The sequence below is a fragment of the Haemaphysalis longicornis genome, unplaced genomic scaffold (genome assembly GCF_048455015.1).
Source record: "Haemaphysalis longicornis isolate Haplotype H1 unplaced genomic scaffold, Haemaphysalis longicornis Haplotype H1 scaffold_4, whole genome shotgun sequence".
NCBI lineage: Eukaryota > Metazoa > Arthropoda > Arachnida > Ixodida > Ixodidae > Haemaphysalis > Haemaphysalis longicornis.
In genome coordinates, this window is record NW_027526361.1 from 56243967 (window position 1) to 56388145 (window position 144179).

The 144179-nt window shown below is 46.7% G+C and overlaps 3 protein-coding genes and 1 long non-coding RNA gene across 5 annotated transcripts; 3 read left to right on the forward strand and 1 right to left on the reverse strand.

The window, feature by feature from the left end:
• Positions 1 to 996: 996 nt before the first annotated feature.
• LOC144178736 (alpha-1,3-mannosyl-glycoprotein 2-beta-N-acetylglucosaminyltransferase-like) lies at positions 997 to 64333 on the forward strand. 2 transcript variants are annotated; one of them, XM_077706817.1, is made up of 12 exons: positions 997 to 1158; positions 38980 to 39108; positions 42230 to 42341; positions 44592 to 44712; positions 46622 to 46730; positions 48624 to 48762; positions 52133 to 52267; positions 54824 to 54914; positions 57444 to 57548; positions 58887 to 58977; positions 60836 to 61006; positions 62650 to 64333. In XM_077706817.1, the coding sequence occupies exons 2-12, from the start codon at positions 39010 to 39012 to the stop codon at positions 62761 to 62763; spliced, it is 1287 nt and encodes a 428-aa protein (XP_077562943.1). In that variant the 5' UTR covers positions 997 to 1158; positions 38980 to 39009; the 3' UTR covers positions 62764 to 64333. The 2 variants fall into 2 exon arrangements, with proteins under 2 accessions (XP_077562943.1, XP_077562942.1); XM_077706816.1 differs by lacking the exon at positions 997 to 1158 and adding an exon at positions 38081 to 38306.
• A 2930-nt stretch (positions 64334 to 67263) lies between these two features.
• Positions 67264 to 92561, forward strand: LOC144178737 (alpha-mannosidase 2C1-like). The gene is made up of 17 exons (XM_077706818.1): positions 67264 to 67956; positions 68111 to 68225; positions 68508 to 68704; positions 69008 to 69138; positions 70349 to 70562; positions 71320 to 71447; positions 73601 to 73729; positions 74335 to 74494; positions 74849 to 74994; positions 76711 to 77099; positions 78702 to 78944; positions 79956 to 80182; positions 81667 to 81840; positions 82261 to 82371; positions 84707 to 84896; positions 85837 to 85979; positions 89463 to 92561. The coding sequence occupies exons 1-17, from the start codon at positions 67711 to 67713 to the stop codon at positions 89724 to 89726; spliced, it is 3207 nt and encodes a 1068-aa protein (XP_077562944.1). The 5' UTR covers positions 67264 to 67710; the 3' UTR covers positions 89727 to 92561.
• A 1294-nt stretch (positions 92562 to 93855) lies between these two features.
• On the forward strand, positions 93856 to 98129 carry LOC144178738 (uncharacterized). Its single transcript, XR_013324057.1, has 2 exons — positions 93856 to 95245; positions 97921 to 98129. It is a non-coding gene; the product is annotated as an uncharacterized LOC144178738 (long non-coding RNA).
• A 2560-nt stretch (positions 98130 to 100689) lies between these two features.
• On the reverse strand, positions 100690 to 107525 carry LOC144179757 (uncharacterized). Its single transcript, XM_077708195.1, has 8 exons — positions 107468 to 107525; positions 104153 to 104286; positions 102109 to 102189; positions 101918 to 102008; positions 101253 to 101359; positions 101096 to 101141; positions 100903 to 101035; positions 100690 to 100842 (listed from the first exon to the last, which is right to left on the reverse strand). Exons 1-8 carry the CDS (start codon positions 107523 to 107525, stop codon positions 100719 to 100721), a joined length of 774 nt encoding a protein of 257 aa, XP_077564321.1. The 3' UTR covers positions 100690 to 100718.
• Between the last annotated feature and the right edge of the window lie 36654 nt (positions 107526 to 144179).

Consider the following 144179-nt stretch of genomic DNA (forward strand, 5'->3'; position numbering starts at 1 on the left):
CTGGTTGCGGGGCCTGATATTCACTTGTTGCAGGATGTGTCGTCCAGAGCGCGTGGTCGACAGCCGGGCTATCTGGGACGTGTTTTGGGCTTCTGCTATTTCTGCCAGAGTGTTGTGGACGCCGAGGTCGAGGAGCCGGTCTGTGCGTGAGTGCTGGTAGAGGCCGATCGCTGTTCGGTAGGCTTTGCGTATTGCCGCGTCAATTTTCTCACGCTCGGCCTTGCTCCAGTTGTGGTACGGGGCTATGTAGGCGACGTGGCTGATAGCGAAAGACTGCAGAAGTCTCAGTACATGTGCTTCTTTCATGCCGGCGTGTCTCGATGAGTCCCGGCGGATCAGCTGCGTGGCCGCGGTGATCTTGGTGAGGAGCTTGTTGGCTGTGAATCCGTTGCGTCTGTGCGCTTCGATGTGCATGCCGAGGACGCAAATTTCTTTACATTCTCCTCCTTTGCTTTCTTTCACTATTCGGTCTTCGCGACACTCTCCTCCTTTGCTTTCTTTCACTATTCAGTCTTTCACTATTTGACTTTCACTATTCGACTTTCACTATTCGGACTTTCACTTTCTTTCACTATTCGACTCGGTTACGACGACCGCGTCGTCGTCGCCCAGAGACGGCCGCCAAAGGGCTGTGCCCTAAAAGGCGGAGTGAGGCCCGTTCGCTGGTGCGTCCGCTAGCCCACCATTGTCAGGTGCGCATCGTCACCCCGAGTTCATAGCTTCGTTGGTAATTTTGTGTCACCTCAGCGTCGCTGGTCATCCACCTCCACAGAGTGCAATGGCTCATGTCTTCTTCGTCTGCCCCCAAGGCTACACGCCGTCGCGCTCGCGGGCGCGTCAGTCCGAGCGCTTTCGAAGAACGCGCCAGAAACCTGCGCTTATGAGGGCGAGATCAATCGCGCCTTTTAGGTCACAGCCGCGAGTCAACGCATGTTGTTTCCGCGCCCGTGGCCCCAAAGCAACGGCAGCAGCTGTTGCTCGCCGGCTGCTCCTCTGAGCGTCCGCGGTGAGCACACGCGTCGCAGCGATCCTGGCTACCTGAACAGCGTCAGCATTTCGCCGATGTGACTCGGCAGTGCACGACGACATTGCGTCACGTGTTGACCCGGCGTACCGCGCAGGCCAACCCCGCGAGACCGCCCGCCCGGCGCTTCAAATGTGCGTATACTGATATACTTTCGCTTGTCTGTGGGTGTTCGGTATCCAAGCTGCTGTTTTATATACATAACTAGCATACTTTTCCCGGGTGACCAATCGCGGAGCTACTCGGCTGGAAGTTGCGGTTTTGGCGGATACAGCAAGACGTGAAAGATGCAACAACTGCAGCTTTTCTCTGATGAGATCGAAGTGGACGTGCTGGTAAATTAATTATTTACGGCTGCGCAGCAAACGTTGGTATTTTGCAGACAATAATTTAGTTTTCTTTTTTAAGGGATATAGTTGTGAAAACTGCTCTGCCGCAGCGCTTCTTGAGGGCAAGCTGTAAGCAAAGCTGAGCTGTTTGTGGATGCGAGCAACGTCGCTGCATACACCTCTATCTGGCGTATTTGAAATTCTTTACGCGTGGATACTTTTGGCAGGCGACGAGCATATTGCTGGGTTACGCAGTTATCCGGAAGCCATATCAAACTGCTCAGTTGTGAGGAAGAAATTGAGTGACGGTTTACCATGCATGCGGGATGCTGGTCTCGCTTATATAGGAATGCGGCAACAGCAACATTTATCTAGAGTTATTAATTCTGAAGAAATTGACTTCTTTAGGTGCCGGTGACGATGAACAGAGAGTTTCAAGCCTAAAACAAAATCTAGAACTTTAACAGAAAAAAAAAAGAACACGGATCTTTAACAGCTAACTCAGTTGCACTGAAGTGTGCACTTGTGCCACACGTACACAAAAGAAAACATTCTTATCTAAATATCGCCGCGTTGTGCGTCTGCTCGAAATTTTTTTTTTTTTCCGTTAAAAAACATGTTTCAGTGTTTTGTAAAATCTGGTCGCGAGCAAAGCTCTGCATCCGGCTTAGCACAGCTGCAGAGAACTGCAAAGAGCAGCTGGTCTTGTTTGCTCATTACTCCGCCACAGATCCAACTACGCTTCAGCCCAGCATGCATTATGCCGTCACATCAATCAAGAAAATACGTCTAATTTCGGACCATCACATTATTCGTATACCAACTCATCCGTAGTGACCCCACATCCATCGTGCGCTTTTGTACTGTAACGGCTTGGCTTAATTAAACGGAATTGATTTCAGAGGATATTTAGTGCAAAGCTGTAGGTCTCGAAAATGTCTAACAGTTTAACCTTCTCTTTCTAAAGTTAGCATCTTTAATTACAGAAAGAGAGTAGCAGTTCTAAAGCTCGACATAATCAATCAGAAAATAAATGTTGGCAGTCACCCAGAGTGCGAACTATGTACACCCAAGAGCAGAAGTGTACGGACCACGAAAGCAGCAATTTTGGGTTATTTCTCTGCCGCACGGCAGCCCGTACTATGTCCGGTAGTTTTCATTAGTTCAGTACTTATACGACATATCGTATGCATTCGACAGTTTGTCGGGCTGCAATAGGAAAAGAAATAACCTAAAGTTGCCATTTACCTGGTCCGTAAACTTTCGATCGTGGCTGTACATATATGCCTTTCTAAGCTCCGGTTTTGAGCGCTTGGATTCACTCCACGCTCTTCTTAACCGTACATGCGCAGCCGCTTTTCTGATGGAGGCGAAAAGCGAAAACGCCCGTGTGTTTTCGGCGCACGTTAAAGATCCTCAGGTGGTCAAAATTAATCCGGAACCCTCCACTACGGCGCGCCTTTTCGTCTGAGTAGCATCGGCGCGTTAAACTTCACAATCAATCAATCAATCAATCAATCAATCAATCAATCAATCAATCAATCAATCAATCAATCAATCAATCAATCAATCAATCAATCAATCGTACATGCCATGACAGGGCAGTTCCAGAGGCAGCGTTTGTTACCTGGGCTGCGTGTCAGAGTCTGCACGCAGTGTCTTTCTTTAGTTATGAGTAAATCCAGTGTTGGTGTTTGCTGTTCTTATTGGCCTGTTCTCTAGTGAGGGTGCACGAATTCGGGAATGCGTTTTCAATTATTCCAAGTGTCATAAGGAAATCCGTCCACTGGTGGTGCAGCTCTGAGTACTCGTCATACGTGATTGGACAAGGACATGATGAGGGTCCTCGGTGAAGAAACTCTTAGGCGAGCGGGTTTGCTATCACTTTTTTTATGTGCCTAAGCGTTTGCTTGGCTGTCATATGGTCTACGCGAGCCTGGCTGCCTCCTTGTAAATCCGGAGCGTACGCTCACTGCAGTGAAGCCCGTGCGTGGAAAATTAAAAGGAGCATCCTCGACACCTGAGCGGTCGCTTGGGTGGGGCCTCCGTCCTGCCTGCGCTTCACAGCTGGCGAACGGGATGTGATCCTACTTTCCGAACATGTCATCGAACAGGTAAAACCACGGCTTCCGCCGGCCAGGATCTGCCGTCACCCCCAATACATCATGCTGGTGGGACCATTTCTGCAACACCCGTACGCCTGCCACCCTAATAGAAACGGAATAGGTTGCTTCTGGGGAACACTCATTTCGTGATCACCAGGAATCACTTAACAGAACGGGAAGTGCCGACATGTCATTGATGCGCTGTCGGAGTCCGACTTGGTTGATGTTTCCGACATCGCTGCCGCCATCAACGGCAGCTTACCGGCAGATCCCTACGACCGGACCACATGCCTGGCACACCGTTACGTCAGAGCGGTCGTAGTTCCAGGAGTGCCTCTCTTCTGAAGAACGCGACGATCGCAGACCCATCCAGCCACTGTGCCACATGAAATACCGAGCTTAGAGGACCCCGCACGCAGACGACACCTTTCCACGTGAGCCGTTTTTACAGCGACTTGAGCGCCCGCATGTTTAGGACGACCGCCTCTGCCATGGAATCAACAGCCTTTTGCCAGTGAGGTTATGGAGGTAGCCGTGCCGTTTCCGCAAGCTGCCGCAGGCACCGTGCTCACCCGCGACGTACCCCATTCCGACGTTGCGCGTACCCCACCAAGCCAGTAACATCTATGCCACCCACCACTCCGACAGGCGTCGACCACCAGTGCGGCAGGCTCAACCGGCTCGTCATGGTCACCATGAATCGGCACCACCACTTGTACCGTCGACGGGACCGTTCGTCGTCGCCACGACATGACTCACCCGCTTTCTTTACTGTCCACTTCCATGGCCTGGAAAGAAAATCGACCGGCCGTCCAACGCCTAGTCGAGTGTCGCCTATTCTATCTAGTGGATAGCCGAAGCTGCGTGTGCGAGTCATTAACGGTACGCGAATGTGAGTCTACAAGACGCGTTACCTGATCTTAAACCATGATCCTGAACCACGTTCTACGAGTAAAACTTTGAACGATTCCTCTTACGTCGGGTATTTCTCGACGCACTCGCCACGGCCCACCGTTTTGAATATTCAGAAACCATGTTAAGCACAGCAACACAAAATAAAAGTCACACGCCAGTTTATTTCAGTGCAGGTATGCCCCAATAAGACTGAAAGGCGGGATAGTTGGTGACAATTCATGACTGTAACTTGACCGCACAAAAAAAAAAAAAAAATACGAGGCCTGAACGAAGGACTGAACTTTGTTGTTCAGTCTTACTTTTTTTGTGTGTGTGCGCTTGTTACAGTCATGAAGTATGCCACGATGAAAGCTTCGCATTAAGAACATCTTGATGGTAGCGCACTTAAACACGGACACTAGGAAAGAGACGACAAACCACAGCGCTGACTCACAACTGATTTTTATTAGAACAGACACACATTGAGATATTTCAACCAAAACCCATGTGACCACGCATCATATATACGTCACAATCCAGCGTGTTATTTCCCAAAACGTGACAGGCATGAGCAAACTGTGTGGTGAAGGCGCGTGTTTTATATTTATTTTCCAGATTGGTTTAAAAATTCAAACTCACTCTCATGTAAATGAATTGACGGCACACTAAAGCACCACATCCCCTTTTTTCTTATATTATATACCTCAATAATCTCGCGTGTCAACTTGTCCCTGTGCACAGATAATATCACTGTTTCCTGGAACGCAGGCTCGCATTTGCACTTGGAACACGAGGTCGCGGGTTCAATTCCCGGCCACGGCGGCCGCTTTTCTGATGGAGGCGAAAAGCAGAAACGCCCGTGTGTACAAGATTTCGGCGCACGTTAAAGATCCCCAGGTGGTCAAAATTAATCCGGAGCCCTCCACTACGGCGCGCCTCATAGCCTGCGTTGCGTCGGCGCGTTAAACCATACAATCAATCAATCAGCATTTGCACTTGGAAACGTGTTGAGCCACGTGCGAGTAGGTGTCCCCTCCTAAAGACCATTTATGTTCTAACAACCTGACATTAATACACCGACTTGTCTGTCCAATATACACATAACCACATGGAAGTGGTATAAGGTAGACAACACACTTTTTGCATGGGACGGAAGGAGAGAGAGAGAGACTAAACATGTTTATTGTTTCTTATTAAAGAGTCCTTAGGGTGGCCTCCTCATTCCAGGAGTCCATTGGCACGGGCCGCGTCTTCTGCCCTCTCCACCAACTTGCGCGACACGTGCTTCACCCCGCATCCCTTTCCGGCGCCACGTGACATGCCTTTGGGCTTTCTATCAACAGATCCACAAATTTTGCTACGTCTATTGGGTGCTGAAAAGACAACCCTCACACCAAAGCGACCCGCAACATTATTCAAACCGTGGGACAATCTGTGGACATATGGGAGTACCGCAGGAAATTTCGTCTCCGCCGGTGCTACATCATCACACATTGCGCATGTGCCCATCTTTACCCGCTTTATCAGCTTCTTTACCGTGAGACGAATGACGTCACTTAGAAACCCGGCATCCGTTAACCTTTGTAACTGTTTAGAAAAACTAGTGCCAATCGCTTCAACACAGGACTTAAAGAGTGCCGACCGCAAACAAGAGAAGGCAATGTCGTTCTTGATCACTTTAGGGTGTCCTGAATTAAAGTTGAGGAGCGGCTTCTCAGAACGAGGGTTATACATCCAACACACGTGATCAGGTTACCTCTAACTGGATGTCAAGGAACTGTAGTTTATTATCTTGGAGTACCTCTTGGAGTACCTCCAATCCCAGACCACAATCTGTGAACACCTGAACGATATCCCCAACAGTTTTATGCATATCACAGGATTGAACGAAAACAGGAAAATCATCTACATATTTGAACACGTTTGTGACTAGACTGCTGACGTTTCTTTGGATGCATTTGTCTACTCTTCCTAGGAAAAATGTTGCTCAATACAGGCGCAACTTTCGAGCCGATACACACGCCAGAGCGTTGAAGGAACAACCTTGCTTTCCAGTCCACAAAAGCAGAGCTCCGGTAAAACGACAGAATCTCCAGAAAACTACTGACAAAACTACTGAACAGGTAGAGCACCATGTACATTGCGTTCCACCCGCACGGTCGATGGATCCAAACCAGGCGCCGGATAGTATTTTTTTTTATTTAGTGTAGGGGGAGGGATGCGGACTACGACTACGGACGTCAACGCGGGTGACATCGTGAGTTACTGAAATGCTCTGCATTTAAAATGCCCGCCAGGTGGGATCCGAACCCACGACCTCCAGAATACCTATGGCACCAAGACTCCAGTTCTGGCAGTCTTGGTGCCATAGGGAGCTTAAGAGGGTTCAACGCTGGTCGACCACTCTCGGCATGTCGTAGACGCTCGAGTCACGGCCCGGGGGTTAAAAAGAAGGTCCCCTTCACCCTGAATAGTCCAAGTGTCGCTGGCTACCACCCCCAAGCGCAGGAAACAAAAACACTTGAACATAAATACCCCAGAAAGTGGAGGCTAAAGTAGCCCAGCCGGTAGCGTAGTGATTATCGCACCAGACCGGTATTCTGGAGGTCGTGGGTTCGGATCCCACCTGGCGGGCATTTTTTCTCCACTTTCGTATTTTCCAAATTCTTTATCTTGAGCTACTACATCTTCCCCTTTGCTTTCCGAGGTCTTCTTGACTGCCAATTCTTATTTCTGTCTTATTTTCAATGAGCCCCTCATTTCCTATTCTGATTCGCTATATATATATATATATATATATATATATATATATATATATATATATATATATATATATATATATATATATATATGATGTGCGTGCCCTCGGACCGCGCAGGTCACCGGGCTCAGCAGTGAGGGCAAAGTACTGCTTGCACATCTCTCAGGCTCGTTGTTAACTCGGTATGCTTCAAATATTTCTCCATTCGCTAATGAAAACTGGGCAAAACAATTGTCCTTTGAAACTCTGGTGTATACACGTGCAGCGGCGGCAGTCATCAGTGTCACCGTCGTTTTTTTTTTTCTCTCTCTTTCTTGTCGCGCCGGGTCGATTGTCGCGAATGCGTAACATCGTCATCAAGGTGCGGAACAAAGCAGGACGCCAAACAAAGCACGCGGCTCGGTTCATCGACTGGCGTTGTAGGCGCCATTATCTTGTGGACAATGCTGTGTGGGTCACACAGGATGATGTATTCGCTGCGAGAGCACAGAGCGGCAGTACCACCAGAAGCGGGTGCAGTACATTTCGCTGATCACTGCTGCCTCTGAACGTGTACACCTGCATAAGTTTCGAAAAACCTATCATCTTGGGTACACAGATGGAGAAATATTCGAAGCTGCACTGGCTGGCACTGTCAAAAAAGGAACTGAATTGTCGTAAAAAGAACTGATTTTGATTTCATTGTAGGGTTTAACCCGCTGACGCAACGCAGGCGATGAGGCGCGCCATAGTGGAGGGCTCCGGAGTAGAGGGCTCCGGAGTTTTTTGACCACCTGGGGATCTTTAACGTGCGCCGAAATCTCGTACACGTGGGCGTTCTTGCTTTTCGCCTCCATCAGGCCGAAAATCGAACCCGCGTCCTCGTGCTCAACACCACAACGCCTTAGCCACTGAGCCACCGCGGCTGGTCTAAGAAGAACTGTGTGCAGAAGCATAGGTTTTTGGGTTGCGGTAACATTACGGTTGTATGTTTTGTCTTACAATATTCAGGGGATGTCTAGCGTCTGTCCTTTCCTCATCCTTCTTCGCTGCATGCACAAGCTATCCCAGTATGAACTAGCCCAACTTTCCGTATACAAATCTTCGCATTGCGCTGCATCTGATCTATGTTCTCTATTCTGTTCATGATTTGGGAACTGTATTTGTGGCTATTCAGGCATTGCTGTTCCAGGAAGGAGGAAATTCTTGCATATAGTGCATTTAGAGAGTAATAAAATACATTAATCGGGCACCAGTGCACGGTAGCCAGTTGGTGCTAGGGAAAGGCGGTTAAACATTGTGAAACAAACAAACAAACAAACAGAAAAAAAAACAATCGAGTAAGCAAACAGGACGGCAACACAAAGCGACAGCGCAACTAACAGCTTGTTTATTTATGGAGTACACCACACATGTACGTTATTTTTATGCAAAATATGAAGGTGAGAAGAAGAAGAAAAAAGAACGGAAAGGCCGGGAGGTCAACCAGGTGTAGAGCCCGGTTTGCTACCCTGCAGTGCTGCACTGGGGGAATGGGGTTCAGGGAATAAAAAGGGGGGGAGAAGAGGAAGAGATAGGAGTGGGAAAGCGCGCACTCTATAGTCCCGTTTCGGGCACTATAGTCTTTCAAGCAAGTTCGTTTCACTCAGGAAACGTAAAAGGGTGAAGCCACTGGAAAATTACGCCATGGCCGGCTGTGATGGCTTGATGGAATTTTTCTCTTATCTCTGTCACCAGTTGGTGTAGGGGGCCGTAGCGCAGGGCTGCGCGTAAGCTCTGTAAGGCAGCCTTGGAATCCGAAAAGATCGCCCAATTTTGAGGAGTAGCTCCGATGATATGGTCAAGAGCCTCACGAATGGCTGCAAGTTCTGTAGCTGTCGAGCTCGTGGTATGGCCAATACGGAATCGAATTGTTGCAAAATCTGCTGGCACAAACACTGCACCTACCGAACTGGATGACGTTACGGAGCCATCTGTGTACACATGTTTCTGGTCGTTGTACCGTTCATGCAGTAACAGCAGCGTAAGGTGCTACACGTGTATGCATGTGCCGAGCCACATGTGGCCCGCCATGCAAACGTGCGCAGTTCAGGTCATGACAAGAACACCCCCTCTCTTCCAAAGAGGTAGAGTTTGGTGGTCGTCTTGTGTTGTCTTTTTTTGTTCGCGTCCTTTTCTTTCCAAAGTTTCAAAGGACACTAAAGGGTAGAAGCAAGTTGGCCTATGCCGGTAGCTTAAGATGGTCGTGAACACAAATATACTACTCGGAGCAGCAATACGTGCTTGATGCAGAAAATGCTCTAAGCGTAAAAACAGGTGTCGCCGTCCCACGCTACATATTGTGACGAATCTTGAAGGTGAAGCGCGGGAGATAAAACACGAAAAAAAAAAACACGAAAGAAAAACGAAAGCCCTACATTCACAGGCTTTCGCACAATGTCAAGAAGGTCGCAGCCGGTTATAATGTGCGTATTGTGTTTTATGACCCGGGGAGGCTGGCTGACGTTTACCCTATGATGGCTAAGAAGCCACCGGAAACATGCGCAAAGAAGCACGCAACATGCTACGCCGAGTGTGTCAGCAACGTAATTTACAGTATCCCCTTAAAGTGCAAAAGGGTGAATATTGGCCAAACAGGACGCTGCTTCAATGAACGTGCAATAGAGCACCGGTTGGCCGTCACTTGTAACGTGGGCGGGCACATAGCAGACCACCGCACGCGCTGTGGGTGTGAGCCGTGTGCCACGGAAAAGGGGACCTTTCTAAGAAGAGCAAAAAAAAAAAAAAAACAACAACAACACGGAAATGGAGATAATCGAGGCGGTGTTTTTAAAAAGAGCAGACGACAAGTGCGTCAGCACGCCGTCACTAGCATTAAGAGACGAAGAAATGTCCTTCATTAAAAACAGTGTCTAATCATGTAGTTTAGAATGTGCAGTTGTCCTGCCACACTTGTGGTTCGGTTTGCGCCTCGAAAATTAATCCGGAGCCCTCCACTACGGCGCACTTCATTACCTGTGTTGTGACGGCACGTTAACAAACCTCATAATCAATCAAATAAAGTTTCGCCATGTTGTGACCATGAAGAGGGCGTTTGTAGCGTTTTGATCATTCATCTGAAAGGGGATAGAGCGCGAGAGATTGCGAAGTTGATGGCGCGTAAAAGAAAGAAGCCCCTCCTGACACTAACCTCTCGTTGTCAATAACGGTATGGTCGAACCGTTTTGTCGTGAACCGGAAACCGTTATTTCATTTTTAGGTTCAGTTCCGCAAAAATACCGGTTCGGTTCCGGTTTTCGATTCGGTGCGGTTCCGGTTCGACACCTTGGTGTGCGCTTGTGCGTGCGCTTGTGCGTGTGTGTGTGTGCGTGTGTGTGTGCGTGTGTGTGTGTCATCATACGATGTATGATGATGTATGATGTATGAGAGCGATGTATGTACATCATCATCATCAAGGGTTTGTAATATGTGACTATTAAGATTTGTTATCACGCATAAAATCTATTTATGACATCTTTATGCACTATAAGTGAGATTTCGGGTATTTTCGTTGCCTTTTGGTCAGTTTCAGCTACAGCTTTTTGTACGTCTTTGCGGGTTTTCCCCTTTGAGGTCGATTTCCGCTATTTCTGTTGAATATTTTTTTATACCGTGGTTTTCAACCATTGCAGGTTCGTTTTGGCTGTTATTTATGGCTGTTATTTATTTTAGTTGGGGTGGTTTTGTATGCTTTAGGTACGTTTATGCCGTGATATAACCAACATAAGCAAGCTCATGTGACGGCTGGCTGTAGATGTTCAGAATGAACAGGGCTTGTGTTCTTCGGGTGGGAGGGCAGAATTTCCAGACAGGTATCAGTAATGGGCGAGGCAATATCGTGTCGTACTGCGGCGAGACTCTTGGATACGAGCGTGGCGGTGCGATAAGTCGGATCTTGAGTGTACGTTTCATAGCCCCTGAGTTTTGGTGAGGGGCTGATAGAAAATTTGTGGCATATGCGCTGTAGTTCACGTAGTGTCGTAAAAACATTACTTGCGCGCACTCCACAGCTGCGATGCACCGCTGTCATCGGCTGCCGCACGAGTTGCCGGGTAAATGTCACGCGTGACGTCTTCGATTCCCAGACGCCTCCCAACTGTTCTAAGAAGGCTGGAGCTACAGTTCATGACACTTGCATATTCCGCAATTCTTTTTCTTCGCACATATTCGTGAAGGCGTCTTCGTATATATACTCCGCTGCATAAACTCCCTGTCGCAGCATGCATGTGATCGATCCTGGGGTCTGTTCTTTCATTATTCAAATTCGCCAAGACAGATATCATTATAAGAAATACGCCTGTCATCGTGTCCCTGTGAAAATGCGTGCAATGTTTATTTTTAGTAGTGGTGGGAAGTAGAAAAGTAGTATTTACATTTTATGAAAGTTAAAGGCGTACGGTTTCTTTTAAGTGGTATTCAGCCGGTATTTTTTTTTTCTCGAAAAGAACATAAGTCCCGCTTGTGCTGTTGCAGAGAGCGCGCAGCACTGTGAAGGCGGTAAATTTGAATCCACAGCCCCTCTGGCGCATTAATCACAGCTCTTCACTTCTGACCGCTTTTAAGCTGAGTGGAACTGCTTTAATTTTTGTTTGCTTTCATCTCACACGTGCCGGTGCCTTACTGCGCAGTTTGGTACGCGTCGTTTTTGGCGGCCACTTTTTTCGCTACTTTCGTAAAAACCAACCCAACGGGCGTTCCAAACTGAATGGACGCGGGGGCTGCCGGTAATATACGCAGATTTTGCCTCAAATGTATCTGCAGTTTTTTCTTTCTTTTTTTTTTTTTTTGCGCTAAACAACGGGGAGTTGTATGACGAGCGTCAGCTGTTCAGGAGTTTCGAACGGCTATGAGTATATAAACCGCTTGTTTTTTGGAAGTCTCTGTTTGGGTCCTTTACGCCGCTACGCCATGCCCGAGTCGACCCAGCGGCGCATGCATGGGACGCTGCGGGGGTGGTCGGCTGATCGGCTGCAACTGCCGCGGCCGCCGCCTCTCATGGTTTAGCAGAACGACTGAAAACGGGGCCTTGTGCGCAGCGCCAAAAGCGGGCCCGGCTAATCACGCCGGGCCCGCATGTGTGATTCGCCCGCATGTGTGAACGGGCCCGAACGCCGGGCCCGTTCGAGGGGTGTGTCGCGGGGGGTGTCTGAGGTCGAAAGGTGAACTTGCGCATGCGTGGATTACACAGCAGTGTATAGGGTTGCCACCTTTTCCAGACAAAAAAAACCGGCCCTTCGGGGGGGGGGGGGGGGGGGGGGGGGGTATATAGAATGTTTACTTTGTGTTGAAAAAAAAAAGACGCCATGTTTTTGACATGTAGTGCCATTTATTGTAGCGTTTTCGAGAGGAATCAACATAACCTTTGTACTGGAAGTGATTCAGAGCTAGGTTATTGCTCTGCATGTGCTTCACTGAAATCTAACCGCAATTGCTGACCGCGACGGCAGCATTTCGTTGTTTTCCTCCTCCCTTAGGTTCCCCTCCATCTCAGGCAGCGCACTCGCCCGCGTATTTTTTCTGCTCGCGTGTCTTTGCGCAGCTTGTCGACACATATTTATCGTCTTAGTTGTTGAATTGACGCTTATAAAACGCCAAAATGGACATAACCACGGCGCAAAGGTAAAAAAACCGGCCAATGACGGCTGGTTTTAAGTATGGACCGGCAACCGGCCCGCTGTTTTAAAAACCGGTCGGGTGGCAACCCTAGCAGTGTACCGCTTGTCGCAGCTAAAAACAATTTCGTTCAAAAATAACACGCAAGAAATGCAAAAAGTAAGGCGGTCATAAGTTCAGCACATGGTAGATATACAGTTCGTGGGTAGATATACAGTTCAAGCTGATACAGACAATTCGTAAACAGTGAAAATGAATGAAAGTGGTTCGAACAGTGCTTCCTGCGGATTGAATCAATATGATCGTTACAGGACACATCTTCCGCAGATACTACTCCAAGCGTTTTCACTGACCTTTCAAGCTTTACCATATGGGTTCATAACAAGAATGTTTGGTACGGTCGTGGGTGTATTTCGAGCTCTAAATAAGACCCACTTTGTTTTGGATTCTTTAAGCAAAAGGTTTTTCCTTTCCGACCAATTCTTTAGCTCGTAACAAAAGCATGCCTGCTTGTTCGAGTATGTCGGTTAAATGCATCCGGTGAACAAACACTGTGCAGTCGTCATAACTGACAAAATTTCATCTATTATTGGTGGTAACAATATCGTTTATTTAATAGAAGAAAATAATAGAACCAGGAATACTGCCCTGCGGCACTCTTGTAACAAGTCGTCTAGCATTATCTGCATTCATTAATTTTAACAAACAGTTCACTTAATTCTAAAGGTGAGGTCAAGTATACATACTATACTGACGTAATTGTATACTGTCACTGTATACAAGTATGCTGACGTCACTGTAGCTGCCATGTTGGAGCACTGCTTGCACGGTGGAAGTATGTGAACGTATCTGCCGCTGTCATCTCGAGCAGCGATGAAAAAGCAGTACTCCAGAAAGGGCTTTGGTGACGTCACATGGAAGCTATGCATATTTCCTCGAAAGCCGTTTTTTTTTCTTCTAATTTACAAAGAAGTATATACCGTGATGGACGCGATCGAAGGCTTTGCTTAAGTCTAGACGCCTTCAGTCATCATTTTTTCTTAATGTTATTTAAAATGGTCTCCTCTCACTTTTCAGTAACTCGTATTCTGTTGAATAATTTTGTTCAAAACCGTGTTGCCAGCTTGTAATTGTGTTTGCGCGATAATAGGTTTTTCTAAGATTAATTACTCCTTGAAGACATTTCTGAAAATATGGGTAATATCGATAACGGGCAGCAGTTTCTATGCACATTCTTGTCACCTCCTTTGTGACTTATCGTTACTCTCGCTACTTTCCTGTTTTGGGAAATAGACTTGCCGATAAAACCAAATATATATAAAGGGTGAACACAGGCGCAATAAGGTCTAATACGGTCTTTATCGGTGCGATTTCGAGATCATAATCGCTTTTAAAGACGATAGCCTTTCTTGGGCTACTTAAACCCAGAAATTTTGGTCTGTCTGTATGTCTGTCTGTGACTCGATTCAGCCACCCGGCCAAAGTAAAGCAATGCCTGCGCAATAGTCTTATATAGTCACAGCTAAATCGACCCGTCTAAGTCCGGTGTAATGTTCATACTTGTCAACATTGTTGAAGAAGAACAAGACATTACGCAAATATAAGACAACAAATTAATACAGAAATGATATTTGCAGTGTTCCTTTATAAAAAGTCATACATGCTTGATTTTTACGAAACTAGATACTTCATCAACTGCAGAAAAAACATTCACTCCGCCGTCGCCTGCTATCGCCCGCGCCACTATAGCTTCTGGCGACATTTTAAGAAATCAACAGGCAACAGTTACGAAAGGTTCCACTAGATAGGTTCCGCGTTCTGCTTGCAACGCACGTGGAGTAGGGAAACGTGGTTCTATAAATGTTGAAGTAGGGCGCCTCGATTCCCGAGCGTCTTCGCCGTACGGCAGCGTTGGCATCGAGACACCCGGCCCAGAGCAGTGGAACGCGGTAAATTTAAAAAATTACGCCCACTTCCCCTCGCGGGAACCCTGCTGGTGTGATGCGACGCTGAGGGGGGTTCAAGCGCAAGCGGAGAGCAACCGTCGACCGAAAGGCCGCTGGAGAGCGGCACACCGGTTATATGCGCAGCGCTCCCGAAGGAGGGGAGACCGCGGAAGAGAGAGTACTGCACATGCGCCGGCGCCAGTGCGTCTGCCGCGGCTATGACGCAACACAATCCACTTTTATCCAATCCAAATCCAAGCCAAGCCAATCAAATCGAATCCAATCCAATGCCCCTCGCGAGAGAGTGTTCGCTATCGGAGAGGAGAGGGGATGAGCGGCGGAGAGCGCAGCTGGCGCGGCGAGGAGAATGGGGGAGGGGTGGACGCCGACAACGCCGACAACAACGCCGGATGGATGCAGGGACAAGGCGAGTGAATGAGATGCGTCGCATCTAAAAGGATTTAAGCAAACCTTTGGCGTCTTTACCTTGGGAGGAGCGCGACGCAAGAGGAACAACATAAGAGGTGAGAGGGAAAGCGAAGGGAGGCATTTACTTGGCAAAAGTCGATAAAGTCTATCGTCTTTTGTCGACATTTGCAACTAAGGAGCAGATCCGCGGCCAATTTTTTCTACTACTGCTTTTATGTCTGCGGTATATTGCGACAATCTCCGATAATGGGTTGGCGTTGGAAACAGTGTATGCGCAGCCCGTGGGATATGGCATGCGGACCCGACTACGTCAGTGCTTGAAATTTTGTTAGTGTTTCCCGCCAGCTCTATAAAGTAATCGTTCATTAGATGGGCTAACTTGGCCATCAAAAATAACGATTTGCACTTGAGTAGCATCTGCATATGCTTTCCTGTTCAAAATGTCGGTTAACTTTTTAAAGCGAAAGCTTTCTTTAGTGGGACCGGTGGCGTCCTGTCAAAAAAACTCATGTATTTCCCTAATACACACTAAACTTTTTTACAACCTTTTTGGTCAAAAATGGTGTAGTATAAGTGGAGAGAGAGAGAGAATCAACTTTTACTGAGCCCTTAAAGAAGGTGTGTGCGCGCAGGCACCAGATCTGGCACCTGGCCACTAGTCCGTACTGAGTGGCGAGGTCGGGGCTGGACAGCAAGGTCTCCCATTGCTCGAGGGGGTTGAGGATAGGGGTGGGGGGAAGGGAAGGTGGGGAGACTTGAGTTGCGTGCACTCACCTATGATGTGCGCGAGAGTGCCTCTTATCTCCTTGCAGAACGGGCCCGAGCTGTCGTGCTCGGCCGGGTACATCTTGTTCAGGAGCACCGGATTCGCTATGCGACCCCGCTTGCATGCGACGAACGATCGTCGGCTGTCGTCTGTTCAGCTGCGGATGCGGCCCGGGAAGTCGTTTCGGTACATTTCGACTATGTCTTAGCTCGTGGTGGGGTGCGGTAGCTCGTCAGGGAGTTTGAAGGCCATTACGCCCTTTTTCTGAAATCTCAAACCCCTTATTCGTAGCTCTACACTTTTTTTGTGTAAAAAAAAGGGTGCTGACCAACTTCAATACCCTTGGTTTTTGGTAGGGTGTTGAAAGGGTGTGGAAAAGGTGTTCAGCTGTTGATTGATGAAGGCCATGCATGTATGCATAACTGCACTGGGATGTACAAGACATCCCCTCATAACCTCCTGCCCACCTCAGAAGAAATGTTCAAAAGCAAAAAAAAAAAAAAAAAAGATGTTTCTCTGCAATTATTGCTCGTTTCCATATATACGGTACGCCTCATGGCCCAAGTTTGGCTTTGGCACATGAAACGTCAATTTTAACTTATAAAATAACGTCGACCGGCCGGTTGTCGTCTGGGATGTCGTTGGAGGCCTGGTGCTGACGACGAGGTTTGTAATTTCGCCAGCGCTCGAAGACATCGTGTGTATGGAACAATTCAGTGCCTCCCCGTTCTGTGAAGAAGGATGACCAGCGACGTTGGGCACAGTGCACAAAGAGAGCACGAAACAAAACACGCTTGTTTGTAACTTACCGTTGAGCTAACTTCTTGGGTAATTAGATAAATGAAAAGACTACCATTTTACTCAAGGGGACAAACATGGAGCTGTCCGTTTCCCTCCCGCGTTGTAGTCATCAATTACTGTACGTGTAACACACACCAACCCAAACAGCTCGACTACGCAGGACAGCAGTCAGGTCGCACCGGGCCACAGGTATTAGACGTCCTGGTTGAAGTCTCCCCCAAGCACGACGGGAATATATTATCGGTGAGCGCGTGAAGCCTGGCTGCGTGTGCCCTACACCCGTGCACGCATAAATGGGTGGCCGGGGATGTGCGCGTGCTTAGACGGGAAAGACACCGGCCAAAACGTCGCTCCGAAGCCGTGCTCGTGTCTGGACGGGACACAGACACTCCAGGACCCCTTCAAGAAGGCAACACAAGAAAGTAGCTCTGGAGACGGAAAATTATACGCCGTGACTTGTCTTGTCCGCGCACATATATATATGGAGAAACCGGAACATATACAGCTTCGCTGTAAAAATTCTAGGACACTCAAGCAATCTTTGCGACGTAGCCAATGCGAAAGCATTAGCGTTGAATTGCGGAACGGATATGCCGGTATTGATTCACAGCTGCTGTCGACGCAGACGCTTCAGAGTCCGTCGCCGCGTACACCGTTCACATTTGTAGAGCAAGTGTCTCGTAGAAGGCAGCGCGTTCGTCCTATGCACGTACACTGTGGAACGTGCCAGTGGTACGCGCGTGTCCTCTCATTACCATCATCATCCTTTTCCCTTTGTGACGTTTCCTTCCTCTTTCAATTAATATGATGGAGAGTATTGGCCAATCCCCCTCGTTAGCCCTACCTATACGCACAATGAGCGGGAACGTGCCTTGCTACACATCTAATTGTATTCACGAGTGTCATTACCATGCTCACATTTCTCCTGGAGCACTATACTCGGGCTCATGAACGGTATCACTCCGCCTAAGCAACGGAACCGGGATGACAAGGGGGGTGCGCGTTTTGAAAGAAGATTGCTATGAATGCGTGATATAGTCTGCCTTTTCTCACGTAATTTTTTTGTCGTCGCTGCAGTATACCTGCAAGCACTGCAAGTTTTCACAAAGTCCGTTTGCCGCGCTAATCAGTGACCCCCGTGACGATGGCAATGGCGGCTCTATAGTAGAACGGGTTGTTGAGTACACTCTTGCCTCTAGCGTCGGGAGCGGATAACCTGCAATATTTCTTTGTCCGGTAGTTTCCGGCGCGGACGCGCACTTCGTCAGGGAAGCAATCACGCATCAGTTTTCGTCGACATACGCGCGCACAGCTCCAATAGATAGATCATTCGTTTGCAACCTCGTGTAGGAGCTGTGCTGACACGTCCATCCAAAGCCGTTAAAAACGCCACAGGCGACTGTCCCGTATGCTTTTCATTCGTGTTCGCAGCTAGTACCCGGCATACTGCACGAACGTCTTCTCAATTGCGCGATAGCGCGAAACGATTTTCAATGCCACCGCGCCTCGGCGCGTGTGGCTTCGTTTTTCCCCCTTCCTCGTGGTCGTTTGTCTAAGTATAGCCATTCAACGCGCGAAGCTTGCTAATCCCTTGCCCAGCCGTGATACAGGAAACGTGTAGTGACGGAAACGTCTTGGCGGCGAACGTACTCTATACAAAATCCGGGAGATGTGGCGAAAGAAAGTGCACGACAAACAAGGCTGTACGGGTATACAGCTTTGCTTATAAACTACTTGGCTTGCACTTATCAAGGTGGCCCAAGTGACCTAATATCGGTGCTAGTACAGAATTACCACATAGGAAGAAACCAAACGGGTGCAACCCGCAGGCTTCTTCGTGCCAAGAGAAAGAGAAGAAAAACACAAAGAAAGAAGTAAAAGCCACTCAAAATGAGCCGAAATCACATGCATTCGGTCTTCATCATACGCATCGGCCAGCGACAGGTCACTTTGGCGACACCCACTACACCGACATCATGCGCCCACAAAACCTGAACGGTCCCCAACACCAACGGCACAATCAACACTGCAGCTTATACAGTGGAATCTCGTTGATACGATTCGGCATATTACGTTTTTCGGCCTAATACGTTTTTGTTTTCGTTCCTGGTCAACGTCGCTCAGAAATAACTCATTTTCGTGCGTTTAATACGATCACATATTTGCCGAAAATTGGATAATATGATCGCGAAAGCGGATCTCGACCGACATTTCTAGTAATCTCACGTTTAAACCGCATTCCAACAGGCCACGACCTGCACGTTGCATATACGCCGAGGGAGCGGAAGCACCGGTTCTGCGGCAGAAACGTTACTGCAATGCGTGGCCGTTCCGTGCAAGGCTGACGATAAGTCAGGCGATGCGCCCCGCCATGTAGCAAATCGTGTCACAATCAAGGAAGAAGGCGCGCAATACTCGTGGCAGGCGCGGCTTCCCTTTACGACTTTTCCCATGGACCGTGCTTCCCACGCAGTGATTTGGTCTCTTTTTGCCTTGTTTCATGCGCGGCCGTGTTTCTAAGGCTTGTGGCAACGTCAAAGAAATGCAAGGTGCAAGTGGACATCGTACGCCAATTCGAAGAGAACCCGAGGCCTCTTTGCCAGTGTAACTTCTAAAGAGCAACTTCTAAAGTAGCTGCAAGTTTTGGGGGCTGGTGTAAAGCAAACGCGCAGTGCGAAGCATGGGCAAAAAAAAAAAAAAAACCCATCGTGCTTACATGGTTCAAGGAAGTTAGAACGACAGGAGTGAACTTCGACGGGTCAGTCCCACGCGAAACAATTGACAACGTCGCGCTCTCCTTGGGCAATCAACACGACACGGATTGTCGTACAAGGCATTGTCTCAAAGCAACAAATACCGGCAGCTTCTTTTTGAACGTTTTAGAAGAATTGGACATTTAAAAGGAGAAAGGTCAGCACAAATTGAGCATGCTACTTCAGTGTTGCTCCATAAAAGTGAGTTGCTAACGGAGCATGCATATTTTCCTTCTTTTTTTAACCTATTTGGATAATACGATTTATGGATAATACGTTTTATTTTCCGGTTCCCGTGAAAAACGTATCAACGAGATCTCACTGTAACGCTAGCTATCTCCGGCTGCAGCGGAAACTCGCAGCGCACACAGAAACCTCCGATTACCTCACTATCATCATGACTCGAAATTAACAAGCCTCTCGAAGATTACGTCCTGGAAAGAATTCCCATACCTGCCCGCCGTCAAGTTTTAACAAGCCCCAGCATCCCCTCCTGCCATCACCACCGTCAGGGCCCCAGCCCCAGGTCACGCCTCCCTCCCCATGCAAGGCCCCTAAAATAGCTGCCTTATCCCCCATGAACCGCCCGCTGCGGCCTGCGACTTCTATTGCTGCGGCCGTGCACTCCCGACGAGGCCGGACGGCTTGGGCACACGCCCATATCCTTCCACATTTTATCCTATTATCGACACGCCCTCCAAGAATACCAGCTCCTCCACACCCAACAGTTACCAACGCGAAATCCGCCGCTAAACAAACACATATATACTACAACGATACCATATCCTATCCCACATGTCCACCACCCGCTTCCTACAACTTTCCAGTCACACACACTCACCTCGTCTGCACACACCACCCCTCACCACTCCGGCCGTTCACCTGCTCTCGAACAGTGCAAAATATACCCGCATGACCGGCCTGGTACAGTGTTACCAGCGAACACTGATCCTATGGGACCACCCATAGCAGCGAAAGCGCGCGGCATTAGGACAACCCAGAACAAACGTTTCCCACTGAGCGGCGCAGAGATTCTCTCCCATTACAAGCGAACTCGCCGCAGCGAGCTCCCGCCGCCACACCATGCCGGATTAGGAAACTTTGGGGACCGGGCTACCAGGGCTAGAGTGTACTAGAAGTTTTAGAGTGGCCCGACCGGCCGCCCGGAGAGGTGCTCGTTTCGCGCAGAAAATAGCGGCGGCGCTGTAGTCAAGGACAACTGAAAGCGAAAGCGGCGGCTGGCCGCGCGCGGGCCAGGAAACGCTGCAGCTTTACGCGCGCAGCGCTCGTAATTTCTTCTGCGGGTCGTCCAATTGCTTAAATATACTGTAGGTACAGTGGACTGTGGGTAACGAAATGAAAAACCAACGCTGCAGCTCATTTTGCGTTAGTTTTGCCTTTCCCGCTCGACAACAACAAGGAAAGTTACGGATTTTCCTTTGCAGCATTCGTAGCGGATTGTAAATAAAGTAATTGCAGCGACATTTTCGCTTTTTCAATTTCTCATAAAAAAGTATTTTGCGTGAAATTGCCTGGTATGATCCAGTTCATGATTGCTTTATGATTGTGTCCTTATTGTGCTGCTTGATGGACATAGTTGGTCGACGCAAATGACATGAAAAAATATGAGGACTGGGATGATAGCTTCTCAGATCATTTTTTTATTTATTGTCTTGCTATTTACGCTCGGACTGCAGTTATGTGGGTTAATATCATAAGCTGCGCTTGTTTTTCATTGCGTGAGTTGTTATTATAGCAGTATTTAAGCAGTGGCCCGCTTGGGATAATTACGGGTCACCGTGGCCAGTGGCCGATCAGAAAATGACGCGCGCCAGCGAGGTATCCTTTTAATTAACTAAAAAGGGGTTAGCACAGCGGTTAGCTCAGTTGTCCCAATGACCGTCTTTCATAGAACTATTCCCGCAACCCTCTATTAATCGCACCACCTTTCACCTGATTAGTTCAAAAAAGGAATTGAATCAAATTAACACAAATTTAATTCACAAGTATGCTGATGGTACAATTACACGCACATAAAGCAAATGCAAAACATAGATCAGAAAATATATTGACCGCGACAACAATGAAATATACCACGTCTACTATAGAGGTAAAGGTTCAAGAACGCTAACATGGAGGTTCAAATAAACGGAACTGGAACAAAATACACATTTTGTTTTAATTTTCGATAGCCCAGAAAATGAAATGTAACGCGGGAAATCATGCACAAAGTCTACACAAATAAAGGTTTAGGAATAACGCTAACATGGAGGTTTAAATTGACATTTTTGGCCCACGCATTTTCATAACTCGCCCTCGATGATTAGCGACGGCTAAGTTCAAGGTGTTGCTCCCACCTTCGCATGTAATCACGGAACTTGATTAAACATTTTATATAGAAATGAATCCGTGTCACAATGTATACAGAACCCAACCAAATTTGCTGTCAAGGTCTCACGTGCTGGTTGCAACCAACGCCGTTAAGGTGTTTGCTGTGAATAAGGGCTGCGGCACATCCATAACGCTGTCATGGTGGAGCTCCTTAATTGTTGCTGAAGCAACTGGTAAAAACGTCCTAGAGATCGCTAATAAACTTTCAAAAATCCACGGAAAAATTCAGAAGCCCCCCCCCCCCCCCCCCCCCCCCCCGCCTAAAATTCAAGAGGTAGTAAACACAGCGGCATCTTCCCCTGGCATGCAGGATTGGTCATGCAGACTTGGCACTTCGTTTTCAGTACACACTTCCTTACCAAGTGCCTGCAATATGCGACATAGCAGGTTAATAAAATAAGAAAGCCCACTAACGACAGTACAAGCATCAACGGCAGGGGTAGGCCAGAAGAAGGCTCTTGGTATTTTCGTTCCAAATGAGGACGTAAAAAAACAAACTTTTTGCAGCCTATATAGAATGTGAGCCACCGCTTTTGCTTCATGCGCAGAGTCAAGAAAGGGAAGGGAAAAACATTCCTGGTGCCTGTCCGTCAAATTAATCCCTCGTTAACTCGAACTCTGCTTTCTCAAAATATTTTCTCGAAACTTTCTATCACAGTGTGTTTACCTCCCATAGGCGCTAAGCATTTGCCCTCTTTATCTCGAAACGTTTTTTCGGAGGACCACGGATGTCTCGAAATACTGGCAGAGAGGACAAAAGGCAAAGTCCGCTGGAGGCAGCTGATAAGGTCCCCATTCGAATGATCAAGTGCAAGTTTACGCGGACTACGCGTCCCCGTTAGCGGAATGCTGTCTGGCGCGTACATCATTGCTGTGGACGACGCAGCTGATCATGCGGACGAGGAGGAGCCTCCAGAAGTGCATGCGTACAACGGCAGAAACAACATACATGCTGTGTCTGCTTTGTAACAAGTTAAAATGTAGCGGTGGCGAGCACCAATTCATGCGATGCATTGAGAAGCTCAGGTACGCTTTTCTGGGGTGCAGATGCGAACGCGAAACAGCCGAGCGCAACACGTACAGTTCTTTCTCCTGCAATAATAAAAGTTTTTTTTCCTGCGAATTATTTTGCCTTCATTACGAAATCTCCCCTGTGCAATAGTGCTTTTGTTAGCGCCACTAGCTGTTAATTCAGGGACCTGGCTACAAATTTTCTGCATTTGACTTAACTTGAAACTCTGCACTTATCTCAAAATTTTCAGTTAATTTTACGACTTTGAGTTAACGAGAGGGGACTGTATATCAACAATTAGGGTTTTCAGAAAATGCATAAAAAATGAGAAAGTATCGTTCAAGCGGATAACGTTTCTGCGTCTACTTTCTAAATCAGCTGACCAAAGGTGCAGGTTCGATTCCCGGCCGCGGCTGGGCCGCTTTTGTGATGTATGATAAAAGCGAAAACGCCCGTGTCTTCGAGATTTCGGCGCACGTTAAAGATCCCCAGGTGGTTAAAATTAATCCGGAGCCCTCCAGTACCGCTTCCCTCATCGCCTGTGTAGCGCCGGCGCGTTAAACTTCATAATCCAAAATAAATCAGCTTCGCAAGCGCAAAACACCGCAGCGAGCAACGCAAATATATTGCCGCGCGCAGGCTGGGAGCTAGTGCCGGGGAGCGCCGGCTGTTCAGTTGTTGACGACAGCAGCGCCGCCGCTATACCGGTTTTATTTTCTGCGCGAAAGTCGACCCGGCGGAGCAATGGGAGAGGCCGCCGCTCGGGCCACTCTAAAACTTCTAGTACACTCTACCAGGGCTACTGCGTCCTTTGGGGCCCTGATGATGATGATGATGATTATGGTGATGATGATTCCGCTTTAATATGCGAAAATTTTCGAAGCCCATGTTATGCTCTCTGATCAGTGATAAATTATACATAATTTTACGCTTTCCGGAAACTAATTTCTTGGTTTTATGTCTAGTATTATATAACGGATTTTAACAGGCGTAAAAGTTAGTATGGTTTGATTGCCGGTCCGTCACAGATTCCCAATTAATCGAAGCGCCGTGTCGGCCTGCTCACGCCATAGTACAGAAGAGTATTTTCTTACAAGAAGCATATTTTATTTAGCCTGTGAAGTTTTAATTTTATTGTAAAGTTCTCCACCTGCATATATGGGAGGGCTCAAAGTCCGCGCAGGCAGCTGTCACTCACAGACATCTGCCAAACAGTTAGCCGCCACGGCTTACGGGCCAAAATCCTGTAGATTACCCGCGCAGACGAAAAAGCACGCGGCGTTTAGAACACGCGCAACCTTCCTATCGCAGCACGATTAGCACAAAAAAATTACCCCGCATTTCCCCGAGGGGGAGAATGTGAAAGTGCGAATGCACGGTTGTCGGCCCGCTTGCGGCGCTTGCGCTCGGCCCCCGCAGCCCACCGCCTCGCCGCCTTCTCTTCCATCTCTTCCATCGGGTTTGTAGTATCACGTGTACACCACGCAGTTATCAAGCCGCTATAACGCCGCTGAGTCGCCAACGCACGCCGCTGACGACGTAGTTTGAATGCGTTAAAGATATAAGGCGCGTTACTCACGCTGATATCAGCGTGGCTTCCGTGGCTTAGTCGGTAGCGCGTCGCGCTGCGGCCGCAAAGTCCTCGGATCGAAACCTGGCGCCGGATGCTGTTTCTTGTTTAAATATAGAGGAGCACTGCGGACGCCGCCGCCGCCGCCGCCGGCGGTGGATGGTTTGGGGTCGCTTATAAAGTGATTCGCACTTAAAAAAAAATGTCGCTTTTTGGGCTGGGGAGCGGTCGGCTTCATGCGTGGGTTTGCGCATGGCCGTCGAATTTTCAGCGGCGAGAAACTCCTGTTGCGCGCGCAGCTTTGATGGTCTTGCTAGTTGGCAAGCCGTTGCACATTAACGAGTCCCCTTTGGGTTGGAGAGCGACAGGTGAGCACGAGAGATGGAATCAAACAACAGTTTAATAGGGACAGAATGTCTCTGCTCCCCCCCACCGCGCTGCTGCTCACGTCGGGGCCGCGCAACAATTCCAGCAGTCAGTAGCTCGTTGTCGATCGGTCGGGTCGTTGTTCGGTCTTAACTGGAAGTGGAAACACGCTGAAGCTTCTCGTCTAGATTCGGGGTCTATGACGGAGGCGAGTATGGGTGGACCTCTTGTTTTCCAGTCCTCAACACGTCTGCCGCGTCCAGTGTTTTTCCCGGGGGTTCCTCTCCTCCTGTCGCCACGCCCAAGCGCTACCAGAACTGCGGGCCGCCCTTTGGTCCGCGCTGCGCCGTCCGGCGGCTCATTTCAAAGCGAAATGACCCGGTGGACAAGACGGCATCGAAGGGGCCGCACGCAGGATGCGTTTTTAAGTGGGCACAGCTTTCGTCATCCCGAACAGAAACAGACGTTGTTGTTGCTTTGTTTGGCGTCTACGCCTGAGCTCTTCACACCGGCTAGGCCTGCTGATTCCCCACCTCGAAGGGAGCCGCTAGGGTCGGGTGGTCCCGGCGGCCTCTGCGTCCACACAGAGTGGCGCCTAGAGAATTAGCTACGGAGCCGAGCTCGGGGCCTGTTTTATGTGGCTTCTTAGGCCCGGTCAAGCTGTGTACCCAAGACTTTTGGTCAAAGCCGCATTCTCATAAACCTCGGGAAAACAAGAAAGAGGAGTAGGAATAACTAATTTAAATTGAAATGGAATCGAAGGTTGTCAGCCATAACGTGAGAGGTCCCCCACTCCTCCACACCTGTCACGAGTTAGTCAGCTCCGGCCGGAACGTGAGGTTGAAGCTCCCATCTTCAACTTTGAATGCGGGCAGCGAGCACACCCAATAACTTTTTATATGGTCGAGCGGGGCCCCTGACAGCTGTGGGCCCGGGGCTGCAGCCCCTGTAGCCCCCACCTTAATCCGGCCCTGCGCCACACTGGCGCCTCTCCAGAGAGGAAGTAACTTGGCGGCGGCTCCAGACGAATACCCACATCCCACCCGCCTCCACCTCATCTTCCCCACCGAACAGCGGTTCACAACCTTCCCTCTGCGCTTACTGTCTCCTGCCTGGCACCCTCTAGCACATCATATGGGAGTGCCAACGAACTCCAGACTTTCCACCATTTCCCAACCCCACCTTCGAGCAGTGGAGGGCTTCCCTGGCCAGCCCAGACCAGGATATCCAGCTCAAACTAGTGAGCCGAGCACGGACGGCCGGCCGAAATCAAGGCATCCCGGACTAAGGATGCCTTCCAGGGGACGAGGCCTACACAGCAGCCTCTGCTAGATAAATAAAAATATTTATTTTCTCCATTTCTTTCTTTCTCTCCTACTCCTCATAACGTTATGCGTACAAAATGATGGTTTTTACAACATAACGTGTAAGGGTTGCTGGTCCAGGATAATCTAAAAGTAAACGCGAGCTGGAAACAGCCGCAGTTCATGCATAAATTACCAGCTGCATGTGTCCGGCCAGATAATTTACAAGCCCAGCTCGCAGTTCTTCCAGATAATTTAAATTTAACATAAACCATATATGCAGCTGCGGCCCCAGCTCACGTACGCGCATTTACGCTTGCGAAACAGATTTCATTGCTGAATACATGATAAACGTACATGCCCTCTAAGGTGATAGACGACGGCAAAGGCAACGAGAACGTTACCAGATAGTGGTAAGTGCTAGAAATATCTAAAACAGCCGCTGTCGGAAATGGGTGAGTTGGGTGAATTCAGCTCCAGGAAGTGCTCTTTCTGTATAGAAAGACAAAATGAAAGGGGAATTGATTTAAACTGTATTTGTCGCACGACGAAATTTTAGCTCTTTCTTTCAGTGGCTCGTAATTATGAATGAGTGAGGTGTGCGTTAAAAGCTGGTACATGCCGCATCAATTCCAGTGTTGAATAAAACACACAAATAAGTACATGCGAAATCCATCACCTAAACGTTGCTTATAATCCTACGAACTCAACGAAACGGCCATGAGAACACTTCAACATCTGCACCAAGCCACTCTTCGCACCATCAGCGGACTACCGAAATATACTCGTCTGGAGCAATGCAGTTGCCCTTCCCCCCTTGGAAAACATAATTAAAGAGCAAGTGAATCAATCTTTTCATAAACGCACATTAACTCATCAAGGTGTCTCTATCATCGCCTGGGACAATCTCAAGCAACCAGAACCCCCCGACATCCCACCACCCCCCTGGCTCCCTGGAGCCGCCCTTCTGTCACGGACTCTACGGCCACCCATCCCGTCCCGCTTAACGCCCGCCCCGTCCGTGCTGCCCGCATCAACGCTCCCCGGAATAGTAAACTCCCCCACGAAATCGACATTTACACCGACGCGACCATTGCTCCTCCGCTAGTTGTCACCGCATGGGCTTCACCTGACCTAGCTCCCCTCCATCCAAAGCAAACGATCCCTTAATATTCCATGTGCTACCATCCTCAAAGCGGAACTCCATGCTATCATTTAAGCCATGCCAGAGTCCTTCAATGCTTTACTGGTCACGAAACTGCTCCGTAACTCAATGGGAGAGCTTCATATGCTGCATTTGGCCGCCGCGCGGTGGCGCTACCATCTCACTGAGGTTAGGGTGCCTCGATGCGCGCCCGCTCCGCTCAGGGTGGCGCCACTCTTTGAAGGGGTCGCCGCCGCCAAGACCGGTTCTCGGGAGGCGCCGCCGCCATTTTCTTGCATCCCGCCCCCGCCGACTCCCGCGCTAGGCGCGCGAAAAGCGGCGCTCTTCACAAAGTTTCTTTGCAGAATGTCTGGGTGCTGCGTTCCTGCAGTGTTCTAACATCGCTACAAATGTCTGGAGGATGTTTTCGTTTCCTAGAGACCCAAAAAGGCGGCTTCTGCGGACGGGGAAGATCAACCGGGACAAGTGGCAGCCGACGAACCACTCCTGCATATGCCCGGCTCCTCAGCAATGCCAAATCCATTTTGGGCTATTGTCAGCTGGTCTGTGTGGCGGTTTCTAGATACCAGATGTACGGTTTTATGTGTTTAAGTTGGAGTTTTCATCATGCTTTGGCGGCCTTTTTATATTTCATTGATGCAAACGGACGTGGCCTCTTAAAGCGGGGGGCCGATATGAAACGTATGGCGCTTTGTATCTTCAGTCATTTCACTTTGTATCACGAAATAAGGCGCTCGTTGTAAGAAGGTGTGCCACCTTTCCCAGTCCCGAAGCGTCATCCCGGCGCATCACGCTTACTTCAGCAAAAGCCCATTTTTGGCAGTGTGAATGATATATTCCGAAGCGTAAAACTGCATGCGACGCGTTATGCTCGTGTTTCTCCTCGTTGTCTCAACGTAAGGCCTGTTTTACATCTCGTTGTGCGGAAAAACTATGACATTTAGGACATTTATTCTGGCTTATCATGTCATAAAAGTAGCGCATGGAGGTGAAAAGTAATGTGAATTAAACCTCTATTTTGTGAATCATGTGCGGATGTACGCCGATACGTGTGGATGCCAGTTTGCTCGATTTGCTTTGTTTCACAACATTTATTCTTATTTCTCGGGAGAAAAAGGCAACTTTATTGGAAATTTATCGTGCAGGCTCACTTTGAGGGATTCTGTTTTGAACCAAACCGGGCAGATGGATGGAAGAAGCTGAAGCCAAATGCTGTGCTAACGCCTTTCCCAATCAGAGGTAGACATTTACCATTTGATTCACTGCGTGTTTTCGTATAAGTGCGTACATTACTTAAAAATCGGTGGTGGCCGCTGGGAAACGTTCCAGCGGCATTTGAGCCGTCGGTCTGGCATGCTTCACTTCTTTTGACTTTAACACGTTATTCATGCATGCATGTAATTGTATATGTATCGATGTTCCTTCTCCTGCTCTTATCGGGAGTCACTTCCACCTATTCAATTTTAATGTCAATCAGCCCATGCAACAACCTTAACCTCACGCATCCAGTTTATCCATTTCCACTCCATGGAAAAGGCACAATCGCTCGACCTGGTTAGTGTAAATGATGCAGTGTTTCCGCTTTGTTCTTTGTCTTGATTTCCCGTTCCCTTGATTACCGCGCTTTCCCTGAACTTACTGCATATTTGATCATTGCTTTGCATATCTTTCTGCTTTTAGTTGCTCTAAAGCAGCGAAAGCCACCCAGAGAACGAACGCAGCCTGTGCCCACATCCAACAATGAAGAGGTGGACAACTCTGGTGAAGAACCTCACGCATCATCAGATACAGCGGAAATGCTCCCAGAGTAACTCACACGGTGTCACAAGAGACGTCATCGCAAAAACTCCAACTCAACAGCGCAGGTGTCGAAGCTTAGAATGCCGAAACTCGGCAAATGCAACTCTCACAAAAAATAGTGAGACACAAAGGAATTGCGCTGAGTTGAAAAAGCAGTTGGCAGACCTGGAAAGAACATACACCCTACTTCAAGAACATCACACATGCCAACAACGCAATTCAAAACTTCAAAAAGCAAGTTCGAAAACAAACGAGCGTAATCATCGCTACCTGTTTTATAACCGCAGTGAAGTGTGTTTGTATCATTTTGTACATAATTTATTATCTAACAGCAGTGGGGTATGTTCTTCATCATTTTGTACATAGTGTATTTGTGCTTCTTCAAGGTATTAAATGATATTATTCCTACTTCCGTGTAAGCCTTTATGTTTAGATTGCAGCCCACGGACGCTGGTTCGATTGTCGGCATGGCGGCCGCTTTTCTGATAGAGACGAAAATACAGAACACCCGTGTGTTCGAGCTTTCGGCGCATGTTAAAGATCTATAGGTGGTCAAAATTAATCCGGAGCCCTGCACTACGGCGCGCCTTGTCGCCTATGTAGCGTAGTCGCGTTAAACCTCATCAAACAATCAATTATGTTTAGATCGCACAGTGCATACATGACAGTTTGCCGCCAGGCAATCCTATGTAAGTACCGCAAGTTTCAGTGGCCGTAAGCGTACCGGACATTCCTACATGAATATGTAGCAGTTCCCTTCCTTCGTGTACTTTACCTACTCTCTGCTTTGTTTACATGTAAACGCAAGTTCACGGCGCCGGTTTGACAACGACGGCGAGAAGTTGCCCGCCATGTCACCTATCGTAAAAAAAGAAAGGCATTCACCATACCTTCGCTAATCATCTCAGAATAAAGAATTCTTCACCAAAACGTTACTCTGCTGTTCATCTACCCTAGAAAAGCAATGAATATCAAAAGTAAAGCCAAATCAAGCCCACACTGTTAGCGAGACCAGCACTATCAAGGCGCGTCACGCAGCAAGCGCACGCCCCGCGTCCAGCGGATGCAAGAAAATGGCGGTCGCGCTAGCAGACGACGCGGTTGTCCTCACCAGGGTGTCGAACCGGAACCGGAACCGAACCGAAAACCGGAACCGAACCCGAATTTTTGCCCGGAACCGGAACTGAACCGGAACAGTATTCTTTCCGCCATTTTGGAACTGAACCCGAACCGGAACGAATCGAAGGAACCGTTCCGAACCGGTTCCGGGGCCTCAAAAATATGATTTCTAGTTTTCCATTTCGGTCCCTACCTTTGCCACTCGCCAGACAGAACCATGAAATATTTCGCATAGTCTGCAGTTCCCAAGGCCATCATGTTCTCTTCTTACTATTGCCCTCAATTTAATGTAAAGTTGTCCGTATATACAATCAGTTTGCGTTAGGTACTGCCCATCTCGCCCAATTCTCTTTTACAATTAGCATAACCCAAGTTACAACGCATATTCCGAGGCAACATATCATGGAATATTCTTCATGGTTTCTATCTGCATGGTATTTAAAATCGTGTAAAGTTTTTAATGTGTTCTTAATTCGCCTGCATCCCTGTCCGCTTGTGAAGGCCTTCAGGGACACCATCAACAATAAATCCATATATTCCACCTATTTTAGTTTGAATGGCCAGTTAATATACAAACAGCACTGAGACACAAACACTCGTAGTACTCAAAATTAACTTCACTTCTGCTTGTATACAGTGCCGTTCTGTCATTTGGTTACTGCTCTAAGAGAACACGCGTTCTCTCTCTCTCTCATGAGATATAAAAAAGGGGGATTCTAATTTCCACTTTTAAACTATATTTGATAGCATTTTTTATGTTATCTTGAATCTGCTCAGCCTTAAACTTTAAAGGCGGATGGATTTAAGTCGATTAATGCGGGTTAGGGGGTAGACTGGGGTGGATTAGTTTGGTGAGTGAATGAGCTAATGTGGATTAGTTGGACTGGTGTGTTGATTAATTTGGATTTCAGGAACTAGCGAGTCAGTTAAGGCAGATTAGACGGTGGGACCACACATGATATCTTTGGGGTCTTTGGCATTTCGACATTTTGCAGCATTCTCCTTCTCGACCAATCACGAAATTTTGTCTAGCACAAAGTAGCCGCAAAGTTATGTGACGACCAGCTGAACGCTATAAAAATTCTTTCTTTATGCCCGTATTGCGCTGTTATGTTGTTTCTATATTAAAATTACCATCTCGCACTAAAGTTAATAACTAATAGCCTAATGCGTATTTTATATTCATCAAAGGATTTTCAAAACGTGTATATATATGAGGTGCGACAGTTGGAAAGAAACTAAGCTGAAAGAAAAAAAAGGGAGGAACGATCAACTGGTTTGATGCAAGAGACGTCCGATAGCATTCTTCAATACCTTCTCTTTCTTTGTGCTACCGTTCTGCAGCCTCCCACAGGTGTAGCATCTCAACCCCCGAACACAGCCCCCTTCAAGCTAAGGAAGCGGCGCCAAAACTCTTATAACAGAGTCTTAGCAGGCGTGGCCCAACTTTGCCAACGATCGATTGCATCTTACAGCACTTCCAATGATCAATCGGAGACCGCCAACGAGACAGTCACGATTGTATGGGCACCAGCTCATACTGGCATATCCGGCAAACAAGATCACCAACCTCGTGGCTCGAGATTTGACCCGTTTAGCCAGCTGATGAAGCCGGGCCTGAGTGCATGCATCCTGCAGTCACAGACCAGGAGGTTACTCAGAACTATAGCCTCTTCCGTAGAACGTACTCCTCCCAGCACAAATCGCTACCGATTAACCAGGAAAGATTACTCCGCGCCCTGCGGGCATACTCCTTCCCACACACCACCAGACTCCACCTCTTTGACGGGACACAGCTCTCTCAATTTCGTCGCTTGTGTGGAGAGCCTAGGAACCTCATACACACAGTAGGCGGCTGCGACAAGTGTACCGTAGATCCACCCAACCTCCACGTTTCCATAGAGATTTGGGAGAAAGCCATGACCAGTTCCGGCCTTCAAGATCAGTTGCTCTTGATGGAAACGGCTGTCGATTCGGCCCCCTCGAATGAGGACGCCTCTCTGAACCTTTGCCTCAATTTAATTAAACTTCAGTTTCTCTCTCTCTCTCTACAAGTGATCATTACTGCTGCTTGTGACTTCACTTGGCTATTATCGCTCCTAGAGCCCAATCGCTGTCTCCGGTCGCTGAAGGGCCATTAGAAAGTTCATATCTCCGGTGGTTCCCTATCCAATGCCGTCCTATACACGTCGTCCAATGAGCCTTTATAGCCGTTCTTTCTTTCCAACAGCTCTGTTAGCATATAAAAGATAAGCAGAAAGAAATTGCTCTAAATGCCACCTGCCACACTTGGCCGTCAGAAATTAACGCCGACGCCGGACTGTTTTCTACTTCTAGCACTGCCAATCCTTTCATGTTAAAGCTAAAGCGCCGTTGAAACTTGGGGTAGATGAAAAGCGTAGCAGACCAACCGATTTATTTACAATGCATATTTTTGTTTCATTGTGCGAAAATAGGGGTGCGTGCGTGCGTGCGTGCGTAACATTTGATCGATCCAAAAAAAGATGGCGGGCGCGTACCATCTCCTGCCCGCCAAAGAGACAGCCCGTTTGCCAGTAAACTACCTGCCCGCCTGCCTGCCTGCTTGCCTGCCTGCCTGCCTGCCTGCCTGCCAGGCAGAACATTCCATTCTGGTGAGGATGCATGATTTGGGGACGAGGGGCGGCCCGTCACGAGCTGCCGGGGGGGGGGAGGAGGGGGGGGGAGACGCGAAATGCCCCATTACGGCGACACTTCAGGGTACCAAAAACGATTGTGGACGGGCGGGTCGTGTGCTTAGTAGGTCGAGGCAAAAGGCTGCCTGCAGGGAGGCTGCTCATTGCCGGAAGATTCTGGTTAGGATGCACTGATGGGGGAGGCGCTGGAGGCACCGGAGAGCTGCCCGCTGGCCAGGAGGGTACATGTTCGCCTTCGAGAAGACTGTGGCGAGGACGGATTATTTGGAGACGATGTGCGGCCAGTCACCGGTCGGCGAAGGGAGTGGATCACAGGGCGCACAGCGGTGGCTCTGAAGCGTCATGCGTTAGAGCGCAGCCCTTAAGCGCCTGCTCCTGTGGTTTTGCGTAGTTTCTCAGCGTCGGCCTCGTTGTAACCGAGAGAACGAAGACGCCACCGAAGCTAGAGCGAGCAGGAAAGCGGAGGACGAAAGTATGGCGAAAGTGGGAGGGGAGGGCGAAATTTCCAGACCGCGCGAGACATGCTCCACGGCAGCAACGCCTTACGAGATAACGACAGAGTATACCGCATGCCGTCGTGCATTTGTTGTGGACGCGATCACTCCCTAAGACACAGTAGCTATGCGCCGTGGCCGAGAAGACTACAGTTCGCGCTGCGCTCAAATTTCGCATTAGAGACTACCGTAATCGTCTGCCATATTTCTTGTTTCCTCAAGAACTGTGGTGTATAAAATTGCCGTTGTATAAGCCAAGTATAAAATAAAATTAAATCATGAAAATGAACGAACATAAATTAATAAAGGTAAACTTGCGGCCATAAACAGCAATGCTTTCACATTCATACAAATAGTGCCCTAAGTGCCCCAACGAACCTTTTGTTTAGCTTCAGTTATTGTTGTAATCGTTGACCTATCTGTCACGATTTGGCCCGCATTCGGGAACGTGGGAGGGTCGTAGTGCCCCCCCCCCCCGAGTGACGACCCGAAGCGTGCTGGTGGCACGGTGACTGACCGCGAGCAGCTCTGCTCATCGGTGTTTATTCGCCAGCCGTGCACAATGTTTCTTTCACACCGAGCCTGGCAGGGACACGAACTTAGCCGCCAACGAAAATTGGGGAGGGGGCGGGGGCGCCACATACTCGTAAAACTACCATAGAAAAGGTTTTGCAGTAGCTTGTACAGTTAAAGGAGCTATTGAAGACTTTAGATAAACTCGCCGCGGTGGCTCAGTGGCTAAGGCGTTGCGCTGCTGAGCACACAGACGCGGGTTAGGTTCCCAGCCGCGCGGCCGCTTTTCTGATCGGCGCGAAAAGCGAAAACGTCCGTGTGTACGACATTTCGGAGGACTTTAAAGATCCCCAGGTGTCGAAAATTAATCCGGAGCCCTCCACTACGGCGCGCCTCGTCGTCTGCGTTGCGTCTGCGCGTTAAACCCTGCAATAAATAAATAAATAAATAAATAAATAAATAAATAAATAAATAAATAAATAAATAAATAAATAAAAACAAATCAACACTTTCGATAAACGCTTTCACCCTTCTGCGCATCTGGAAGCACTGCGAGAACTATAGCAATTGCCAGCACACAGCATCAGTGCGTGATTTCCTAGTCGCTGCGGATGCAGCTTCCGTTTCTGCTTCGCTTTTGTGGCTTTCTTTTTACTGTGAAATGCATTCTATTCTGCAATTTAAGGAAAGCCGGCAAATAGCCGCTACACCGCTGTAATGATGTCATTCAGCGGTCGAAGAACGCCAAGACGGGGAAGGAGAGAAAAATATTTTAAGCAAATTTCAAAGTTATCTGATGAGGAGAGTGCAGTAATTTTTGGCTGAGGCACTTTGCGACCCCTAATCTAAGTACAGGATGTGTTGGTTGACTACTTTCTGCAAGCATTTAGATAAAAGTTGAAAAAAGTGTTCCAGGGTCGCTTTAGTTTGGCCAAGGCAAAATATTTTCACAAAGAAACATCCATTATGACTTGGTTTTATGCCGCATTGATAAGGAAACGAAAAACGAGCACAAAAAAATTAACAGAAAAAAACACGCCTGCTTTTTTTCTTCGAACCCGTTTGAACCCATTTGAACCGGTTCGAACCGGTTCGAACCGGAACGGAATGGTGCTCTGGAACTGAACCCGAACCGAACCCGAAAGGCTTGAACCCGAACCCGAACCGAACCCGAAAAAATTCCGGTTCGACACCCTGGTCCTCACCCTCAGCGGAGCGGGCGCGCATCAAGGCACCCTAACTGAGGTCACTCCTCGGGCGGCGTTGCGCTGGCTCGAACGGCGGAGCCGCGGCGAGTTGTGTTTGTTTTGTGGGGGGGAAAAAAATGTAACGTGCATATCGCGCTCTTGTGATGCGACTTAACTAGTGCAACGACGATGCCGAACATGTGTTGCGTCCCGGGATGTCGTTCCTTGTACAACGATACCACAGAAAATTTTTCCTTGTTCTGTTGACCGAGCGACGGGCAGCTGTGTCCGAAATGGAGGGGTGACATTACAAGGCAAGCAACGGGAGATTTCAGCTTCTATTATAAGTGTGCAACAGTGTGTGGAAATGCACTGTGTGTGAGAATGGAAAAAGCAATGTACCCTTTTGAGAGCATCGTGGGCCTAGAATTGTACAAAGCTAACTTAAAGCCGGATTTTTGTCATATCAGTCAGGTTGTAGCGGTGCTTCATTACCTGTTTGTAAACTTGTATTACCTTGCGCTCAGGCTCGCGTGTAAAAAAGCTTTGGGACATCCTTGTGCTTTTACTTTTCATATTTCCGCGAATTATCCCTTAGGGTTCGTTTTGTTTGTTTTGTAACCGTGCGAGGCCGATTCCGGTTTCTTATCTGGCGTTTCAACCGGAGCGCCCGTTTGCTCTTTTTGTCGTACGTCCCATCGGGCAATATTGTTTGATATGGAAAGGGTGCCACCTTGTCGCTAACTTGATTTTTTGTTTCTTCGACAATGCTCTCGATCCTATTTCCATGGATCTGAAATTAATAACGTTCCAAGAGTAATGCATGCATAGCAAACGCCGCGCAACTCACTTTATCGACGTTCATCTGCTCACGTCACACTGCGGACTGCTTCTTAGACGTTTGTGTTTAATTCTAGTCTTTTGTAGTGCAGGAGATCGCTAGCTCGCTGCGTTCAGAAAAGCTTTGCGTCGTTCTTGGCTACGTGGCAATATTCTGTTTCCTCAGTGTGCTGCACATCGCAGCGCGAAAAAAAATAAATTTTTGTACGCTGGACCACGCTCTTTTGTCTCCCTTCGTAACATAGAAATTTTTCGTTGCATGTGATATAATCAGTTTCATTGTTCTTTTTTCGCTTCCTGTTTTTGCAAGGATTGCAAAGCGTGGAAGCAGAAAGACACATGGAGTAACATATATCTCTTCGTGTTTTGATCCTTCGCGTTTCTGCAGCGTTTTTAGGTGTTCTCAAGTATGTACCCACTCATTGAAACTACAATACTATTGGGCTATCTCTTTTAGCGTTATGTGCATTACATAGCAATCAACGGATTCATTAAGCGTAGTCTGAACGACGCGTACTTGGTTTCTTTCAGTTTTTTATTGTATTATCGATAGGCCCGCAGCAGTCCGTCACTACACAGCTACGTACGTATGTGTGGTATTTACAACTTTGCTTTAAAAAAAGAAGCAATATAGATTTAAAAATCCGTAAACACGACGGCGCAGCGCTTGTGCCAGAGCACACAGAAGCCGTTGCCGTTCGCGGCCGAAGTCTACGGTAACTTACTTCGAAAAATAAAACCCCATTGAAGGCAGGTGATAAACACAACTACTGGACTATTCATCGCTAACTACTACGAAAAAAAACACACTTAATCAGCGCGCAGACACCAAAAGCAGCGAGCGTTTGCACGCCAAGAGCTGGCAAATACGCCGCACGCGCGGCGGCTGGATGACCTTCGTGCGGCGGTGGCGCCTGTAGTGGCGCGCGCGGTCCCTATATGAAGCGAGCGCCGAAGTTTCGTGACCAGTAAAGCATTGAATGACTCTGGCCATGCATAGACTACCTCATGTTTGACTTTCACTCCTTCGTGAATCGTGCCTTCCCAGATAGTATGAGATACGCATCCTGACGGACTCTTTCGAAGCCCTACAAAGTCTAAAAAGTCCCAAGTCGACCAATACCATCGCCAACAAAATCCTTCATCAGTCTCTAGCGGCATTCATGTTCGCATCGACTGATCACCTACTGGACACGACGAGTCATCATCGGGGAGCAAGCAGCCCACTCGTCTGCACGGGAGTTTATAACCTCTAGTCCTCCGCTGCTACCCGACTTAGCTTATCCACCTACTGAGACATTACCACCCGCGATGCAGCTTCTATGCTACAAAAAGGGAAAAAAAAAAAAAAAAAACGCCTCAAGGCCCTAACTCTAACCGGCTTTTTATCCGCTCTGCCCTCGCTCCCAAGATCAGCAGAAATTTTCATAAACCAATAGTTTGCCAATGCTTGGCTTACTCGAGATCTTCCGTAAATGGTACACCCAGTCTCTACCGCCTCGATGTCCGTTCTCTCCAGAAACTAATTTGGCACTGTCCGAAGTTCGCGCGCTATAGAATCTTGAAGCCTCCTCCAAATACATCCTCTTCCTTCGTACACTGGAACCCTCCATGCTGCCTTAATTGCACACTTTTCTCTAAAAAGCGGTCTAGCGTTATAGTGCCTAGAATAGGCACTATACTAGCGTGAGCAGTGGAGTCGTGAGCCTGCTTTCCTCACCCCACGCGGCCTCTCCAGCCTTCTCAAGGAGCCCGTTTTGCGTCGAACTGTCAGCATTTAACAAGCTACAAACACCCCACCTTCTACTCCCACTTCCCCCACTTGACGTACAGTCTTCCTGCCACAATAAAGGCTACCTCCTCCTCCTCCTTAAAAAAGTAACATTTTTCTTTCTTAAACTGCTTGGTTCCAGCAGAGATCAAAATAGGTCAGCCAAATCTCCGGTGTGCGGAAAAACGAGGGAATGCGAGCACACGTGCAAGGGCCCAAGTTCGTTTCCGCATTTATTTTTGCGCTTACTACCTCGAAGCAGAAATATATTAATCAATATTTTTGTACCGACCACGTAACCCAAGCTCTTTGCGTGGTAAACATGCGCGCTTTCGTGAACATTCGAGCGCCGTAGACCGCATGTGAACTTCCCGCTGAAAGCGGGCCGTTTCGCTCCAACCAGCAAGCAACTCTGAAATTTTATTCTACGTGTAGTCCGTCGGTGATAGGGGGCGTTACTCGTCGTCATGATTTTGTCGTAGCCTTGGGGCCGATGTGACTGGTTTGTTTTTTTAATCTGCCTTACTGTCAGATAGTTTTACCAATTCAGCGGTAGCGGGTTTGTTTACGCGATGAGGTTGCTGTGAGCCGCCGCGCATTCCACAGGCGGCCTTGCTAGTCCGAAGTGAGGCTGCCGACGAAACGGACTCCCGAGTATCGGTAAGCAGCGCTGAGCGCACGTCTATTTGCGAACATCGCGCAGTCGCTCGTTTACGCCGCGGTTCCGCGTATTGATGGTCTCGTGTAGTTGAGCCTGTGCAAACAGGACCTGGTGACACGAACGTGCTTGTTTGCCAGCTTTCTGTCGACTGCTGCGGCCTAGGCGGAATCCGTCAATCGGAATCGTAGGATTGCTTATTGCCCTTGAACCCACGGGCCTTCCGTATCGTGACCGGCATAAGGCTCACTTCTTTCAACTGTCTTATCTTTCGCAACCGTTGTGGCACATTAGACGTGGCAGTTTGTGTTGCTGGCCATCTCCACGCAGCCTTGAGAGAAACGCGTGGAAATAACTGTTGCACGCTATCACACGCGGCGAAGCCAGACATCGTCACTGCATGCTGCTTGTTTTCGTTTAGTAACTAGTGAGGAAGTAACGTCGTACTTCACTGAGGTGTAGAGCTCGATAGATTAACTCTTCCTGGTAGGTTTACTCGTTTGTAGCGAAATCGTTTAAGTCGCTCGCCTTTAAGAGTGGCCTGGTGAAACCAGGAAGGAATTTGCAACATTTACTAGAAATAAATTGCCTCATCTCGCTGGGGCACCGCATCGAGTTTGAAGTGGTTTCCTTTGGAGTGCGACTGATTCGACATCTTTTCCCTTTCTCTTTCAGCTATGACCTGGAGGAAATTGCTATGTTGCAATGCGTAAAAGCAACTTCCTTTTATTTGTTTCACTTGCATTTCTAACATGGGGAGGCATAACATACATTTTGTTTCTTCAGCGGCCATTGACAGGGAAGGTAAGATTTGCTTGGTTTCATTTGGAACACAGTGAGTAAAATGTCACGCTGATGATTATAGTGCATGCACCACTGTTGTCGAACGCCAACCAAAATACTGCTGATGTAATTCAGAAATGGAGTTGATGTAGTTAATGTTTTTATGAGATGGGCTGATTTTTAAGAATGCAAGTACGAAGGCTAGCGGGCAAGCAGGACTCTTGCCGGCTCATTGCATTAATTTTGTAACTTCGACGCATGACTACGTACCAACAAGATGAAATGGATGCTACTTTTAGAAGCACAAGAAGCGTACATTTTTGCGTCAATAGAAACTTGGTTTGCAGTTGAGTGCACATTTTTTGTTGCAATAGCAGATGCCCACAGATCTTCCCACACAAGCTAAACAAATGGGAGGTCCTTTCTTTACTTTTCATGCATATGATACCTAAAAAAATCGCCCATCGTCAACCACATTTTTTGCAAAAGAGCAGTGACAGGTGGAGCTTATACGATTATCAGCCCTGAATTGGCCATTATTCTCGTGTTACGAAGAATGGCATGATCTTCACCAGAGGCTCAGAATTAATGGCTGTGATGCTTGTCTCAAGAAAAAGTGCATTCTTCATTCCATTATAAAATGTTCCCTTTCCTTAGCAGTCCATAAGTTGTTTGCAAATACAGAAGTGTTAATGGGGATAAAGAAGTGTAGTTAAGTGTGGCAAGGAGATAAATAAGAGATAAAACTGAAATCAGTGGCTGTAGCAGCCATTTTGAGACCAGGACGACACACGAAAATGGTGGCGTGTCTAGATTTCGGCAGATGTTACAGCTACTTTACATGGTTTAAATTATTTCGCAGCCCTCCACTAAAATGCACCTTATTGATTTTTTCTTAGTGTCATGGTGTGAGCACCTTTAATGTTTACCGTTTAGTTACCGACAACAATGTAAATGGAATGAATCGTATAATTGACTGTTTACAAACATATTCTTTTTGGTGTATGCATGTGTGGTTTAAATTGACAAAGATCTCGTGCCTTACATCACAGTCACACGGCTAATTTAATGTCATTCAAAGTGAAAGACATCAGCTGCCAATGACATTTGAATTGGCCGTACGGGTCTACACGGTGAAAGAAATGTCATTTGATTATGATAGCAGTGGCAATTAAGAAACTTCTAGAATTACACGATAAAAATGTAAATGCATCCATGAAGTTTTTAAGCCTCTTATTTTTTAAACCAAAATAAATGATCTTCCTGTAAGAAAAAAAGTGTGCCTCTGTTCTGAGTGGTATTTGCATCACAAGCCGAGACAAGTAAGCAACAAATTCGTGATGGTTAGCAACAACCATGACAGAGCTTTGCAAAGTTGTAGTTTGTATTCCTTGCTGTATAAAGACGTTCAGCAAAAAATTTTGATTTACTGGTAGGTTTTAGATACAGTGCGTTACAGTTTATTATTTAACTTCCTTGTTTAGTGATGGACCACTGCTGTCGAGGCTACTCACTCGGTTTGGAAGCTAATTCGAATGTGTGCCCTGAACTCATCCAATCACCAAATGCCATTTGTGCCAAATGTCATTCAGTATTCTGGTGTAGCACAAAATGGCATTTACAGTTAAGTTAATTCACTGTGTCATTAGATTTGCTTGTGACAGAGGTATTACCTTGGCAATGGCCCTAACAACTTTCAGTGTGAACCGTTCCCTCCTTGTGGCCTTTATTTTCCTGTATTTCTCTTTCCCACCTTGTTTTTATGTTTTGCTGTATGAGAGTTCCAGCCATATGTTAACCATTTCTTAAGAGTGATGCACTGCTCCATTGTTTCCCCAGAATAACAACATTTTGTGCTAAGTATAAATGCCAACTTTTGTCCATCAATGAACCTGTCTTCCGAACTGTATTTCGCCGACAGGATAATTACCAAAAGGTCAAAATCTGTTCTGTGAAATGAAATGCCTTACTTTCACGTATTCGCAATATGTAGAACGGATCTGTTGCTCGCTTCCATTTTTTGTTTGGTGGATTTCGTTCTTGCAATGGTGGCAACTCTGGTGGGAACCAGAAACATGGTGCTAAAAAAAGAACAGCTGCTTGCCAAGGTTTAGGTGCACGTCAAACTAAGGAGTATTGGGAAAGATTTTTTAACAGTGAAAAAAGTCATTAGGCACTGTTAATTTTTTTTCAGTGGCAGTTGCTGCCTTTGTGTGCATGCATGTGTATATACACACACGCACACACGTACCGTATTTACTCGTGTAATGATCACACTAAAAAAAAATTGCTGCAAATTTAGGGTGCATTCATTACGCGGGGTAAAGTTTTCGCAAAAAATTTTTGAGCAAGAGAACACAAGCAAGTTGTCAATTTTTACGATAGGTCTCATGAACTTAAAGTAACAAATAGAAACTTAATAATTAACTTCCACACCGCCGCCAGCCGCTTTGCAAAGCGACGCAAAATGCAGTGTTTTATTGAATTAGGGAACGCGCTGGAACGAGTTTTCTGCGATTTACAACAGTTTGACCAATAAGTGGCTGCCACTGTCACAGTGCAGGATATCAAAACAGACATGGCTGCCAACGCAGCAGCCTGAGCGCATTTTTTTTTTCTTTTGTCTTGTGAGTACATTATGTGCATTTAGTGAGAGTTTCTTCCTCATCAATATTGAGCACGTGCTTGCTGATATCACTAATATCAGAAAGTCTGTGCAATTACGTAGCCATGTCCTCTTCGATAGGGAAAGGTACAAACAACCATTATCAGCTAGACTTTGTACACATACGGCATATTGCTGCGGCTAGTTCAGGGTGCGTTCATTGCGCAGGAAATAGAAAAATTGAACTTTGACGACAAACTTCAGGAGTGCGATCATTACGCGAGTGCGATCATTATGCAAGTAAAGTAAATACGGTACGTCTTGGTACCCGTCCGAAACGTCGAAATAGTTTTCATTTTTTAAAGTGGCAACAGGGGAGGGGTGAGTGGAATTATAGAATTCAGTTCAACACAATTCTGTGAGACACTGCAATTGCACAGCTGTTGCATACGCTTTGCATCAATTAAAATAAGCCTTCATTTTTCTTTTTGAAGTGCGAACTGTACTCTAAGTGCCTGCAATGACCTCTTTCTTCAGGTTTTTCGCCCTGGGAAAATTCAAGTTCAGCTGGACCAACTAGAACAAGAGCTTGTCGAACAAGGTCGAGCAAATGCAAAGCTACTCAGCAGCCTGCGAGAGCTAAAAGAAAGTGAGTTGTTCATGGTTACCGTTTTCACGTCGTTGAAACTATGGTCACCTTCGTCGCATTGTTGTTTAAAAAAAAAAGATGGGTGGAGATGGTTTATATAAAAGCATACGAGCCACTAATAATGGGAAGGTGTTAGTGCTGCCACAACTACCATCATTGGCTGATGTTGGGTAAGTTGTGAGGAGTGGTGCCATCATGTCGTGGCTGTAAATGTTAGTCAGTTGCAGAGGGGGCCTGGAAAGTCGCTGCCTATTTAAACTTCTGATAACTCAAAAAGTAAAAAGGCAAAATTAAAAAAAAAAGATCAATTTTAATATTGCGCCACAGGGGTTTATAATTCGAATGCTGAAATGAATTGTCCTGTGGGCTGTAGCACTTTTCACAAGTTTGTGCAGCCGTTTGGGCATAGCTTCCAAGAACATCAGCTGAAACTCGAAGGGAAAGCTTTTGAGAACATCTCAGATTGGCTTCTCGAGATCCAAGATACACTGTCTTGTTGCATAAACTTGTTGCCACACCTAACTCTAAAATTAGCCGTAGTAATAATAATTACAGCAACAATAATAATCGTAATGCGAAGCCTTGTCGGTTCTGTGTGCGGGTAAATCGTACTAACTAAAGTCTTCAAGCTAACACCCTGAAATTAGTCTTTCAAGCCACACAAGGAGAGACAGGGTTTAAAGTAAGTGGTGTATCATCTTTTGGAGTCACCAATGTTTTTGAACTTCGACAAAGTCGGCCATACTAATTGCTATTCTGCATTCGTTGTTTTATGTTCGATTTATGTTTATGTTAGGGATGAGCCCACAACATGGCTTGATGCCATGCCCCCAGAAACAGTCACGTTTGGTCGATCTTTCACAAACTCTACAGTGGAACCCCGATTACCCTTTTTCCCAGTTGTAGCAACTGCAGGGGTCTTTGAATTTGTCTTTGGCATCCAAAGAAAAGGCAGTGTCGTCCCTCCGAAAAATGATGTGAAACGAATCTGGCCTGCATTGGTACCAACTCAGCATTGACCTGTTGTACTTATTGCAGGAATTGTAGTCATCCGAGTGCAACTGTTGACAGTAATGCGACTTTCAAGGACGAGAATTTAGTCCTTAAAAACGGGATGGATCGTGTGGAGCAGCTTATTTTCATGGGCTTGGTGGGAGTTCAGCTGCCCAATTTGCATGTTCGTTTTCGTCGCGAAAGTGGAAGGCTGGCCACTCCTGTCAACAGCAGGCAAAGATCTCATACTTACTGGCTTGAAATGGTAGTTTTTGGCAGCGCTCACGTGAACTGAGGCATGGGATGCTTGCAGACTGTGTTGCCATCTTTGTATGCTGACCATGGATTTTGAGATTTCGTATCGCGAGGCCACATTAGCAGGCTTAAGTGCGGTCAGTTGTCGTGACATTTCTGAGGTCTGCATAGAATGACACCACCATCTATGTGCATCTGGCTGCTTTTGTCTGTTTCCACACACAAAGAAAAATCCTCTGATCTTGTGGTCCAACGTAAAAACTGGTTTTACTCAGATGCAGCAATGAATTTCAAAGTTGTGGGAAATTTGAAATGACGGTGACTTTTCCCTAGATGCCTTTTAGTTACACCCTGCTGGTTAGCTTTTAGGAGCCGACGTGCACGTGGACTTTCAATTTATTGTTGTAACTGGTCCTAGGTAAGCGATGCCATGTGAGCTTTTAAAGAGGCTAAAGCTTTGCGGCACTCGCAGCTTGATGCAACTAATTTCCACGTACCAGCAGTAGTGTCTTGATGAAGCAAAAATTTTTAGGCCTGGACAGTAAGTACACTTTTTGCCAACTTTCAAACTAACAGACACACCTCATCCTACACACCTGATCTTTGCACAACATTGTACAAGCCTACACACCTGATCTTTGCACAACATTGTACAAGCATTGTGTTTTTTTAGGTTTTTAAGCAACTTTTTCTGTCTTTTGTGCACTTTTATTGGGAGTGAATATTTTCTCCCTTTTCATTTACAGCTTGTATTTGATGAACACATTCAGCTTGGATACAAATAGCTGCTTGTTATTTCAGAGCACCTCCTTATCATATTCTGTTTGTCCCTGCACCACTTGTCTTCTAATGTGACAGAGTAACAAGAAGGTTTCATGTGAAAATTGTATTCTTAACACTTTGAATCGGGCATAGGCTAGGAGTAATGTAGAAGAAGAAACGATTTTTTTTCCCCCTTTTCACGTGACCCTTCATGGTGTGGCGATGTTTCTTGTTCTCCAGAGCTTCTTCAAGCTCGAAATGACACTCAGGGCCAACCCCCCAAGGACGCTCCGGTCATCGCCGTCCTGCTCTTTGCATGCAACAGAGTAACAGTGAAGCGCCCCATCGACCAGCTACTGCAGTAAGTGTTGCACCTCACTGGTTGTTGTTGTGCGGATTGCTTTTGAAGCTTTCGGCAGCTTTAAAGGTCTCAACCTAAGAATTGTCGCTGATTGCGTTACACATCTGAGAGTCATAAGTGCAAAGAACTGCCACCACAAGCCTCTCACAGTTGCAGTATGTTGTACGGGAAAAAGGTTTAGTGTGGCTTCAGGAATTTACTTCTTTAGTTTGGTAACCACAAGCTGGGGTGTGCTTGTTCCACCTGACACCTTGCCTGTCGGGGTGCATGGTGTTAAAAGTGCTTCAAGTTCAACCGTTTGCTTTGCTTATTAGTTTTATTGTTACTAGGTGCAGAAGCACGAGTCGAACACTAAAGTATCAGGTTGACTGAGTTTCTTTCATTATCATCATCATCAGCCTATTATGTCCACTGCAGGACAAAAACCTTTTCCATAGATTTCCAACCACACCAATTTTTTTCACTTTTCACGTCTGTTCTCCCTCCCTTCCCCCAATTTCTTGTTTAATACCTCCATCATGGTATATATCTTCCTGTTCTTGTACCCCTGTGTGTTATTAGGCATTAAGTTTCTGGGAGAGTTTCAGTTTTCTGCATTTGAGGTACAGTGCAACGGAACATTAAAACAGACTAGAAAACACGTCGTCGTGCTAACACGATAGGCATCAGCTATTAGTGCGTTGACGCATTTCTTCCGTCTGCATCTGCGTTTTGTTGCACTGTACCACACATAGTCACACGAGTTAACCATGCGGCAATAATTATAATAAACCCTTTCAGTACTGTGCCCTCTTGTGCATGGAATTGGGAAAGCCACTGCTCTATTCCGCAGTTGAATGTTTTGCACTTCTGAAACAAATGAATCTGCAGAGATAGCAATTTTGGTTCTTTTTGCTGCCCAAAGCAGTTGCAACAACTGGTGAAAGAGAGGTGAAAGGTAGATTAAGCACACAGGTATGAAAGGGATGAAAAATGGCTGCAACAGATAAAAAAGAAAGGTGTTCAACTACTTCATGGAGAGTGGCTTCAAAGCTGAAAGCTTCACACCGTGTAACGGGAATACCAATAGTTAGGGGAAGGAAAAGCTTCGACAAAGATGCAATAGGTGGCAGCGCTGCACCATGGACAGAGGGTGGATGCAGTGCCTTGTTCCTTTGAATGGATAATTGCCAGCTGAGCAGTATACGCAAAGAATGAGCTGGCGTTCTCACCAAAGGTCGAGTGCACTCCTACCGCGCAGCCATTATGCTCACTGAGGGAATGATTTCGTTGGCACGGAATTCGTGTAATTTGTACGAAGGAAAAAGAGTGAGAGTTGATTGAAACGACGACACTGCAGAATCCTCTCAAGCAGTGGCAACTTTGCATCATAGGCACTGACGTGCATGCTAATATGTCAATGATGCTTTAAAGTTCCGTGCTTAAAAAGCACACTATGCACAGTGAGAACGCGTAATGCACAGCTGTGCCGGTGTTGCATATGTTGCTGTGAGCATTGTGCTTTGTCAGTGTAGCTGCCAACTCTCCCAGCTGGCTGTCCTCACACGGTGTGCACGGGAGGTTGTCATGTGGGCCCCCCCGCTGCGCACTCACTGCTCACGTGATGAGGCACGAGCTTGCACACCAACCTCAGCTGTTTAATGTAGTGCATTTGAAACAAGACCGGGGTCCAGTGCAACACTAACTTAGCTGCCCAGTGTAAACAGTGTACTCACTAAATGTCTGGGGCTGGTGACAAGACTTGCAACAGAACTATAGATGAAGGACGTGCTTTTAGGAGCTTTTACCTCGCTGTAAGGTGCATCACTTGCCGTGGGACTGCCAAAAACTAGTACGTTGGACTTCAGTTCACTATTGTGTATACCCTTGTCGTTAGCTCGCATGATGTCCGCGCTCTGTTGTTGCGCAGGTACCGACCTTCCAAGCACCAGTTCCCTATCATAGTAAGCCAGGATTGCAACCACGGATTGACCACCAAGGCCATCCTGGACTATGGTGACCAACTCACTCTCATTAAGGTATGCCTGCCTGTTTTAGGCGTGGAATGCCTTGTCTATACCCAACCATACTTCAAACGTTCATCCACCCACGCATGCACGGGTTCATATGCTTAGATTTGAAGAGTGAAATGCACTGATCAACACAGGGCTTGAATGCATTATTGTTTCCATAGTGGGAACCCTAATTACTTGGTAGGATGCCCTCGCTGTGGTGTATTGAAATGTTTATTTCCTTCATATGATGGTTCTATTTTAAAAGTTAAAGTTATTTGGTAGTTTGCTTCAGCGGAATTTCCGCTACTATGAAGTATATTTGCAATTTCCCACTAGTCTTGCATAAAAGTTAATGCATGAAAACTTTTTGCAGCGGACAACTTTCTTTTAGACAGTTCCGCTTTGACGAATTTTTCACATAGAAAATAGAAAATTTTCCATTTAAGAACCAAAGCTCTCAAAATAAAATGTTTGTAACATTTCAGGACGTGCGCACAGACCATCGATGTATCATTGCTCTTTCTTTTTCTTTTTGGAAGGACTCTTTCTTGTGTTGTTATTGCCACTGCTATGGAGAGTGCCATTACCTTATTATAATGCAGTGCAGCCAGCATCAGCTCACTTGGTTAGCTCACTTGCTTTCAATCCACAGCCAGCCTCATAGAGGCGAAACTAGGTCTGTTCACAGCTTGTTGCAATGATTTCACTGAGAATAGTTCACCTAAAAGCAGTTTTTCAGTTTTTGTGAGCACAGGGCTAGCATGTGAAAATTAAAGAGCAGAAAATATTGAATGATTGCAAGGTTGTAAGAAGTGATACTTAAATGCTAGACAACGGAACTTCATACTCTTTAGTGCTGTCAGCCACGCCACAAGTATTTGGCAGGTTCAGTGCAAGAATGTTTCATATGCGTATAGACACGGGTAGAAACACTGTCATTGTGCAACTGGTCACTGACTGCCAATAACTTAACAGTGTCTTGAATAGGACAGGGTTCTCCCCAGAAATTTTTAAGGGGTGGACAATTTGAGAACAAGGGGTGGGATAAAATGCTAAATTTAAGAATTGCAAATTCTCGTCGCACAAATTGAACATTTCTGGTCGAATTCCGGGTATTGCAAAAGCTCTTAAAATAAAAAAGCGATAAGCACGAGCATGGACTCCGAAATTTTCATGCGCCTGGTAATCTTTGAGACTTCAACACCAGTTTTCCAGACTCTTTTCATGCAACCTGGTGGCGAGAGGTGCGACCAGGTGCGATTACTCTCGCACAGCAGCTGTGTTTAGTTTCTCAGGTGCACATTTCAAATGGGTCAGTCAAAGCAGTGGGGCGGGGGGTGGGGAGGGGTCTACAGAGAGCAGTGGGTGGCGAAGTGGAGGGGTGGGAGGCATTTCCACCACTGCCCAGCATGGGGAAAACCCTTAAGGAAATAGCCCACCTAAGGACTTTACTAGAAAGGAAAGCTTTAAAATTTTCCCCCCATACCAGTTAGCTGCTCGGCAAAGTTCAAACTACAAAATCTCTACAAAAAGAATTTTTATGTGTGCCTCCGGAATTTGTTATACTGGAGTTAGACCTTGTTGCCAAACTGGCGCCTTGTGTTAAATGTGGCAGCAAGGAAAGCAATTTAATGTTTTGGATGTGAGAAAAGTAGTGCAGAATGCAGGGCCGATTTTATTTATTCATTTCTTACTTATATTTTAAGAGCACTTACAAACAGCATAAATTTGCACATTTCAGGACTAGTTATGTCTAGGAATTTTTCAGGACGTGCGTGTATAGCACAGTGATACTGGGAGAGGGAGAATGATTTCGTGTTATGCGAAAAACGTCAGCTCCTTGTAAGCTGTTTATTTTTTGTGGCTCATAATAGCTGCTCTGTGCGGCTGATGCTTTCTCCTCTGTTTTGTTTTCAGCAACCCGACCAAAGTGACATTCCATTAGTGGGCAAGGAAAAAAAGTTCAAGGGCTACTACAAGATTGCACGCCACTACGGCTGGGCGCTCAACAAGGTCTTCTTCGAATTGAACTATGACACCGTAATCATCGTCGAAGGTATGATTCTCACTTATGATCGCTGTGGTCATTTTAGGTCTTTCTAGAAGAGAAAAAAGAAGTGAAGCAGGATGGACATTCTAGCGTGGAGTATATTTAATCGTAATAACCCGATGGAGGGGACGAAATAGGGAAATTTAAGGGCACAGAATGGATTCGAACAGCGCTGGGCATGAGCAGGTGGAGGTCAATGGGAGAGTCCTTCATCCTGCAGTGGACGTGAATTGGCTGTTGATGATGATAATGAGGAATCCACGCATGAACTTTCGGTGGACTTTTTTACTGGGCCAAACTTGTGCCTCATATTGTGGGTCCGTACAATTTTGCGCCTGTTCTTTATCGGCTATTCAGCGTGGCCAGTAAAGAACTTTCAGCCCTCAGTGCTTTTTCTTGCTGTAATTGGTTGACTGTTCTTTTCTTCAAAAAAATTACGAATAAAATAATACACGGCCAATGGTTGCTCCCGGCACAAACAAAAGGAAGATTGGGCACAGTGTTACGTTGTACTTCCTCTTCACTCTCCAAAGCTGTGTAAATGCATGCTTTTCTGCAAGAAGGATCAAAGTTGCAATCCGACCCCATTCTTGGTTTCCTCTGACGTTTGCGCTAATCGAAGGCCGGGGAACGGTGTACAGTGGAACCCTGTTCGTACGGCTTTCTTGGGACCATGTAAGATGACAAATAATCCGAACTGGCCCCTTCTTGCTTAGATGGTCCATGCAGCTAATTAGTTATGTTTAAACTTTCATATTTGTTCTCGCAACTTGTGTCGTCATGTTATTTGTGAACACCGAATTTGACTCCCAAATTTCTAATAGAACAATACAACCTGCCACGGTGGCTCAGTGTCTAAGGCGTTGCGCTGCTGAGCCCAAGGACTCAGGTTCGATGTTTGGCTGCAGTGGCTGCTTTTCTAATGTAGGCGAAAAGCGAAAATGCCTGTGTTCGAGATTTTGGCTCGCCTTGAAGATCTTCAGGTAGTCAATATTAATCCGGAGCCCTCCACTATGGCACACTTCATCTCCTGTGTGGTGTCGGCGCGCTAAACCCCAGAATCAATCAATCACTTTATTCGCGTACGTTGGAAACTCCGTGGCCTTCTTAGTTGGCCCACCAGTTGCGAAGCATATTCGTGGGAGGCAAAAATTTCATTTTTTTTTTTTTAAATGGAGTCTGGAGTAGCCATGCCTTAGTTAACAGCATTGGGTGAGATAGTTCGAGGGGCCATAAAGAGAAGATACAAATTTCTTTTATTTGAAAGATTTGGTGTGTTTTTTAATACCCTCAGTGCTTTTTTGGCAGCAAATGACGCTTTCCTAACAAAAAAAGTGAGCAAATAAGCCAAAATTTAAATCCTCTCACTGCATCACATTTCGTGATGTCTGCAATTATATACAATGGAACCCCGATAAAACAACTTTCAAGGCACTGCGCGAAAGTGTTGTATGACGGGGCGTGGGTTTGTATGACTGGGGCGTGGGTAAATGCCGGCCTAGTAGACGGTCTCGTGCAACAGGTGGGCTAAGAACTTATTTAAACTGCTAAGTTAGTGCATTCTTGCGTGATTTGTAAACCTTTAGCTAAAAATCCCAAGAATAAAAACAAACACCTATTTTGTGCCCCCGTCCGCCTCCACGGCATCCGAGCTAGCCAGCGCAGCTGCCAGCCAAGCACCGCGCACTACGTGACCCCCGTGCCGTCCGGCGCTATTTATAGCCCACCAGCCTTGCGCACTCAAGGGAGAAGGTCGACGTAATCAAGCAAATTGATAGGGGAAAAGGCGAGTGTTAAACTGTCGAGGCCAAGCAAAACGAGCGATAGGACAAGACGGCAATGGAAAAAAGAAAGCAAAGAAATGAGCGAAACGACAACGCTGCTTTGAAAGACACACAGAAAACAGAGGGAGCGTCGTGAAAAGAAGAAACTTAGCAAAAGTATTGCAAGTTGGACAAGTTGGAAATGCATCTTGTATGAGACCATTGCAGGTGACATGGGATGCAGAGAAGAGCACACAGGACCAGGGTCTGTCGTTTAAAGTGGACTGTGTGCGTCTGAGCATCATTTTTAATGCATTGCTGCTATGGGGTGTTTGCTGGGACCGCGGTAATCTATCATAGGAAGCGGGTCGTCGCAAGTCCAGAGGACGTATTAACGGTGTTCAACTGTACTAGAAGAAGGTACCTAAAATGGAAGGCTAGTGTGCCAGCTACACACAACCTTTGACTGCTGCAATATGACGGGAACTGTAAAACTGGTATAAAATGTCAAAACGTGCCTTGTTACCTTCGGCCTGCCTAGAGGGCACAGCGAGCTTGGCGATTGCTCAGTTCACTTCTGAACTGCTACAAACCGTGTATTGTTGCGGCTCACCGTATGACTCGACATTTAAGGTCACATAAGGGGCATTGCCACTTGCGCTAGTTCACCGGTGTCGGTTGTATCAGAGTCATCATCTGGTATTCATTGAAAAGTTTAGCTGTCAATTTCTTCGTTTGGCAACACTGAAATGGCCACGGACATGGCCGAAGTGCCACGGACGTGGCGCGGCTTGTGCCACTGCGACCGCACGCCGAAGAAAAATAGAACACCGGCGTGCGTCGCCTGCTCCGTTTCAACCCTATTCTGAATGGTGGTGTCAACAGAGTTGTTATTAATCGCACTCACATTGGAGTCGAGGCCTTACTTTCTGTTCGGCGGGCTGGAGCTTGGAATGACCAACCCATATCATGCACTTAGCACGGGCAAGTACTGGCCCGACGTAACCAGTGATGGCGCACTCACATGGTTGCCTGCATGCGTGCCTCGCCAGTGAATGCAGTCCATACGTGGAAAAGGGTGGGGTTTCAGAGCATTGGGTGACGGTAGTTGAGCAGTGGTGCAGCAGTGTACATGTTCACATGATCGTTCAGAAATTATGTTTAGCGCACTATTGTTATTACTGTGTAAAGAATATGCACGAAATTCAAGTGCAAATAGCTCGTTCTGCAAGTTTATAATCAGTGTTGAATTTGATTTTGATTTTGTTGGTTTCTACCAAACGCAACAAGTGGTCTATACTACGTCATAAGTTCAGTACGGGAAACTAGCTGGTGGGTCGCATGCCTACCCCCTGTTTTCCTCATTATATATCTTATTTGAATTAAGTGTGCCTTAAAAGTGGCATGGGCGTTGTTCTAAGGAATTTTCTGAATGAATCAAACCTGCATTTTCTCTTCATGGCCTCTTTAACAGCATTGGGTATAGAAAGCATCAGAAAAGTAACTCTCTGATTCCAGCTTGCCTTTCTGATTCTTTGGAGTTTCTTTTTTTCTTTTTTTCTTTTGATCTGTGCTCGCTTGTGATAACAGCTTGTTCTTCCTCCCTTCCACAGATGACCTGGAGCTCTCCATAGACTTCTTCGAATACTTCCTTGCCCTGTATCCAGTCCTGAAAAGTGACCCAACACTCTTTTGCATCTCGGCCTGGAATGATAACGGCAAAACAGGGCTTGTAGGGGATGACCCAGGTTGGTTTCATTTTCTTTCTTCACTTTTTTTTTTCCATGTGGAATTTATGATGGAACAACACTAGTTTGACCCAAGTTTTGGTGCCATAAAAGCTTTTTTTGTTGCATTTTTTCAAGGTGTGTAATATTGAGCTAGTTATTGTTTGGGCAGCTTGAAGAAGGAATGACGAGGAGGGGAGGAACATGGGGTGAAGGAGAAAAAAGAGAAAAACGAATTCGGAATTTGAAATCAGGAGCGTAATTTTTCGTTTACTTACTGTGCTTATTAATTCCATCTGGGCTTGGGTCGAAATGTGTCCCAGTCATGCCCTGAAAAAGCGCCATGGTGCGTTGCCGGAGTAGGAGCCATGGTCAATGGTGACCTGGGCGGAGCATTTTGTAGTATGTTTTACTAGTGTTGATTGGCGATATTCTCTGTTCAGGTCCGGCAAGGCCTTTTTGCCGGGATTTGGCATGCTAAGTGCTTGATCTTTGTTGTAAAAGAAAGGGAACGGGTAGAGTTGCATCTAGCCCTGCAGTGTCTGAAATTTCTCGGCATTGACGTCGATTCTCCTCGAATGAAAACCACCTGGCGGGTTACGAAGGACTCGGCCTTTCATTATGTGTTGCTTTCCTGGTCCGTTTAAATAGGAGCATTCATTCATGTTTTTACATTTCAGCATTCACCTTTCATTGCTAGTAAAAAAAGGAAACACTGAATTTTCTGAGTGGCAGCTTTTCTTCTTTTTTTTTTTCATTGTTTCAGAACTCTTTTCTTTTTGTTAACTCTTTCGGGACCGCTCCATAGGCCATCGATCACATATGATCGATGGTTTCGCGAGCCTGCAGAATACAAATTTTCGCTCGATGGAACACCTAGCGACATCTAGAAGATAGTTTGAAAACTGGAGTTTTCTCTTTTGTGAAGTTTCTTTTTTTTATCACCGGGCGGCAACGCATCAGATAATTTATTCTGACGGGCAGTGGTTTTGAATGTAAACAAACATGGCGTCATACTCGCGCGAGCGCGATAAGAAATCCGCCTCGTCTCGTCTCTCATATCTTCGCCTTCTACTGTGGATTTTAACGATGAGAGTGGCAGTGAAGAGTCGGAATGCGGCTTTAGAGATTGGATTTCAGCTCGAGTGAGGATTCAGGTGTCGATCAGCCTGGAACATCAAATCGCGCTCAGAGGTGGGTGTTGGTTTCGGTTTCAATTGGCTCTGGAGTGGGTATGTGCGCTCGAAATATGTTCTGGCTGGTTTATATTCGTTCGCTAGGGTGTTAACTACCTATGGTGGTGATCTCCTGCCACCAGCGCAGAAACGGATCAAGTTTTCGCCGAGACGAGCCCGGCGTGTACCTGGGCAACAACGTAGCCATGGCCCTAGTGCCAAAGAGATCATACACAAATCAAAAAGCCAGTTACAGCTAGCCGCATCAAACTTTCGCGATGAAGAAACAAAGCATTGTGTTAGATTTTGTATATCCTGAAATACTTTTGTTCTTTTTTAATATTTTTATATTTACGCTTTTTTCTGTCTTTTTCTGTAGTTTTTTTACGAAGTTCTTACTTTAAGATTTTTTCATGGTTCTATCGTCAGTGTTGAAGTAAAACTTGGTATTCTATGTCAAAGAGCATATAATTAGCTGCATTTTGGTATATGCTAAGGCAGGATGGTGCCTTTGCTTTATGTAATAAAAAATTTGTACTGAGACCTCCCTTTTTCATCACTTTTTCTGGTGGTCCCGAAAGAGTTAAAGGGTGACAAACAAAAAAATGTTTTAAAATAGACTCTAAAGACACTTTACGTAAAGTAGCAAAGTCTTAGAAATAGTCTTGGGAAGTTACGTTAACTCCAGACGACCAGAAACTTGCAAAGAAAAAACGTCTCGTATTCTGCCCAGCTCCCTCCCTGCCCCCCTCCCCCTCCTTGTTTTTCTTAATGGACAGAACTTTACAGATGGAGTAGAACCTTGTTGATATGTTTCCGGTTCATACAATTTCCCGGTTACTACGCTGTTAGTGGTGGACACTAAAAATTCCCCATAGTACGTTTCTTCCCGGATAGCACGTTTCTCCCTTGCGTTTTTTTTTTTTTTTTTTAAATGTCAGTGAAGTAGTATTGTACATGATTTTTCCACCAGATTATCACAAGTACAGTAGAAGTACTGTGGCCTGAAAACTCATTGCCCAAACTATTTTATATGGACACCCCATGTAAAAAATTACTTGTGTCGCTGCGGGCCCATGCCCTATTCAGTCATGTTTGGGGTTGTGTAATAAATGTTTATTTTAGTTGAAATATGGCTCAGCCACAGTACTGCTTCTATTGCATTGCAGTTCGTAACTTACAGGGCTACTTGCTTATTGACTTGACATTATTGAGGTTGATCTGGCCTGCATTTTCTGGGCAGAGACTGTCACTACACTTCTTATTTCCTTACACCATGGGGGTGATATGCTGCTCTTTGTGTAGGGGTTTCGATTGCTGATGACGTAATAACCGCTGTTAATGATCTTCCAATGTTGCATAATTTCTTTTTCGTGTTTGTTTTGTTTGTTTTACTTGACAGAATTGCTTCACCGGTCAGACTTTTTCCCTGGTCTCGGCTGGATGCTGACGAAAGACCTGTGGCTCGAAATACACCACAACTGGCCGAAATCGTATGTTGCTTTCTATAAGGATTTATACTCGCTTGCACTTCATAGGAGCAGCGAGGCTAGCATATTTAAATTGCTTTGAGGGATTGCTATAACTGTTGTGATAACAGCTGAACGTTTTCCAGGATGCCAGTAACCTAATGACCATCTGTGCAAAAAAAAAAGGCTCCTGTGGTTATTCTTTTAGGCAGGTACAAGGCAAAACAATCTGTGGTTTGAGGTTCAAACAATGTGCTTCGTTTTGTAGAGGATTGAATTTGTCTTTCACTTGGGCTTTGCCCTTTCTTGTTATAGCTGGTAAACGTAAGGGGAAACGTATGTTGATTGGTCCCACTCTGCCCATAAGTGCTAATGAAATACCATGTTTACTTGCGTAATGAACCCACTTGCAAAAAATGACCCTCTCCCCCCCCCCCCCCCCCCCGCACACACACACACACACACACTTTTCTTCTTGAGAATTTACTTTCTTATTACCTTGCATAAAAAAAAACGCAGTGGTAATAGGAAAAGTACTGTTCAATGTTTTTATCTCGGCATGGCTGTTGATGCCGTCAACAATCGCAGTACTTGATATCACGCCACAGTACGCGCAGAAATGCTGAACAAGCATTCTAACAAGAAAATCTCTACAGTAGCTAGAGATGTGAGCGCGAATGCCGTGGCTTGCAATTTAAAACTTGCGTGATTGCGGAGCATCACCTGAACACAAAACAAACCTTCTTGCATACAGCTCCATGAAAGCTCTGCGGCTGTGAACGAAGAACCAAGCAAACTCTGCACTCCTGCCCTGCTCTGTGCTGTATCGCGACTTCGCCATTACGCTCCATGGTTTTATTGTTCAGCTGTGTTCCGACCTTTTCTTGTGCTGCTGGTGCAAGGTGTACGATGGGCCCATGCATGAGCTACACGGCCGGTTTTAAACTTAAGGTGGTGGAGCATGTGTTGAAGTATTTGGAAACCACACGGCTGGGTGGCACTTCAGTGTTGAACCAGCGCGTGTACGGTACTGGTGAAAACGAGGTTTGGGCAATGAACAGGGATCGCCGTGTGTTTCGTGGGCCCAAAGAAGGGAAGTTTCCCGGTGTGGAAAAAGAAGTTTTGGAAGTGCGCTGTGGGCCGATGACAAACGTGATGCCGCAAGCAACTTCTCTGAGGAGGACAGCTTCGATGGCAAGTAGAGGGACGGGGCCACTATCTTGTTGTGAATAAAAAAGAAATTTGGTTACATAATTACCTACGCGTTTTCACTGAAATGGTAAGGTTTTGACAGCGCTTCAACTTTTAAAAGTCTGTTGCAACTTTTTCCCACTTAATTAATGAACCCTCCCCCCACCGTCATGCAGATTTTTCTGAACAAAAGTGGGTTCATTACATGAGTAAATACACTAGTACTTGTGAACCAAGCAGTCAATTCATTAGTCAAACTTCGTTTGAGTTCCCAGTTAACAACCATCATGTGTGTGCCCTTTGCAAGAAAACGAGCACCAACATTTTTTGTAAAGAGCAGTTATAAGTCTCACACACGAACTCCGAAAGAAAAAAAAAAAGTAGGAGATTCGAGCAGAGGACCCAACACGGCACATGTGTTGTCTACTTCTCTGCGTCATTCTTCTAAAAAAAATCTGCGCTGCCCAATCTTCAGGCAACAGAAAAGTCGTTCAGTGGCCTTTTTTTTCTTGCTTTCCAACCAATTCTGATAAAACTTCATAGGCTTGTTCAGTTTTTTTAGCTGATTCCAAATATCTAATTAGTTTTGATGTGGAGTAACTAGTTTCTGTGTTAATTAAAAAAATTCCTTGATTGCTTTTGAGAACAGTAGGAAAAAAACTATTCAAAAAAGATTACCAGCAAGACATGAATAAATACCAGAAGTTGTGGAGAATGACACATGGGAAGCAGTTTTTTTGTTTTGTAATCGCATACAAGTTTACATCAATTCTAGCTTCTAGGTTTGAACTACTACTGCTAACCAATTAAAAATATTGCTAATTAAACAACTACTGAAACACAAAATGCAAAATCTGCTTCCCAAATCGCATGGTTTACTCATTCACCTTATAAGTGCAAAAGAAATTGTGTTCCTAGCTGCACTACATGCTGGGATGTACCTCTCGAGAATTTTGTATCACTGCAGTACCACTCGAGGGGAAAAGTGGGGAATTATGGTAAAATAATTATTTCTTTGTTAAAATCGGCCCTCTATGGCTTTTATAAGTACGTGCCACTGTTCCACATATGGAATTTTTGGAGGAAAAACTGTGAAAATCAAGAGAAAAGTGGTACTTAAAAAAATGCTTTTTTGGGCAATTTTGTTGTCCCAAAGACCCATGTTCCCCCTTAATGTGCTGGAGGAGGTTCATTCAGACGAGGTGCACAGTCTAGCCACAGCGTGAATGACTGCTGTACATTAGAAATCTTTGTGAAAGAAGCCTCCATAAATATTTGGCACCACTGTAATACATAGTAGCTATGGCCATTGGCTGTTGTCCTGACCTAACTGCGAACATGCTTGTGCAATTTTTTTGGCAGGTTTTGGGATGATTGGATTCGACAACCCGAGCAGAGGAAGGATAGGGCCTGCATAAGACCTGAAGTCTCTCGTACCAAGACTTTTGGCAAAATCGGCGTCAGCAAGTAAGCAGCGTCTTCATGTCTCCAGCCTAACAACACAGTGGAGACCATTCATACTATAACCACTTGCAATGCATGACTGGGTGTAATGCAGGGTTTTGTGACCACCAGTTTGCCTCAATGGAACCTGCTGTACTGGCATACCACTTAAGGGGAAACACTGCTCTTAAAACAGCTTCCTTGTATTGTTAAGTAATCTCTGTGAAACTAGACAAAACAGTGCTAGTCACAGAACTGTAATCTTTATATTTTCCAATACTATGAAGCCTGGTGAGTGCAACAAGAGAATCGGTTTTTGGATGCACCTCTCGGGACTGATTTCATAGCTCATTAAACCTTGGTGGCACCAGTGGCAAGGAACCGTTTCGAATGCCCATTTGAAACACCAAAGTTTAATTAGCTGTAAAATTGGTTCCAAGAAGTGCATCAAATCTCGTATTGCACTCAACCCTGCATAGTACGTATTGGAAAATATAAAGATTACAGTTTTGTCTATTGTTTTTTCAAAAATAACTAATTATCTTTAATTATCTTGGGAACTAGTTGACTTACTCAAAAAATAATGGCATATTTGAAATCAGTGGACAACAAGCAGCAAGGCTGACCAGTTTCACAGTTTACTTAAAAATTTACCTTAAAATGCAGCCACCCAAAGCCCAACTATATTGCAGATTCTCAAGGGGACGGGGTGGGGTCTAGCTGATCAATGGGAGCAGCTGGCGCGTTGTTTCACGGTCGCAAAAAGGGAAGCATATAACTGAGGTCTTCAAAATTATTTCGCAACAAAACAGTCAGTTGCAGGCTTGGCCCAGCGATTAGTCCCAGGTTGTGTGGCAGGACATTCCTTGCTGTACTTAGATACTAGTACGTTCAATCCTGTCAAATTTTGTTAATAAAATATGATGTTCTTTGTTTTATTGCGGTCATGCACCACTGATCTCAGTAGTACCTTGAATTCTGCCACAAAAATGGGACGTTCCATTTGGTTGAGAGAAAAAAAAACTATTCTGGCAAGAGGAAACAAACACAAAACATAGGACCTAAAAGAACATCATAGCAGGGTTAATGAAGGGGCCAAATGATAAATGCAGTGCAAAGTGCACAGGAACTCTTTCCATACATGTCTCAGCTGGGGTCACTCTGAGACGACATACTAGCTTTCGAATGGTCTGAGCTTCACCATTCAAGTGTACCTTCAGTATGGAATGAGCAGCAGTGTAACCAGAAATCAAGCTTGTCACGTTGTCCAAATTTTTTCCAGACAAAATTTGTCGTCTGCAAAGTTCGTTGTGAACTTTTTGCCACTTTGTGGTGCTCACACTTCCCCTCCGTTTCTTTCAGTGGGCTCTTTTTTGAGAAGCACCTCAAGTTCATTCAACTCAACAAAAAGTTTGTGCCTTTTACTAGCAAGGATCTCAACTACCTGAAAAAGGTCAGTGCGGGCGCTAGTAATGGAGTACTTTCCCAATAGTAGTAACAGCGTGGCGGATACTTCGTTTCTGCATTTCTGTTTCCCTTTTTTTTTTTTTTTTTTTCACTGGTGAAGTCCCACCTGAAATAGTTTTTTGCTTACAAAATTTGCTGAACTTACAGTTTAGATATTTGAAGTGATGTCGTTCAGGGAGGTAACTTCGACTCCCCCGTAGTAGAGGTACTTCTGGTCCGGATTGAAGCAAATTCGGATTGACTGTTTAAACCAATGTCAACCATGATTTGAGAATTTCCCTCTAGTACGTTTGGTAACAACAGAAACAGCTTCTGGCATTCGGTGTCAGGCAACGCCACACAGCCGTAGCTGGTATCAGCCGAATCCACAGGTGCTGCTAGTTGTGCTTTGTAGTGTAGTTGGTAACAAGTGTGACACATTGTGGTGTTGTGTGAGCATTTCTGCTGCGACGCTGGCTGGCTTCCATTCTATTTCTTCGCCATATTCATTGTTAAGTGACAGTGCTGCAGCATGCTTAAAGGGCCAACTGCAACGAAATTTTTGGCTCCATAAATGCATTATTTTCCAGTAGTATTACCTTAAAAGTTGCTACCTGCAAAATTTGAAGGTGCAAATATGCGTCGCTGCATCGTTAATTAAGATCAAAAATGCTCTTTTCAAACCGAAACTGGAAAAAAAAAGGGCTGCCATTAAGGACGGCCGGAAATGGCATTACACTCGGGAATCGAGTTGGCACAGTCGGCGGATTCTCCCACGGCTGGCTGTGAGAAGACGGCTTGCGTTCGATGTGTTTCGGGTCGTCCGTTTCTTCAAACATTAAAAACGTGCGCGGAAGGGGGTTGGGAAGTTCGTGCAACCATTATTGCTTCACTACGAGCTGCTGAGACGCTCCTATAATCGTCCGGTAAAACGAAAACACAGGCATTGCGAGGCGTCGTGGCGAAGCTGGTAGCTAGGAAATGGGTGCTCAAAAGGCAGTGTTGAGCGCTAGATGGGCGCCGGCACAGCCAACATGCCCTGGGCCACCTTTGGAGCTAGCCTGGCTCATCTCTTTGTCGTAAAAGGTGTGTTCGCACCAGGCCGACACTTGGCTGATTTGGCACTGTGCTTGCAAGCTGTCGGTGCTTATGGCAACACCATGCCAACGAGAACTCGCCAGTGTATCAGTGTCAGTCTGTACACAGTCTGCCAACTAGCTCGTGGAGCAGTGGACGTTGCAGTGCAAAATGGTGAATAGGCGTATTCTTCTTTAGAAACTTGAGGTTTCAGTTAGGTGTTCACAAATTATGCGAGAATGCGCTAAATAGAGTATTTTAAATGCGTTCGTGGCCAACCTGTCGCGTGAGACCATCTAATAGAGCGGCATTTACCCGTATTTCGATCATATGACATGTTACGTGGTAATAAAGTAAGCACCCACTAGGATGAACTTGAAGGGATTTTGAAAATTTGACCGTTTGTCAATATTGCAGTCCATGTGTGATACTAGTCTGTCCTGACTTTTTTTTTTTTGTGTGTGTGCGTGTGCGCTTGTTGCACATTTCCTTTCGTGTAGTGCTTGCATATTAGTGAGTTGCGAGTGGCTTTCTCTTGTTTGATACTGTGAGGTTGTGTCAAAAGAAATCAAGAGAAATAACTATCCCAATAAAAGAATTTGTGTGTGTTAGGCACCCCACTGAACATATTCCAAGAACCTTCATCGCAAGGTAATATAGAAAGAAGTTGCAACAAAATAGGAGTTGTGGCCCACTCATTTCCGTGAGGGAATGAAACAAATTTGGCAAGGTGGGTAAGATTGATTGGTGCCAGTTATCTAATTTTTGCATCTCCTTTGCTCCCCCAGGATAACTACGACGTAGCTTTTGTGAAGGAGGTGTATGGCTCACCAACAATAACGCTGAATCAACTTCTGAAGGGCAACTTGGAGACCAAAGGTGCGATCCGCATTACATACGGCTCTAAGGATCACTTCAAGACCATCGCAAAGAAGCTGGCTATCATGGATGACTTCAAGGTATTGCTCGTTTTTTTTTTTTAGAGCTTTATTCCCTGTTGGCTCGTCTGTGTGCTTTTCCCTGATTTGCCGTAACTGCAGTGCTGAATTCTGACTGCACATTCTAGGTTGCTTGCTGTGGGTGCAGACGCTAGGAATATTTGCAGTGGGCAGTAGTAGTGCTGCCACATACAGTGAAACCTTGTTACAAAAGACACTCTAGGGACCCATAAAACGCGCCTCTTGTAACCAAGGTCTCTTGCAACAAAATGGAAAGTTGGGCGAGTTGGTACATATTCCTGGTGAAATGTAACAGCGCAGTAAACAATGAGGGACACACAAGAAATTCACAAGAGGGGCGCTGACTCGCAACTAGTGTTTTATTGGAAAGGAGCGCAAATTTAGAGCAGACACGTTCAATCTGATGTGGTGAAGGCAAACAAAATTTGAAACCTCTTATAAAACCGCGTAAAGGCCTGATAACCGCTCACAGAGTTAGGTGGCATCTAAAAAAGGTGCAGTTGTGAGTCCGCTCCCGTCTTGTGAATTTCTTCTGTGTCCCTCGTCGTTTATTGTATTGCGCTGTTACATTTCATCAAGGTCTCTTGTAACCGAAAATTCTAAAAACACCGTGGAGCAGGTCTCCATTGCTTTATTATAAGGGAGCATCAGTGTGTGTTTAAACATATAAACAGAAAATTTCTCAAAATGTCCTAAGTAAAACCATTCATAGCTTTCTAAGTGACTGCAGATTGTATTAGCTCCCTTGTTAACTCCTGCAGGTAAAGCATGTAACTTTTCAAGCCTTCGTGTTGCTCACAGTACCATTAAAAGGCTCTTATATGTTCGTCAGCCTCAACTGCTAACACTTTTAGCCCAGCAATAGCCTCGTCATCCTCCTCCTCTGGTTCATCCTGTAGGGCACCATTTACTTGCTCGGGTATCACATGATCTGCAAGCTCCTCGGAGCACACAAGGTTCACGTCTACAGACACAAACTCCTAAAAAGGTTCTGGAACTTCTGCGGTCTCTTGGATGCAGGCCCAGGCTTCATATTCTAGGCAGTTTTCACTAGTTGTTCCATATAAGGCCCTAAATAGTGAAGAATTTACTCTAGGGCACTAAAAAAGTAGCCCGTTGTAACAGAGTGTCTCTTGTAACTGTCTCTTGTGTGCAATGTTAACATGGTGAAAATGGGAAAACCAACCAAACTGTTTTCAAATGTCTCTTATAACCATGTGTTTCTCATAACAGTGTTTGTTGTAACAAGGTTTGGCTGTAGTGCTGCTGGGCCACACACAAAAATGTGATGTGGAAGCTGTGTTTAGAAATGAAATAAATAAAAGAAAGCATGCAGTCCTTTTATTCGTCCTGCTCGAAACTTTTGCATAATGCATTGCTCACTCCCACCCACCGTCCTTGTGGAAAAAAAGCAAGAAATCTGGGTTTAAAAAATCACGGGAAATTCCGCACTGTTGTGCAGCTAATCTTTAAGAAAGCATTTGTGGGTGACTTGGGATTTTTCAGTCATAGGGCCTTCTGGTGGCAACTGTGCTGATATTAAAAAATCATTACGGTCTCTCTAAAGTAGTTCAAGTGGAGTAGTTTCAAGCTTCTCCTGGGCTTCCTTTTTCTCCCCCTCCCCCATCTCTCTCTCTCTGCAGTCTGGTGTGCCGAGGACTGGTTACCGCGGAGTGGTCTCCGTCGTCTACAAGGGTCGGCGAGTGTATGTGGCGCCGCCAGCGGACTGGAAGGGCTACAACAAGTCGTGGTCTTAGCAGCGGGCTCAACTCTACCGTGCGTGTGTGTGTGTGTGCGTGCTTGTGTGCAGTGTACAGGATGGTGACAGCAACCACTCCCCTTTTTTTTCCAACACACACCTTCTCCTCCCCCTCCCATGGGCATCTCAACATAGTGTGCAGCATTATTTCGCATCGTCTCGCCGCCGCACCCCTCCCTCCTCTTCCACGCCAGTTCCAACTGCCGAGACAAGTCACCCTGCCGATCCTGCGACTCTCAGCCCTGTGTCATTTCCCGTTGATGCTTTTCTTAATGCGCGTGCCTCGGCTGCAAAAGGGAGTCTTTGATTTTGTCATCGTCGTGCCTGTTTTTGCCTCGGCTCAGCGGCTACCCACTAAAGGCTTGCAGTGTGAAGGCCTCGCGACTCATTTGGGCTGCTGCGGTGCAATGTCTTTGCTTTCCTTTTCCTGAGTTCCATTCCCTCGTTCTCTCCCTCGAGGCAGTACGGGACTGAAGCAAGTACACCTAACTGTGATTTCTTGAAGTATAAATATATATATATGTATACCTATGAAAGAAAAGGAGAAAAAGAGGAACGTGATTGGTATGCGGGCTTGAGAGAAGTGTGTGTGTGTGTGTACACCCTGCCAGCCCAGTTTGTTGTCTAAGATTGAGTAGTGGTGCTGTGTGCTCTTTCTATTGAGGCCTGCCAGGTTTTTTAGGCGGCGGCTGCGTCGTGGTGCCAGCTTTGCGATAATTTCCACTCTGCTGTGTGTGTGTTTAATTGTACCGGTGTCAGCGTGACGGTGGGGTTGTGCATGAAGTACACTTTGCGTGGTGGTGGCTGTTGCAGCGATGCTGGTCTCCTTGAACTTGTTTCGTTTCTGCCTTTGTTTTCTCTTGTTTTGTACCCAACGTTTCAGAGGCATCCCAGACCACATTTTTATAGTTGATATTCTTGCGGGACTGTTTACAGATTGGGTTCCTGCTATAAGTATCGTTGCAGGAACATTGAAGGGGGGAGAGTTCTATCGGCATGTCTATGTTCAGCCATGAGGGTTCCCGTGGTACGTTTGAAATCAAACAGAAGTAATGCGAGGCTGATTTCTCTGCAGTGTTCTCTTGATCTGTCATGGTGCCCTTCGATGATTGTATATTTCATGTACATAACACAGCGTAAAAGGAAGGCCTTGGCTTGGTTTAAAGATCCCATCTCGGTGAATGATGTTTTAGTAAGTCTTATGCAGTTGCAGCTTGTTTTTAATTTATTAGTATTTGACACAATTATTCAAGTTGTTTTGTAACTAAAAGCATTCTAAAAAAAAGTTTTTGGCATGTGTTTTGAATGGCAATTTGTTTGTTATAGTGGAATGTTGTGCAGTCTGCAAAGGTACGGTGAAAGCCTTTTTTTTTTCTTTTATAGCTTTATCGCAGGACTCTTGCATTTTCTTTTTTTTTCACTTCATTTTGTTGAAGTTACTGTTCACGATGGGTACTGCATTTCTTGTAACTGAAAAAAAATATTGTCCTGCAGTTGCATGATGGATTGTTGCCTGTAATATATACGGAAGCAAGACTGTTAGTAAATAAATATTTATAACTACGCAAGACCTTGTCTCATTTCTTTCTCTGGCCATTATGCAATTCAGTTTGATGTTAGTGCAGCTATGGGGGTGGAATTTCAACAAAAGTGCAATGAATTGCCAAGATGGGAGCTATACATGGAGTTGCATAACCCTGCTTAGTTTAGTTGCAAGAGTGACTGCTGAGATGAACGAAAGAGCCAGCATCGAAATCCCGGGGAGATAGAGAGAGAGAGAAACATTTATTATACTGGTGAGCAGGAGAAAGTCCTTAGGGCCTTTGCCCAGTGAGAGGCAAAAGACTGGCTCAGTCTGATTCAGCAGGCATGAAAAGCAGCAGTGGCCTTGAAGTCCTGGACCAAGGGTACCACCCTTGCTGACCCAGTTGGTGCCCAACCACTAAAAAATAAACGTTTTTACCTCCCTCCTCTTTATTCCAAAATGCCTTGGTGCTGGCCGTTTGGGCCCGTTCCACCAGTTGGTGCGAGCCCGAGAGCTCGGAGCTGGTCAGCTGCTCATAGGTAGGGTTGGGATTTGGGGTTAGAGTTGGCGTCCATTGGCACTCCCACACCACGTGATACAGGGTGCCAGCAACAGGGCAGAGGTTAGAGGTGGCAGGGTATTGGGTGAAGCACATAGCATTTAGTAAGGTGTACGGGGACACGAATTGGTTTGTAGGCGCTGGAGAGGGGTTTCTTTGTTGCATGTTAGTTGTGAATGTGGTGGTGGGAAGTGACGGCGGTCGTTTTCGCAGTGGGCTAAGATTTTGATGTATGTGTGGTGTGGTGCTGGCTTTAAGGTAGATACGTCTTTGTTTTCTCCTTCTGGCGTAACGGCCCGGTGTGTGTGAGCACAGGCAGCGGCGTGTGCCTTTCGAAGGACTGGTGGCCAGGTGAACAGATAGATGATATTAAGTTCTGGTAATCTTTTTGCTTGTCGAAGAAGGTTGAGAGATGCGACCAATGAGTAAGTTTCTGCAGGCGGTCTGAGAATTGGTGATAACAGAGGAATTCCTCGCCTGTTGTGGCAGTGAGAACGATGGCAAACTCCTCGGCAGTCTCGATGGAAATGGTGAGAATGGTCGCTGCTGCCAGTTCTCTGCCTTATGCGTTAACGACACAGGCTGCATGGGCTTTCTGATGAGGGTGGGGCGATGCATCTGTGTATCGAGTGCATGGTAAGTGGTGACTGTTCATATGAATTAAGCAAGCTCGTACCGTGTGCCATTGTTTGTTGAAAACCGGGTGCATATTTTAAGGTAGGGGTGCTACGCAAATATGTTGTCGAATGTCTGCTGGCACTCGAATCTTCTGATCTTGTCGTGGTGGGACGTTGTAGTGCAGACGGAGAAGTGTTGCTCTTTCCGTGGGCGCGAGCTGTAGTCAGCATATCTGAGATGCATGGTGGGCCTCTTGTATTTCTTCCAAAGTGTTGTGGACCCCTAGCTGCAAAAGTTTCTTGGTTGCAGTGCTGATTGGGAGCCCCATAGTGGTCTTGCAGGCCTGGTCTATGGTGGCATCGCCTTTCTGTGTTGTGGTCTGAGGGCCAAGTATGGCGTACTATATGCTATCCTGCTGATGAGGATGGCTTGGACCATGCGTAGAGTGTCGTGTTCGTGAAGTCCCAAGCGACGATTGGAGATGTGACAGATGATGTGCATGAGTTGGTTGAGTGTGCACTATAAGTGCGGTAGGGCTTGTAAGCTAGATCTGTCTTTACGTATTATGAGGCCCAATATCTGAAGGTGGGGAACGTTTGGAAAACGGTGATTATTTATATATAGTTCTGGTTCTGGTATTGTGCGCGGTCTTGCGGGTAGTTCGTTTGCTTAGCGTAAGTAAAGTGAACTTTTCGGGGGCGCACTCCAGTCCTCTGTATTGGATATATTGTTAAGCGGTGTCTATCGACAATTGAAGTCCATCTTCCTTCCTGATCTCAGATTGAGCCAGTGGATGTCCATAGTGTGAAATCGTCCGTGTAGAAAGCGTGTGAGAGATGTGGAATATCTTGGAGCAGTGGTGTGAGGACCTTCATGGCAAGGTTAAAGGGTGAAATAACCGAGCTTTGAGGCGTTCCTTTGGGAATTGCTGGAAAAGTGTCAGGTCGAAGATGACCGATTCGCACAGTGGCGGTTCGGTGGGTAACAAATATATCACGATGTAGTTGTAAAATCCGTGCCCGCAGTTAGTAGTAGCGACCCCTTGTAGGATGGCTTGGTGTGTGACATTGTCGAATACCCCTTTTATATCAAGTGCAACAATGAAATATTTGTGTTTAATAAGAATAATAATAATAATAATAATAATAATAATAATAATAATCTTCATTTGCGGAAAACTTGGCCCGTACGCTAGTGCGTGCTAGCCTGCCATCCAGGGCAGGTGATGCCGAAGCAAATGTCTCACACAGAGTTTTATTATATAGTATGTCTTCTTTAAGCTGCAGCAAGATGTCTTGATAGAGAGATGGGGCCGAAATTCGTACATATGTTGGTTGGAAAGTAGTTATTGTTTTCCTATGTAAGGACTGTATTTTATATTATTTTTTCTCTAATACTACTGCTCTCCTTCACTACACCTACTACCTTTTTCTTTCTCCTCCTAGCATGCCGGTGAACTGATGTCGGCAAACGGGCAAACCTGTCTGCATTTTCCTCTTTAATAAAGAGTTTCTCCCTCGAGAACCATATGCTCGAGTGAGGAGGGGGATGTCCCATTTCGGCCTGGAGAGTCCTATTTTAGAAGTTTCGTCTGACTGCTCATCTGAACAATCTTTGGGCGTCGTGCACAGACATTTTTGGCCACGGTGAAAGGCTTGTAGCGTGACTGTGGCGCTACGAATTCAGGTAATAAGAGCATCACAACGGAAACAAGGTTAAGTATGGCGAAAAATACGCGTCATTTTTGTTGATGGCACCTAAATTCTTTTTGAGTACTCGCATCTGCGATATGAAGCTCGTTGTAATACCCGCCACGGTTTACAATACAAAAAGAAGCCACCGTCGTCATGGTTGCCTCGTGCAACGCAACATCCGCGTGGCCCGTTGCCGTGTCGTGACACCGGAAACGGACCGAAACGCGTCCACCGCAGCAGCAGCAGCCTCTGTGGTGGTGCCGTGTTTCAAACCGATCTTCCTTTATCAACCCGGCAGTGTTGCTGCTTGTGCGCCGGCGTTTTGCACTGTAGCACCACTAGTACTGCTAGTACCGACCTGTACACGCGTTACATGCCGTGGCGACCGCAAAACCGGTGAAACCGCGCGTGTGTGAGCCACGTATCTGGGCGGCTAGCTGATCATCGGCTGAGCCGCCGGGTATCATTTACATCCGCCGCGGATACCGTTACAATGGTTTCCACTTGACAGCCGGCATATCGCTGTACGGCCAAGAATTGTTCGGTGCCATGGCTTCCATGTTCAAGAACAAGCGATGCACACTCGAGAGAGCAGAGAAATTCGTCAGCCCTGTTTATTTCACGGATGTCAATCTGTACGGGAAGATCTACTCGGAGACGAAAGATCTGACAAGCCTGTCGGTCTGGTCGACACCCGATCGCGTCCCTTTTGCCGAAGCCTCCAGCCGGCCGGACTACGTCAAGGCGTGCGTTGGTGATCAGTTTGGGCCGACTTGGACAACCTGCTGGTTCAAGGTATATGTGTGTCTTTTGAGCTGGGGAGAAGCTTTTTTTTTTTTTTTTTTCCACTTCACATTGTCACGTAAATGTTCTTACTGTCGATAATCTCGCCTCATCCCTGAACGCATGAAACCAAGGATTAAATTGTTTTGACGTACTCTTCTGACAGGTGGTGATCGACATTCCGAACAAGTGGTGTGGCAAGGAAATCCATCTAAGATGGGATTCCGAAAGCGAAGCGCTTTTGTATACGACAGACGGAAAGCCCTTGCAAGGACTGTCTGGTAATATCCAATACGCCTCCATTGAAATTTGGTCCTGTGTAACCTGAAGGTAGTTCGCCTCTCACAGCTTGCATGTTATTTTATGACGATCGAAGCATTCCGTGTGTTACCAATGCTTAAACATGACTTTAATGACATTACTGCCGCTAACAAATGGAGTAGAGTGGTTTATGATAAAACATCTAGGTAATGCTTATTGGAGAACGTGCTTCTAATTTTACAAACTTGATTGTGTCAGTACCAGTTAGGAGGGCAGCTATGCTTACAAGTTGTATTTTTCAGGTGGTGTCAGCCACCAAGAACGACTTTCCTTCACTATCACGCCATCAGCAAGTGTGTCTTGCCTTCATCACGAGTTCTTCATAGAGATGGCATGCAATAGTTTATTCGGAGCTGGATGTCCCACCATGATCAGTGCACCGGACCCCAAAAAGATGTTCACCCTCAAGAGGGCAGACATTGCTGTGTATGACAGAGAGGTAATTTGACGAATTTCTCGCACTTGGTTTTCTGTCACAGATAGATTGTGCAGAGGACCTGCAGCTAGCAACTGCTAAAATTTGTAGCGGGATCAGGTTTCTCACTTACTGGGCTGCCTTGGAGTATTCTAGCAAAACTTGGTGAGAGCACTGTGTTAGAATAACCATCCAAAGACAAATCATTATATCAATGCAGTGCTTGCATCAGGTCTACAACATTCGGCCAGTGTCAAGCAAACCAGAGCTTTCTCGCAAATGTGGAGAGTATTTTATTTTCGAGGACCTTTTCCTTTTTCCACATAGGTTGATGCCTTGGTCACAGACCTTGAACTGTTGACTGAGATGGCGAGAAATTTGCCTCAAGATGGTATTCGTTCCTATGAAGCCATGTACGCTGCCAATGAAATGGTCAATTGCATCGACATCAATGATAGGTTAGTATTCTCTCATCTGTCTATCGGCTGTAGAAAAAATAAGAGCTCTGTGTTTAAAGAGTTTTTTGATAAACAAAGGATGTATGAGAGCATCAAATAATAAAAAAAAATACTCTTTAAACTCCTTTTTTTTTTGATAAACAAAGGATGTATGAGAGCATCTACCCGCCGCGGTGGCTCAGTGGCTAAGGCGTTGCGCTGCTGGGCACGAGGTTGCTGGTTCGATTCTCGGCCGCGGCGGCCGCATTTCTGATGGAGGCGAAAAGCAAAAACGCCCGTGTGTACGAGATTTCGGCGCACGTTAAAGATCCCCAGGTGGTCAAAATTAATCCGGAGCCCTCCACTACGGCGCGCCTCATCGCCTGCGTTGCGTCGGCGCATTAAAACCCAACAATCAATCATTCAATGTATGAGAGCATCTGTGCTATCACTTTCATATAACCTTTGTGGAACTCTTCTATGCGATGTAACAAATACAATATTCATATGTTGTACAATTAAAAAAAAACAAAAAACTCTGGTCTACTTAGAGCCAACTCTCAAGTGGACACGCATTGGATGTTAGAAACAAAGTAACTAGTCTACGTTGCTGAAACATGGTGTGCGCTGCTGCTATTTTAGCACCACCGCAAAGCATTCAATGTTTTTTTTCCCCCCCGTGTCAGGCTACTGGTGCCTACTTTATCTTATGAGAACAAAGCATGTACATGTATTGTTCTTCCCATTCATTAGGGCGATTCTACATTCTTGGGGAGTTTCACAATTAATTTCCATGTTTCTATAAAGTGCTGTGCTGTATCATAAGAATTTCATCATTCTGGTATAAACCCAATTGATGAAAGATGGAAACGTAGTAAACTTTGAATTCAAGCACCTCCGGAAGAAGCTCAAGAACTCATCCATGTTCCTAATTAAAAAGAAAACAAACGGCACCCAAATACAGAAGACGAAAAAAGAAAGCAGACCGATGTAGCTCTTTCATTGTCCCAGCTTAATGTGCAGTGTTATTCATTCTTGTAATGTACCCACTAGTTCAAGTTGCACCCTACTTCAGTCTATTTTCTCTTCACGATCTTTGGTTTGCACTATAGTCGTCTTTTCTTTGTGTGTGTGTGTATGTGTAGCGTGTTCACAATATGGTGTGAAGTGTCTGGGTGGCTTCTCGCCAAGGCAGGGATCGGCCACTTCTTGCATGCGTGCTTTCTTGCAGGGGCTCATTGAAGGTGGCGAAGGAGATAGCCGACCGCTTTTTCGGACAGCGCAATGCAGAGAGCCAACACACCATAGCAGCCATTGGCAACTGCCACATTGACACGGCGTGGCTGTGGCCTTACGCTGAAACTAAACGCAAGTGCGCTCGGAGCTTTGCGTCTGCCCTTCTGCTCATGGAGAAGTATCCTGAGTACAACTTCGCTTGCTCTCAGGTTGGTGCCATTTGACATGTGAAAATTAACGACTTGAGGAGACCTGTTGAATGCAAATGGGTAGTGCAGTGCAGTAAGTAAATGGGGGTCAATGTACCCAGGTGGTCGAGATTGGTAAGCTTGAAGCTTTTCCGATTTACCATGCTTTGAGGTAAAACAATAAAATATAGCGGCCTCCAGAACAAACCACCTCAGAGCATAGATGCTGTTCTTCAGCAGCCAACCACTGACCAAATAAGTCTGCAAATTTGTTTTTCTTTTGGGCTGTAGTGTAGTGAAGTAATACAGTAACAAGCTCTGCTGTTTCTAAAAAAGCTGTTTAGTACTGTGGAAAAGGCTTGCTTAAACAAGGGGAGGCCTGTCTTTCTTGAGGTTAGAGGGCTTTCTCTTTCATGGGGCATGTTTTTCAGCTTGTGTCATGGTTCTTCACTTTTATGTTCCTTTGCACGTTGGGAAGAAACAAACAAACAAAACATATTAGCACAAAATGCTTGCCTGAACGAAGGTTGGCTTTCTGCTTGCCTCAAGCCAGTCTTACTGGCTTTTCCAGCTTATAATTCACAGCTATTTTTCTAAAGTTACGGGCGGCACATCTTGTGTACAGAATAGTCGACAAAAGGGCTGCAGCTTATGCATAAGGTGTGACTTAGCTACAGAATTTTTCTAAAGACTGCTTTTTTATGTGATAGTGCAACCTATACAGTGGTGTGAGTTGTACACTGGAAAACGTGGCAATCTTGAAGTCCTTGTGTTTCAGGCCCAGCAGCTCTTCTGGGTCAAGCACGACTACCCATCATTGTTTGAAAGGATACAGCATTATGCAAAGAAAGGACAATTCATTCCTGTGGGCGGCACCTGGGTTGAAATGGACGGTAATTTGCCCAGGTGCGCAATTGCTTTCTTTCGCTATCTACACCTATTCATTACACTTCTATGCACAGGGCCACTTACTGAGAAATTTGGCAGCTGCCTTTCAATGAATGAATGAAATGTCTTTATTTATTGTAGGATGGCCCTTTGACCTAATAGGGGGGAAGAGGGGTGTAGGAGAGAAGACAGAAAGGAAAGAAAGAAAGAAGTGCATACACACGTGTGTATATGGTGTACATTCACAATCACATGCTGTGATCATTGCCTGCCTCGTGAGCAAACGCCCAGAGGGAGAGCAGTGTGACGCGGCTGTTGTTGTTGGGGGTGGTCCATTGGTGGCCTTTCAATATTAAGGCAGCATAAGAAAAATTCACAGCTCCAACACTGTGGTTTACCGAGGTATTGCTTCAAAGGCAATACTTGGAAATGTAAAAACAATCTGAGACATTTTCTGTACTTGTGCCTTTTGAAGCATGGCCAGGGTTGTATTACCTGATCACATGTGGAAGCTGAGTTTTAAGGAATGGTCTGCCCTGTGTGAGCATGCGTATGCTGTTTGTCTCTCACTTTCCAGTCGGGTTAAGCTGGCACTACAATTTATTGGTTCATTTGTCTGCTTTCTTTGCTATGTTCCCTAAGGGCCCCTTGTTCACCTAGGTGGAGGGTTTAAAGAAACAAGAGCGATATATTCAGTCACAGAGATACACATAGGACCAGGATAATAGAGTATACACAAAATATCTGAGGTCACTATTAGTACTACACTTAACAGGCAAAATACTAACCAGTGATAATTATTTTGAAGTTCTCTAGTAAGGCTACAGGATAACATCAACTGCAGAAAGAACTGGTTTCTCGAAAGTTTGAGAACCGCGCTGTGTTCCACTTCGACATTGCAGACTTTTAATGGCTACTGCTATAATAGTCTGTCTCTTGATATAAAAGATGGTTGCACAGTTGTGAAACATCTGTAAATGCACTACTTTTGAACTATCTTGTGTACTGTTCCAAAAGATACCTGAGCAATATGCATTTGGGGTCTGGTTGTCTTGTACTTTTGGAATCTTAAGAGTGTACAATGGATAGGCAACGATGAGGGGAAGAAATTTTGGTAGAGACCACTTGTCCTGCTTCCTGTTTTCTTTGTATATATTTTTTTTGCTTTGCACAATGTTGGTGGTGGTGGGCCCACAGAGCTTGGAACGCACTGCACTGTCATTTGAGATGGAATGAAAAGCAAGGAGAACAGGAATAAGTTTTTTAAAAAGCTTGAATTGTAACCTGTGAGAAGCTAAGCTTTGTATAGTGTTTGCGTTTAGGTTTATCGGAGTTTGCACTCAAGTTGGGGCACGCACTTATGAAATGAGTACTGTATTTGCACGCGTATAACCTGCCGCACTGCCAATAAGTCTGTGAGTGAATTAAATAGTCAGAGTATTTGTGGCTGCATTGTATAGTTTATGCCATGTAACTCATTATTTGGCTATTTAGCAGAAGTCGAGAGCGGCAGGTGTGGAAGCATCAATGATTGCAATGATGTCACGCTGTTTTGCAAGATGCCTTCATCAAATCTCAATTTTCAAAATGTTCGTTTTTGCCTATTTTGTGGGTGAAGTGGCTTTCTGCTTGTTGCTATGCATGCTTACAGGTGAACTGTGTCAGTAACATGCTAAATTTAGACTTACAGGCTTTCAAGTGTGTCATGGCAGCTGACGTTAGCAAATCCGTGAGAGGCAAATGGCACTTTTGAATGCACTTTTCTAGTTAAAAATGCACTTATATTGGCTGGAAAAACTCAAACATAGCCCGTGCATTCTATACTTTATTCTAATAATAAGGCAAATAGACAGTTTCCTTTTAACGGTTTTGAACAAACGGTAAAAGTGGACCCCGAAGAGCAGTGGTATTTTCCATGTCATGTAGAAGTTGATGTAGAAGTCATTTGTGACACCACAAGAGCAACCAATGCTGGTGGCTCTATATGTTGTTGATGCCTATTATATATCGTCATCATCGGCATCACTAGCCTATCTATGCCCACTGCAGGGCAAAGGCCTCTCCCATTAATCTCCAATTACCCCGGTCCTGTGCTAACTTTACCCCATAGTGTGTTTATTGAGTGTCCAAGGTGTAACCTCTTTCCATGCGATTCCTTGCGTCTATTTCAGCGGAGAAAGCTTTGTGCGGCAGTTTCTTTATGGGCAACTTTTCTTTGAAAAGGAGTTTGGCTCCCGCTGCAAGGAGTTCTGGCTTCCTGACACCTTTGGCTATTCTGCTCAACTTCCTCAAATCATGAGGTGAGGTCCCCGATAAATAGATACTTCCTGCATAAAACTTGTCTTCCAGGTTTTTTGGAAGCCCTTGTGCCGTTCTTACAAAAGCACCGATGCAGAACATCAATGTCGGTGCCGTCTGACGCATTTATGAATAATAGAGCAATAACTCTTGGCTCTGCCATACAACATACAAACTTTCAAACTTCACTACAGAGCAGGCTGCGTTCACTTGGCTTTTCCGCATGACACAGAAGCTGTGCATAAAAGTCTTGTAAACTTTGTGCAAAGCAAGTGGTGGCGAACTCAGGTGTATGCTAGCTGAAGTGAATTGGTACTTGTGTAAAATATATGAGACAAAGCTAAAGCAAGGCAAAGATACTTCAGCAGAGATGTACGAATTTGAAAATACTCAATTCAATTTGCAGTTGATTTTTAAAATTTGTGTTCGAGTTTGCAGTCCCAATTTTATATTTGCACTCCTGCAGTTAATTGTGTTGCAGTGCTACTTAAATCCTTTCGCTGACTTAATTTTGTGAAGGATAGCTGCTGGAGATGACAGGACATTGAAGGACTAAAAATGCTCAGAGAATGGCAACGCATGCAGACATTGCCCTTTTGGCTTTCAGGATCTGTGGAGTGTCTCGGTTCCTGACCCAGAAGCTGAGCTGGAACCTGGTGAACAAGTTTCCCCACCACAGCTTCCTCTGGGAGGGCCTAGATGGCAGCACTGTCTTGGCTCACTTTGCACCTTCCGAAACATACAGCGCTGACATCAGGGTTGCTGAGGTAAGTCTCCGCTCCTTTTACGTGGGTGTCATTGTACAAGCTAGAGCTCACAGAAGGCAAAACGTGTTTGGGAGTGCATGTCAGTTTGCTGGAAATTTCTCTGACCAAAATGTTGTCCTTAACGCTTTCAATAATCATGCAGTGAGGCATCAGCTGTTTACCTTTGTCTTAAACAGCCATTGGACCCAACAAATGCTCAAGCTCTCGAGCACTTCTCACTTACTGGTGCGAATGTTTCCTTCTTGGTGCTTGTGGTTGAGAAGGGATTTAGGCAGCTGAGTTGTTTCCGTTTTGTGGCACAGCCACGCCTGAAATCTTTAGGCATCCATTTTTTGTCATCCAATGTCCGTACAGGTGATGAAGGCGGTGACGAACCTCGAAGACAAGGGAAGGGTGTCGCAAAGCATGCTCCTGTTTGGTCATGGGGACGGGGGAGGTGGTCCCACGGAGGCCATGTTACGGCGCCAGTGCAGGCTGCAAGACGTGAATGGTCTTCCCAGGTTGGTACACCTCTCTCCCACTACCCTCTCTTACTGACAAAGAGACACGCTATACTAGTGTGAGAAAGCATGCATGACTTTTGTGATGTGAAAATTGAATATTAATCAAAGATCCGTTGGTGGATCCTTAGTAATGCATTAGCATCACATTACTAAAGTCCTTGTGTGGCTTTTTATGAATTTGTATACCAATAGACAAGGATGTAGCAGGAGCGGCTACAATTCAGCGCAATAAATTTCAACTTTTTGTTCACTCAAGAAGAGCAGGAATGCATTAAAGGTGCTCTTCTCACTGTTATTAAGTGAAGAAGCAGTCGAGAGTTAGTGCACTGTGGAGTCATCTATCCTATGCCTTCATTTGTTAGCAATGCCATGTTTTACTATACTAGTGTGAGAAAGCATGCATGACTTTTGTGATGTGAAAATGGAATATTAATCAAAGATCCGTTGGTGGATCCTTAGTAATACATTAGCATCACATTACTAAAGTCCTTGTGTGGCTCTTTATGAATTTGTATACCAATAGACAAGGATGTAGCAGGAGCGGCTACAATTCAGTGCAATAAATTTCAACTTTTTGTTCACTCAAGAAGAGCAGGAATAAATTAAAGGTGCTCTTCTCACTGTTATTAAGTGAAGAAGCAGTCGAGAGTTAGTGCACTGTGGAGTCGTCTATCCTATGCCTTCATTTGTTAGCAATGCCATGTTTTCAAAGTATTGGCACGAACTCGCTGAGCAATCCGCATTGCTAGATTTAAATCAGTCCAGTTGGTTAGGTCAGAATATGTAGTAGTAAACCGCATTTCCATCTTTCTTTCTGTAAGCCATAGGAATGTCCCCTGCAGTTGGCAGTCTGAGTGAGCGCATAGTTTGGTTTCAATCCTAAGTCGAAGAAGGTATTTTGTGGTCGGAAAAATTATTCCTTTGTGAACGGTGTGCTGCCCTGACCACATACAGTAGTTCCTTCTTCTACTTCTTCTTCTTTTCTTTTTTTGTAAAGTGGACCTTTTGTACTGAAGGTGAGCTGGATAATGCTGTTTTATTGTAGCAAACGCTACCATGATTACCTTTTCATCCTATGAACACAGTCAGTGTGTTCCAACAGGCAAAAATAAAAACAAGTTCTTTGTTCCGTATTCAGCTGTGTCATTTGAAGTTCAGTATTGGTGCACAAGCAATTTGTTATTTTCACACGCCAGCTTTTTTAATGTTTGAGAGAAAAAAAAAAAAAAACTTGTTTCAAGTAGATCTTGATTCAGTTAGTAGTTCTGGTAGGTATACCATGTGAAAACTGAATAAGTTTTTTTTTTTCAATTTATTCTTTGCACTAATTTGTGCTTGTAAACTACGTGGGGGGAGCTGTAGGCATTCACCGCCAGGATGCCTTCAGTTTTGCAACTGCCACTATGTCTCCACAGCAGCTGTGGCTGACTCCATTGCCCAAATGCCTGCAGTTGTGCACTTGCCACTATGTTAATAGCAGTGGCAACCGACACCAGTGCCACTGCATCGCTTTGATGTGCTGTGAAGTAGGTCTGCATCCTAGTGTCATTATTGGTCTTTCAATTTCTTCTTTTAGAACACTCAGTACTGTTCCAGAGCAGTTCTATTTTATTTTCCCATAGAATCCCCATTGTGAAAGCCATCCTCATTGGCTGCCCACGAACTGCTCAGAACTGTCCCGGACAGCATATAAGAGACAGCACACCCTTGCAGGGTCAAGCTGTCCTCTCCAGATGCCTTCTTTTCGACTCTTGAGACGGAAACACGCAACCTGGGCCGCTGGGCAGGCGAGCTGTTCCTGGAGCTGCACAATGGGACATACACGACACATGCCGAGACGAAGCGGCTGAACCGCCTTTGTGAGCACGCACTGCGAGATGCGGAGATGATGTGCTCCGTGGCGTACGCGCTCGCCCCCGAGCAGGCACCGTACCCCGCCCAGGAGTTGGAGTCCTGCTGGAAGGACGTGCTCCTGAACCAGTTCCACGACGTCCTTCCGGGAACCTGCATTGCCGAGGTGCGAAAGGATGCCGAGGAAATCAACACCCGGGTGCTTGACCGGGTGAGGCAGCTGACCGATGGAGCCCTGGAGAAGCTCTTTGGTGAGTTGTGGCCTTGAAACTGATCTAGGGAAGTCGTTTCCCTCCTTGTGGGATGCGCTAAATGGCAGAAGAAAGGGAGTTGCAGGGATAATTAGATAAGTCTCTTGATTGTTTCAAATGTGGCACTTGTGGGTGACCTTGGACTTCAAAAATTGCAATTGCTAGAAATTTTGCAGAGGAAAGAAAATGTGCACATGTTGCAATCATTCGCAATAGCAGTTGTGTCACTCTGAATAACAAGCTGATGCAGTACAACAATGGAAGGTCTTTAAGGCAGCGCTGCCATAGCTGATGCACATAAGCTCAAGGGCCATAGGTGTGAATAAGAACTTCTGTTGCTTTCTCACAGATATTGAGGAAAGGAATTAAGGGTTAGCAAGGAGCGTGGGTGTAGGGAGTGTCCTTTGACTCCGTAGGGTGTTTCTGTGAGGGAAGGTGTGTTGTTTCAATTCATCGGGATTTTCCCATCCCTTAAATAAGGGCACCTTCCCTTTTTCCCTTCTGCTATCTCCTGAATGTTTTGGTCACATGCAAGGCCGATACCAAGTGTAGAGCATAAACAGGAGAGGTGGGAGATGGGTGCAAGTTGTGGAAGCACCTGAAGGGAGTGGGGGCGGCACACCTTTTTGGATCCACCTCTGTCATCATCATCACCAGCCTATCTACGCCCACTGCAGGGAAAAGGCCTCTCTCATTATTCTTCAATTACCTGTCGCATTCACATGTAACTGGGTAATGGTCTCTGTGAGCTAAGTCCCGTGTTACGGTTCCATATCTGAGGTAATGCACATGCCGAGGTCATCCACAGAAGTATGCCTCAGAAGAAGATGCAAGGAAACACAAAAATGCCTCACGGCGGGCAAAGAGGCACGTGCTCGCTGCAGCTAAAACCACCACCAGCTGACACCTCTGCAACCATTAATGACATGAAGATTACCCAACAGACTATATCCTCCTGGTGATGAAGACGTTGTCACCACACAAGACGCCAGTCATGACAGATGTACATTCGGATATAAAAAATTGCATAGCTTGAAATAAAATGTAGTGCTTTCACATTTCCATACATAAGCTGTCTTATGCGTCTCTTTTCGCTTTTGTTACATGGTGTTTCAATTAATTTAACTTTTTTCTGGGGCACTTCATAACGCACACACACACACACACATGTGCACACACAATGTGTGTATTAATATACCCTTTAGATGTCATCATTAGGGTAACAGGATCATAGTCCTCAATGATGTGAAAAGTTGGATGATGTGGCCAGTATAATTGTTATGGCACATGGGTGGATCAGAAGTGGGGAAGCATGCAGCCAAAAAAGACAGATATCATAATCCAATCTCTACAGGCATCCCGCCATATTTATCAGAAGCTGAAACCACGAAGAATGTCATCTCATTTAAACCATAGCTACCATAATTAGTAACCAGACGACAGTGATAAGTAACTAGTAATTCTGTCATACTGCAGAGCCTTGTACTTTAACTACATCTATTGTATTTTTTTTGTGTGTATTACATGACATACCTGCTCTTACTCCCCCTTCTGTCGGACCATTAGAGAGTCAAGTTAAGAAAACGACCATTTTTCCTGCAGGAACGTGTGACGACTACGCCAGAGGGGAACTGGTGTTTGTGAACAGCCTGCCGTGGAGTCGGTCGGAGATCGTCGAGGTGCCCCTGAACCGGGACGAACTGTCCAAGCGCTGCTGGATCGAGGGCGTGGATGACAACGCCATGCAGCAGGGAGAGCAGGGCACCCTAGTGTCCTTCGTGGCCTCTCCTGCGGGTTACAAGGTGCTCCGAGGCATCGCCTCGCACAAGGTGTCCGTCTTGGCCGGTGAGGACAATTGCACCTGCGCGGCGTTGAATTCGTCCCGTGTTTCGAAAAAGCTACTCAAATAAAAATGAGCTCTGTGAAGAAAAGCAACGCCTTTCAAATATGTTCATGCAAGGCACAAAGAGGTACATTGGAGAAGATAAGTTACTGTCAGCTTTTCACAGGCATTATGCTTGTTAGATTCAGTAACTAGCAAGCACATTGCTTGGATGAAGGGTGAATTGATGCCCAATGTCATCAGCGGCTCGCAGTCATTCTTTTCTAGAGAAGGGGCTGGATGCATCTGTGATGCACCTTCTATCACTGTACATGCAGACGAGGGAGCCGAAGCAAGGGTGCTTATGACTCGAGCAGTATACCGCAGCTGGGGGATGAAAACAAGCTATTAGCTCCTGGGGACAAACTGTTGGCAAAAGCAGCTGGAAGCCCTGTACTGAAAGCATTACCAGGTTGCATTTAATGTTACCTCTTGCTCAAGTTGCACTTTATGGCATTGTCGTACACCGGAACTTGGAAATACAACCTAGAGAGCTGTGTCTGTCGGTGTTGCTGATTGTGTTTTGTCATGTACATATGTTCATCTTGGAGATGCTCGTTCATACCTGTGTGTGGCGCTTCTTGCAGATAAATTTGCAAATTTTGCAGATTTTTGGGACCATCGCACTTGAAGCACCAAACAAATTGTGCACAAGTGGCAGCTTGCTTTAAATAAGTAACGACTCGTATGTGCACACATTCAATATCCTCAGTGAGGGTTCAATCTTTTGGTGTTTCGTATGCTTGGATGTACCCTTCAACAGCTCTTCAAGCAGATTGAAGGAACGAAATGTTCTTTACTGTAACACTTGACACTTGGTAACACTTGAGGTTGCATTGCTTGTGCTAGCAGGTTTTTTTTTTCAGTTCATGCATACCTGCTCACTTCTAGCTATGCTAGAAGGCTGTTCTGTAGGGAAATATTTTTTTAAGCGTTGACTCTGAAGTCTGATAAAACGCTTTTTTTTTTTTCAGCGGAAACATCGCCTGGCGTGATACGCTTACGAAACCAGTTTCTTGAAGCCAAGGTGAACAGTTGGTGCGAGGTGTCCTCTTTGAAACTTCTTGGGGGCTCCAAGGAGTTTGTAGCCCCAGAGACACTTGCAAATACATTTGTCATGTTTGATGACATCCCCCTCTACTGGGACGCCTGGGACGTCATGGACTATCATCTCGAGACGCGGAAACGGGCCGCAAAGCAGGTATGTCCTTCTTGTGTGCTGTAATATTTCGGTACTGAGTTAACGTTGTATTCATTGTAATTAATACCCACCTGAGCAAGCCGGATGCGATGGCCTAGGCTGGTGATGTTTGCGGTGACTTTAGGTGCGAAGGCATTTTTACATATTGGAAGGCTATACCACCCGCACTTTATATGCCACCCGAAGGCTATACCACCCGAAGGCTATACCACCCGGAAGGCTATACCACCCACGGCTTCACACTGCATGTCTACTTGATACTTTTTCTTTTCTTTTTTTGTTCTGTTTTCTTGCAAGTAAGGGAAGCTAAGTCAGTTCACGCTCAAGGGTAGTAAGCCTTGGGGAAGGGGGGGGCTACAAGATGTTTAACACTGTGTCTATCATATCATGTGTTTGTACCCTGCATTTGCTAATGTTATTCTAAACCGCCAGAATTTAAAACCCTGTTCTCGTACATTCTTAGTTACGTGCACAGACTTTTGACTAGTATCAACTTGAAACATCTCACAGTACCAGCAAGTGGTCTGAGAATTTCCTGATAATTCCTGATGCTAGCTCATACTATTGTGTGGTGGTGGCTTGGAAAGTGACCTGTCTCAACCTTGTCACATTCTGCAAGTGTTACATGGTGCTGCCTTTATAACTGATAGTGTTTTCTAGGGCTTCAATAATCTGGAGCTTCACATTCAAAGCGGATAGTGATTTTGTTTGTATAGTTTTGAATTGAAGCAAATATTTCCGGTTTCTAATACAAATACTGTAATTAACGATTTCTCAAGCATGCTTCAGTAACTAGCTGATGGGAAAGAAAAGACCCGTTTAAAATTCTTCGGAATTTTTGTAAATTGTACAAATGAAACATAAAGAAGCTTGTACTGATATAACTTAATGATATAACTTATTTTGTATAGGGGTGATATCTACCTCATGTGGCGACTTCAATCACAAACGTTTCAGTATTACCGCAATGAGGTATAACTTAGTATTCTGACAAGCTATGGTTAGCACAATTTTCAAAAGCGAAAGAAAAAAGTACGTGGTGGTACCATACACATTCGTATCAATTCTAGGAAGGAAATTTGGTTTGTAGGAAAACAACACAGGGCATCAAAAATTAGCCTGACTTAGAAAACCTCGCAGGCTTGCCCTGATGACATGGTGGTGTCATCCCCACTTTGGAACCCTCTGCTCATCTCGTTTTTTCCTTGTCATCCTATTTTTAAGCACGTGAACTTTATTTTTAGTACTTTCACTGCACATGCCCCGCACACGCAAGAATCAATCAATCATACAGAATTACACTTGATTAAAGGCTGTGGGGTAAGTCATGGATTGTGCTTCCTACTCGGGGTAATGCCAACACTTGAAACTGCTAGTTACAGTAAAATGAGACTGACAGTAAATGTAGGCTTGGATGTAATTGAAGAGGCTGCTTAGTAAATGGCTACGGAGAGCATTTATCTTTTGTTTTGGTCTCTTGGCAGCTGCTTGAACCGGCCACCATTCTGCAGCAAGGTCCGCTGCAAGCGATGGTCAAGGTGAAGTTCACGGTCGGGGACCGCAGTGTTGTCACGCAGACCGTCATCATTGATGCAGTCCACCCGTACCTGAAATTTGACACACAAGTTGAGTGGGGAGAAACCCACAAGTTCCTCAAGGTGATTTTCTTCATTGTCATGGTTACCCCCTTACTCTTTGTAGGAAAAGAGAATAGTACAATGGCTGCAAATATGTCTGTTGTGGCGAAAATCTTGTAAAGTTTACATTTCACTTTTTTGCTTGCAGTATTCAGGAATAGCCTGTTTGAAGTGTTTTTCTTCTCTGGTTTCTCTTCTTTTTCTTTTCTTCTCTGATTAGTTTGTGATTGGTTTCTGAGAGAAGATTTGCTAGCTAGGCATTGCATATTTTTTTGTGAACGTGTGTTGTTCGGATCATCGATGTAAAATGACTAAATACTGCACATGTGTTCCCTATGCAAGAATAAACATGTTCAGGTAAAATGTATGCACAAGAGTCCTCCAGTATCACCAAGTGTCATATGATGTGCTCGTTTCTTACTTGACTTGCCTCTTATAAAGGTGGAGTTCCCAGCAAACATAGTCTCCCGACGGGCAACGTATGAAATCCAGTTTGGCCATATTGAGCGACCAACCCACTTCAACACCTCCTGGGACTGGGCAAAGTTCGAGGTAGTGTGCTGCATCTAGGTCTTGTGCTTTGTTTGAAATCACTTGCATGGTACATTTTTAAATTAAATTCTGTGACAGCCCCTCATTTTTTAAATGGTAGGTTGCATGTGTCAGTTGTTTCGTGTAGCTTTTAAGTTGAAAACAAGATGAATGTATACACTCTTGCAGGATGTATTGTTATTCTTTGCATTTTTTAGTAACCTCAGAAGGATCGCCCTGTAACCAGGCCGCCGTGGCGGTATCACCAGGTGACCGACAACCGACCACTGACTAGACTGCACACTCGAACTACCAGAAAAGCATGTGCGAGAGGACCACTACTGACGGCTACGACCCAGTACGAGGCGATAGAGGCCTTCGTGGACGCTGGTACCCAGGATGGCGTTTTATCTACGGCGATACAGTGTCCCGTTTATCCTGACGTCTCACAAACTTGCCTCTACCAAACCATCCGCACCCTGCCCTCTCTACTGGCGGAGCTCACAGCCATCCGGGATGGCCTTCAGGCACTAACGTCGGCCCTACAGCGCGCCCCCGTGGGTTCTATCCTACATCTTTATACGGACTCCACCGCGGCGATACGGGATTTACGCCAAGTATCGAACAATTGTACCATTTCAAGGGACATCCACACACTACTAGACACGTACCCCTGCCCTCTCAGGCTGGTGTGGGTTAGGCGGAATACGCTCCCTGCTCACATTGCAGTGGATATGGCTTGTCACCCGACGTATATTCCTCGGCCGCTGCCAATGTTAAGAACCGGTCCGATAGAAAACTTTCTCCAACGGAAGGACGATCTGCGTCGCGCCACACGTGCCCTCATCCCCCCGTGTGGAACGGACCTCCCCAGTAGACTTGCTCGCTGGGAAGAGGTTTTGCTGCGCAGACTTCGCGTTGGAGTGGCGCTTTCACCTGCTGTGACCCGGGCGTGGCCACCACGCTACCATGCCCCGTTCGACGACACCTGCCCCTTCTGCACAGCTCCGGCCGCACAAGCTGACGCGGACCATCTCATATGGGCGTGTCCTTCACTGGCCTCAGCCAGAAAGCGACACCTGAGAGGCACAGGCCTCCATCCTGGAAGACCCCCCGACCTTCAGCGGTGGCTCTGGGGACCCCACCACCGCTCCCTTCTTGACTTCCTTCGAGAGACCGGGGCCCATGTATATTTGTAAATAAGTTATTATGCCAACGGGCATTCTTTCGCAAGAAAAAAAAAAAAAATATGGTTGTAGCTTTCGATCATAGGTGTGTCATGGGAATGAATTGTAGTACTTTCACTTAGCGAAAGGCCGCACAGTGCTGTGGACGTTTTAGCATAATTACCCATGGTGGCTGCCTGTGCCGCCTTTCGAAACCGATGTAAAAGGGGCAGGACCACTCCAACCTGCAGTTTCTTCTTTATACATCATGTTGGGCTTTTACACAAATCTGCATACCACTCACTTTTCATGCCTTGAACGTTTTTAACTTGTAACATTTGGGCCTTGTTGCAAATGACCGTGCAGCTGTCGCAGCATAGCAGCCAAGCCTGGAACTAATTTTTCTAGTGCTGAAGCAGAGATATCAGTGTACCTACCTGCTTTCCCACTGTACTTGTTTAATTTTTTCTAAATATCTTCTTGATTTTGAATAAACATGATTTGACATTTTACATGAAAATTTTATGTTTTCAGGACTGCCGAAGAAACTTTTGTGTTTTTACCATCTAGTCTAAACACTCGTCTGTGCCTGGAAACTACAAGACAAACTTTTTCCAATGTCTTAAAGCTGGCATGGGAGGCGGGCTCTTGACACAGCCCATTCACCTGAAATAGAAATTTTAGGGTGTCACTATCCTAGAAAATTTATTGCAGTCTCAGTAGTATGGGCTTGGCTCAGTACTGGTTGTGGTGGCTCAGTAACTAAAGTGTTGCGCTGCTGAGCATGCGGACGCGGGTTCAATTCGCAGCTGCGATGGCCTCTTGTCTGACCGAGGCTAAAAGCAAAAACGCCTGTGGGTACGAGATTTCGGCGCATGTTAAAGATCCCCAGGCATTGAACATTAATCCAAAGCCCTCCACTATGGCGCACCTCATCGCCTGCGTTGTGTCGGCGTGTTAAACTGTACAATCAATCAAATCAAATCGGGGATTGGTTTAGTGGCTAGAGGTGGCAAAAGGTGATGTAGGGGAAGACAGAAAACTTAGTGAGAAGGAATCAGATGGGAAAATTTCAGGGCGATGCACGGTAGGAGTGGTTAGAAGTTAACGGGAAAGGCCTTTCTTTTGCTTTGCAGTGAGCGTATTTTGTTGGTTTATTCAGTTGCCGCTTGTGTCTTTCCTCCTGTCAGGTGTACGGCCACAAGTGGGTCGACCTCAGTGAACACGGTCACGGCCTGTCTTTGTTGAACACCTCCAAGTATGGTCACGCGGTTCACGGCAACGTCTTGCGCCTCTCGCTGCTTAGAGCAACCAAGAGCCCCGACCCAGATGCTGACATGGGCCACCATCACTTCACCTATGCCCTCATGCCCCACCAGGGCAAGTCACCCTAGCCTTCATTGCACTCGTTTATGCTCTTGGCCATTTCCAGGTGCTCCGATTTTACTGGTCAGGCTGTCATCATTTAGGAGTTAATAATCACTAATTTTTATTCAACCAAATGTGTAATGCCAGCAATGTGTGAACTCTTAGAGATAAAGAAATAAGTGAGAAGCTGAATGAAAGCAACAGCAAGCCATGTAAGCTTGCATTAGGCACAATAATGAAATATAGGGGTATGACAACAATGCTTGTTCTGTACTCTGAAAAATTGTTAGCCCAAATTGTGATGTGAAAAAATTTTGGAGCGTTTAATGGGAGGAAATGGTTAAGAAGGCATTACATGCAATTATTGTGCTCGTCTATCTCTCTGACAGGCAGCAGAGTATTACCGTGTCCGCTTGCTGTGCTACTGTGATTACCAAAAATGGAGTTCTTCAGTGCGTCTCAGTTGCAAAACTCTGGTTCAAAACTCTGGTTCAAAATTTGACGCTGTCTGCATTTTGGGGATTGTGCATTGGTGCAGCATCTGCCTGTGAAGAGATGAACATGTAGCAACTAGCTTAAGGTTCTTGCAGTCTTATTTTTTGTACATCGTAAGATTTTTTTTAGCAGTGAAAGGCTAGCCATTTGATTTACTTTAAGTTTTAAGCAATTCGTTTAATGAGCTTTATGTTGCAGTGTATCTGCTAGTTCATTTTCTTGTCAACAGATGGCTGGCAATGCCCAAGTCTCAAATACATTCCCAAGAAGTGCAGTCAATTTCTTTCTCATTCGAATGAAACTCACCGTGAAGATGAGAATGCATGCCAAGTCTTATGTCTGATACTAATTTTTGCATGATCACACCTTTAAATCTGTTGTTCATTTTTCTACTGCACACAGTTTGAGTGCTTTTTGAAAGAGAAGTGCAAAAAGTGTTTGTCCATTGGTATTTCAGGGACCTTTCAGGAAGCGGGAGTAATTCGCCAAGCATACGAACTGGGCTCCCCGCTCAAGATGGTGCTCTGCAATGCGGAGTCCAAACTTTCTGGAGTGCTGAGCTCGCAAAAGTCCCTGATGGAGTTGGGCTCTTGGTTTCAGGTCAGTTTTTCACCAGTGGGGCCAATGAAACTAGCTTCCCATCAGCGATTATTTAAGGGACCGATCATGGTGTGCCTAGTGGTAGAGGCTTTCCAATCTTGCGTTTGACATATGTGGTTCAAAACCATTTAAAGGAGCCATGAAGACAAAACACAAGTTTGTGTTATTCGAAAGATTTCGTGTTTTATAGTGCCCCCAGCGCTTGTCCGAATGCAAACGATGCTTTATTCACTGAGAAATTAATTAATGAAAGTTAAAATTTTGATTTTCCCACTAAATCGTGCGTTTTGTGGTCTGCATTGTCATCACAGGGCCTTGTTTACCGTTAGAGAACCTAGATGGCGCCACCACACCGAGGCAAGTCATTTTCTGCCTTAGGTTTGTTTGTGAATGTATTTGTACCTTGCTTGTTTTGTTCATGGAGACAATCGTTTCGTGAAACATGGTGCTCGCTCGACAAATACGGTCGCGTAAGACATCGTAGCTTGCTTCAATCAGCCAGTGTCGTCTGAAACAAACCCAAAGCCCCGCAGTCCTGTGCAGCTAAACCAAGCATAGTGCACGCAGTACCAACAGCAGTACGCATCGGTACTTCTATGTTTATGTGTGCTTTCGTAACCTCCACTGTTTGTACCACCATTCTTATGGCTTTAAAAAGATTGTGCCCTAAATTAAGCGCAAATATCTCGTTCGGCAAGCTTATAAGCTCTGCCTAATTTGCGTTTGCTTTTGCCGCCCTCCGCCAATCGCAGAGCAGTCTGGTATGACATCATAGGTTCTGTTGCGGGAAATGAGCTAGTGGGTCGCATAGCCATTTCCTTTTTTCCTAATTATGTAGCTTATTTGAGCAAAGTTTACATTAAAAGTGCTGTCAGTATGATTCTAACAAGGCGATCTTTTGAATGAACCAAACTTGTGTTTTCTCTTCATGGCTCCTTTAATGGTGGCTGAGGTCAGAAGCTAGAAGTGATGTTCATTCTACGTTAAAAACAAAAACATTCTCGAGGTTATAAATAATTTGAAGTGCTTTGCTGAAGTTCACTTCATAGCCGTGGCCGAGGTTTGGTGTCTTGAGATTCAAATTTTTATTCCTTTTGGAATTCAACTAGCTGTTTCTGATAGTCAAGCTTAATGTGCAGACAGCTGGGAGGACAAAAAATGCAGGCCTTTGTGCTATAGTGCTTTATTTCCAATTGTGTATTCTCTAGACTGTAGGATATTAGAACGTTTTATGTGTTTTGAATTGGGCACTTACCAGATTGACCTTGATGTACATACCCTTAGAGGAATACAAGAGAGGATGTGTAACAGCCAGTAAAAAATGTGGCTGGAAGCATTATGATTGCACAAAAGGGTGTAGATTATGCTTGATGAACATTAGGCACCCCTATGGACATCAGAAGCACAGTAGGCGTAAGGGCTTTAGTAGAACCAAGCATAGAAGGCTGAAACTTATGAGGCTTTCTGTATTGTATTGTGGAACTTCCAAGTTTTATTGGAATGTAGGGGCAGGTCTTCATCACATTTAATCTTTTGGCCTTTGCATAACCTTTGTACCAAAAGTCAACTTTTTTCCCTCCGTGCATCGTTTTTTACACACACATATAAAAGCTCCCTTCACTTGTATCGTAAAAGTAAGGAAGATGCATATGTTCATCTACAAGTGCATTTTTTTACAGCAGCACAGTTTTAGTGCAGCACTTCAAACATACCCTCTATCCATATTTATTGAAAATGATTAGTGTCGCTATTGCTGTCATTTCCATATGCCAGGGAGCTAAGCATGTTAACACCCAAAGTATTTTGCAAGGAACATGCCGAATTTGGCCTTTTTTTTGTAGCCAAACTTTTTGTGCCATAACATGTTACTTTATTCGCTTCTTATTGGAATTAACACAAAAAACATTGCAATACAAAGCACTGGTATAGGTAGCTTTTCTTCAATGCATTTAAGCCTTACCTCAATGCAGGCAGGCGTTCCCTTAATGCTGCAATGCGTACATGCAATGCATGTCTCTCTGAATGCATTTTGGGCACCAAACAAAATGGGAGCTGCAGTGGAGCTGGCAGTGGGTTTTCATTGCAACTGTGTTGCCACTCAAGAGTGCTCCCTAGCACATCATCACATTCGCCGTCACTCTCAGCATCACCTGAAGCTGCCTCAGACTCAAATGTCGGACTTGCTCTCGGAGACAAATTTGAGTTCTTGAGCAATTCCCCTGCACGAACTAGTGTGAGGAACAGCTCTTTATTTATAATTGTCATCGGAATTCCTCATGTGTGCCGCCATTTTCAAATTGCGATTGCTAGGCTAAACACAGCAGAGGTGAAAAATGCTGCTTCCTCCGGACTTAATACTGCTCCCTGGTGTTGAAAATAGAAACCGAAACCAATTACTGACTGTATTTTGTCTCTAGCACTGAGAGCAGCACAGCAACAGACTGAACCAGGGTGACGTGTGAATACAGTAATAGCTCGTTAATTCGAACTCAGTTAATTCGATCTTCCGGTTAATTCGAACTCACGGCCTGGTTTGGGCACAGCCCAGTATATTTTAAGTGGGGGAAAACTCCCGATAATTCGAACGCGTCAGTATTCAGAATGGTTAATTCGAACTATGATCCCCTGGTTTTCATCGCTCCTGGCAGAAGAAGTCGGCCCAGAGTGATCACAATGTGTTGTAAATCCAAAGCAAACCAAATCCACTAGGGGTGCAAAACAACGAAACAGGAAAACAACCGCGTGGCGCGCGCTCTACGCTCCTGCAACAACTTATTTTGTATCTACAGAGGGCACCGCGCCACCATCGCCAGTGCTCCGGCACATGCCATTATTATTTACGAAACATTATTTATGAAATCCCCTGCCACAAACGTATAGTAGCGCCTAATTCGCGATAACGGTTCCAGAGGTGGCTTCTTTGTGTTCTGCCCATGCACTGTGGTGAGATTTTCATTCATTCTAGCATCCGCCCGCTAATTTGAACTCCGCTTAATTCGAACAATTTTATGGTCCCCTTCGAGTTAAGGGGATTCGTGAATGCGACTCCTAGCCACAGACGACAAAGAACGGGGTTGCATCAGACCATGGGAGTACAGCTTGGGCCTGGGGTTAAAGGGGTAATGTAGACATGGCGCTGTCCATCACGTGAACTTGTGAAGTTTTGAGGACAAAGAGGGCCACCTCAAGGGAAAGCTCACTGGCCGGGAAAGAGAGCATTACAGGCACAACCCAACTGACGTGTATGTGGAGTCACGTTTCAAGCATCGTCATGGTTTAATTGTTTGTACCGTTCAGTCCCAGTCATGGCTAAACAGCACCCTCTTCATTTTACCGCATTATAGGAACATCGTGTTGCTGGTCCAGTAACTTCTTTACTCACTGATGGCGAAAAGCCTGCACTTCTTTTTTCTGCAGTAATAACACTGTTTAGGCAATCTAGCGAGTTAACTCTTGCAATGCTGCAAATTGTTTGTGGCGTAGGTGTCCTGCCCAGCAGTGGTACTGGAGACGGTCAAGCGAGCGGAGCATCGGCAGGATGCACTGGTCCTTCGCCTGTACGAGGCGTATGGCGGGGAGGCGACCGCAGCAGTGACGACATTCCTACCAGTCGCCAGGGCGGTCACCTGCAATGCTCTGGAAGACGGAGGCAGTGAGCTCCCTCTCAGCAGCGGCACAATCCAGCTAGTCCTGAAGCCCTTCCAGATTGTGTCAGTGCTGGTGTTCTTGAAGCCACATGCCAAGTGAGGTGCCTGCATGGTTAGCACGAGTATGGTACTAATGTAATTGTGCGCTCACATTGCTTCGTGTTTCTTAACCTTTGATGCATGTTTTGTGCAGATGTACTAACTGACTAAACTGACTAACTTTGTCAGTGCTGGGGCTGGATGAAAGGAATGAGTTCTTGTCGAGCTCAGAGTTGGGAGTTGAGCTTTTCCCTTTTAATTGCTGAATAAGACTTTACTATTAAGCTTACTTGGTTGATATTGAGTTCAAAAACGATGTGAAGCTGTCAGCAGTGCACATCGCTCAAATAGATTTTGGCCACATTTACTGACATAGGGCGAAATGCTCTCCAAGAAGACAGATGAAGTGCCAGGGCAAGCCAGACTGCACGCATGTGCCAAATAATAGTCATCATACTTCAGGCCAGACAGTATGTTGCATGCATAGTCTAAGTGTGTGAAGAAAAGTAGGAATGCATACACAAATGCGTGCAAGTGCTCTGGCACAGCTGTTTTGCTGCTGTGATACAAATGGTCTGCTGTGCTTTCTAACACAAAAGCATTATGTCCTCATCAGGCAAAAAACCCAGTGTTTGAAATGGGCATTTGAAATGGTTCCTTGCCACTGGTGCCACCAAAGTTTAATGAGCTGTAAAAATATCTCCAAGCAGTGCATAAAAAAAAAAAACGATTCTCTTATTGCGCTCACCAGGGTTCATGGTCTTGGAAAATGTAAAGATTACAGTTTTGTAACTAACATTGTTTTGTCTATTGTTCCTCTGGAAATGACTAATTATCTCTAGTAATTTTGGGAACTAATTGACTTACTCAAAAAATAATGCCATATTTAAAATCAGCGGGAAAAAACGCAGCAAGACTGACAAGTTTCGCAGAGTTTACTTAACAATTAAAGAAATTAAGAGCAGTGTCCCCCCGTAGAACTTCCTCAAAACACTTGAGTCTATTCACGTGCTTTGAATGTGAAAATAATTAAGGCCTCCCCTGGCGATATTTAACGGCTACATCACACGTGTGTCATGCTGGTTTCATGGTGTTACCATGATACAGATTCACTGCTTCTCGGTATAGAGTTCTGAATTGTCTGTGGCCCAGTAATTAGTGAAAACGAAGAAAGAAAAGCAATGAAGGAGACACACATGCAATGCGGTAGTAAAGAAGTGTTTGATAAGTGTTGCCAGGGAAGACATGCTGCTTTTGCATTTGAAGCATGTAAGCATACTTAATAGCCCAAAGATTTTTCTCGCCTATCGGCGCAAAAAAGGACGTTCCACTTTCCGTGGAATGGCATCAAATGTTTTTGTTTAAAACTCTGATTGTCGGCCCTTCCATTCCACAAAGTGCACAAAGAGACGCTGTTAACAGCAATGCTAGTCTTTTGCTAGTAGGTACATTGTTTAGAATGATGCACTGTAAAATTGTATAATTGGCAGGGTACGAGGTGTGTTTCTTTCTCTTGTGTGTTTCTTTTGCCTTGTCCTTAGTCATGTGTGTAATTTTACGGAGTGAAATTTCTTCTTAACTTCTCCCATGGCTAACAACTAGTCATAAATTTTAGTGCTAAACAAAATATACCGTGAAATGTTACTTTGGTGCAAAATTTGAGTGTGGACAAGTGGATGATCTGCACCCGATTTTAACATTGCCATACTCTATGTAAAAACAGCTAATGCTGTAAGCGGATGGGTCTCCAGAGCGCAGAAGTTTGAGTGCAGGAGTATCTTCAGGTCTAGGCTAAAATGGTAAAGCCACTGCAAAGTCCCTCCATTTTTTTATGTTTCTGCAATAAGAGAACGGGTTCTTAACAATGTTGCCTATGAAGTGCAGGGGTGTCATCAGGCTAGGCCAAAAAGGTGGAGCCACTGAAAGCCCCTCCTTTTTTATGTTTCTGCAACGAGAGAACAAGTGCTTAGCAATGCTGCCTGTGAAGTAATTTTTGAGACTTCACTTATAACTAAAAAGTTTAGAGCCCTTCCACTACTTTGAAGATGAAAGACCAGCAAAGCTGTATTGGCAGATAACTAGCTATATTGGGTTATGTACGGTGACTTACTATTGATCAAATAAAGACACACACTCATAGCTTCCTTAGATTTACCACTCTAAATATATTCTTCTCTAATTTGTTTTGAGGTAGTTTCAAGAGAACAAGAGTTACCGCTGTTTTCTGTAACCATACTCCTTCCTAAGATGGCCATGTCTTGACAGCAGACGGGAATTCTGTAACGCTTACAACTTTACTGTGATAAAACTATGACAAGTAAATGAAACTTGGCATAACGATATAGCCTTTTTAGTGGCCAATTGCAGTATGTATGATTTTTTTTCCAAAATAACTACGTTACATTGTGAGCTACAGAGCATTTTACTCGAGCTCTGGATCGAGCACATGCAGTTCTTTGTTGATGCGACTCAATAGATGCACGCAATTTTGGTCAGAACCCAGAGCACAACAGCTTTGCTCTAAAAAGAGGCCATGTTTAAGACCAAAAGGTCTTGAGAAATGCAGTGGCCGAAAAATTTTTTGGACCTGGAGGGGAATGAAAAATAGTCCGAATAAAAGAGCAGTCTGAAAAATCTGTGAATCATTACTCCTATGGGACAACTGACGGTTCTTCGGGGAAGTCCGAAATATGCAGCAAGCCCGAATTTTCGGAGACCAAAAATACGGTCGGCTACTGCATTAGTGCTCTATTGTGGATTTGCCATTCCTATGACTCTGTGGTCCATGTCAGAAATGTTCATGAGTTTGCTGAAATCTGCTCTAATGCTAATGTGTACTGTCTGCATAATGGTCTTTTTGTTCACTCAAGAAAATAAAGATTACTAGGCATTTGTACTGCTATTTCTTAATTTCATTAACTTACACTCGTGATTTTTCAGTGCTCTTCTAAGGAAGGTGGGCAAAGTGCACTCCGGAGCCTTCTTACTAGTCATGTTGCTCGTATTGCCTGCTGTGCTATATGGGTGTTTTATTTCTCATTATCTTGCTTCATCTACTATAAATTTTATAGGTGTTGCATTTATATTTTTATATTTCTAGTCTTGTCATTCATCTACCAGCGAGTCGCTCTTTTTTATGCTGACACTGCATGTTCCTTGCAACGGCAACGCAAGCTATCAGAAAGAAAAGTTTCGGTTGTAATAATTAACCAACTATTTTTAATTGCTTGTAATCATTTGTACTTAAACCACTGAGCAAGTACATTTGTAGGAGGTGAATCTACTCTCGCAGCACCTGCGAGTGGGGATTGAATAACATCGCAGGTAATGTCGTACTTTCTGATGGAAATGGACGAAGTGGCAGCACCTTGTGGCCAGTTAATGCAAACTATTCAGCTTCTCCCTCAGGTCCTCAGGTGGAGGCGAAAAGCGAGAACGCCTCTGTGTCAAGATTTCGGCGCACGTTAGAGATCCCCAGGTGGTCAAAATTAATCCAGAGCCCTCCACTGTGGCATGCCTCATAGCCCAGGTAAAGCTTTGGTGCATTAAAACCCAAAATTTGAATTTTTTTGTAGAAGAAGAAGAAACTTTCCGCAGGGTACTCACTTTGTTGGTGTTTTTGAGCACATGACCCAGGCACCCACTTCACCAGGAGCACACCATTTGCGTGCGAAAGAAAAACCTTCCCTCGTCTAACCAGCACCTCTAAGCTGCTGATATGTATGTATGTATTTATTGCACAAAAACAAGAAAGGAAGGTCCACCAACAGGCGTAAATTGTCTCGCCTAGGGGCGGACACCGGAACGCCTGCTGGTGTAGGGGAGGTGGGATAGGGAGGAAAGAGTACATAGGAATAGGGGGATAGGGTAGAGGGCTAACATAAATATATAAAACATGGGCGAGAATAACCTATATACAACATTAGGTGAAAGAGAAAAAAACAAAAAAAAAACGAAACACTAGACAAGTAAATAAATATCAAAATACAGGACACGAAGGAGCAGGACACACACACACACACACACACACACACACACGCACGCACACGCACACACACACACACACACACACACACACACACACACACAGAGGAATTCTACCCTAACAGCTACACTCCACTGCCACCCGGGCAGTTACGTAGAGTTGTAGCTTAGTGCATTGTGGAGCCCCGAGGCCCCAGGTGTGCTCCCAGGGCCTCGAGCACTTTGTCCCGCTCCCTGGCATTTCCTGGGGGCCAAAGCAGTTCCTCGAGCGGCCGCACCCCTCGGAGCACGGCCAGAAGCTCCACCCGCCCTGCCGCAAACTTGGGGCACTCGTACAGTACATGCGGCAGGGACTGCACGGGCGCTCGGCAGTGAGTGCAGGCGGGACTGGGCACCCGCCCCAGTCGGTGCTTCCGCTCTGACGTCCACGCGGCCCCCACGCGGAGGCGCAGGACGGCCGAGCGCAGTAGACGAGGCAGGCGTGATGCCCGCACAGGCGGCAGACCCCCTCCGACACGCAGCTGCGGGTCTGGATGCCCGGTGCGGAGGTGTCGCTGGATGAGCAGGCGGGCGTCGTCCGCTGCCGCCTGGGCCAACATGTCCGAGGGAGGCAACGCGTGTGCCCCGGCGGCCAGCTCGTCTGCCCGCTCGTTTCCGTCCAGGCCGATGTGGGCGGGGACCCACTGAAGGCACAGCCGAGTGCCCCGGTCCGCCAGCTGCGCCGCTTTCTCCCGGATGCCCCGCACCAACAGGGAGTGCAAGTCGCCGTCCCGTAGACGCGCCAGGGCCACCCGGGAGTCGCACAGCAGGGCACAGCGCTCGGGCAAGGGCTCCACCTCCAGCAGCAGGTCCAGGCCCAGTCCGACACCCACCAGCTCGGCTGTGGCCGAAGATGAGGCATAGGGCAGCCGCGCCTGCCGGGTGGCCTCTCCCAGCACGGCGGCCGCTGCGGCCGACCCCTGCTGCTGCCGCACCGAGCCGTCCGTGTAGACAAGGGTGTGGCTTTCGAGGTCGCCCCAGACGACGCCCCGTGTCAGCTGCAGTTGTCCGCATGGGGGCGTCCGCCGCTTGCTGCGCAGACCTGGGATGTCCAGCCTCACTTCAGCTGTCAGAGCAGGAGCCGGGCCACCAGGTTGCGCATCCACGGGGGCCACCACCTCTTCGTAGAGCGCGAGCATGCGCCCCATGCGCGAGCGGTGGTGGCCCCTCAGTCGCTGCAGCAGCGGGCCGCCCCCCTCAGCGCGCCGCAGCCGGTCAATTTGGCCAAGCGCCCGCCGGTCAGCCGTCATCTCGAGGGTCCACGCCCCCGCCTCGGCCAGCGTCTTCTCGCACGACGAGCTCTGGGGCAGGCCGAGGCAAGTGCGGACCCCCTTGCGGTGATCCCTTTCCAGCTGCCGCCAGGTCGGTTTCCGCAGGCTCACCAGCGGCAGCGCATACATGAGGAGACCCACAGCGGAGGCGTTGTACAGCCGGAGAGCCGTCCGCTGTGAGCAACCCCTGTCCCGGGCCACCATCTTGTGCACCGCCGTGGTGGCCAGCTGCGCCCTGGCTCGGAGCTCCTTGGCTGCCTGCCGGAAGTTCAGCCGGTGGTCCAGGGTGAGTCCCAGGTACCTGTGCAATACTTTCATGGTGTGGGAACGAACTGTGAAATTTTGCAGGTGTAGTCTTTCTTTCCTGTGCATCATTGCTTCCGGGCATAAAATGGTAGCTCAGTGCTAGCACTTTGCCTGCAGACGTCTGTTTCTAGTTCGTGTTTTTACCGCCAGCCTCCGCTACGAGAAAAAGGCTTGTTGTTTACTAGGTTTGAATCTAGCTGACCAGTACCAAGGAAATGTGCGAAGGTGCACCGGAACCTGCCTGGTGCGTTGAAAAAGAGCAGCGGCATAAACCAAGAATGGTAAGAGAGCGTTGACCTGATTCCCTCTGCAACCAAGACATCACTTACCAGTGTGGACTCCATCCACCAGATGGCGCCACCACATTTTAGCTCCTGGAGTGCATGACGTTATCTGTTTGCTGGACTAGGGCAAGTTGTCGCTCCTGCAGTGTTCTTGCACCGTGGATATATATTTGCGCTGAGCTTATCATTTTTGCAGTGTTCGTATTTCCAAACAGAGACTGTGCCGACTCCACGGTGCAAGAACACTGCAGGAGCAGTTTGTATTTATTATTGCATAATAAATACAATTGCATCACAATTCTTGGATTATAAATCATTCATTTGTCTCACAAAACCAAGGATACCACTCTCATGCATAAATGCTAAAATAAATATTTTTATATATATATATATATATATATATATATATATATATATATATATATATATATATGAGCATAAATGCTAAAATAAATATTTGGTGAATAAAATCTAATGTTCTTTTAAAATAATTGTGAATAAAAAATGCAGAGGTTTAAGAACGTAACACCCAAAAACCCAAAGCCCTACTTGTGTAGTTTAGTATGCCTCTGTAAGCCACGTAGCCCTTGTTCTTTCATCCCTTGTTCTGTCAAAGCTTGCCTAGACAGTTATCTCGCTCTTCCAAGAACCCTGATTTAAGAATTTTGAGAATTCTTTCCTTTTTATTTTTTCTGTTAGTTAGCTGTATAATCCCGCTGTATTTTTTTCTCCGCTGCAACAGCCATGGCGAAAACTATTCTCATATTGAAACTTTATTGTGAATTGTAGTTTTATTGGTGTTTGCAAAGCAGTGTGGTGTGCCAAAAAAAACAGAAAAATAAATTAGCTATGTATTCTTTATAGATATTGCAAACTGTATAGAGAATGCACGTGCAATATAAGAGAGTGATATCCTTGGTTTTGTGAGACAAATGAATGATTTATAATCTAAGAATTGTGATGCAATTGTATTTATTATGCAATAATTGTTCAAGTGCATCAAATATGGATGCAGATTTAATTTTAGAAGCAGAGTCAGTGTCACGTGATTTGTCTGCTAATGCAGATCTGTAATGCTAAAATTTAGGTACGATGCTGCTGTGAATAAAGTGCATATTTACTCAGTGTTGTCCAAGTTTGTTGTTTAAAAATACGTTTCTGGAGATGAAGGCATTTGTAGATGTGAATATTTCTTGTTATTTAGCCCTGTAAATATAATTTGATATTTTCCTCAGAAAAGGATTGCAAGAGCAGTGTTGCCAGATGGTCATAAAATAGTCCGTCGGTAGAACATGTAAAGATACAAACATACTATCGGCAAAATTGCTGTACTGGTGCGCCTTCAGCTGACAGCAGGATTGCACTGTGCCACGTGTGAAGGCTGCACCAGTGTAGCACTGACTCACCGTAGTGGCAGTCACGGGGCGACTCTCTCACCTTCCCTGAATGCGAGCTCTCTCAAACAAGATCTTCGAGCGGGTGACAGGAGACACACATTAAAATCTATTCGTGCCAAGACTGCAGGGAACTAGAAGCTACTGAGACCAAGCCAGATGGTGGAAGTTGTGTTATGAAAAAGTAGGCAAAGGTGACACACCCCCATTCACGGTGCCCCTATGATGCTACACATCATCAGTGCATCATTATAATCACCATCGCTTGTTTTTTCGCTGTGCAGCAAGTAAGGGTAAGGTTCAGATCCATTTGCTCCGCGGTGAGCAAGACTCAATCCTCAGCAAGAACAGGTCTCCACTGTCTGCCAATGCTGGCAAATGACGTGCAATGGGGCACCTTTCTGTTAGCACGTTCATATATTAAATATGAGTAGACTTCTTTAAAAGTTGATGAAAAAAAAATGTTTTCGTTTCTTCCATGTAGACAGTGTTTTAATAATCAGTGGAAAGTGTAGATTCAGAATGAAGGGAGTACGTGAGGCGTGAGGTGACAAGTTGCCATCTCTCTTTTTCGGAGGGGCCGTGGCCGCGGGCGGTGATCCAACGGATAAGTGGGCGCAAGCCGGGGCACGCGCGCCGCAAAAGGGAAACAGCAGTGCAGCAGGAGGCTTGGACGAGGGCTTTGGGAAAGGCGACACGAGATCGCCGGAAAAGGAGACAGCAGCGCAAAAGAGCTAACAGAGCGTAAATTCAGAAAAAAGGGGAACAGACTTCAAATCCTAATCGTAGAAGGATCATTGAAAGTCTACAAAACTAATTTCATGTTAGCTGTGGTGCCTAAGTATGCCTCCTCCCTTCCCTGCTGTGGAACTGTAATAGACCGGGTCTCCAGTTCGCAGCTGCTTCCGTTCCTGACTGCTGCCTATGTAATTTTGGCTTTTTCTTCTCTCACTGTTATTATTATTTTTTTTTTTCAGGTGTTGCATTTGCTTAGGTTCAGCGCGCGGGCCTTGCTCGACCAGCCAGGACACCTCTTTGAAGTTCCAAACCGAAGTGCGTCCAAGCCTGCCCGTGTTCTGTACAAGCTTGCAATCCTTCACGTCGACAAAACGTGACGTTGTAGCATCTCCCCATGTCGCTCATGCTCCTTGCTTTAATTGGGAAAATAAAAGAGTTTCCTAAACTACATTTTCCGCCTTTCTCAATTAAGCTTCTGAGCTCGCAGGCTACGCCAGCTTGAGCACAGTGGCGTGCATGTACAGAATTGAAAAAAAAAAATCAAAATAGGATATAGAAGGGAATCTGGATGAAAAACTACGTTTTAGAACACCCTGACTCACTAAGATCTCTGAATATACGAATAAAAAAAAAGATCACATGAAAACTCACGTCGAAGAGAAAACTTCCACACGTGGTGTGAACGTTTCCCTCAAAAGGTCTAACATTACGCTGCACGCAAGGGAGCAAATTCTGACTTTCCTAGGCCAACCTCTCCAATAAACATATTTCTCTCTCTCTCTCTCTCGGGTGCAAGGACTGACACCCTTCTGCCGGGCTTATACTTCCACAGTTCCAGTGAAAAGTTTAATTAAAGAACGTTTGAAAAGACCCCCTTTATATAACAGCAAAAGAACATGAAAGTTCTCACCCTTCGAGCCGAAGTATTCTGCACTATGGTCAAAACTCGGCAAGTTTGCTGAAAGGTCCGCGGATTTCTAAATTACTGTCTCCGCTAATTGATTGCGCGAAACTCGGTAATGCGTGGCTAATTACAGCTTCGCAGGCTTGTGGATGTGAGGGGGCGTATATTTTGAGCGTCCCGAAAATCTTTGGCCTGAACGGGCGTTGTGTAACCATTCTGAAGGCACCAAAAGGCGCAAGAAAGGCGCTAGGAGGCACGATTTGCGTCGCTGTTATCAAGAAAATCTTTTGCTGATAAGGGGGGTCTTTTCAGCGAAACTTTTTTCCCTCAAAGGGTGTAGGTATAGTCCTGCAAAAGAGAGTCAGCACGTACACTCTCAAGGGAGTCAAAGTTTACACCTTTTCGCGCAGCCTAATGTTACACCATGGTTACACCTTCGAGTGAAAAGTTTTGCTAAAGAATGCTTGAAAATACCCCCCTTATCAGCAAAAGATTTTCCTGATAACGGCGACGCAAATCGTGCCTCTTGGCGCCTTCCTTGTCCTTTTCGGCGCCGTCGGAATGGTTAGAAAGCGCCCGTTGAGGCAAAGACTGCATGCGGGCTGAGTTGAGACGTACGTATTTCGTCCCCATTAGTACGCCCGTGGCTAGTAGCGCTAGTTCTGAAGCTTTCAGCCTTAGCTTGACCAGGCAAATTACTCATGTGTTTAGTTCCACACGCATTAGGGAACATTATTAGAGCCATTTAATGGCGTAGTCTGTCCGTGAGATGGCGTTTCTCTGCGCCAATGACGTGTGGAGGTTAGATGGCGGTATACAGTGCCCGGCAGATTTCGTCGTCTTGTCAGAGATTCAGTACCTTTTCAGCAATTTTTGTTTTCACTTTTGTTCCTTTTTCTTTCATTTCTTTTACCTGGTCTGTTATCGCATTACTGTTTCTTTACTTAATTCAGTACATGTATTTCTATCGTCGAATAGGACTCCTCTGGTTTGAAGCGAAAATATGGCCGTATGTGAACATTATGTTTGCCGCTGTGCTTTCGGTGCCTCTTATTAGTGCTGAACGCTTTGGTGAGTGGAGCAAGGGAGGACAACAATCGTGAATCATTTTATGCATTTTATTGACCACGAAGGAAATATATTCTCTGCCAGGGCACACTTGCTTTCGAGATGAAGGAGCCCGCTGGCCAGGCGAGTAGGCGGGAGACAAACAAATGTCTTTTGACTCTTGGCAGCGTCAACAGACACTGACGCCGCCATCATTACGATCACCGGAACGCGCGCACACTGTTTATTTCCGGTGAGTTTGAAGCAAAGGTCCCCCTGGGGGTGAAAACTCAGCCCGGGTTCCCCACAGGCTCACATCCTTCGCACAGGTAATGCACCACTCTGGCAGGGCTGCTAGGCTCCTCTGAGACGATCTGCTTCGGGCTTAGAGTCACTGAGGCGCTTTGCGACAGTTTTTCGCATTGCCACCATAATAGAGCCCTTCACTGCACATTTACGTACGACACTTGCCGATACTGAATCGCTAATCTTTGAGCAGCTACATCTGATAACACTCTGGTATGGCACGCCATGGTTTATATGGACACAAATTTGTGCAGTTAGAGCCACTGAGAAAACTAAACAGTGCGCCGAGTATTACAGTAAACTCTACGAGTGACGACAAGAACGTTCAGACTTCTGTCCGCATGCTACTTTGCCGGTGGCTACGCCGAACTCCCCTGTACAAGTGACACACAACAGTCCGTTTACCTTTTTTCGCCGTCCAGAGCCAAATTCTGGGAGGACACGTTGCCTAGAATTAACACTTTCACACCAGCCAGAGTACAAAGTATCCGAGTAAGAACTTCGCTTCATGAACGGTGCGACGTCCACACGGGGTCAATGGCTGTCCCTAACCGCACTCCTAGCGAATCATTTTTGGAATTATGCTCACTAGGAGTGCGAACTTCTTCGCTTTTTTTCTCTCCCAACTTTAATGAGCGCCATTATGAGAAACTAGGATTTGCTAAAATACTGTTCGAAACGAGATACAAGAGTCCGACACAGTACTTGATGTCGCTCGAGCCGACAGAGCCAGCGAGCCGCATCGACTGTGTACAAACGACAAAGGCAGTACTCCGGTTTCTAACAGGGTTTAATTCCAAGACAGGCGCAGCCACGGACAGCTCGACTCGAACGGCATCCGTGAAGGCTCGGTGACGGCACCGTCCTCCAAGATGGTGAGCGGGACGCATAGATAGGAGGCGGTCTGCACCAAGAGACAAATCACGTTAAAAATGTTACGTTTAGGGATATCACCATTCCTTACCGATTGCAAACAGGGTTTAATGATTTCAAGACAGGCGCAGCCATGTAGCTCGACTCGAACGGCATTCTGGTCGTCTCGATGACGGCCCCGTCCTGCTCGGCGGTGGCCGGGACGCGTATAGGCAGGAGGCGGTCTGGAACAAAAGGCAAAGCACGTTAGAAATGTTGCAATTTCGAAGGTAATCACGGCTTACCGAATGCGGGGTCCAGGATTACGCCTGACAGGAACGGGAAGGGACGCTGAAAGGCAAAGTAACAGACGAACAGCGACAGAACCACTTTTATTACCACAAAACACCTCTGTACAAAACACGCGTCGTCGAGCTAGATAGGACAGATGGAGACGTGTACCTGCCTAGCCAGAAGAGTAGTGCATGTTTGCGTGAAGGAGCAAGTGCAATTAGACAGGACACAAGGGTCAGGGAAAGGGGAGGGCGGAGGCGGTGCCGGACGCGAACCTGAAAAGGAACCAAGGACACCAATGCCATCACTCGCCTTTGCCACGACCCCAATTTGGAGCCGCGGACCGCAGAGCTGCGTTCCGTGCTTCAGTGATGCTCGTGGAAGGTGGCGACTGTATTCCGAACGCCGCGCGAACCGAGGACGTGCGAGCGGAAGGCGTTATCAAAGTGCATACCTCGGCTACCGCGGCGTTCGGAAAGGAAGACCGACTATCACCACAACCTAACGGGGCTTCCGAGCTGAGTCCGACGCTAGAGGCAGCGGCGAAGGGCTCCAACACCGCCACTGCGCCGCTGTCCCGAAAGCTACAGCCTAACGCGCACCGCAAAGCTTTGGCGACAGTCGGAATCCCTGCGTCGCGACGGCCCAGGAAACGTCCGGCTCCGAGGCTAATGCGCGCTCGGTTAGGAAAATTCAAATACGCAAACGTTCGGCGTCTCGAAAAAAATGATACGAAAGCCGGTTTCGTGGGCACGCCGCACGTCGCACCGGGCCTTCGGCCACGGAACTCACCACTTGGAAGAGTCGTCGGTGAAGACTGTGAAGCAGCATACCGTGAAGGAAGTCCGTGAGGCCCTCGTGGGTATTCGCTTGTCCGAGCGAGCCGGTTGGGAGCGGGGATGACACAGGCACAACGAAAAACGACTGCAGTAAAAGAAAACGACAACACTTATGGCATTAAAACACCTCTTAGCGCGAAACAAACTTCCCCAATAGACAGTATACCTCGTGGAAAAAAACTCACCCGTCCATCGCCGCCGGCAGCGCGCCGCCACCTACGCTGTGCCCGATGCGCACAGGCGGGCAAGATGGCGTACCCCTTGTTCTAAAACGCGTTTATCGTGGCATTACAGAGCACTGCTATTGGTCGGCTACCGCCTACCCTTCCACTCTTTCACATCGATATCGTCTTCCAGAACATTCTGCCAGTTGTAAAACAAAACGAAAAAGTTATCGCATCAAGTCGCAGCCGCGCGGCCACCGGAGCATGCATGACAAGGCATTTTATGCTGCGTCACGGAGCAAGATAACCTTCTTGCTTGGCGGTTCTTCATGTCGGCTAGGGGGCTTCGGCTGGCGCGATTGCACGGTCCTATCGATCATGCGGCCGTTACCGGCCGTCTTCCGCAGCTTTTGAAACCGCATAAAAAACGCGCCGTCTCGAAGAAACAGTCGACTGCGCGGGAACACAAATGCAACTGCGTACGAGTCGTTGATTGATTGATTGATTGATTGATTGATTGATTGATTGATTGATTGATTGATTGATTGATTGATTGAAAGGTTCAACGCGCCGACGAAATGAAGGCGATGAGGCGCGCCGTAGTGGAGGGCTCCGGATTGATTTTGACCACCTGGGAATCTTTAACATGCGCCGAAATCTCGTATATACACGGGCGGTTTGGCTCTTCGCATCCATCAGAAAAGCGGCCGCCGCTGCCGGGACTCGAACCCGCGTCCCCGTTCTCAGCAGCGCAACGCCTTAAGGCCCGTTCACACTGCGACGAAAGCGACGAGAATTCTGTCGCTTTGTCGCGCGACGACAAAAATTGGTCCCGACCATTCGCCAAAAACGGTCGTCGCGCGACAAAGCGACGGAATTTCCGTCGCTTTCGTCGCAAGTGTGAACGGGCCTTTAGCCACTGAGCCATCACGGCGGGTGCGTACGAGTCGTGGCTGTAAGAGAATTAGTGCCCTTCCACTCTGTGAAGAAAAATGACCTGCGAAGCTGGACGCAGTCCACGGAGTGCATGAAAGGAAACACGTTTGTTCGTAAATAGCGACTGAGCATACTTCCTAGCCAATTAGCTGAATGAAACTTGGAAGGACCCAAGGTTCAGTCTCGCGGACAAGCTAGGAGCTGACTCCCGCTTCGTAGGCATCTCACTAGGTCTCTCTCTCTTTTTTTTTTTTTTGCCTGTCTCGAAGCAGCTCAAAGCTGCTTGGAGCAGCTACGAAGCAGCTCGTGAACCGGAAGTTACGTAGAGGTCACGTGAAGAAGCAGCTCAAAGCTGCTCTGAGTGGATAGGGCCGCTTTCGCGCGGACGAGAGCGATCCGCCGCGGCGACGTTGCCGCGGCGGGCGTACTGCGGAGGAGCAGACGATTTGTCATCTGCTCGTGTCGGCACCTCGTGCAGGCAGGCGCTCAACAACGCGAAGTTAGAACCCTGATAGTTATTATTTGGTCACAAGTTATGACAACGAATAGTTTTTGAAAACGGCTGTCAAAATAACTACAAAATTTCTCAGTTGCGTCACGAAGCGTTGTCGACGCAACCAAACGCGCCGTTTCGGCGTGTACGTGACGCTGTTTTTATGCATCTTCCGTTTACAGCTGAGCGCATTTTGTGAGGTTTGCACTGGAGTGTCGAAATGAACTGCTCACCTCACACAGCCGATATATTTTGTATATACTCGACTCCTATGGTGACTGCGACGAAACCGTGTCGTACCTTGAGGACAAATTTGCAATACGGGATGCAAACCATTGCAAAATCACGTCGCATTTGCTAATGGCATTGTTCAAACGTTGCAATTTGTATATACGTACCGGCACACGCGAAAAACTAGTGCACTTTGTTTAACACCTGTGCGCCGCCTTCGTCAAAAGACCGCGGACGCACCGGCGTCTTAAGGTCAACTGTAATCGCTAACTGCGAAGGAACAGCAGACAATCCCGCCATTATCGCATTGAGTAGATGATCAACTGATGCCAGAACAAACGAAAACGCCAACGAGACCCGGAGTGACCTTTGCATGTGTCGTCTGCTCGCACGTCGTCTGCTCGCCTTTCTGTCGTCTGCTGTCTGCTCCTCCTCAGCGGCGAGAGCAGTTTGCGTCAGCTCGGAGCTGCTCCCTGGTGCAAATGAAATACGATTCAGCAACTCCGGAAGTGGTGACCGCAGCCAACGCGGCGCTGCTCCTGCAAATAAAATACGGAACAGCTTGGAGCTGCTCAAAGCTGCTTTGAGCAGGCAAAAAAAAAGAGACCTAGTACGTGTAACACACCAACCCAATCCGCTCGATCCCTGAGAGGACACCGGACAAGTCGTATTGGGTCGTTTGACGTCCGCGTTTAAACCTCCCGCCAGCACAACGGAGATGCCATCAGTAAGGACAGGAAACTTATGCGTGCACGCCCCCCTCCCCCCAAGCCGTGCACGCCGGCAACCGCCGGCAATCTACTCGACGAGCTGGAACTAGAGGGCGCAATGCGGCGGTAGCGGCTTTCTATACATGGCGAAGTTGCGCAAAACAAACAAGGTCGAAGAAGAAACGACAAGAAAGTGCGCTTGTCCTTTCGTTTCTTATTTGTCCTCGTTTGTTTTTGCGCAACGTTGCCATCGATCGCTTCCAATTAGGCCGGCTCGCGGTATGGCTTCCTATCCACCTATTCGCGCTTCTGGCGGAAAAATAAAAACATAATAGATAATTTAAAATAGGTTTAGTCGTTTAAAATGCGTTTACAAGAACAGTTGCGCAAAATTCAACCCGAAGCCCGCCGACAACTGGAAGTACGTCACAATAAAACGGGCGCAAAATAAACGTTTTCAACGGGGACAAACACGAGAATACCGCCCCAGGTCATTTTGAGGGAAACTAGCCTTTGAAGAGGGGTAACGGGTCTATTTGATGTCTGTTTGTCCGCACCGCACGCGAACGATATCAATCCGGCTGAGGAGGGTTCGCATGAAACACAAACCGCGCTATGTTCGCGTATACGAAGACGATTGGATTGAACCACAACAAAATCAAAATAAAACGTCCATTTGCCCCTCGTCATTCGCATGTGTAAAAAAATTAAAGGGGAAGTTCTTCCACGAAATCTTCGCCACAGTTGGATGATGTAGATGAAAATAACAAACCTTATTCGCACATTGGTTTCATCGGTGATATGACGACCATCGCTAGGGAAAATAATTGTTTACTGCTTCCAACATTAAAGGAACAGACACCGATTGTCTTGGATTATACGGTTTCTATCACAAAGGAAATAGCATCACTCAAAACACTTTATGCCGAAACGGTTTCCCCGATAGGGCCCTCGAACTTTTTAAAGCGGCGGAATTTGAGATCAACCAGCCTTACGTATATATATATATATATATATATATATATATATATATATATATATATATATATATATATATATATATATATATATATATATATATATATATATATATATATATATATATATATATTGTCAAGAAGACAGCCGACACGCCGGTAGCCGGTTGAGGTTGTTTAATTGCAGGAGAGAAGCCGATGAATAACGCAGGTCTGAGCGTTGCGATCACCAAGCGCGTTTCTGGCGCATGCACGTCCTGGGGTTTATCGTCTTCCCTGACACCTCTTTGGAGCATATCCCCGTGTGGGGATTTGGCATAATCATATATGGGCTATGCTGGTGACTGGCACATACCCCAATGTCTGGATGGCATGTTGCGTCTATTGCACGGCAGTTTCAATCACGATCGAGCTCGATCCCGCTCGAACTCAATCCTGGTTTCTCAAGCGCGATCGAGGCTTCCAAGCGCGATCGAACGAAAGCGGCGATACTCTCGTCCCCGCTCAGTAATGGCAGCGAATGTGACAACTTGAACTAACGCCACAAATTGTGTCAAATAACTTGACCCAAATAAGCATGAGGTAATATTTACATAGTTACGTATACCTACGACCGCGCGAAGTTACCAGACGCAGGCCACAAGTACATGGTTAGCGCCATCTGGCGAACACGAGCGCAACCCGTGCAACTTCTCAATCGCGATTGAAACGTGCCGTGTAGCAGCGGCAGAACGCCGAGCGCGCTCGAAAACGCGATCGCGATTCACTTCAATCGCGATTGAAAGTGCCCGTGTGACAGGGGTATTAGGGTGATGTCGACACGAGCGGGTCGTAGTAAGGCTTGAGCCTATCAACGTGGACTGTTTCACGGCCACGGCGGCGAAGATCCGAGGACGGAGTAACGGGCTCAACAAGGTAGTTCACTGGCGAAGTGCGGGCAATGACCTTGTATGGACCGTGATATTTGGCCAGCAATTTTTGGGAGAGACCGGGTGTTGGGCAGGGCACCCAATGCCACACATGCGAACCAGGATCAAACGTCTTAGGACCGGTAGAGTCGTCACGACGATGCTTCTGGCGCTGTTGGTCAGCAGTTGTAAAAGAACGGGCTAGCTGTCGACATTCTTCGGCGTGCTGCGCCATTTGTGATACCGGTGTGTATTCTGTGGCATCGCGGTTGTAAGGGAGTATGGTATCCAGGGCACATGATGGCTCACGTCCGTAAAGCAAGAAAAACGGGGAAAATCCCGTCGTCGCCTGTGTGGCCGTGTTGTAGGCGTACGTTATAAATGGGAGCACGAGGTCCCAATTGGAGTGGTCAGATGACAAATACATTGAAAGCATATCGCCCAGGGTGCGGTTGAATCGTTCCGTGAGCCCATTCGTCTGTGGGTGGTATGATGAGCTTGTCCGATGAACCACGTGAGATTCGACGAGTAGCGCTAGCGCTTTCACGACTTCCGATAAGAAGACCCGTCCTCGATCGCTCAGGAGCTCCCGAGGCGCCCCGTGCCGAAGTATAAAATGATGTAGTAGAAAAGTGGCGACGTCACGAGCCGTGGATGCGGGCAGTGCAGCAGTTTCAGCATACCTTGTCAGGTGGTCAACGGCAACAATTATCCATCTGTTACCGGAAGCTGTAGGAGGCAGTGGTCCGTATAGATCGATCCCAACGCGGTCAAAGGGTTTTTCCGGGCAGGGTAGTGGTTGCAGTGGCGCGGTCGAGCGAGCAGGTGGCGACTTGCGGCGTTGGCATTCCGGGCACGAGCGAACGTACTTCTGTACGAAGTCGTACATTCCACGCCAATAATAACGGAGGCGGAGTCACTCGTATGTGTTGATGACGCCAGCATGGGCGCAGCTCGGGTCGTCATGAAATGAAGCGCATATATCTGCGCGCAAATGGCGTGGAATAACCAGAAGCCACTTGCGACCGTCCGAGAAATAATTTCGGCGGTAAAGCAACTCGTCGCGCAGTTGAAAGTGAGAAGCTTGCCGTAGCAGGACCCTTGATACACGGGCAGTTGACGCACCGGAGAGGAAGCTGATCATGGAAGCTATCCATGGGTCCTTCCGCTGCTCAGCGCACATGTCAGTAGCACTGAGAGACGACAAGCTGCAGTCGGTAGTGGCGAGGTGAGACACGTCAGCCGGTAGAGGAGAGCGCGAGAGAGCATCCGCGTCTGAGCGCTTCCGGCCTGAACGGTAGACGACGTTGATATCGTACTCTTGGAGCCGAAGAGCCCATCGACCAAGGCGACCACAAGGATCTCTGAGGGAGGCCAGCCAGCACAGTGCGTGGTGGTCGGTGACGACATCAAATCGGCGGCCGTACAAGTATGGACGAAACTTTCCCAATGCCCATATTATGGCCAAACACTCTTTTTCAGTGACTGGGTAGTTGGACTCGGCCTTTGTCAGCGTTCGGCTCGCGTATGCAACGACGTGCTCCGCAAAGCCAGATTTTCGCTGCGCGAGCACTGCACCAAGGCCAAGCAGACGGGTCAAAATGTCGAAGTATAGGCGGAGATGTGAGCAGACGACGGAGTGTCGCAAACGCCTCGGCACAGGACGCTGACCAAGCCGAAATGCCGTTGTCGCTGCAGAGAAGCTTTGTTAGTGGTGAAATGATGGACGCAAAGTTGCGAATAAACCGCCGAAAATACGAACACAGCCCGATAAAGCTCCTAAGTGCCTTCAGGGTGGTCGGTTTCGGGAACTCCGCGACGGCACGAAGCTTGGTCTCGTCCGGACGAGCGCCCTCCTTGCAAACAACATGACCCAGGATGGTCCGTTTGCGCGCGGCAAAGTGACACTTCTTCAGATTGAGCTGCAGTCCAGCCGCGGTGATGCACGTCAAAACTTGCTCTAGGCGAACCAGGTGCGTCTCAAAATCTGGAGCGAAAACGACCACATCGTCCAAGTAACAAAGGCACGTCTTCCATTTGAGGCCGCGCAAAAGACTGTCCATCATTCTTTCGAACGTGGCTGGGGCGCATTGCATAGCCCGAATGGCATAACGTTAAATTCGTAGAGGCCATCAGGGGTGACGAATGCCGTCTTTGCGCGATCAGCCTCCGCCATCGGGACCTGCCAGTACCCGGATCGTAAGTCGAGGGATGGGAAAAATTCGGCTCCCTGCAAACAATCAAGCGCATCATCGATGCGAGGGAGCGGGTAGACGTCTTTGCGTGTAATGGTGTTCAAGCGTCGATAATCCACGCAGAACCTAATGGAGCCGTCTTTCTTCCGAACAAGTACCACAGGCGAAGCCCATGGACTCTTGGAAGGGCGAATGACACCTCGCTTAAGCATATCCGTCACGTTGTCTTCAATGGTTTGGCGCTCAGTCGGTGACACACGATATGGGCGCTGTCGAAGCGGGGCGTGCGAACTAGTATCAATGGAGTGCGTGACAACGGACGTGCGACCCAGCGAGCTTTGTGCGTGATCAAACGACGAACAGAACTTCTGAAGCAATGCAGCAAGTCGTGCTCGTTGGGTTGCGTCCAGGTCTGCGTCCACGCACTGGTGGAAAGCAGCAGATGGCAATTGTTCTGGTACACCGGAACTAACGCTCAGTCCGTCAATCTGAAGATGGTGCAAATGGTCAGGTACGTCGACGACTAGCCGGGCATCAACAATCTCGATAAACCCAAGTGTTTCTCCGCTAAAAAGGGAACATGGAGTCGCCGACGGATTCGTGACTAACATAGTGCTTGCGCCATCACGAGTTGCTTAAATGGCACAGGGCATAGGAAGACATTTCCGACGTAGGAAAATGGCTGAGGGCGTAAAGAGAACAGTTGCGTCTGGGACAGTGGTGCAACACAATGGAACGACGACAGAGGAGCCTGGCGGAACGTCAGTGTCTTCAGCAATTAGTAGCTTGGTAGTAGGGGCATCATCGGAATCCTCCAAGACATCAGTGGAAAATTCAACTTCAGCCCGAGCACAGTCAATCACACTAAACTTTTTTACACCCTTTTGGGCCGAAAAGGGTGTAAAAATCTTGTCCCATGGCTAACACCCTTAAAAGGTGTTTTGGCAAAAAAAGGGTGTATGGATTAAAAAAGGGTGATGAGCTCAACACCTTTAAAAAAGGGTGTTGAGGATGCTCAACACCCTAAAAAAAGGGTGTGGAGTCTCACACCCTTTTTTTGGGGTGATGGCATCCGCAGAGGCAATGTCAAACGGCGGAGCGCGCAGCATTCAACACAAACAGCCAATACGTACAAGTTACAGTTGGAACACGGGATGCAAGCGGCACAGGGAGTGCATACTTAGTTAGCAATACATGTGCTGTTCTTGCTTTTATACCCAGCAGAGGAAAGCCCCCAGATGGAGTCGGTGGGCTTGTCGCAAAAAACTGATATTTTAGCGCTAATTTTGTAAGTATGGATTTTACTACGAGAATATACAAATCAACACGTGGATTTGCAAAAACTTTTTAATTACGCGGTAGTTTTTCTGATCCGAAACTTAAAGAATTTTATTAAATATCATACAAATCTTCCCTGCCACCTCAACAGCCTTCAAAAAGGGTGTTCATTATTTCAACACCATTTTTCCCAGAAGGGTGTAAAGCTACAAATTAGGGTGTTCGAAACTAAGAAACAGGGCGTAAAGAAAAAAAGGGTGTGAGAAAAGACCGCCAACGAAGAAAAAATGTGGAGAGACCTCCAATTTTGGAGGCATTTTGTACATGTTTACACGGGTGGACTGAACATTCTCTACAAGCGGGCGGGGGGGGGGTTGTACCTCACGATGTTTACAGCAATATGAATTGGCATAATTTATTACCAGTGAAGCTCTTTAAGCTTCAGGAGGTAGTTTCGGCAACATTAACAAAAACATACAAAGAAAAAACTGGGGCGCCTGTAAAGGGTGCACCACCGCAGATAGGGTATTATGACAGTGAAGTCGGCTTTCGAGCTTGTTAGAGTGTGAGCACAAGGGGCGTATGCGTATCCGCACCTCTTACTGTACCATTTCAAAGGTACTAGCCTTTTTTGGATTCTAAAAGGTAAAAAAATTCGGGCAGCTTGCAATAGTGGTGCAAGACTGGAGAAACAGCAACGCTGGGGCCGACCTACCTTGTTTCCCTCTTGGATCTCCTGGAAATGGGGAGGGGGGAGGCGGGCACACTGGAACAGCCTTGTAAAATCTGGTTAAATTTGGCCTCATCCCTGAGCGGTCATCCTGGCTTAGCAAGAACATTGTAAACCTAAGCAAACATAACAAAACCTAGCAACACCGGAAGAAACTAGGTCGACCCCCAGCTCCGCTGTTCTTTTTTTGCAACTGAACACCTATTTCACACCGTTTCAACAACCTACAGAAAGCCAAGCGTGTTGCAGTTCGTAAACATCTTTTTCGCCACACGACTACAGTCTTCTTAATTTTGAAGGTTCAAATTGGTGTTTCACGTGCCAAAGCTAAACTTGGGGCATGAGGTGCACCCAATAAGGAAACGGGCGATCATTGCATAAGAGCAATTATTTTTTTTTGTTGCGTTTGGAAATTTCTTGCGAGTAGAGGAGTATATGAGGGGATGTCTTCTTTACAGTGCTATTATGCATCCGAACATGGCCTTATTCAATGAACAGCTGAACACCTTTTCCACACCCTTTCAACACCCTAAGAAAAACCAAGGGTGTTGAAGTTGATCAACACCCTTATTTTCAAACAAAAAGGGCGTAGAGCTAGAAAACGGGTGTTGAGACTCAAGAAAAAGGGTGTAAAAGCCTCCCAACACCCTTTTTCCACCTATGCTACGCCCTTTTTGGCTAAAAGGGTGTAAAAAAGTTTAGTGTGTAGCATCGTGGCGGGAAAGAAAATCCCAACCCAGGATGACGTCATGGGAGCAGGATGGCAGGACGATGAACTCAATGATGTACGAGATGTTCTTGATGATGACCCGGGCAGTGCAGGCAGCAAGCGGCTTAATGGGTTGCGAATTGGCGGCTCGTAATGAAAGTCCAGAAAGGGGCGTCATCACTTTTCGTAGAGAGCGGCAGAGACGGGCATGGATAACAGAAACAGCGGCTCCTGTATCGATTAGCGCAACGGTAGGGGCACCTTCTACAATTGCGTCAATAACATTTTTTGGTAAAATTGAGGGCTTGTACAGTTCGACGGTGACGCAGCTCTTGCCTCAGGAACTGCGGCTGTTAGTTTTCCTCCCCGTCACTGGTCGGGCGGCGACATGGGAGAAACTGAGCGGCGATGTGGGGGCTAGCGTAAAAAGGTGCTTGAAAAATGTTGGCGGCCGGCACCACACGACGACGACAGTAGCGGGTGACATGTCCAGGTGTCCGACACGCAAAACAGATGGGTCGATTGTCCGGTGTGCGCCACGCATTAACATCGTAAGGACTGGTGATAGGGCTTGGAAGTGGTCGTATCGGTACGTGAGTCAGCGCAATGCGCACCGCAGGCTGGAACGACACGGCTGGTTGCGGCGCTGGGGACTGGAAGAATGGAGCAGGCGGTGGTGGCGGCCTGGCTGTCGCTCCAGCGTAGGTGAGAGGGGCGTAGGTGAGAGGGGAGAGGGGCGTAGGGGCAGCTACTGGTGCGATGTGTTCGGCTGGTGGCAATGCGTTAGCTACCTGGTCCCGTATCATATTCCGGAGTGTAGGCGCCAGTGGAGAAGGCGGCTCTGCGGTGCAGGGGAGCAGGGAAACTTGGCGGGCCACCTCTTCTCGGATAAAATCTTTGATGCGGGAAAACAGAGCGGAATCCTCGTCATACGTAGCCGCCATGCTCGCCACGGACTCCCCGCGAGCACAGGCTTGTCGAGTCAGAGCTCCTGCTTGCGTAGGTCGTCAAAACTCTGACACAAGCGGACGACATCCGCAACAGTTTTGGGGTCCCTAGCCAAGAGCATCTGCAAAGCGTCGTCGTCAACGCCCTTTAAGATGTTCCGGACCTTGTCAGCTTCCGTCATGGAGGGGTCGACGCGTTTGCATAGGTCAATGACGTCTTCGATATAGCTGGTGAACGTCTCGCCAGCCTTCTGTCCGCGTGCACGTAAGCACTGTTCGGCACAAAGTTTTCGTACAGCAGGGCGGCCGAAAATTCTAATAAATTCACTACAGAAATGAGACCAAGGCCGGAGATCGGATTCATTATTGTTGTACCATGTTTCCGCTACTTTCGTTAGAGAGAAGGCGACGTTGCTAAGCTTGGCATTCCCTGGACATTGGGGGTGGTAGCGTCCGGGCACGAAGCTCCAGGGCGGGATCGAAACTCCTGACCTCCACCACTTGTCAAGAAGACAGCCGACACGCCGGTAGCCGGTTGAGGTTGTTTAATTGCAGGAGAGAAGCCGATGGATAACGCAGGTCTGAGCGTTGCGATCACCAAGCGCGTTTCTGGCGCATGCACGTCCTCGGGTTCATCGTCTTCCCTGACACCTCTTTGGAGCATATCCCCGTGTGGGGATTTGGCATAATCCTATATGGGCTACGCTGGTGAGGCACATACCCCAATGTCTGGATGGCATGTGTTGCGTCTATTGCATTTGTTCATTACCCTCGTTACAATATCTACTTCTGCTCCTTAATCACCACAACATCTACCCGGGCACAGGAGGACATCGAATGTGCTATGGGAACACCGCACATGGACAACCACATGGCTAACCTTTGGAAAAAAGTACATAAGCTCACTCGCACCTATAGATCTAATGGAAAATGCCAGAAAGATCTCCAAAAGATTCGGAAACAGTACCAACTTATTACCGCTTATCAAAAAGAGCTCAACCAATATTACTGGACAAATCTATGTGACACCCTCAGTCACGCGAGAGGCTTACCGGCGCTTTGGCGTCTGCACCGCAGCCTCACTCAGAAGACTGCCAAACGAACGCCTCTTTTCGCTACCCTAACCCTCAGCGCAGACCCGTCAACAGTGGAGCGGCGACTTATAAGTACCTTCTTTCCCCATGCTTCCACCTCTCCCCCCTCTCCACTTCCAATTATTCATATTCCTCAGCCTGACCCTGACTTGGAGCTACCTTTTACAATGGCCGAGTTACGCATCGCAATCCGCCAGGGACGGCTTCATTCTGCGCCCGGTCATGACGGTGTCACGTGGCAGCACCTCCGAAACCTCCCATCTGAGGCCTTGGAACAGCTTTTATGTCAGATCAATGACGTCTGGGAGCACGGCCACGTGCCAGAACACCTTAAACTAACGCTTATTTTCCCTATCCCCAAACCCAACAAGCATTCCAGTGAAATCAAGAACCTTAGGCCGATATCCCTCACGCCCGTTATTTGCAAATTGATTGAGCGCCTCATCAACAATCGGCTCACACATTATTTGGAATATGTCCAACCGTATTTTCACCCAGCCCAAACAGGTTTCCGGCCCAATGTTGGTACGCATGATAGCCTCTGGCTTCTGCGTAGGGTAATTAACCGCCCCCACTACCATCGCGGCACTCCTGACCTGATCATGGCGGTTGATCTGCGAAAGGCGTTCGACAACGTTAGCCACCCGGTCATTCTAGAGGAACTTGCTCGTGCCTACCCCAGTGCCCGCACGCAAAATTGGATTCGAGCATTTCTCCAAAGCCGGCCTGTACGCCTTCACGGTTCGCAGCCTGGATGGGAACCTACAACTTACTACCTCGACCGCGGTGTTCCCCAAGGGTCGATTTTAGGCCCTCTACTTTTCAACCTGGCCATGACCAGAGTAGCTCGACAACTTGAAATTGACACAGGCGCCCGCTTCACCATATACGCCGATGATATCACGGTCTGGACTGAATCGGCCGACTTTGATTCTTTAGAGGGCCAGGTTGTTGAGCTACAGGCCGCGGCTAATAGCCTTGAGCTCACTCTGGCTCAGCTAGGTCTAGAACTCGCACCTGAAAAAACCGAATTTTTGGCAGTATATGGCTGTAAGCCACCTGACCCGCCCCAAGAAATTGTAGTCAACCTAGTCAACTGCGATGTATCTGCTTCAACTGAGCCCATTACACTCCTAGGCCTTCCAATTGGAACAAAAAACAGTCCTGGCATTTGGCTCAAAAGATTAAAACAGAAATGGAATGCCATACTGCACTCCATTCGTCGACTGTCGAATAAATATGGTGGAGCATCGCAGAAAGCCATCTTGAATATGGCCAGGGCTGTCACTGTGAGCACCCTCACGTACGGTGCAACGGCTTACGACCTCAACAAGACGAACACCAAAACCATTCAGGTGCTACATCGGGCGACCCTCAGGACAGTCACTGGCTTACCAAAGCACACACCCATTGGTAAACTGGAGCAAGCTGTACCTCTTCCTCCTATTGAAGCCATCATTCAGGAGGCCAAAGCCTAGGCGGACTTCAAAAGACCCCTTACACACCAGGGACACGCCTTAGTAGCGTGGGACGCCAGAAGACCACCAGTATTGTCAGATTACCCAGTCCCCATAGCACCCTGGCAGCGACCAGCAATTGATACTTCTACGCACAGCAGACCTATAGAGCGTGCTAATACTCTATTGCGACAGCGACGAATCCGACGCCTCGAAAGGGATCGCCTTCAGAACGAAGTGGACATTTTCACGGACGCAAGCGTAAACCAGTACGGCGCGGGCCTTGCTTGGACATGCCCTGAGGCACCGGTTCTCTCAGGGTACACTACCATACTTGGCAAAGAACTTTCCAGCCTCGATGCGGAGCTGTACGCTATTAACAACGCAGTGTCAGCTATCGCTTTTGACTGTGACCCACCTCTACCGCCCTCCATACGCATACTCACAGATTCGTACGAGGCCCTCACAGCTTTGCGATCGTATGATTCGACCCACCCTGTCGTCCACGAAATTCTGTTTCAAATTCAACTCCTCAAACGGAACAACACCAACATCCGCGTCGACTGGGTGCCTGGCCACGAACCATTTTCTTCAGGCAACCAGGCGGCTCATGTGGCCGCTCAGGAAAGTTCCCCCTCTTATCCTCCACTGGTGCCTGGGGTAAGGCCGTCGCGGTCCCCCTCTACCTCCCCAGCGATGCGTATTCATCAGCACAAGAAGGACCGACGCACACGTCTAAAAGCCCTAACTCCAGCTGGCTACCTCAGCCGCCTACCTCCTATTCCCCGCTCAGGCGAAATTTTTATTAACAAATATATTGCAAATTCAGCATACACACCTGAAACACTTCGCAAGTGGTACACCCCTCAGCTGCCCCCTCGATGTCCTTACTGCCGTGCCACCACTCCATCAGACCTCGCACACCTAGTTTGGTGGTGCCCAGCTTTCGCCACGCACCGTACATTTAAATCTCCCCAACCCCATCCCGATCCACAACAAACTGATGCACAACTATTATATGAAATAGCGGTTTATTCATTTAAAAGCGGTCTGGCACGGGTTGTTTGAGCGGGTCCTCCCCCGAACGAACTGGTGTATGTGCTCTAACCCTATTGCGATCACCATGAACTGGCCCATGAATTGCAGGTTCTAAGAACTGGCCCAGTTATTGAGTCTACTGAGAACAACCAGCATTTATTTTTTTTTTTCTCTTACCCTCCCTCCCCATTCCTTTCCCCCATCGTGACCAGTGGTCATCCTTTTCTATTAAAGGCTGTCTCTCTCTCTCTCTCTCTCTCTCTCTCTCTCTATATATATATATATATATATATATATATATATATATATATATATATATATATATATATATATATATATATATATATATATATATATATATATATATATATAGTCGTGAAGTGGAGTCCTTAGTTGCTGCAGGAATACGCACAAAGTAGAAGTACGCTCTTCGGAGACTTTATTTCCAACGCATGTAAACTCACTGCTCTTGGCGGCGTGTGCTTTGTAGTTTTTCCCTCCCGGAGACACCGGATGTTTTTGGGCCTTTCGCCACCCGTGAACTTGTCGCATTTTCTGTTATCCCCACAACCCTCGTTCATGCAGTGTTTTCCTCCTTGCCTCTTTCTTGCCTCCTCCTTGCCACCTTGTTCCTCCCTCTTCCTTTCGCCTTTTTTTTCTGTGAAGGCTCTTTTTCGCCTGCCTTTGGCAGAATAAGCTCTGTATGCTGTTTGTGGTCGTTTGTGTGTTTGTTTCCCATGTGGCTTGTGTTTCGGGGCGCCGCCCCCACTCTGAGTCTGTACGATTTTACCCAAAGCTTTCATTCCTGAGGAAGACCTGTCTCAGGTCGAAACGTTGGAAATAAAGTCTCCGAAGAACGTACTTCTACTTTGTGCGTATATATATATATATATATATATATATTCGGCTATCTGGCTATCTGGCTATCTGGCTATCTGGCTATTCGGCTATCTGGGCGACTGTGTTCTCCTTCACTTTCTGGGGTATTTATATTTACTACAACTGTATCTGACACTTGAGGGTGGTAGCCAGCGCCACTTAGACTACACGGGGAGAAGGCCGAATTGGTAAGGCATTCGATATCTAATCGAAAGGCGTGGGTTCGGTCCCCACTCTGGGCGCGTGTTTTTCTTTCTTTCTCCCGTAATTAAAAAAATAATAATAATAACAATGTAACGTCACTAGCGGTAAAAAAAAGTCTAACCATTCCCCTATGCCTTCTTTGGCGTTGTAGACTGCCGGCATTTCTTTCTGTATTTCCTAACGAGCCCCTCATTTCCAAACCCTATATATATATATATATATATATATATATATATATATATATATATATATATATATATATATATATATATATATATAGCTAAAATGAATATGCTGGGAACAAGGACAGAGAGCTTCGCAGCAACTTTTACTTTTAGCTGCACGTGAGGCGAAAAGAGGTATTTAAACATTTGTCCCGATATAAAACAAGAATAAAACGCAGTATTTCCTATTCTTATATGTGGTTTTTGAATCCCGCATTGAAACCCACACGCCAACAGGGAAGCTTGTATACGTATACAGTAGTGCTATGGTCCCATATATTTCAAGGGACCATAGTAGTGTCACATTAGATATCGTGCCTCGATTCACGCGCGTCCGCCGTACAGGGTGGCGACGCGTATATACTGGCGCCGCCATTTTGGGTCACTCGCTCGCCGCCGCAGCAAGTCATTGTATAAAAACCAGCAAGTCATTGTATCATTGTATCTGTTTCGCGTTGCTGTGTCTTGTGGGAAAAGAAAAGAACAACGCGTTGAGCACTTTGACCCAATAGCGGCGGCACGGTACCGTTCAAAGGGTGTCTCTACCCTGTATACGGCGGCGCTGGCATCGAGGCACCCTACATTTAGACAGTACATTACGCCACCTTTCAGGCTTTTCAGGAAGAATAATGTCAAATTAAAATTATTTCTGCAAACTTATTTATAAATTCCTCGTGGTTATCCAATATATAAAACGCTGCCTTTCGTATGAGCTAGGACATGCACTGTGCAAAAATCAGTTGTCTGTGCTTTTAAACAAAGTGGGGTCCACTTTTTTCTTCTACCTTTAGACGAGGTTGGGTGGGTGGTGGCGTAACTGGAGGCACAGGCACCGACGAACACATGTAAGTCCGTGATCAAGCAAGGATTTTGACAAGGATTTTGAAGGATTTTGACAACCCCCCAAAAAAGATTCTATAATCACGAGCGCCCCCGCCTAGGGATTTATACACACCCCTCCAACAGACCCCCAACACCCTCGCCCCACCAAAAAGATGTCGACCCCCCCCCCTGGAAATCTGGATCAACGCGTGGTGCACAAAGACTTTGAAAGAAATTGAATTCACTCTTGTACTTAAAATGAATTCAGCTGAATTTAATGTACCACGGGTATACCGGATCACGGGCTTCGTTATGTCCGGGTACTTCTTGAATCTGAACGTTTGGGAGGTGTTATTAGCAGACTCCTTCAAAATTGTTTTTCTTCATTTAGTTCGCAGTTGTGTACCAATACGACGAGTTCCCTTTAGGCCAGCAAAATCCATCCGGAAAATGAACCGTTCGTTTGCCAGGAAGTGAGCGTTCGCGAGCTTCCATGAAGGCTAATTCCATTCTCATAGGAAGCACATATATGTATCCCGAACAAGATCAGGTCCAAAAGCGACCAGGCCGTGGTTGACCGCTCCCTCCAGAGAGAGAGAGAGAGAAAACATTTTAATGAGCTCAAATGTGAGAGTGGAACTCTAGTCCGGGAATCCATGCGTTGCCCTCGCCGTCTTGGCCCGTGTCACCAGGAGAGTCTGGTCCTCCGGTTGACAGCTGGTCAACAGTGTCTCCCACAGCTCGGGAAAGGAACAGGTGGAGAGGGGTGGTAGGGCTGGGTTGTGAGCGCATTCCACAATTATAACGCCACTTCTCACCTATCAGGAAATTACTCAATTTTACCGGACCACCAGACAAAAATTCCCGTGCCCTCACCCATCCCTCAGCAAAACTCAGGAAATAACACTCCGACAATTACAAGCAGGCACGTACGTTCACCCGGTTCGAATGAATTTATTGTTTCCCACACAGTACACCGCGCTATGCAAGTTTTGTCCACAGCTAGGTACCCTCCAGCATATATCTGTGAAATGCGCTCCCTCCAAGAGCCGTTCGTTTAAACCTCCGTGGTAGGGGAAGGAAAACGAGGAAATGGTCAGCCGACGGTAGTAGCCGAAGAAGAACAGCAGAATTAAAGCAGAGATGAAACACCAGTAAAACTAAAGGCTTTTTTTTATTACGACCACTTATATTCGCCACATTATGGGCCATGCATGCGCCCACGTCACGTTTCCGAGAAGACTAAAAGGTCGCAAAAACAATCAGTTTTAGCCCTGGCCAATCCCCCCTCGTGGGTACGTGCCGAAGTCCTCCCTTGCATTACCATTATCGCCGCTCGATAAACTGCTCCAGAACAGCCTGATTTTGCAGCTTCTCGGCCAATCCCCCTTCGGAATGTGCACTATCCGAAGATATACCTCTTCCCTTGTGTCATCCTTGGTTCGTCAGGCGTTCTAGGCAGGCAAGATAACTTTCGTATCGCTGCAGAACGTCACCCGGTACGTCCTCAAGCACGAGAGACGACCGCGAGGAGACGCTGGTCGAGTGCGTCCGAAAATCTTCAACGTACTGTCGGCAGTGTTTGTCGCCTCGCTCGCGCGCCACCGTGCTTGAATACTGGATGAACACTTGTAACGCGCAGTTGAGTGAGCTAACCTGGGGCCCAATCCTCTAAAACGAGAGGCCGTAGTTGTGAAACGGCGTGGTAGCGCCATGCAAATGCATGTGTTCTCAGGTTGGGGCACCGCTTTGAGGGGTAAAGGAAGAAGGAAAACCCCTGAGGAAAGCACTCGCACAAGGACGCAAAGAGCGCTCTTGTGCGAGTGCTTCCCCTAAAGACACTGCCCTTGTGCGGACGTTTCGGTCAGGCCTGCCACCTCACCTCACTGAAATTAACCTTCTTTATGTTCCTGGTCATGCGGGGATCACACTCAACGAGACCGCCGACTCTCTAGCAAGGATCGCACTTTCTGGGCCTGTTGTAGACGTCGTTGAGCCGACACCTTTAATAACCGCTATTAGGTACCGTAGGATGCTGAAACTCCAAGAACAGCAAGAATCGGTTTTATTGTCATTAAGAGATTTTAATCACCTGAAATTCTCATGAAAACCTGAATGGTGCCCTTCGCGCAACTTAGAGGTGATTATTACAGCCCTACGTTGTCGAGTGCCCCAGTTAAATCGGTACTTACACAGGTCTCGTCTGGCGCCAACAGCTCGGTGCAGCTATTGTAACGAAGACGAGTCTGTGGAACACTACCTCTTGACATGTCGACGTTTTTCACGTCTCAGACGTCAGACCCTGAAGGTGCCGCTTTGCAGTTCGGGGATATCCTTAACAGTTCCGGTTCAACTATCATTCGGGGCATCCGAAATGGGGTTCTACCGCCGGGATGTATGCTCTGCCCTCCTGCGTTTCATTGAAAATTCCAATAGATCAGCGAGTGTCTTTATCTTCCTCCTCCGGCCTGTGGATCCGCTTATCCCAGAGTGCGCGTACCCGCGAAGAAGGGTTGGTTCAGTTTATGGTTAAAGTAGCGAGGATCCAAAGGAACGAGCTCATGACAGTATGAAAGCTCTAGGAGCTTTTTTATTTTAACAGCGAAGCTGTTGCTGACCGTAATATGGGCGGCGTCATCAGAAAACCCCGGGTCATAGTTGCTCCCGACATTTACCGCGCACGTGAGCACGCGCCTCACGGGGAGCGCCCGGCGTCGTCCAGGCTTGCGCGTGGCACTCGCAAAAAGAATACCAAGAAAAATGTTCACGTGCGTCCGCGCCTCAAGGGGGAAGCACAGACAGCTCGCGTTGCAGGCGCCCAGTTCGCGAAGCGGGTTGCCGCCTGGTGACAACTTACCTGGTGACAACTTAACAAATACCTGGTGACAACAAATACCTGGTGACAACTTAAGAACGGCACCGGAAGTTGCCGCTGTGCCTTGTCACCGTAGCCGGATGTTTCTCCGCGCTGCGCAAGTAGGGCGTTACTGGGAATATTTTGAACATGGCGTGAGCCGTTCTCGTGATTTTTTTTACTTAATATGCTTAATAACGACTCCAGTGATGACAAACAAACTGTGTGAGACAAGGCAGACGATATCACGCATTCATAGCAAACCCCTTTCAAAACGCGCGCGCATTGACGTCACGGGTCCGGCGCTTTGGCGGAGTGATACACTACATGAGGTGGTGCCGTTCTTGAGTTGTAACCGAGTATAGTGCGTGTTCACGGGTTCCACTTTGGGAGAAATGTGAAAGCCTGCGGACAAAATGATCCGGGCCCGTCAGTCATGCATGAGTAAGACGACGATATAGATGGATACGACGATGACTACTACTACCACACTGAAAAGTGATGACGGAATATTTAAATAAACAATTCCAAACCTAATGCAATGCGCGGTGGTGTGTCCTTCAGTGTTTACACATCGAGAAATCCTCCACCTTTGCCGTTGTTCAAGCCTTGCGCGACTTAGTGCAAGCTCCGCCAATTTTAAATGAGTTTTTCTATACATAGCTTGCACCGACGTCACTGTAGCGGCCATCTTGGAGCACCACTTGCATGGTGGAAGGCCGTGAACTTATCTCCCCCTCCGATCTCGAGTAGCACTGGGAAAGCGGAGAGCTGTACTCCAGAAAGGGCTGTGGGGACGTCACATGCAAGCTATGTATACTGGGAGCCGGTTTTTGCGCGGCTGCAGAGAGAGAGCGTGACACGATACCAGCATAGACGGCCGTCAATGCCAGCGCCACAACAGCTTCGCTGTTAAAAAAATTAACCCAGTTCTACCTAGTGTGAAATCTTCTGAGATGTGGCTCCATTGCGTCGGCTCCAACGTCAACGGGCGCTCGCCCTAGAACGGCAGCGCTGTCGCCGCGCAAATCCCACGGTTCGCGCGAAGGAATCGGCAGCTAAACGACACCGGCAGGAGGTTTCCTCCTCTCTCCCTCCCCGAGCAGGAGGAAGCGGAACCCGGTTCTGCTAAGGCTATTGTGTGTGGATACTCATGTGTGGATACTCATTTGTTGACTTGCCAATGCTTGAAGAAAATCCAGCTGCCCGCTCGGCTGGGCTTATCGCACGTACTGGATAATACCAAATGTTTCAGTCGTCTTATATTTAAAGGTGTGCGAAAATCAAAATTTTGAAAAATACAGGGGCCTTAGGTTCTGCGAGACCACTGCGAACTCAATCAGTGGGTCTGGGAACTGGTTTCTGCGAGGTCGCCGGCGCGTCTTGGAACCTGCTCCTACCCCTGCGTGACGTTCGACATTCAGCAGACTTACGAAAAGGCTCGACCTACAACAGCTCCGCTGTTAAAAGAGCTGTTAGAACAGGTGTGGCAAATTTTCGGCGCCTCTTTAGGTGACTTGCGGACACTGGCTGAACGGTTGACACAATGCCTCGCTAAATGTGGCAACGCGCCTTTGTGGTGGTTTGGAAATTTATTTCTGGCATGAGTGGCTGTAGAAAGTTTATAAAAGATGGTCGCACCAAAGATCGCACCTGTCGGACACTTGTGTGGACACTCATTTTCTGACTTGCCAATGCTTGGAGAAAATTCAGCTGTTCGCTTGGCCGGGCTTATCGTACGTGCTGGATACGTATAGTAGTACGTATAGTAGTAAAAGTTAGTTGCAAATGTTGGATGGCAAGATGGCAAAGCACTGGAACAAAAACTTGGAACGCATTGCCATGAGGAAATTCGGGTTCCTCAGCATGCTGTTAAAACAAAAAGTGTGACTGGCCCTTCCAGCCACTTAAGAGATGCTATGCATGCTAGCTGGAATAATCCTTATGCCCGCATTGCAAACAAGTTATAACTCTTGATGGCTCACTCATCATTCCATTATGCTGATGGAAAACTTATTATCGTCTTATAAATTCTGTGCTAGTAGTGTTCCACTCCAACTAACATTAGTAGGCATACACTCATATAGCGGGGTGATTACACGTGTTAATAAGTTTTTTAGATGCAAAGCATCTCTTGCTCGGGGCTATGTCCGTTGTCCTTCCGGCGTCCGTCCGCACTTCTCCTCCTCTCCACGCCAGCTGTGATAACGTCACTCTCTCTCCTCCCTCTCCAGACCACCTGTATGCGCGTCTCCTCTCTCATCTTCTCCTCTCCACGCCAGCTGTGGTAACGTCACTCTCTCCTCTCCCCAACAGCTGTGCGCGCTGCTCCTCCTCTCCCCTCCTCCTCGCCACTTCAGATAAACCAGGTCCGCGCCGCTGCTCCCTTCAGTTGCTGCTTCGGTCTACGCCGTCCGATGAGTTGACAGTGGCTAAGGCGTTGCGCTGCTGAGCACGAGGTCGCGGGTTCGATTCCCGGCCGCGGCTGCCCCTTTTCTGATGGAGGCGAAAAGAAAAAAACTCCCACCTCCCCTCGCGGGAACCCCTGTGTAGATGCGACGCATAGGCGGAGCGGCGAAGGGACCGCGTTTTATAGCGCGCATAACGTTGAGGGGACTGCGTAAGCCGGTCCCAGTCGATGACGACGTGGGCGTACTTGTAAAGCGGCGTGGACTCTAGGTGTTTGAGCCAAGCGTGGATGTTGCTTCGCCGGAGAACGGCACACCGGTTATATGCGCAGCGCGCCCGAAGGAGAGGAAACCGCGGAAGAGAGAGTACTGCACATGCGCCGGCCCCAGCGCGTCTGCCGTGGCTATGACGCAATGTGCCGCGGCTATGACGCAACACAATCCAACACAATCCACTTTAGTCCAATCCAATCGAAGCTAAGCAAAGCCAAGCCAATCCAATAGAATCCAATCCAATGCCCCTCGCGAGAGAGTGTTCGCTATCGGAGAGGAGAGGGGGTGAGCGGCGGGAGAGCGCAGCTGGCGCGGCGAGGAGAATGGGGGAGGGGAGGACAACGCCGACGACGACGACGACGCCGGAGGGACAAGGCGAGTGAATCAGATGCTCTGCATCTAAAAAAATTACACCATCTTCCCACGTGGGAACCCTGAGGAGATGCAAAGCATCTCGAGTTTGCACGGCTTTGCATCTCTTTAGGGTTCCCACGTGGGAAGATGGTGTAATTTTTTTTGTAAAGCTTTGATGTCGTGCTAAAAAGCCAACACAAACGGGTATTCGTGCGATGTTTGGAGTTTGTATGTCGTGCGGCAGGGCCAGCTTTTCTTACTAGTATTTGTAAATTTCGAATATTCATAAACTTCCGGTACTTTGAATGTAAAACCGTTGTGCTGTGCGAATCGAATAGCAAACAATATTCGCGAAGTATTCGGAGTGTCCAATATTCGTATACCTCTAGTTATATTTGTCCGCACCGCCTGCATGGCGCTGGTAACGTTTTGCTCAGTCTCCCTCGTTGGAAGTTCCCTTTCGCCCCTCAGACACAAAAATAGAAAAAAGTGGTGCGAAATTTACCACACTTCGTACGAGCGTGTCGAAAGTGGTTCCGTACCCGGGGGGGGGGGGGGGGGGGGGGGGTATAAGTAGGTGGCTTCCAAAACTTTAATCCGGAACCTGGTAGGAATTTCTTGCTGAGAGACCGCGTCTCACAGGTGCTTAATTCTTTCTCGACGAATCAATTCCACGTCTCAAATGCTTCTAAAACTGTGACAGAAGTGTATTATGGACTTTCTGCGAACACTCGCACGTCACTAACAAATTGGCACGCTGTTACTGAAGGTGTGTCACCTACAGCTGCGCCGTAAATCTCAACACAGCTTTTATGGTCGTGTGCCAGCATTTTGTTTTACCAGAGAGAGTCTGAAAAGCCATGCTGCGATGAAGTGACACCGCAGCGAAGCTGAATGATCGATGGTGCAGTGCGGAGAACGAGGGCAGGAGGTCTGAGCAAAGGGAAGTTTGGATGCTTCGGGCGCTGAATCTACTTGCGTAGCCCGGGAGGGCTGGGGATAGAAGGAAGGGGCGGGGGGGGGGGAGGCGGCGCTCCGGGCCGCAACATTTTTGTACAGTTTAGCCCTTCGCCCTGGCAAGCACAGACGCTGAGTTCAGGCAGGCGTAAAATGGCGCTTAGTTTTCTTTTGTTTTGCACAGCACTCGAGGCTACATTGCGTGTATATACCTATATGCGAACCCGATGTTCGGTTGCTATGCGTGAGTAAACAAAATATACGGGTGAATGACTCAAGGGGCAACCGCTTGTGTGCGGCCTGGTGTGCGTCAAGGGGCAACCGCCCTGGTGTGCGGCAAGCTGTTCTTAGCGTCGTTTTTTTTTTTTTGCGTGGTAAGCGCGTTTTTGTGCGGGGAAGGTCGAATTTATACCTCTGTTTGGTTGGTTAGTACGGGAGCCGCGGAGGAAGATAAGGAAATTGGTAGCGCGAAATACGGCAGTAACGCGGGAGCATTAGCTTCTCCTTCTTGCTCCCATAACCGTAATGAAAATCATCCCAGAAACCGAACATGAGGCTGCACATAAACGGCAAGCTGATCCCAAAGGTCCGGTATTTTGAAATTCATGACTGAGAATCTAAAACAACCGAAAAAAAAACAGTACTTACAAACTGCCCGTTTCGTCCGCAGAGTCATCCTGTTAATTTTAAGCGAAAGCGAGAAAGTTCGCATTCTTAGGCCTTTGTCTTAATCCGACTGCTTTACTCACCCACCTATCTCTGCCTACCTAACTAAAGCCGACCTGGATAAAGTAAATGTGCTAATCAGACAAACCCAAAAATGTATGCCTTGACTCATCCCAGTCTCCCCCACTTCCGCACTTCCGCAAAGAAACGGGTATGCACAATACAGCTCAAGAGCCTATAAAGGATCATGTAACGATTCAGTGTAACGATTAACTGTCTTCGTAAACGGCATAACGCAAGATTTCAAGCACATCTCGCTGTTTCATGCACCTCTAAGAATTTGAACGAAACGCAAATGGTCAACAACGCCACCGTAACAGAAAACTTGTGCTCACTGTGAGGTTCAAGAAGCTTGGTTTGGACACTGTAACCCTGCTAGTCACTTTGAAAAAAGTGTACTGCGCGCTTTAGCAGTTTTATCACAATTTCACTTGCGATGAAAGCCCTAAATAACTGACCCGACACCTTTATTCATCAAACGCGCCTTCAAAGTCGCTAAAATTAGACTTAACTAACGCTGCGCGTAAAAGACCCGTTTGCAACGTTTGAATTTATATCTCTGCGCTGGTTAAGATCAAGTAATGATCTGTTGCCTCCTGAATTAAAAAAAAAATAATATTGCTATCACTTATAAAAATTTAGGGCACTCAAATACTGTTACCGTTTCAGGGCATAGCACAAATGCAATGATACGTGTTACTAATGAAAGTGACTGATACTGCTATCGTCAACAGAATTTACGAGTTCAGGGCTTCCTGTTTTATTCATATTTGTGTGTTTATTCAATGTTCCAAGATATACTCGGAAAGATCGAGCTTGCTAAGAGCCACGGCGTACAGGTTCATTGTCATTATTTCGGCCGTTCTGAGATTCCCGATGGGTCGCCGCTCATTCGGCGTAGTAATGAGAGGGTATTTCCTCTTCTATACAATACAACGTTGAGGAACATAACTACAGCATACCACTCTTGTAATCGCGCTTTATGCGCCCATGCGGCGCGAAAAAGGCACAAGGCGCGCCCGCAGAGTGCATTCGCCCGCTACCGCTCAGGGGAGCATCCCATGGAGGAAAGAATACTCAGGAGAGGCCCCTGGCATCCCAACGCATTGCGAAAAGTGTGGAAGAAGTTACGTCATTTTTCTTGAGCCCATGGACAATGTTGCTTACTTGTTTATAACTGCGGCGGCCAAATTTGGGCAAATAGAACGGACAAATTTTTAAGGCGCTTGGCATTTCGCTGCCTGGCTACGCTTGCAAACCAGCGCAGTCACTACGACAAACGTTTTTAGATTAGGCCAGTTTGAAAACTCTGCCGTCGTTGCGCCATCCCGCGAGCCTGTTGCTATGACGACGACAAACGCTACTTTGCCAGGCTTAAGAGCTGAAAAATCGTCCTTCTATCTCAAAAACGAAGGCCGTTTTTCGATTGAAACTTTGGGTGAGGGTTAGAATGGGCAAATTGAAGGCGAAATCAACAGCTTAGAACATCACATCGCACCGAGGAATTAGCGACGAAGCTGTTTTCGCTTCGAAGCGGGAGGGCAGGGCGACGCCATGTTAGTCAAATCAAACCGGAGACAGCAAAGGATGATGGGATAGAGTGCTGGGCTCCGTGGGCTCAAGTCATGGCGGGACTCGGCTTCACAAATGTGACGTCACGGCCTCTCCTAACCTTTTCTTTCCTCCATGGAGCATCCACACTAGCCGCGCGACGCTGTCGCCACCTATAGGCCGATCTTGCGGTGAATAAACGTGGAGCCGCAAGCACAGATGGCTCGGTCCTTCCAACAGAAGGCCGAGGCGCTGCCGCCTGCAGTCCCGGCGAAGGGAGCCCATCGGCAATGCCGACGGCCGTTCCCCACCAGCTCAACAGCGGCACGAACTGGCAGGCACGAACCTGGCCGCGGTCATGATGCTGGAGGACCAACCACCAGCGGTAATTCTTTTGTGACTTTCGGCCGGCGCCCTTCCGCCTGAGGGAAGCAATCGTGCCACGGGGGCGAAACAGGCACCTCAAGCTGCTCCATGTTGCCAAGCTGCGCCACCTTCTAGAAGAAAGCTTGTTATACCAGGAAACGGGGCTACAGAAGAATTGGCCAAAGGAGCCCACGATTTTACTCCAGTCTGCGTGTCCCTCGTGCGCTCCGCGCTCAGCCCTTCAAGCTGAACAATAATTATAGGCTTACGGTGTCATTCCATGCGGGCAAGTTGCCCTTCAACCGGGGGGATTCTGAGCTACTCGTCGAGGTGGAACGGCGGCGGATGCACGCTCTGCGGCAGCACTTTTCCGTTGTTTTTCGCCTATTCGCTTTCTCTGAGCGAACGATACGCGTCCATCCCTGAGCGAGTAAAAGTGACACTGCTGATAACGGCGACAGCGTCCGATTAGGTAACTTGTGAAAAAGGCGTTTGCGATGGCGAGAAAGAGCGAAAAAGCGCTGCTGAGTAAAGCGGCTTCACCGGAACGAAAACTTGGGGTTTCAGCCATACACAGCTTCGCTGTGAAGGGAAAGAAGCAACAGCCGTCAGTTCACTTAATTTGGCAGTCTCTTATCTTACACACCCAAAATTTGCATTTCATAAACTTACAAGCCTGCAGCAGTGGTATATTTGTACAACCATTAGTAAAATGTTACTTTAGGTACTTGGAAAAGAAAACGAGAAGAAAAGGAAATATGAATAAGGACAACTGGGGAAAAATATATTAGGGGGGCAGCGCGACAAAGTCTCGCAGCCGCCATTAAGTTATGTTACATCAATTTATACATCAGCTTATCAATTGCTTGCTGTACCTATTGCTAACGCTTGTCGGTCTACCTATTACTCTTTCTTTTCCCCCGTCCTACTTTGCTCTATACCTGGCGCGGTGGCTCAGTTAAAAGGCGTTGCGCTGCTGAGAACGAGGTCGCGGGTTCGATTCCCGGCCGCGGAGTCCGCTTTTTTGATGGAGGCGAAAGGTGAAAACGACCGGGTGTGCGAGATTTCGGCGCACGTTAAAGATCCACAGGTGGTCAAAATTAATCCGGAGCCCTCCACTACGGCGCGCCTCATCACCTGCGTCGCGTCGGTGTGTTAAACCCTGCAATCAATCAATTACTTTGCTCTATGTTCGATATTTTCTTTAAGTACATGGGTGTTGCAAATATTGTAATCATGAAGTTAAGTAATGCTTGGTGTCGGACTCGTCGGTGTAAAATCGTCTGAAATTATTGCGCTGGGTACTGTTCAATAAAACGGGCAACAACAAAACGTACACGGGCACAAAAAACGTACAAAGAAAACGTGAAAAACGTACGCCGTCTTCACGGCAAGGGTATGTTTTTGTGTGTCTCCGTTTTAGGGAACAGTACCCAGAGCAATCCTTTCAAACTATTCTATCGTCGCACAAAAATGATGCAGGGTGTATAGAGGCTGCTTCTAAGAAAATTGCGGGAAAGTGGATATATAACCCTTTTTTGTCGATGTTTATGTTTTCGGAATTTGCTATACTATACACTACAAATAACGCAGCGGTACTGCTGTCCACTGTGGGTATGCTCATTGTTACGTGTAAGACGTTGGTTATGGGCGGGGAAATTGTATCTAGCACGTACGCGTAAATAAGCGATATGTGCTGTCCGGTATTAATGACATAGATGGTGATTCCCTAATTACTATGGGACACCCTGTATAGTTTTTGTATAGTTTTTTTCCCCGCTCATGTGGGCCTATGTTTTCGCGCCTCACGCATTAGGAACGCCTCATCTAGCAGAACAACAGGTTCTTCTTCGCAAATACAGCTTTACAGAAAAGCTGTAAATGAACAAATCAATGTATTACATGGTCTCGTAAAATAGGCGTTTATTTATTCTCCGGAGCCTACGTCAAAGAAACAAAAACAAAGTGGTTAAAAACGGCAAAGAACAACAGAAAACAAAGTGGTTAAAAAATCCCGGGGAATCTCCACTAACGAGAAACCTTAGGAGGGGCGAAGCATGAAGTGTATAAGTGTATTTTTCGCGCATTGGCGTTTTTGCCAACGGAGATGGAACCATGGGGGGGGGGGGGGGGGAGAGAGCTATACAGCTTCGCTGTAACACTCCCGTGTCTTTGAAGCACGAAGCGTTCAAGCGCGAGGCGTAAACGAGTGTCCCGGTGTTTTTTAGTACGCGTTGCGAAGCGTTTTAGCGCGAGGCGTAAACGAGTGTCCCGGTATTTTTTCGTAGTACGCGTTACATTCTAGCGCGAGGCGTAAGCGAGTGTCCAGGGGTTTTAGTACCGTGTCTACATGAAACGATGGTTACGACGACGACATGAGACGCCAACAGCCCGATTCCCAGAGGGGCTTCGCCCGTAAAAAAACCAGGGGACGTATAAGGATGAATAAGTAACCTTTCATATACTGGCAATGTAATAATGCACGCGTAAAGCAATATAAGATGCAATCGGTAAGTAAGAAAAAACAAAAAATAAAAAAGAGCATAAAGATTTGGTTTGCCGATTTCTCGTTGAATATGCGGGATGATTCTGTCGCACACACAGAAAAATGTGTCCCGCATTTCCATAAAGCCGTTCAACGTGAGCTCAGGGGTAAGCATACGTGCCGTGTCCTTCTGCAGTTGAGCACTTTATTATTTTTGAGCGCAAGCCTCATCCATCTGTGTGTACCCTGCCATCTAGTTTTGTCTGTTTTGTAAAATGGAAGAAAAAAACTCGCGTTCACCTTGAAATATTCGTCCTTTTTGCACGACTCATTGCTTCGCTGCGTGCTGCAGTAACACTGGTGCCGCTTTTAGCCCTCCGTGCCCGCCTACGTTATGTGCTAATACTTGCATACACATAGAAAAAAAAAGAAGCGAATAAAATGCTGGTGATCTTGTGCGAGAAGAAAAAAAAGCAACAACGCGAAACTCGTCTACGTGCTTCGACGGAAAGTTTCGGAACACTTCGCTTTGCATTTCGAGTGTGAGCCTTGCGGAAAAACTTGTCCGACCAAGCCGGGCAAAGAAATTTGAAAGATGGGTGCTACGTCTGGCGCGATTTAAAGATCACCGGAAAGCGTAGGCAGATATAAAAAATCTAGATCGTGCGATATATTTGGCGGTAACTCTTCAAAGTGGTGGCACGGGAAAAATGAATGGTTCTAACGGAAAGTGCCGAATTTTATGCCGCCGTACTCGAATTAAACTGGGACGGTGGATACCGATAGCCTTTCGTAGTAGACTGATGATATTCCTCAACTTCGATTTTTAATCCAATACTGGATATGCCTTCAGGATAAGGTAATGCTACTATCGTAAAAATGTACACGAAGCACAGCTCTAGAAGAGTGAGTGGGGGCTAATGTGATAAAATTGAAAACGGGGGGGGGGGGGGGGGGGCGTTTTTGGCGGGAGAGTTTGTAAGTATCAACTTATTCGGCCCCTCGGCTTCACAAAGGCACGTTACAAGAAATGCGATAACATTTGTAGCGCTGTCTTTCCCTTGTCTTATTGGCACTGCTATTACGCCGAGTAGCGGTTACATAATCGAAAAACAAACTGTCTCATGTATGACGGAGTAGTTAGGTTCTGTGCCACAAAGCAAAACTGTAGTTGGCGAACTAGCACGTTGCACTTTTATGTCTATGGTTTGTTTCTTTCCCTTCGCAGGTATTGGTTTCAGGACTACTCAGGCGCTTTTTAAAAGATGTTACGCATTTTTTTCTTTTGTTTCTAGGTATTTTTTGTTGTCCCAACGTATTTAGTTAGGATTTCCCGTCTTTCCTGTTTGTTTCTGTTTATCTTGCTTTTTGTTTCCAGCACCTTTGTCCCGACGAACACGCGCCAACTAATTCAAGTTCACACGTCCTTACCTCCTTCTTTCACTTCTTTCATTTGGCAGTATCAAAATAGACGTCACTCGTCCCTTCCGGTACCTTACTCGGACGCATTCAGTTTCCCTTGATTTTCCGGATTCCTAGTTTGTGATACGTTGTTCATGATCATTTTGTATCGCTTGTTGTTGCGGGATTTAATTTATGGAAATATATATAATTCTTTTTTTTTTCACTTTCGTGTACGGTGTAGTACCACGAAACCAATGTAATACCACCCAAATCTGTTACGTCCCAGTAGCCGAATATTTTTCCACCATACACAACTACTTTACAGACGAAGCACGCTTTACAGGGGCAAAGCTACCTTTTTGGCAGGTTTCTGCAGTATGCTGCCACAGCTTTTAAAAATATGTTTCCTGAACGAAATATAGAAATATTGAAACCAATATACAGAGTGCAGAAACCTGTTAGGGGCGAAGCACTTCAGTGGAACGGGCTGTCGGCGTCTCATGTAGTCACGGTACTAAAACACCGGGACACTCATTTTCCAAAGCCTCACGCTAGAACGTAACGCGACTAAAAGAACACACTGGGACAATCGTTTTCCAACGCCTCGCGATAGAAAGCTTCGTGCTTCAAAGACACGAGACTTTTACAGCAAAGCTGTATACCTCTACCCCCCCTCCCCATTTCATCTACGCCAAGTCACCAAGGCCTAAGACGCAGATCGCCCAGAATCGAAACAGCATTATACTTTTAATCCTAACTTCGAAACCGCATGATACACTTATACACTGCATGCTTCGCCCCTCCCCAGGTTTCACGTTAGTGGTGATTGCCCGTTTTTTTTTGTCTCAATTTTTCTCTTTAGCGTTTACGGCTCCCTATAAAAATTTCTCACCCGTTTTCACGCATTGCGAAACGCGTTCTTTTGCCGGCTGATATAATAAAGTGTGTTATAATAAAGTGTGCTGATATAATAAAGTGTATAATAACACCAATGTGTTCTGGATTTCGTCGCACGGTAAAGATTCCCAAGTGGTCAAAATTAATTTGTAGACCTCCACTATGGCGTGCCTCATCGCTTCTGCGGCGTGAGCGCGTTAAACCTCAAAATCAATCAATCAATCAATCAATCAATCAATCAATCAATCAATCAATCAATCAATCAATCAATCAATCAATCAATCAATCAATCAATCAATCAATCAATCAATCAATCAATCAATCAATCAATCAATCAATCAATCAATCTCAAAATATCATGGCCAGCCGCAAGGGGAGGGTATCATTTTTACATTTCATGAAGTGAATATCAAGTTTATTTATGGGGCATTATTTCTTAAATCAAGATACAATGAGCAAGGTGGGGGCGCGTGGCTTCACAGGGATGGTGTTCTTGTCATCTTTCACCAAATGCTCGGTTTGAAAACTGCTTACTCCTCCCCCTCCGTGGGTTTTGCTCTGCAGTTGTTGCTGGGCTTGTTCGATTTCTGGTATTGCGAAATTGTTATTGTCATCAATTCACAAATCAGTGTAGAGCACTTGCAATAATTTTTCATAAAGGGCCAGGGGCCCGGAATGTAATGGTAGAATTCGTACCCATTGTCCGTAGCGCACTAGGCATATGAATGCTATGCGTTCTAAATGCTGCGTAAAATAACTAGAAATTACGAAAAAACAAATTAAGGTTTAACGCACTGAAGCTACAAATGGGATATGAGGAGCCCTGTATGGGAAGGCTAGCTACGGTCTAATAGGAACCATCTGGGGGTCTTTAACATGCGGAGAAATATCTTTACACAGTCGTTTTCGTTTCTAGGCTAAATCAGTACAAAACTAGATTTACAAGGGGTCGCCACACGTCGAGAGTCACTCGGTGGAGTTACACAGAGAGTTAGGTGCACGGAGGATCATTCGCCAGTTGCAAGTTGGGCGAGTTGGTAGGTGCTCATAACTAATCACAGCGCGATAGTCTTTCGCGCTGTGATTAGTTATAACCACCTACCAACTCACCCAACTTGCAACTGTCCCACATTTCATTCCTTCTACATTGGGCTCTGCTACTTGTTCTTCTGGCTGTCCCGTCTTTCGCGTTGTGATTAGTTATGATCATTCGCCGGTCTGTGTACACTCCGTTGCTACTCGAAAAAAGAAGATACTGTATTCGACGCGCAGCTTGCTGAGATGCCTAAAGGGCCGTAAAGGCGATCGATTGGTTATGAGGTTTAACGTGCCAATGCTACACAGGCGATGAGGCGCGCCGTAGCGGAGGGTTCCAGATCACTTTTGACCACCTGGGGATCTTTAACGTGCACCGGAACCTCGAACACACGGGCGTTTTCGATTTTCGCCGCAATTAGAAAATCAGCCGCCGCGGCCGGGAAATGTACCCGCGTCCTTGGGCTCAGCAGCACACCGCTTTAACCACTGAGCCACCGCGGCGGGTACCATAAAGACGAAACACAAGTTCAGTTCCATAAAAATACTGCTTGGTACTAATGAGAATACCGTCAGTTTTATCTCAAAATTTGAAAAAAAAAATCTCGACAAATAGAAAAATCGATGAAACAGTTGCGCCTCCCCAGCTACTTTGTCGCCGGGGTTTTTATGACGTCACAGGAACTTGTTTGTGTGTTAATTTTGGCGCCTGACGACAACATCCACTGCCGAGAAACATGACTGGACAGTTGCAGTTGGGCCACTAGTTCCGTTTGATCGTACCATTTCAATAATAACGTGCATTTAACGCGCTGACAGCTACCTCCCTAGTGGTCACCTCTATTTTGTCACTGGCGCTGCTATTGCGTCGCTGCTGATGTCGTGTAGAGCGAAATTTGAAAGTTTTTTTTTTTATTATTTCATGAGCTGTGTTGGTTAAGAGACGTATTTAGTGTCTGGAATAGAGCTGTGCGGGTTTCCAAAGGCTCGCTAATTCAAACTGAACAAGGTATTAGAGGCGCAGCCCCTTAGGGGCTGGGGCTCTTGGCGTCTCCTGTCGTCGTCGTTGTATCCGTCGTCTCATGTAGTCATGGTACTAAAACACCGGGACACTCGTTTAGGGGCTGGGGCTCTTGGCGTCTCCTGTCGTCGTCGTTGTATCCGTCGTCTCATGTAGTCATGGTACTAAAACACCGGGACACTCGTTTTCGCCTCGCGCTAGAGAGCTTCGTGCTTCAAAGACAAAAGACTTACAGCAAAGCTGTGTACCTCTACCCCCCAACGGTTTCATCTCCGTTGGCAAAAACGCCAAGGCGCCAAGAATACACTTATACTCTCTGTGCTTCGCCCCTCCCCAGGTTTCAAGTTAGTTGGTGTGGCCCGGAATTCTTTTTTCATCTTCACGTCCCCTTTTAAGCAGGAACGATCAGACACGTGTTCCGCTCTTCGGTGGCTCACCTTCTTTCCAACGAGCGGCCGTGCTCCTGTACTCGTTTGCAATAAGAATGGAACGCTCGGATTTCACGTCGACTGCGGGGAGTTGAACAAAGACATTAAACCTGACTTGTATACCCGTCGACTAGCATATCAATGAGACGCTGTCGACACCGTCCGAAAATCCAAGTTCTTTTCATCCCTGGGCCTACATGGTGGTTATTGGCAGATTCCCGTTGCCGAAGAATATAAATGCAAAACAGCTTTCCGTGCTCTGTCGAGGCGATCATTTTTTAGAAGTAGGGGTCCAAAAATGAGGAAGCCGTTTTTCCTCCCGGGGGCGGGTGCGCTATCATCCACTTGCCAGGCGGGCGGCGGGAATGGGTCTTCTGATATGTCTTTTGGTTTTCGTCAAGCGTATTTTTTTTGAGTACTTAGATAAATTGGTTTTCTCAGAGAAGCAGCCACTTCTCGTATATTCAGCTAAGTGCTCGCTGGGAAACGCGTATATCTCTAATGTCTAATAACCGCTCTAATCAGCCTACTTTTGTGTGAATTAACATCGGAGATATTTTGTGCAAGTTCTTCCCATGGCTCTCCATTTTTAAGGCGTTCAAACAACAATTGAAACGGTAATTTTCAGTCCTCAAAACAACAAAGGTACACAGAATAAGTCGTTTGTAGAGCTTGATGATTATAAAGGGACGTTTTACCGAAGCCGTTCCATTTAATGGGTTAAGAGAAGAAAAGCGAATGGTAAGGGCGGAAGGTTAACCAGGCGTAGTGCTATGTTTGACCAGGCCACCTCTTTGACACCCTGCACTAGGAGAAACAGATTGAGAGGAAAGAGACTAAGAGAGAGAGCAAACGAAAAAAAAAAAAAGGAAATAAGAACGGAAGCACTCACACTCGTACTCCTTTTGACAGGCACCATCGGAGTTCGTGTAAACGTGTATCGTTGAGGAAACGGAGCAAAACTTTAGTCACCTTCTGTAAAAGTGGTGGTAGGACATTGCATTACAATATTACCGAGCTGCCTATTATGTGGAGTCATTGACAAATTGAATTTGAACCCGAAAATGAGATCCAGAACACGAAAAATTGAAAAATACCGTTCATGGAGGTGCTATAATCGCGCGCTATTGGTGTATTTGGAAAGCCACATTTCCCAACTCTGTTGCTGTAGTTAAGCCACGCGTCAATTTGACGTCGATGGAAAGGAATCGCGCAGTTTGTATGTTCCGGCTCGTATTTTTGTGATCGCGTTTCATTTGTTCATTACTGTACAAGCCGTAAATAAAACTTACTTTCGCCCCCCCCCCCCCCCCCACCCTTCCCCTCCATCCGCCAAATCTCTTTTGCTCGGAGGAAAAATGTTTGGAGAATTTATACTGTAAAAATGTTACGGCATCATGGTTGCTATTAAAATTCTGCATCGCACGTTCAGAATGTGCGCATAATAAACTGAATGCGTATGTATGCTGGCGAGAATAAAAATAGAGGTGAAAGCGACTAAAACAGCACAAAAAATTGATCGCCTTTCAGGAAGTGCTGTAAGGTTTATCGTATTAGTCTCACTTTACTATGCATTCCTTCACAGCCATATCTCATATTGCATTTCTTCTTGGGGCAACACATATCAAACTCACTTGGCACCTTTACAGCACACACAAAACCAAGCTTTAAGAATAATCACTTACAGCCATTTTTCGTGTGATGCGTTAACATTACTCCGCAGATTTAATATTTTGTCAATTGGTGATTTAAATAAATGTTCTCTTTGCGTCCTAACTTATAAATTTCGTCAAGGAAACTTACCCATTTTGTTAATATCTAAAGAGCAAAACCCGCATTTTGATCGCACTCGATTCTCACACCACAACAATTATCTCTTACCAAAATGTAGGACTAACTACGGCAAACTAACTGCGAACTTTTTGGCGACTTCATTCTGGAATTCAATACCCTCAACCATCAAATCATCTCCTTCAATTCATTCTTTTAAGAGGCAGCTTCGCCGGATCATTTTGGCCTAATGATTGTTATAATGTACTTGTATATGTGGTATGTAGATGAATATCCCCCTTTGATTACGTTTTTGTATAATACTTCTGATTTTTAGTTACAATATTTGGCTTGATTGTGTAATCATGTTCTTCGTGTTTTTTAGAATTGTTACTGCTGTTAACCACGTAAGTTGTACTTCTCGTTCGTACTTTTTGGTAGGAGGTTCCTCCCCAGTCCATGACTATGGGACCTCCTAGAGTTATTTATGCACTGTACAATTTCTAGTGAAACAATAAACTGAAACTGAAACTGAAACTGAAACTGGATATCTTTCGTGAATAATCAAGACGGAATCTCGCTAACTGGACCGTTGATACTGTCTTTATTATTTGCTTTAATTATAGTGCCGTGCTTTCAGAGGAGGCGGCGGCAAGGACATTAATTATACACGACATTTTACATATCCGCATCGCATTGCGGGATTGCTTGGGAATAATTCAGGAAGTGCTACAGAGAATGAGGAATGAAACTTTTCAGGCTTTTAACATTGAAAACATCGATAGATAAAAATCACCCACCAAATACTTAAGTTTAGTTAGTTTTCTAAGGCAAGAGAAGTTAAAAAAATTTATACTTCCCTATTATAAATTAAACCGTTGAGTATAGAGTTACGACGCAAGTGCGTATTTTGTAGGAGCGCCCAGTCGCAGATGCCAAGTACTAAAAAATCCCGCGACGTCATGAGCACTGTAATAAAATTTGGCTCTCCGATGCTGTATTCCGCGCTGGAGTCGACAGAGATGCATACTTCCAGTGAAAATGGAGTTGCACTGAAGTTGCACATGTCTTGCACTGATATTTGCTGCAGCCGATATGTCGACAGCTCAGGCCGGCTTTCAACAAACGCCTATTTGAAGACGAAGTTAGAGATCTGTAGGTAGTGGTAGGGAAATGTACCTTCGAGGAAGGGTGACCAGTAGCGCCATTTCGCCAACTGGTTTGAAAGGCAGAGCAGGACTGGCAGGTGTTCACCCTTTTTGTGAGGATGTGTCGGCTGGCCCCTCTACTAGGCACGGGACAAACGTAAGATCCCGCACCACAGCAAGCAATTCATGATTCAGATCTTTTTTTTTTTTTATTTTCGAGCAGCCGGTTACTTGAAGCGATAATACGAAAATACAGCGCAATTGGGACAGTGCTGCCATGAGTCGATGATGGTGCGAAATTGAGGTAATGATGCGATTATGATGCGATGACGCAGTGCAGTCACAGCTGTGTCACGAGCAGCACGTCGCTTTTGGAACTCCTCGGCTGTGAACTGCTGCCGAGAAACCATCGTAACTAATGCACCGCCAACTGCCCATCACGTGGTGTTTTTTTACTGCCTCTCAATTCCGCTGTCATCATCGTGAACACGCAGGTGCCGCTCTATTCAGCGCACTAGTGCCACTACATAAGATACAGAGTACCGTCACTGAGGCACGCAAGGGAGCAACGGCGGCCATTTTGGTGTTTACCAGTGTTGCCAGATTGCCGCTTCTGCGGCCTCACCTCTTACTTTGACGAGGTCATTTGTAAACAACGCTGACGAAGATGCGGCAAAATGGTACCTTCGGACACACTTCTGCTGAAATGCTGCTACACGAATTATCTTTGATTCGCGTTCGGAACGACGCCAGCTGCGCGCAACTGCAGAGCAGGGAGGTCAAGCTAAGCCTACCAGAGTTGACCGACTAAAACGCATAACCTACAAAATGGCGGCGCCCATGAAACGTCGCAGTGTAAACAAATGTCACGTGATGCGAACTGACCAATGATCATGGCGGCGGCACGGAACAATAGAAGAAAAGAGTGCCGATACTCGTAACCTTATCTATAGTGACACTACAGCGCGCGAAGGTGACATATCTCTTGCTCTGTGTTATACAAAAAGTTCAGGTTCGCGGGCGTTCCCTTTCTGCGTCGCTTCAGAGCGGTATTACAGATCGCGTCGCTGCCGCCTGCGCGCTCAGTGTCGCTATCCATTGCAGCTCCGTTAGCTGTAAGTCTGCGCGCAGGGACGCTGTGCGCTGCTGCGGTGCATGATGGGTTACAGTGGTTGGTCGACGCGAGCAACACTTCTGATAGACGCTTTCATTCTTTCCTTCGCGCCTGGAAGCAATGTGAAAGCTATAGTTATCGCCAGCACGGAGCGGTACTGCGTGATTTGCTCGGCGCAGCAGATCCGCCTACCATTTCTGCTTTAGTTTTGTGGCGATTTTTTTTCAAGTGGCTTCCGAATGCGCTCATTGCTGCAACAGAAGGAAAGCCGGCCAATAGCCGCTACATCACTATAATGGCGTCATTTGAGCACTCGAAAAACGCCAAGACCCAGAAAGAGAGCAAAATCTTTCGAGAACGTTTCAAAGTTATCTGATGGGCATACAGAAGCAATTTTTGGCTGATGTACTTTGTGGCTCCTTATTCTAAATACTTAATGGGTTTATTTACTACGTTCTGAAAACATTTAAGATTTCTGAAAAAAAGTTGAAAAAAGTGCTGCAGGGTAACAGACGCGCGGTAACAGAAGCCAACCATCTGCTTGCACAGTCGCATTGGTGACTGCTGCTTCGGATGATTGAAGTCCCCAATGGTTCCGGAGTTCTAACAAACGGCCGTGGTCCACAAGAGCGACACCGAGTCAAGGCAAACAGTATTTATCCGTCCGGATGCCAGATCTCGTCTTGGTCATCGGTCCACTGACAAAGCTGTGTTCCGCAGCCATGGATCATACTTGGTACACCCAGCGCTCGCTACTCACATTAATCTTGTTTCCCCGCTATCTGTATTGCAGTCCGCGTCGTTGTAAACCATAGGGTATAGGTCACTATAAAAGAGCGGTAAAATAACAGCCGTGTGCTCTGTTCCTGTTAACTGGATCAGTTTGCTTCGTCGATTAAACCTCATACTCCTATGCCCATCCTTCTGAGTGTGTATGCGCTATCAATTGCCCCCCTGGTGCATAGAATAGAGTTTTTGGCCGACACAATCTTGTTTAATCCGCCACTTACAGCCGTGCTGAAAATGACTTGGTTGTGGCTAGAAACAGCCCGGTAATTCAAACAACTTGATTACTCCAGCTAAGCGGTATGTTTGACATTGCAGCATTAATCTTGACAATATTTTTGAGCTTGGTACACCTCTACGATGTAGTGAGATACGAGTAAAAGGCGTGGCTTGGTTTGTGACAAAAATACGCTTTTTTTTTTTTGCTTTTTCGCAGATACCCTGTTTGAGCAATGCCAGCGGTGCTGCGCGTGTCTCGTGATTTTTGAGCCTTCGCAGGAGATTTTGTATTCAGTCCAATCGGAAGACTTTCTGAAATCTATGAGAGCAATACCAAAAGTATCATCGCGCGATTGTGGCCTTGTAAATTGCTGAGAGCTAAACAAACTGCGGTATGGGCAAGATCAACTTATAGAAGTATAGCTTCGGAAATACCAGACTCCGGGTATTCAATTGAATACGAAACAGCGCTGGCAACTATCCCAAATCACCGTCTTAGACTTCGGGTGGCAGAAACATCAAGACCTGCTCTTTGCTTTCCTCAGTGGCGGCTGCATGGAGGGGGGGGGGGGGGGGGGTTGTGATGAGCTGGCGTTACGCCGGGGCAGCTCACAAAAATTTGATATTCTCGTTGATGGACGAAAAACGGACGTGCCTGGGCATCGCCTTCCAGAGCCCCGAAATAGGGATGTCGGAGCCGATGGCCTGGCGGGGAGAAATATCCTTTCCCCCACTTTTATGCCGCTAGTAAAGCCCTCGTAGCGGCGTGATTTGTGGTTCCCAAAAGAACGCCCGTAAGATCTTTCTCGGCGCGTACCTTTTCATGCAGCGAAGTTTTTGTACGCCGCGTCTTCATTTCGAATGCACCGGCGTCGTTCGCTGGTCAGTGACCGTTATCGGGATGCACGGAAGGAGTGGATCCGGCTTGCCTGTACGGCGATAGCTACAGGAAGAAAAAAAAAAAGGAAATCGGGGGTAAGCCTTACGTTGGAGCACAAATAAGCGTAAGTGGTACTGGCAACGAAAGTAACTTGCAGATGAAACTGTTCATTTAGTTCTTTTATTTCGTTCTGTGAGCCGAAAGCACCCTGGCACGGTATGAATAACTCGTACCAGTTTTTAAAGGGTGGGTTCGCCTTGGCTGTTTATACTTTCATCTTAAGTAAATGAAAGCAATAGTGAGTAATCTAAAATTTGCATAACTGAGTTAGATTGCTTAGTATCCTGGCTGTCACGGCGTTATCTCTTCACTGCCAGATTACACGCCATCATTTTGTGACATAAACAAAGCTCACGGCTTAGCTGCTCCTCCAAGCATTTCGTCGTATACACGCGTAGTCGGGAAGGGAGCGCGCAAATGTTATTGCATATCGTATTGAAAGCCGTCTGCAGGCTCCGGCGATGCGAAATTTAGTCCCCAATACGGTTGTATTCAAGCTGATGGTTTATAAGGAGAGTGACGAGGAGTGCGGTGAAGAGATTGTCGAGAAGTATCACGAGCCTGAGAAGTATAATGACGAAGGGCAATGAGGAATTCGGCTGGACGAATGACGTTGGACTGACAGGAAATGCTAACGGAAAATTTTAGGAGAAGTGCAGGGAGGAGTAGAGTAACGTTAGACGTTAAATGAGGGGGGGCTTTCGGTAAGTGGAGAGGTCCTAACAAGCTGCTACGAATTCATTTTTTTCGCTCTCAAAGGAACACCAACACCAGCGCCTGTCCGTGTCTTCTTTCTTGTGTGTTGTGTATTTGCGCCAGTCAGTATGTTTGTAGAACTCAACCAACACGCCCAGCAACACGTTCTCTTGATAGATTTTGTTCGACTTAAAGGTCGCACTAAGCTTTCGCGGCTCTTTCAGCTTCGGTTCGACGACAAGCGATGGTTTGCGGTATTACATCAGGAGTAAACAAGGCTGGCCTGTTTTTTCCCTGCTGTTTGTGAGTTTTCCGAGAAGTAAAAGAGCACGCCACAAAGCAAGGCGGGTGAGCCGCGATCAACATTGCGAAGGCCTACCGAGATAATACTGTGTTGCCACCTAGGGGGAGTTGTAGTAGACAATGCACGCACAGTAGGCAAGAGTGGTGATTGGCGTGGGGGATGCCGGTGTTACATCCGCCAACGACAAGTGACGGCGACCTATCGCGTTCAGATGAAGAACGGGATGCGTACTCATACATTTACAGCAAAACTAACAAGTATATATATATATATATATATATATATATATATATATATATATATATATATATATATATATATATATATATATATATATATATATATATATATATACATACACACACACACACACACACACACACACACACACAAAAACAGCGAGATCGATGGTCGGCATTGTGCAACGCGGGACTGCATCAGGGACGGACCACAACCCGGCGAAAACTGCTCGCTTGAACCAAGCAGGCATCCAAGAAAATTCGGGTGCAAGAAACTCACGCACTCCCCTCCGCTTTCCTTTCCACAGCTCCCTGCCGGCGACTAATCTCACGACGCAAGACGCAGCGACGCTGGCGAAACAAGGTCATTGCTTTGTCGCCCGATTTAAACCCCAGACTATAGACTGAAAGCCTTCAGTGGCAATCACTGACCTTGAACGCTGAGTGCTTCAGCGCTTGGCATACCTGTCTGCTCCAATTTTTCTTCATTCTTTCCTTTTTTCTTTTTTTGCCTATTTTCCCTTTCCCACGTGCAGGATAGCAATTACTAGGCTCTAGCCAGGTTAACTGTCTCGCCTTCCTTCTGCATCTTTCCTTCAGGCATACGATAATGAACTCACATCGCTCAACTGTTTACTTTTCTTGCGAACTCGGGGCTGGAAGAGGTCCTCTGAAATCTCTGAAGATATACACTTTAAATATGTGTACATCTCCCCATCATGGACAGTTACGTTATGTTTTGTGTAGCGATATGTAAGATTGGCTTATCATCGTGTGTATCGCAATTCGTATCCCAATGCATATCGCGATGCTTTAATCCTCCCCCCCCCCCCCACACGCACTTCGTTTCGCTCTTTCCTCTCACTGTAATCACCCCCATCTGTCGTAGCAAGCCCTTCCTCTATTGGGGCTGACCTTTTAAGCTTTCATTAAAGCTTTCTCTCTCTCTCCCTCCTTCTCTCTCTCTCAACCTTTGCAGCTTGCAATGGCTGCGATCACAAGGCAATCATGTTAACCTTACAATATCGCAAGGCAATCATCTAAACCTTACAATTTACCATAATCAGTGATCGTTATTTCGCTAACAAAGACAAAACACTATAGCACCGGTGTTACTCGGCAGTGTAAGAAGCCTGTGCATTTTTCGTTCGTTGTGGCTGTTTCCTACAAAGATGACTCATTGCATAAGCGTAAGCACCATAGATGGTGGACACGAATCTTTTGCATTCGGCTTTCGATGAGCCCATTGAAATAAATTGTGCTCGCTTTTGCCGATTTTTTTCATTATTCGCCCGGCTTCTGTGATACGCCGTGATCGCTTGGCCGCAAATACACGCGTGCGTGTCTTTCGGCAGTAACAGCTAGTTGCGAGACCAGCCTTTTCTTGCGTGTTTCCCTGCCCTTGGCTTGGTATTTATTAGCGGTATTTTAATCTGAGCGTGATCCGGAGAAACTCCTGCGTCCAAAAAGGCGAGTTAGTATTTTGACAAACAAGCCTTGTAAAGATTCACCGTCGCAGCAGCGACATGCCGTGTACTGAGTCATATTTCAACGTTCTTGTCGATTGAAAATTTAGGTGGTTACATTGAAAAAGTCCTAACAAACGTTAAATTTTTTAAACGTTAATAAAACCCCAGCCCCACGTCTGTCATACCTGTATGGCTTGACGACTTTCAGTTGCCTAACGCGAGCGAGCTCTTTTTTCTTTTCTAACCTAATGCAACAATACTAGGCGCAGCCATAAACGTTTCGAGGTGTAATATTTTAACATTACTTCACTGCAGCACCCGTTTTCCCCCGAATGTAATTGTAACGAGAAAGACGCTTCCTCTCCTCTCGCCAGCGCACTCTTTCCAAACAAGCTATACCACGTGGCGTTTAGAGGCTGCGAATTCCGGCTTGCAACGCATAAGCCGCCCTGTCTCCGAAACTGTCAGCTCACAGCGCGCCCAGTCCGCGCCACTCTGCGAAGCCACTGAACGCCGTAATAACACCCGGCGAAGAGACGCGGCTGCTCGCCATCACTTCCCGCGGCTTCGTGGGACCGCGCGGCGAACGCATTCACAAAGCCGCGGCGAGAAAACACGTTTTCTTCTCTTTTACCGCGCCGGGTCTTTGCGATGCAGATATTTCGCGCGTGCATATACATACATGTACGCTCGGCTCGCGCCTCCGCGAAGGCCCACTGAACGGGGTTTCACAAACAGTGGTGTGACGCAAGAGTGAAGAGAATATAAAGGAGGCGCGGAGGCCGTATACATATGCAAACGAAAACATGTCTCGCG

Coding starts and splice junctions, on each gene's coding strand:
- LOC144179757 (XM_077708195.1), bottom strand. CDS start 107,525: ATGTGCGCTGAGCAGCGGAAGGACCCATGGATAGCTTCCATGATCAGC. Junction 102,190..104,152: donor AGACAGCAGACGACAGAAAG/GCGAGCAGACGA, acceptor AACGCGTTTTAG/AACAAGGGGTACGCCATCTT. Junction 101,142..101,252: donor CTACTCTTCTGGCTAGGCAG/GTACACGTCTCC, acceptor TTTGCCTTTCAG/CGTCCCTTCCCGTTCCTGTC.
- LOC144178737 (XM_077706818.1), top strand. CDS start 67,711: ATGGCTTCCATGTTCAAGAACAAGCGATGCACACTCGAGAGAGCAGAG. Junction 67,957..68,110: donor GGACAACCTGCTGGTTCAAG/GTATATGTGTGT, acceptor CTCTTCTGACAG/GTGGTGATCGACATTCCGAA. Junction 71,448..73,600: donor ATGGACGGTAATTTGCCCAG/GTGCGCAATTGC, acceptor CGTCTATTTCAG/CGGAGAAAGCTTTGTGCGGC.
- LOC144178736 (XM_077706817.1), top strand. CDS start 39,010: ATGCGTAAAAGCAACTTCCTTTTATTTGTTTCACTTGCATTTCTAACA. Junction 46,731..48,623: donor ACCAACTCACTCTCATTAAG/GTATGCCTGCCT, acceptor TTTTGTTTTCAG/CAACCCGACCAAAGTGACAT. Junction 52,268..54,823: donor GCTTGTAGGGGATGACCCAG/GTTGGTTTCATT, acceptor TTTACTTGACAG/AATTGCTTCACCGGTCAGAC.